Source organism: Pezoporus flaviventris, unplaced genomic scaffold (assembly GCF_033815535.1).
Source record: "Pezoporus flaviventris isolate CSIRO_AGI_PZ_B2104156 unplaced genomic scaffold, CSIRO_AGI_Pfla_v1 ptg000021l, whole genome shotgun sequence".
Lineage (NCBI taxonomy): Eukaryota > Metazoa > Chordata > Aves > Psittaciformes > Psittacidae > Pezoporus > Pezoporus flaviventris.
This window is the reverse complement of record NW_026892569.1, coordinates 12,774,549-12,884,347: the sequence shown is the minus strand read 5'-3', so window position 1 is coordinate 12,884,347 and position 109,799 is coordinate 12,774,549. Positions and strand designations below refer to the sequence as shown.

Below are 109,799 nucleotides of genomic sequence, written 5' to 3'. Positions count from 1 at the left end.
TTCCAGGCACTGAGACAGAGGCGTGACTTTCTCAAAACACTAAAGTTTCATTCCCATGCTGATGCTCCCCCTCCTTATATTCTCACACATCCAACCATGGAATTTGCACTGTTCAGGATCAGTCTTTTTCAGGCATAAACTTCCAGGATGCTGCATGTCTGTGTGACTGCTCTTTTCAGCAAAGACCTACTAACACCTTAGCTATGAAACAGAGGTGGAATCAGAATTTCCCTTATTTATGCACAGATTGAGCACACTGGTAACCTCACTAGCTCCTGCACCACCAGAATCTACCCAAGCCTTCTCCACTTGCACCATTAGCACAGCAGGGACTGACCTGAGAGCTAGGCAACAGCCTTCAAGATTTTATGTTGCTCACTATTCACCTCCCAAAGGAAAACTCCAGAGCGTGTGGAGATGGGAGTCCAACAGCATCTTCCTTAGGTGGTTGTTATGGTAATGGGAGACTTTGGTGGGGAAGTCGGACCCAAAGATAAACCGCGTCCAAGCACTGGGGCTGATGGAGCTTTTGGAGCTGCTCACCAGGCCCTGGTGTCCTTGCTGTGGAGATGAGGCAAGTCCATCCTCAGGCGTGCGTGGCTTTGCCTCCATCCACCCCAGTCAGTTGGATGCACCAGCAAAGGATGGGGAGCGTTGCTATGCAACTTGGTGTAGCAGAGTGAAATGTACTTCTTTAAGCTTTGTGATAAAGGACAATCCATGCTTTAAAGTCCTTCATTGCTTGATGTCCTTGCATTAAGAACAACCATTGTTCTGCTTTTTGCTTCTTCAAAGCTACACTGTGCAGAAACTACCGGTTTGCAACAGGCCTGGACCCGATCAGAGAACTTCAGCCCCCAAACCTCCTGGCCCTGCCTGGTCTGCAAGCGGCAACTGCCCAACTCCACCTCATGGGCACAGAATGGTGCCGGGAGCTGCAGTCACAGAACTCCCCTTCATCTTCTGCACGAACACACCCCGAGCGTGCCCTCCCATCCCTAAACATCCAGGTAACACACAGCCTAAAGCAGCGCCCTGGGCTCCGAGCCGCGGGGCCCTGCACACACTCACCACAGCGCAGCTCACGGGCAGGACGCGCCGCTCCCTTCCTCATCGGGCTCATTCTGGACCTCCCCAAAGCGAGATTCCACCTGGTCCCACTCTGCTTTTAGCCCGCGCTGTGTCCTTGGGCAGACCCGAGCCTTGCGCATCGCTGGACAGACGCGGTGCGGAGCGGGGCAGGGTATCGGATCACAGCACCGCTTCTGGGAACAACCCCGGCGGGCCAGGACAGCTGCTGGGGGCTCACTTTACTGCCGGCCTCTCCCTGGCAGCACGGCCGGGAGCCGGCTGCAGCTCCCTGGTCTCCACAGCAACTATTTATAGAGGGAAATCCACACAGAGGAATCCTCCCCTCTGCTCCACCGGGCCCTGTGCTGCTGCTTCCCAGTGCTCCCAGCGCCGGGTGCAGCCTGGCTGCTGTGGCCCCTGTCCCCCCCCTATCCCTGACCGAGGGGATGTGCTCCCTCAGCCTCCCCACAGCCACAGCCTGGTGCTGGTGACTGGAGCTTCTCCCTTCCTGTTGTGTGGGGATCATCACAGCAGCAGCTCCCAACCCACCATGGCAGGACTGGAGCCCCGCTGTGCCCCGCACTGAGGAGAAAATGGCCACAAACAGTAAAAATCACGCTTATTTTCACCCAATATGGCACAGTTTTGAACCCAGGGCAGGCCCCAGCCTTGTGCACCTCAGGTTTCCCTCCTGAAGCAGCAGGGACACAACAGCAAAGGGCAGAGCAGCACCCACCCCACTGCGGTGGGACTGGAGCCCCTCAGCACCTCACACTGAGGGGAAAGTGGCCACAAACAGGCAAAAATCACACTTTTTCACCCAATATAGCACAGTTTCGTACCCAGAGCAGGCTGTGGGCCCCAGCCTTGCGCAGCTCAGGTTTCCCACCTGAGGCGGCAGGGACCCAACAGCAAAGGGCACAACAGCAGCACCCACCCCACTGCGGTGGGACTGGAGCCCCTCAGCACCTCACACTGAGGAGAAAATGCCCATAAACAGTTAAAAATCACACTTTTTCACCCAATATGGCACAGTTTTTACCCAGAGCAGGCCGTGGGCCCCAGCCTTGTGCAGCTCAGGTTTCCCGCCTCAGGTGGCAAAGGGTCCAACACCTCAGCAGGCACAGCCAGGTCAGGGCCACCACAGGCACCTCTCCTCTCCTCTCCTCTCCTCTCCTCTCCTCTCCTCTCCTCTGCCCGTGCCCCACTCTGCTGCCTCCCAGCACCAGGGATGCCAGGGTAGGGGCAGCACCCAGGGGACGAGCGGCTCAAGTGGTTCATAACCTCTAAAAGGCCAAGGAGAACAGCACACGTCGGGGGGGAGCACAGCCCAAAGCAGCACCCGAGCAGGGAGAAGACCGGGGAGAAGCAACTGCAGCCAGAGCTGTGCTAGTAAAGGAATGGGGAGCAGATGGAAAGGCAGGAGAGATGGGCCACGAGCCAGCACCATGGCTGGAAGAGCTCTGAAGATGAAGTTGTGCTGTTGATGGAGGCTGGTGGACAACAATGATCACCATCAAGCGTGCCTTAAGCAGCCCCCTCTGTGCTTGCCAAGGCTGTAGTGAACCACATGCCACTGCCAGCAATTGCAGGGCTCATCCACAACCACAGCATCCCTCCTCCTGCAGCAGGCAGGAGTGGTGGTTGAGCCCTGGAACCGGAGGAAGCACCAGGATCAATGGAAGGTGGCACAAGGTGATGGCAAAGAACTGCAGCTGCTATCCCAAAGGCAGTAGATGGGGCAGGAGGGAAGAGCCCCACACTCCTGGCACAGCTCTCCAGCTCAGGGGAACACAGTTTCCACGCAGGAGGAAGAAAGGAGGGGACTGGATGCTGGGCAATGGTGTCACGGTGTGAGACAAGCGCGACAGGTAGGTTGTATATTAAAATTTATTGAATTATTGTGTAAGAATTCTCTTTATTAAAATCATTTGGACTCTAAACTGATTATTTACAGACAAAAACCTCTTATATCACCAATAGATTCCTACATCTCCGAACAGTATCTACAAACAGTTATTACACTATGTAACAAAATCCAGATTTTTTTTTTGTGTTTTTTTTTCCAAGCTTTTTATATTAATTATTAATTCCAATTTGAGACAGACAGTACCTCGGGTGCTCTGAGCAGAACTCAAGGTGTAAATGCAGGTCAGGCCATACCGTAACAGACAGACACACACCAAGTCACGAGGCTGGGACAGGGCAGAGGCACCAGGACAGAGGAGAAAGATGGTCTGAGCAAACACATGGGGTGTTCTAGGAACCACAAGAATCATCCTGGCAAAGAAAGGCACCAAAACCAAGCAGCATCTCGCTGCAACAGGGGCACCCTTGGAAAAGAAACAACATTCCACTGCGGCAGCAGCATCCGAGAGCCTCTATTAAAACAACAGCCACCATTTCTACTAAAAAAATCCCAAAACTTCCAGGTACAGCCTAAATTCACCACCAGACAGCTGAAAGCAACACTCACACATCTACAACACGTGGGTGCCGCCTACTCTTAGTTGTACCAACAGGAGAGACATTCAAGCACACTAACTGGGTATTCTAATACTGATCAGTTCTCAGCGTTTCATCCAGACCATGGTGGAAGCAAGGTTCTTTCTCTGACCACAGTGTAAATAACTCCTATATCCTGCTAAATGACTCCTGCCACTCAAGAACATCATCTTTGAGGGCTCAATGACAGCAGCACCGTCCCCATGCTGCACTTGTGTCTTGCAGAAGAGGAATGGTCTCTGTAGCAGGACGTGCTGGTGCCCACACAACTTGCTACCTGTACAGCAAACATGAACATCCAGAGAGGATCCTCCGTCTTTGAGGAGGAACATCCCATCTCCAGAGTGTCTGACAAGCTGGTTGTGGAATCAGGCAGAGATTGGAAGAAACTTGGAAGGATTGTGAGGAATAAATAAATAATTTTCCCTGCAACAGGAAATTTAGTAAAAACCCCTGGTTTGTGCAAATTTAAATACATCAGAACCCTGTTGTAGTAACGGATTTTGCCACAAGAGAGGGGCAGGGATGGAGAGAAAGAGGAGCCATGGCCAAACACCCAGAATGATCCCAGCTGGTGTCTAGAATACCAAGGACAGAAGGATAGAAGAGATGGGCACAACCAGCTTCCCACCCTCACCACACCGGTAATGGGCAGTGCCTCCTGCCCAGCTACACAAGGACAAGCTGATGTTAAATAAGTCAATCACCTACATTTACCTCTACTTCAAAGTCTTGATTATTGCTGTAATAAAAGCAGACTTTCACAGATACACTCAGAGAAAGCAGATGATTTCCATACCTGGGAGTGCTACCAGGAAGCAAAGAGGATGTGGAGCCCATGGGCACCTGGACTCCAGTCACTGTTGATTCCAGGTGAGCCACCAAGTCGTCCCCCCTTCTCCAGTGTGGGGTGGATTCAGAATTAAGCCCCAGACACCCTGTTCTGGGATAATTCTGCAAACATAAGGGGCACTAACAGTCTGTAGAGCCATAAACCCAGCAGGGAGCCTGTGGCTCCTAGCAGATGCTCAGTCTGGTGCCTAGGGCAGAAAGTCCATCATCAATGCAGGAGGGGACAAAGCCACTCTGCTGCATTACCTGCACCTGCCTCAAACCAAGGAGCTGCCTCCCACCCAGCTTTCTGGGGCTGATTTAATCAGGTTTGGTTGAGACAGGTTTCAGAGATGCTAAGTTCCTACGATTTTTGTGGAAACAGGTGGTCAGGCAGGAGGAAACCCAAAGTGGTGCCCACACTGGGAAAGAGGCAAACTTAGCTCCTTTCTCCTGCCTCACCTGAAGCACGAGGTGGCACAGGGATGCTGGCCAAACTCTGGGCACATACAGTACCCGGGAATACTGCTGGAAGAGGGTCACAGGAGAGAGCTTTGTACGAAGAGTGGCCAGTGTTAGCTTGTCACATCGCTCAGAGAACATCTTTGTAACAGCAGCACTCACACAAAGCAACAGGGCTGATCTGATAGGCCTGGAATTGCTGCTATATGCAATGAAAGAGGTAGGGATGTGATCCTGCCTTGGTTTTAGCTCTAATCCCTCCTGGCTGGCAGTCACCACCTCAGGGAGGTGACAGAGGGCTCAGACCTGCCCCAAGCATGCAGGACATCAGCATGGAATTAGCAGAAGGGGTGAGAGTGCACAAGACACCCTTATAAATAGGAGTCTGCTCCCAGAGGGGCAGAGCACTCTGTTCCCAAAGTGCAGGATCCAAGGAGGGAGCCGCGAGGAGCTGCCCAGTGACAGCTGCCTACTCACTGTGCTTGTGCCTGCTCCAGCCTCTCCTTCCTCTCCTGAACCATTCCCATTTGCAGGATGCCCAATGATCCTTGGGACCACTCTTGTGCTTCAGAATTTCCTCGAGTTCACAGCTCACCAAATAACCCTTCTACATGCAGCAACAGGAGAGTCTGGGAAGTGAAACTGTGAGTAAGGTGTGAGGCAAAGCCCAAGAGAAAAAGCCTTGAACTGAGCTGCTGGGAAAAGCGAGCTGCTGTTACGACAACGGAGACATCTACGAGTTATCCCTGCAGACAAAGCAGTGGAGAAAACTGCTCCAGTGCTGACAGACGTTGGTCAGTAGAAGTGCACAGAGATACTTCTCCGAGAAAAGCTTTGTCTCAAAGCCACAAAATTAAACATTCTCCTTTAGCATTTAAATACATTAACTTTCTGAGGGTATTTACAAGTCCAGTTCAGAGCAGCAGAACAGCCGGACACCGGAGGGAGGGGGAGTGGCACAAGGCATTTGTTGTGCTTTTCCGAAGAGCAGGGCAACCTCTGACCACAAGGAACCAGGAAGATGGATCCCGAGCTGGGTCAGTGGGGATTGAGGCGAGCCAGGCAGACTCTCCCACGGAATTTGTCCTGAGGGAAAGGGTGAGGGGATGCTGTCCATTTACAGAAGGCCCCTGGGCAAGCGTGTGTGCTGGTGAACACATCAGAGACCAGAACACTGGGGAGTAAGAGAACTGTGCCATCGGACACTCTTCTTTCTACATCCAACATCCAGAACCAGTGGGGACATTGCTGCAAGGATTTCTCAGGTGGGATACTGCAGGAATGCTCAGGAGCCAGGGACAGAGGTTAGCACTGCTGTCAGCCTGCTCTCTGCATCCTTGCTGAAGTGAGGGGCTGCAGCAAGGGAGTCTCCCAGCACTGATCCCTGCAAGATCAAGGACTTCATAGACGGTGCTGGGTGTTGTCTCCTGGCTCTTCAACAAAGTTGTTTGGACACTTGGCACATTCATGTAACATCTGTAGAAAGGAGCTGTGTGGTCCCCCCTGACAGTGCCAGGGGAAAACCAAAGTCTGGTTTTGTTTTGAAGAAGAAAAAACTGTAAAAAAATACTCTCTGAGATGGAAGGACGCTTGTACTTTGTACTGCCTTGGCCATCCCTGTTCATGTCACCACGGGTTCCTTGGAGAGCCTGGTTCCAATGGCAGCAGGACACCATGTGTGTAGCTAGGACGAGCACTGTCCCCGCTCAGGCAGGGCAGAGCAGTCTGTCTGTGCCTGTCACAAGTCTGTGACTTTATTCTCCACAGCTGCTGCAATCTGTTGTAGTCTATATCCAAGCTGCATCTTCTGTGCTGTTGGGTCTTCTTCCAAGGCCGTAATGATCTGCAACAAGACAGAGCTCACTGCAGCTTTCCTCCAGTGCACAACGCTGTCAACCAGCTCAATGCCAAACGCAGTGGAGAGCCCCAAGCTGGAAACCAGAGTGCTCAAGACTAGAGTGAGTATGTAGTAATTCATCTCAAATTAATCACATTCTAGATTTGTCCAAATAACATGAACTTTATAGTTCAAAGAACGCTAAACTTCTCCCCTGAAAACGGTATCTTTAGTAAATGAATCTGCACTAACTGCATTTCATTTTTAAGTAGAGTATTTGAATCCTATAGTGAAAAAAATAGAAGCATACATGAAATCCCAACAGCATCCAAGTTAGACTTTTGTGAGTTCCTCCCTCTTTTTGAGAGTAAAGCAAACTCATAACATGGAAGTTGCAGGTCAATGACAATACACAGCGTTGTCATAGTCTGGCTGCTCTTAACTATTAATTTTTGGAGGTTTTCTGTTTGGATGGTAAAAGGAGAAGGGCATGTTCATACCTGCTGGAAACACACACTCACCTGGTCATAGTACTTATTGATGTATTTGTACAGTTCATGTAGAGCCACCAGGGAATTGAGGCCACCTGAGTAATTCTGAATATAAGAGAGGAAGTTAGACACAACCATGAGACACTTCACAATTGTTCTTCTAAGCTCTACGTCCTCACAACTCATTAGGAAACATGCCTGTTGCACAAAGCAACAGGAAAGGGAATTCATCAGCGAGTTCCTAGCAAGAGAAGGATCACACGTACTCCTTGTCCTGAGTCCTTGACTACACTTTCAGTGTCAGTTGGAGAGAGACCCTCACCCTCCTCACGGTGCTACAGAGCAGAGCAGCCACTGGCATCACTCAGTATGTCTGAGCAGAATTGCACACTCAGCTGGAATATTTCATCTTTGCATTACTGACTTTCTTAGATGCACAGGTGAGAGGCCAGGGGACTTCTGAAACACAAGAAACCTGGAGAGGGACTTTTTACAAGGGCCTGTAGGGACAGGACAAGAGGGAATGGCTTTAACCTGGCAGAAGGGAGATTGAGATGAGCTCTTAGGCAGAAGTCCTTCCCTGTGAGGGTGCTGAGGTGCTGGCACAGGGTCCCCAGAGAAGCTGTGGCTGCCCCATCCCTGGCAGTGCTCAAGGCCAGGCTGGACAGGGCTTGGAGCAAGCTGCTCTAGTGGAAGGTGTCCTTGCCCATGGCAGGGGTTGGAGCTGGAGGAGCTTTAAGGTCCCTTCCCACTCAAACCCTTCCATGATTCTATGAAATAACTATTTACCCGTGACAGCTCAGCCAGGGCAGAGTTCATCTCCTGGTCACTGGCAGAGATGGTCTGACGAATGTCCGCGTAATACCTACGCAGTGATACACAGACAATTAGCAATAGTTTCTCCTGCCTCCCTCTTCCTACTTAAACTACAACTCCTCAAGTTCATTGCTTACCTTTCCACCATCTGCTTGTAGCGAGGGATGTCCCGGGCATACAGCAGCTTATTGATTGGAGAATCCTTGAACATCCAGAACCAGAATTGATTACAACAAGCTCCTTCATCATGCTATGGACTAACCTTAGCAGGTAACACCATCAACTGCTATTTTCTGTCCTGCATTCAGGGTTGGGAATTTTTGTCCTCTACATGGAGAGGCACCTCAAATACCAGCTTCCTTTTAGTAGTGAAGTCTGAGGAATCGCGAGATGCACTGGTGAAGGGACCCTGGGACCCTTAGTCCAGCCTTCCACTTAAGAGCTGGGTGATCACCAGTGTGAGATCACATTAACTACTGTGGCGTTGCAAAGCTGATAACTGAATTCCTCCAGAGATCCACCCATCCCATCTTCTGTGAGCTGTGCAGGACTGTTCCACCCTTAGCACAGGGTCAATAGAGGTGGTAAGAATTTTTAGAGGTGGTAAGAATTTTTTCTAATGGCCAACCTGAATTTCCCAGGAAGCATCCTGTCACTTCCACTGTCTGACACAGCCAACTAGAGTTTAGCTCTGCCCCCAAGCACCTGTAAGCTGTAAATAAAGAGCACCCCTCAACAATTTCTTGTGTGCTAAACAAAAGCAGTTCCTCCCTCCTCTCTTCCCTCCCATAAGTCTCCAGTGGCACATGGGAGCAAGGACAGGCCTGGCCTGCTGTTCCAGTGGTGCTACTTAAATGTTACTGCCTTCCTGGGGCAGCACTGCTCAACTCTGTGGGCCAACCATGCTCCCTTCTCCCTTTGTACTTACCCGCCCTAACTTATGGTCAGCTATTGTACAGGAGTCCATAAAGGTCTGTGCAATGACCAGAAGCACAGCATCAACATTATCTGACGTCTGCACATCAAAAACAAACTGGGGGTTCTTGATGATGTTTATCCAGAACCGTAGGGGCAGGCTGCAGATAAGACAGAAGCATAACAGGGTATTAGTGAAGGTGCTGAAGGATATTGTGTACATCACTGCATCTCCCAGCAAAACAGCTTTTCACACCATGCTCTGCTGCCCTGCACTCCTATTTTGTTCCTCCTGGGTCGTGCTTTGCATGTGATCAGCTCTAGACAGCTTAGCAGTGCCTTCTCTGTAGGCCAGAAGAACACCATACCTGTTTGTCTTCCAGATATGGATGGTCTCGGGGTCTGCGATCCCATAGTGTAAGGCCTGCTCATCCAACAGGTCAAAGAAGTACTTGACTGCCAGGGGGACAGGGCGGTTGGTACTGAGGATCACCTGGAACAAGTCATCCACAAACTTCTGCAGAGTGCCCTGTGGAGAACAGAGCAGGACAAAGTCAGCATGGGCAGAGGAGAGCAGAGAGCCAAGGCCTCATGCAGATGAGGGGTTCCCCTCTTCTACTCAGCAGCCTCCTCTAGTGAGTCTATACACATCCCTGCAAGGATACAAAGGATGGGAGGATCCCAAACTCAACCTGTGCTGCGTCTCACCTTCATTGAGAGCAGACGTGTCAGGTAGATCTCCGGGATTGCCTTGGCTCGCTCCCGATCTCTCAAGCTCCCACGCCGATGCTTGGGAAGCTCTGGCTCTTCTGTTGGTTTTACCAGGTGCCAAAGTTTGATCCCACCTTCATCTGCATCCTCCAGCATTGGTGTTTCTAAACCAAGCAATCGTTTACAGATGACTGTCAGTTCTCTCACAGCAGAACATGGCCAGGGGAGCCCCAGGGAGCCAACATTTCACAGTATGATAGAAACACAAATGGGAAGGAACCTCTGGAGGTCTATATCCAGCCTTCTGCACAGATTACAACTGCTGCTATGGTTCCTCAAGCTACAGGAGCATCAATTGAGCTGTTTGTATCCCATCACCACCATTAGGGCATGATTAGCACCTGGGGGTGTTGATTCTTACAAGCTGGAGACTGCTCAGCCCTATGAAGTCTAACTAGAGAACTGTGCTTATCCTGTTTTTTCACACCCAGCCTGGCTTTCCTCTGCTCTTAGACTCTTCTACTTTTCTCTCATCTCACCTGCCCAAGCTTTCCATTTCCTGACAATCCTATGAGGGTTCAAATCACGTATCAGCTTTCTACAGCAGCATAAAGCTGGGGCTATGGCAAGAGACTTGTCCCATTAACTGCCAAGTGCTATAAAATCAGTTTATGAGAACAGGGCATCAAACTCACTCTCTCCTGGGATGTAATCCTGATTCTCCCTATGGATGTGCTTGGTCAGGCGTGGGACCAGTGCTACTGTTGCTCCATCAGGTACCTGCACACAAGCAAAAAAATCGATACCCAAACCAAATGCCACATTTCTTGTCAGGACAACAGACAAGTGCTTGTAGACTAAAACAGACTATCCCATTACTAGAAATAGGGACAGAAACAGGGATTTTGGGGCACCATCACTGTCTCCCCTGATGGTGGGGAGAATCTTGTTTGTACCAATTAAAAAACAATGTGCAAAGCATGAAGACAATAATATGCAGGGGCTGAGGTCATTCACATCTAGAACATGTTGCAGCAAAGTATGACATAATGGTGCAAGATATGACACGTTGGCGCAAAAAAAACCCACTCTTTCTGCTCCTGGAAGCTACTTTGCAGGTCAGTGCACCACCACCTACTAACTGATTTGCACTGGAACATTAACAGATCCAGCAGTGACACCTTCAATACAGCAGCCACCAAATATGAACTTGTGTCTCCTTCCAAGCTCTACACTGCTCGCTACATCCACTGCTTAACCTATATCCAAGATACAGGTTAAGGACAGGGTTCATTGAAGTCAAGAATGTCAGCCACAGCACTGACTTGATATGAATATGCTGCTGCAAGAAAGCTCCAACCCTTTGTGATCCACCAGGAGCCAGAGCCCCCAGTATAGTGTAACAGTGTTTAGAAGATAGGAGATGAGGCAAGGGTAGACTGAGTTCTGACCTTGTAATGCTGAAGAGTGTTCAGGCGTTTCCACGTTCCTTGAACAACAGATGTCACATCCTCATCAGACAGTATGAGGTGACCTGCCAGACCTGATCTCCACTCTGCCATTTAAGCATAGAAAACATGATAAACTGTTAATTTGAGGCACCCCTGAATCTGCTCTGCTTCAACCTGATTGGCCTCACTGCACACCCACTGGTCCTCATCAACCTTTTCCTATGGTGTTTCACAGACGACATAACCTGAGCAAGTGCCTGTAACAATGCTGAGTCCTGCAGCCGCAGGAGAGTTTCTCTGGGTGCAGGGACAAGTGGCCTCATGGTCTCCCAGCTTCCACTCGCCAAGTTCCTGCAAATTCTGTCACATTGTGACTCGTCAAGCAGGTGATTCAAATCACAAATATGCACCCAGGGTCCTTATTAGCTACTATTCCCACTGTACCTGCTCATCTATAAATGCCACAGCTATTCAGCAACAGCCAAAGAATGAAAACTGAGAGGTTTCCCTCACAGTGCAAGTCCCACCTTTCATTAATCACTGTGGGCAAAATCCTCCCTGACTCACATTACTGAGATGCTGCCATTGACTTCACTGGCAGGACTACATCACCTCTGTTTTGCACTCGGATCATCCCTCCCCTCCTACACATTCTCCATGCTTTTTTTCCCCATGTCCCCTTGACCAAGCCATTGCCATGGTCCAAGTCTGGCAAAGAACACCATGAAATGGAAGGGGTTGGACCCAACTGCTTCTTTCCCACCCTTACCTCCTGCTGTTAGCTTCTTTCCTGGCCCTATTGGGTCCAGCCACAGTGCAAGATCCTTGCTCAGTGACTGCACACTCAGCAGAGAATGACAGACATGCATGCCAGTGTGCTGTGTACAGGCAGCAAATAACCACATTTCTACTTCCTCACTGAGCTTTAGCATCAAGGAATTCTGCTTACCAAGGTCCAGGGTATCAGGGTCTGGTCGGTGACAGTAGGGTGTCCCTTTATAGATCTGATCCAGGATTTTCTCCTTCACCTGCGTGATGGTGTCACAGTCTAGCACTTTTGCAGATATCCCTTGGGAGTCCTCTGCCCCTCCTGCAGCAACTCCTGCTTGTGTCAAAGCATTTAAGGTCTGGGGAAGAAAAGAAAAGGTCACAGCTACTCAGCTGGTAAGATTACATCAGACACATTTACACCTTTGATGGTTGGCATTAAGGCCAGTTAACAGCTAGTCCTTTCACTGGAGGAGTTTCAGAAAAGAAAACATCACAGATGTTAAACACCATGTTCTGTCTTGTGTCCAGAGCTGGGAGAGCCAGTTCAACAGTGTTGGAAATCAGCTTTGATGTGCCATCAGCTATTTCATCCCCTTATTTCTAGACACAGAGTACAGCACAAACACCAGATCACTGTGGTGATGGCTCCTATCAGCCTAGGACCTAATTTAGCAGAGCTCTTGCTTGTCTGTGGTCTTGTGTTGTTGGGATAAAGCTGGCTCCCAGGAGGTAATGGCAGGATACAGCACTTCTGCCTCAGTAATGGAAGCAGACATTCAGTCCTGTTAAACTCAGTCATTAGGGAAGAAAGGACTTGGTGCTTACCAGAGTGCGGTACTCCAGGTCCTCTCTCAAAAGGCGGTTGTCATTCAGGGTATATTTGGCTTTCCCTGTCACCCAGTCGACTGGGCCTTTGTCCACCTGGTGCTTGATTCCTCGAAACAGCATGTAAAGGGGCTCCCCAACAGAATCCTGGCACAGAAAGGAAGGAGTTTCACCTGAGAGAAAGTCCACAGGCCAAATACCACATAGATGCACAATACCAAAGCATTGTTCTGCATCACTCATCTGATAGATTCTCCTCGCCACCCCTTCTCCAGGAATGGAACTAGATCAGAATCTGTCCTTCCCCTACACAGGTAGACAAGCCTATGGCCATTGTGTCTCAAGATAAAGGAGATACAGAGTCCTCCTCTGGCATCCTCAAAACAAGTGGCATTAAAGCCAATTTAAGCATCCCTGTCCCCAGTGAACAGTCCAGCTCTCCCATTCCCCACCCTGAAGTAAAAAATGGCTCTGGCATGATTTCAGCCACAAGCAGGCACAAAACAAAGCTGTGGCTGTTTCCCCTCTTTTGCCCCCTCTAGACCACAAAGAACTTACCCTCACAAATGCATACAGGCAGATGGACATCCAGTTGGTTAACAGCTTCTCTACCACTGTTTCTGTCCTGAAAGACAACATCAGGTTGGTCATAGCAATACAGTGCAGAGCAGGGAGAGATCTGGAGATAAAGGTCACTCCCCTTGAGAAGAGAGCACACTAGACAATGATACAAGATCCAGGGAGAGAGGGCAAAAAAGAAGAAGAAAAAAGGGACTTTAGAAACCAGGACAGTTAATGCTTTTGATATCACTTATTTGAAGCACTTTTCAGCCTGAAGGAGGCACCAGATTACAGAAGTAGAGACACAAGCAAGTAAAGGACAGAGGAAAGCTTCTGGTAGTTCTCAAACAAGGGAAATTTGTTCACTTCAGAAGGATGGACCAGGCAGGAGGCTAATGGGGATCCAAATACAGGAGACAGTTCAATTTAGCCTCCAAACGTGGTGTGACTGTGAGCCCAGGGAGCTCTAAACAGCAAACTGAGATTAGCAGACTTGGCAGAGCTCTGGTACCTGAACACAAGGAGAGAGCTGATGAGCAACAGCTTCAAAAGAAGAGGAATTTGGGGTAGGGAACACCAGCTTCCTACTTTTTTCACACCTTTCTATATTCCTTGCCAATTGGCTGAGTGGGACCATGGCTGGCTCACTCACCTCCGCAGCATCAGCTTGGGGTTCTTGGCCACATACTGCTCCACAAGGTCATTCAGGAGTGTTTTGAGGATGTCGGTGAAGTACTCCAGCTTCCCATGCAGTGACACAGTGAGCAATGATGCTACATAGGCCCGGTCTCTTGGAGAGAAAGTGCGCTGGATTTCCAGAGTGTGGATGAACTGGTGGGGAGAGAGAAGCCAGTTTGAATCTGCTGCAAACAAGGCAGCTCCTGGCTGCTGGAAGAGGTGGTGCTGCAGGGAGCTGTTGAGGAATGAGCTTTAACAGCCACTGCCCGCTTCCCATGTGATGGGGCCCTGTCCTTACCCTGCAAACAGACAGAGGGCCATTACCTTGGTGAGGAAGAGCTTGCTGTTGAGCAGGTTGGACAGCTGGACCAAGCCCTGCTCCACTGTTTGCCGCCGGCACTCGGGGATGTCCAGGTCTCTCTGCAGTGGTGACTCACGGTGCCCAGGGAAGAAAATACGCTCTGCATAGGACTTGTAGTCCAAGAAGGGGATTCCTGTGCCTACAAGGTCGCTTGTGAGGTCCATCATCTCAGTCATCAGGTCTGGAGGAAAGGAAATACCCATGAGGCTGACTACATGATCATACAACAACAAAGCATGAGGTGAGTGCAGGAACTAGGGCCAGCAGGATGGGACTGAGGGAGAGGAAGGATGTTTCCAGACAGGAAGAGGCACACTGGGGTCACACTGCTAGGACATTTCAAACTAAACTAGGCACTGGCATAAACTGCATGAGGAAGCTTGGAGAGGAACTAAAAGGTGAATTTGGTGATTATATATAACCGTGGGCTGGTTTCCAGTTTTATAAAGAGGAAGCCACCATTCAGCACAGATCTGTGGTTATGGGCATTACCTACATTAGAGATAAGAGTATTAGGGATCTGCTCCTCACTGCTTCCCACATTAGTTGGGGATTTACAGTCTGAGTCACCTCCCAGGTTCAGAGCCTCAGGTGTCCCTCACAAGGGCTCACTGCTGTAAGCACATTAAGTAAAAGGTTTGTGGACCCAGAACATGCGGTATATTTCAACTTGCCCTACACAAAGACTGGACTAGTTGCTGTTAAGGTCTCTCCAAGTGTGCTGCTCTCTTGACTTTCAGCTCTTCCTCTGAGTCTGAAGGATGAACTGGAGAATCAGAGGGCTCTGTATAGATCACTGTGCTCTGAATTAAAGAGAAGAATTAAAAATGGAAGAATTGGGCTATATGTTTCAATGCACTGGCACAGGATAAAGTTATTGCACCCTTTGAGCTGCCCAAATGAATACGCAGGAATGGAAAGAGAGGCAGGGCAGAGAGTGGATCTTCAAGCTTCCCTGAAGCTGCAAGAACCCAGAAGCTCAGTGACTGACCTGTGAATTCCTTTTTGCATCTGTCCCGAACACTTGTTTCCAGATTTTCCAGCTGGATTTGAACTTTCTTGTAATCCCTCAGAGCCTGTTTGCTCTTCCTCCTGCAATAAGAAGCAGAATTGTTCCAAGTGGCCCTAACCTGGCAATTGTCCTTGCCAACTGTTGTGTTGCTGTCAAAAGCTCCAGGACAATTGGTGTTGAGGTGATTTCTACCAGACATCTTCTTGCAGGATACCAGTGTTCATTCAGAGCCCACACCTAGGGGCACCCACAGTGCAGGTGTAACGTGCCTCACACATCAAACAGCACCAGGGGCTCAGGATTCGGCACAAAATAAAGAAAACAGGGATCTTGTTTAGTCCCAAGATGTTCACACTTGGCCACAGCCACTGAGTAACATTGTGAGGAACTTAAAGACCTCATACAATGCCCGAGTTTCTTACCTGTATATGAAGACGATGACCAGAACAATCAGTGCCACAAAGGATGCACCAACACCCAACCCAATCTGTGCCTCAAGTGGGAAAGTGAGCTGGCTTTCTGTGTCGTACTGCACCCGACCCAGGAGGAAGTTCAGGTTTCCCATCTGTACCTGTAAGAAAGGATGTGCCATGATGTAAGCTCAGTCAGCAATGAAATGCAAAGCCACAGGGCAGCGCTTGGCTTGTAAGAGTAGAGTTGAGAACAAGAGCAGCTCCTTGCCACCCCTGGTACCTCCCCTATCCCCCACCAGGCTTCTGCCTTTCCTCCACTCCCCATCCCACTCCCTGCCTCCACTGCTTCTTGCTTGTGCTTCAGAAACCAACAGGATTTCTTGAGGTACTGCTGATTCCATACCGTGAACTCTGGGAGCAAGTCTGTGCCCTCCCGCTTCGTGCGGTGCCGTGGGGCCGGCTGCTCAGAGGGAGGCTCACAGTACAGATGGTTCCTTGTCAGTGTCTTCACCACACAGATTCCTTCTCCAATCATAGCCATCACTTCATCCTTGGAAATAGCCAGATCTAGATTTTCCCCCTGGAACAGAAGTGGAACAGCACATCAAAACAGGGGAAGAACAACTCCGCATTTCCATGGCTCCAGAGAAGATGGAGGAGACCAACACCATCGGATGAAAGCAGCCTTTTTTCCTCTCCGACTAGGCTTGCATCAGAATTGGCTGCAGAAGTTCATTTTGTAAGCTAAAAACTCAGTTGCATACAACTTAGATTACAGCTTTAGGACTTGCACCATGCTGCCCAAGTACAGTTATAAATAGCCTGTCTTTTTAAGGCTCTTCAGCCACAGCAGGACTTCACTCTATGTGTATATGCATATACACACACACAGTGTGTAGATGTGCTCTGGCAGGTTGTAAACCTGTCAAATGCTTTAAAACCTTGCATGCTGCATGCCACCAATTTAAAACACTCATTTAGGAACAACTTTGTCCAAGGAACATGATTTCCAGCTAGATTTTGTGTTACCTCCACAGAGATGACACTTCCTGGCTTATGCCGATACGGTTTGGCAGGGTCTTCAGCATTCAAGGGTTTTAGGATGGGGTTAACTTCATACGAGAAGGGCATGGGATGCAGCGAGTTGAAATCAAAGCTGAGATTATCCAGAATAAATTCCAGTTTGATATGGACACTCCGCAACAGCAGGTTAATAGCTGGAGTTTTGCACAGGATCAGGTAGGAGGAGTTCACCAGACATGGTTCTTCAAACTAAATGGAAAAGGCAGATGAAGTGTCAGTAGTGAAGCACTAACTGGCAGAGAACACTTCCACTTGGTCAATACTGTTAGTACGATCCAAGCAGACAGCAGCGAGGGAAATCCTACAGGGACAGAAAGCCCAGTAATCCAGAGCAACACATCAGCCCTTATGCACCCTCAGCTCCACAGAGCACTTTGCCGTGGTACCTGCTGGACGCTGCACAGAGCGCCCTCAGGGCACTGGGTGTCAGGGATGATTCTGCGCCATCGTCCCAGAGCTCGGCGTCGCCGTTCGGATGGGGAAACCGTAACTCGGATCTTGGGTTTCTGTACAACATCCAAGTTGTAGCCATGAACTCTGAGCACTCTCCCTCCACTGAAAGAGAAAAGCAGCTGATCTCAATCACCTCTCTCTTGCTCATGTTTCCACCCTTCTGCTTATGCTCATTCCCACAAGCCTGCCTTTACTTCAAAGTGTAACTCAACAACTTGGTGCTGTAGTACCTGCCTCAGCACACAGCCCTGGGGAAGGTGCCCTCAGTCTTTCTACCTGAGGAAGCTTTTAGGTGGCTCTGCAAAAGTGACGTTGGGATCCAGAGTGTATCTGAAGAGGGATCCTTCCAGTCTTCGCTCTTGGTCCCCGTATTTGATGGTGACTGGGAGCTCTGCAGACACATTGCTGGGACTGGTCTGGCATGCCAGCTGGTCCTCTGTCATCTCAGAGAGGCTTGGAGGGACAGAAGAGAGAACAAGGGATTAACAGCCACTGCAGAGACGAATTTTATAGTATTGTGCCTTGCTCTTTGCAGACAGTCTGCAAACCTCTTCTGATATTTTAATAAGTTTAATGGTGAAAGCATCTTGTGCCTTATCTAAGCAAGCAATAACTCTTATCTTACATGTGACACGGGAGGTCTCCAAGCAGGACACTGATTTCACTAGGATGCCCAGTCAGCAGCTTTGAGCCCAGAAGGGTAAGGCAGGTTCCTCCTGCTTTGGGGCCCTGAGTTGGCACAATGGATTTCAGCTCTGGGTTCTAGGAGAGGGGACAAAAATTATGAGAGGTGAGAGAGGACCTCAAAGGATAAGAAGGAAAGAAAACAGCAGAACGTGTTCAGTGACCTCCAGTGCTCTGAAAACAGAAGCTATAGATCCCAGTCACAGGCAGGCCTCAGCTAGCTTACAGAGCAGAGGCAACAGAGGAGGGATCAGTCACACCAGCAACAACCATAAACTGGGGACCAGCCTTTCCACAGCCTGCAAAAGGCAGATGGAAGCTGCAAACAGCAGAGCTGTGAGCCTCACACAAACCCCAGGATTAACAGTTCAAAGGGATTGTTCAGATCAGTGACTGGATTAATAACTCATGTTAGGAAAAACAAGGCAGCAAATAAATTGTTTGTCTTGTAGATGAGGAGATTACCAGCAGGGAGCTCTAAGAATTTGTGTTAAGACTTGCGCTATTAAACTTACTTGTAGGTGGCCTGGAAAGGGGAAACAAAACTTAGTAAGTTATTCAAAGCAACAAAAACTTACTACCACTGAGGAGCTGCAGCAAAATCTAGAGGAACCTGAGAGGCAAAAGTCAGTCACTGCTGATAAACGAAGATACTTGAAGGGAGAAGGAGCAGGGAGAGTACAGCAATAACACAACCCAACCATGTGTACAGTTGTGAGAACTGAAATAGCTCCTGCCCATTCAAGAGTGCTTTAGTACCTGTAACAATCATGCCATCTGTAAGCACAGATCTCAGCAAAAACACATCAAATTGTAGGAATTACTGGTAATTATGCCACAGCAAGTTCCTTTACACTTGTCTTGACCATAGTACACAGTTCTCATCACTCTGCCTCAAAATGGTGAAAATAAACCAAAACCTAGAGCAACAACTGGATAATCCAGTATATAAAATGGTTTTATACAGCCCCAGATGGAACAGACTAAGACTTCTCAGCATCTCTTTCCCCTTCCCATGGGAGAGGGGGACATGCAACTAGGTACATAACAAAGTTCAACAGAAAGGATGAAAAGTGAGTAATTGGATCTAAAAACGACTTAAACACTATTTCATCCTTGCTGGGTTTAAGATAGCAAAGAATTATTAGAAACATGTTTATAAACAATAGGAAACATTTCTCCATACAATGCACAGTAACTCTGGATTACTGCCACTGGCTGCTGAAAGTCAGAAGCTAAAAGAAGCAGCAATTTACACATTAATAAAAGGAAGGTCAGAACTTTTAGTAAGATGTTAAGTCATTGATTAAAATATCTCCGCACCAGAAAGACACACTGTAGAGTCCCACAGGTTCATGCACTACACAGGCATTTAGCAGAGATACTGGAAGAACAGGAGAGGTGTTAAAGCAGCAAGAGTTACATTACCTGATAGGTGAAAATGTGCCCAGAAACTCCACGTCCTCCTCCAGGCACTTCCACCACAACGTGCCCAGATCTCTCTGTCCAGCTCCTGCCAGTGACGCACACGATACTGCAGGACAATCCAACAACAGGGTCACACCACGGAAGAGCAGATGAGCTGTATCCATTGCATTCTCCTAACACCATCTAGTGACCCACAGCTCCCTCCTTTCTGCCTTATCACATGCTCAGAATATACAAGCAAATGTTGACAAACACCTTTAAAACCTGGATTTGGTGCTGTCTGTTCCAAATAGGCTCACCCTATCCAAGATTACACTTTTTGGGACAGATAGGATGAAGCCCACTGTATCACTGATACAGGAAGTCCAAGAACTCTGTTATTGTTCAGAGGTGATCAAGTCAGTCACATCTGGAGTGACCCCAGGCTAGCAGTGGTCAATCCACACATTAGCACTAGGTCTGATCTAGAAGAAAACTGAAGACTGTGGATTTAGCTGGCTCTGGTCTTCAGCCAGTGACCTCTGGAACCAGCCAGTTCCCTGATCTGCACCACCCATTCTTCCCAGCCCTTTTTCCAGCCATTATTTGGTGTGGGAGACGCTGACAAGGTGAAAAGTCAGCTGCTCTTAGAACAAGGCAGCAAGGAATCCCATGTTACAGCACTGATTTGCTAACAGGAAAACTACTCTTCAGGAGACTTCCCAGCCTTTGTCTGGGCCTTGCTCAGGAGTGGGTTCCAGGTTCACAGCTATATTCCCTCAACCAAAAAGGCTCAGGAATTGGAACGCAGGCAGTGCCAAGCCAGGACCCTGTCATGCCAGTGATACACAGACACAGAACAAACACAGTGCTAACCCCAGCAAGATTACACTCTAATTCTAGGGTGAAAACAGAAAGCAGATGGATCCAGACAAACAAGGCGCACAAACAGGACAACACTGCTCAACACAGCAGGCCATTTCCCAGCAGGATCTTACCTGGCTCCCAGAGGGAAGGGTGCTATAACTACTGCTACCATGGAATGGAAAAATGGGTTTGTGATAGCTCTAATGAGAGGTTACTCACAATTGCTCTCCTCTTCTTCTGGTTGCTTGGCTCCTCTCCCTCCCTAGTCCAAGGCTCCCACCTGCTTGCCCTACCACAGGCCAACTACACAAATAGTCCCTTCTCTTTGCTTCCTAGCTACCCCCCAGTCATATCTCTCAACATCTAGATTACACTGCCTTGTTGTATGGTTCTGCCCCGGCCAGACACACCAGCTCCCCAGCACTCTGTCACTGACATTAGCTGGATTCAGCAGGACGGGTCTATCTGCTTCTCATTCTCCTCCTATCCACCATGTTTACAAGCATTGTGTGACCTGCCAGGCACTTCTAGTCATCAGAAGAGTGGCACTGGGGCACACCAGGACTCCCTGGTCTACTCCTGGTTGTGGGGGTTCTTTCATTTGGTTTGTTTTTAGGGGGTGGAAGTCTGGCTGGCAAGTGAAGAACGAACCTAGGGATGTGCCCACTCAAGCAGAGGCAAGAATCTGTGTGTACCTCCAACCACACATTCCCATCCTCACCCTGTGTTAACATGGTCAGGATATTTTCCTAGCAGTGATGCTTGCCCAAGGCATATCCTTTGCTTTACTAAAATCACCCTGTAGCTGGGAGAGACACCCATGAAACTCAAGATAGTGTGGTCAGTAAAAGGCAGCACTGTTTGGCCATTGCCTTGGACACAACCTTATCTAAGGTCACTGCCTGAGTAAGTAACCAGACAGTGACCTTACCCAGAGGCACTCCCTGGGAATGGACAAGGCTCAATACCTGCTACAGCAAAGGCAAGGACATCTCAGGCTGGTGTCAGCAGCCAAGGGAAAAGCCAGCGCTTGCCTCTGGGAGGAGGTTTCACAGATACTCTACCTGCTAGAGATCTCATACTCTTGAGCATCTACGGCACAGGGAATTCCTGCAACAGTGACAGTTTCTGCAATGTCTTGATGTTTCTGCCCGAGGTTTGAGCCAGTGATGGTGATTCTAGTGCCACCTTCCACTGGTCCAGACAGGGGGTACACCTGCAAAGACAGCCGCGCATGTGTCAATGTCACAGTATCTCAGAGCTCTACACTCTGGCAACTGATCTACAGCACAGGGCCCTTCAACTGCCCCATTACAAACTTTGCCTGGTCGGGTCACTGCTATGGATTCCTTTAACTGGCTTGGACTAGTACCAGGTTGCTCCCTCATGACGAGAAAGGCCATTAAGAACACACAGTTGGAGCCTTCTTTCCCATACTTCACTGTTGCCAAAAGTCCCCCCCAGAAGTGATAATCCACTATAGACTTCAAAGGACCGCTCTGCTTTGCCTTCTCATCAACATGCTGACCACTCCACAGGGCATTTCTGCTGAGGAGTGGGAATGCACAAGCCAATACATGTTACTGGTGTTGAAGCAGCAAGCACCATTCCCCCCTCAGCATCAGTACGACAATGAATTGCATGCTGCACAAAACGTCAAAGCTCTGTCCCTGAGCGGCATCCAAGATAAACTAAGACAAGATGCAGCACATGGATGTTGTGTGCCACTGGAGGGAGGACAAGCTGACAGCAAAAGGGACACATGGCTACAGACACTTGTCATGTGGCAGTTAGCAAGAAACATTTAAAGTAAACACACAAAAATAATTCATTCCAGTAACCTGTCATGCCTTTGCCTTCCTTTCTGTGCTGTTATTATTAGGTTTTGCCCTCCTTTGCCCCAGGCTCAGTTGGGCCAATCTGTTTCAGGGTCTGGCCCAGGACAGTTGGAGGATCTGTGGACCCTTTCCCAGCTCCTGAATGATTCTGCTCCTTCTGGTGTGCCAGCTTCACGTGAGATACAAATGTATCTTTCCCCACTGTTCCCTATCAGCAAACAGAAAGCCCAGCACAAGTGTCTAGCATCCTCAACACCAAGGGGTCACGATAGACTAGGACTAACTTGCTCTTCAGATAGGAAATGTATTACTGAGCTGCACTGTTCATGCTCCAAGGTCACAGCCCTTTGACTTTAACTGGAGAATACAGGCCTGGGTGCAGTACACTAGCGAGCAAGTTACTCACAGAGTGAATGAGAGGTGCTGGACACAGGTCTTCTATATCTTCCTTGCAGGAGCCCCTGAAGATACAGCTGGGGTTGTCACCTCCACACCACACACAGTTGTACTTGGAGTCAGCAGTTTGGCAGCGGCTACAGTCAGTGTGTCCCACAGAGCAGTTGTAAAAAGTCACTGCAAAGGAGAAGAATTCAGAGGCATCTGCAAACATCCCCTAGGGAATAATCCAGCAACCCGGCATCTTGCACACAACCCTCTGCTCCTCCCTCCTCTGGGACAAGCAACAGGAATGAGGCTGAATGTATTCCTTAGTTTCCTTGTGACAGGACTACTAGAGATGCAAAAGGCCTCATCTGAGGATGTTTCAGTTCTCTTCCACCCCATCTGCAGTGTTCTTGCTGGGGAGGTGTTGGGCTCCTACCGTGGAGATCTGCAGCACTGTCCACTCGAAGGTGTCGTTGCCTCTGCACAAACACCACAGCATTGAATTCGAGTTGAGGCGCTGTGTAACTGTACTGCAAAGACAAAGACCATCAAGACAAATGACTTGAGAGGCATAAACAACCAGTTAAATAGGCAAAAAGCATCAGCAGCCATCCTGTGCAGTGCACCGGCACATAGAGCCTAGACAGAGCTTCCTGCAAATGCTCTAGGAAGAGCGGCAGGCATTAGTTAACTAGGATGAACACTGGAAACAGATCTGTGCTCACAATACTTGACCAGCTCCCTGTCTGCATTCCTAATGGCTAATTCCTATGTCCAAGCCACCTGCTCAGAAAACTGCTCAATCCAGCACTTACGCAATTTCAGTAGTGCTGAAGATGTAGAATTACAACTGGCCCACAGGGCTCATGGGCACAAGAGCCTGTGTTATCCCTCTCCCTTAACTATATGTGTTTGTGAACCGAAAACAGCACCTCTGCTTGCAAACCCTGCCCTAAGTAAATTCCACACATCATCCAGAAATGTACATGGCTGTTGTAATTTTGCTCTTAATCCTCCCATCCACAGCCTACCTTCCGCCACTGAGAACAAACCTGGTACTAACAGCATGTTTCTTTTCACAAAAGAGCCACCATCACAGAAGAAGTCACGATCCAGAGAACCATGAACAACAGTGCCTCAAGCTAAAGCTGAGGTGGCACAGTCCTGGCAGGCTGTGATGAGCAACAGCTCAGAGATGGCATCATCCCATACTACTGTCAATGCAGGTTATGAGGCTCAGGCTGTGCAATCTTTCTGCCAGCTGCAGATACCAGCACTGCCAGGCAGCAGCAGCAGCACAGATGATGGCCCCATAGTGCTAAATATTCCATAAATATCTTTGCAAAGAGCTTCCCTTCCAACCTGCTGCTTTGCTGAGTGAAACCAGCACCAGTGTGAGCTCTGAAATGGCATGTTAACCCAAGCACTCACCTGGTTCATCTGGCAGGTGATATAACAGAGGGATTTGTTTGTTTCTTCTCCTTCCACATAAGCATCCATCACCACTGTCCTCCCCTCCAAATTCAGGACACACTCATAGTCCCACTGCTGGTCCTGCAGAGGAGATAGACATGGCACCAGTTCTTAGCTACACAGAGCTTCCTACTACATGACAGTGTTCTCCTCCCTCTCCGACTCAGCACCTTTTAAAAAGCCACTCTGCAAGCAGCGTGCTCCTATCATTCCCTTCATTATACAACTCTATGCTACATTCAAGGCTCTCTATGCTGTCACTGCCTCCATGAATTAAAGACAAACCAATACAAAACACAAGGGAACACGTGTTTGTCAGTGCAGGGAGAACTCGGCACAGGAAGAGGAATTCAAGCAAAACCACTGGGACTCTGAAGTTATGCCTGTATCTGTGAAACACTAGCTTGGAAATGAGGACTGGAGTACACAGACTAGGCCACTGCACCTCAAAATCTCTTAAGTGCATTTTTCTTCTTTCTCTCCTGTACATGTTCCACTGACTTGCTTAGACACTCCCTGTAAAATAGATGGATACGCATCTGCAACCCGCTCTGTACTGAGCAGTGCAGTATGTCAGGTTTAACATAATGATTAGTCCGTGGGCTGCATGTTCTGAGGCAGTTGTTTGTAAAAAGTTACTAAATCAGGCTTCTGTCTTGAGAAGCAAAGATGATTTTTATCAGAGGCACACCCAAGAAACATAGCTTTCAAGGGTGGTTTTCCCTACTGCAGAAGTTTCAGGTACGACAGGAATAGCCACATTAACATGAACGTGCCAGAGGAGGAAAGGGAACAGAGACTTATCTTTAGCTTATGGAGACACAATCAGGAAAGATTCATCAGGAAGTTATTCCAAGAACTACAGCACAGGTGCAACTGAATCCAAAGGCACGCAGATCTTCTGCAGCAGGTTGGTGCACATCTGAACTCTCCCTTTCTCTGGGGGACCTCCTACTCACCAATAAATCCAGCTATGAAATGCTTTATTCACAGAATTAGGTCATTCCCCCTAAGGTGTTTCTGCAAACAGGAGAAACCTAGGCAGAGCTACAGCTGCAGCTTACGTGTATTTTTAGCAGTGCAATGGACATGGTGCCCAGAGTGCTCTGCATTAACACAGTTTTCTCAGTGCTGATGGTGGTGAGCTACCTGATAGAGGTGGAAGTTCTTTCCCAGCAGGGTTATCTTCCTTGCCACGTTGACTGGAAACAGCGAAGATCCCTGGATTTGCTGCACACAGGGACATGCATCTGGACCCCAGCTAAGCTCTTCATCCTGAAACCAAACACATGGCTTCAGAGAAAGAGACCTCCACGACTCTCATACAGGGAATCAAAGCCTGACATGCCAACAGAGAAACAGCCCTGCCTGAACAAAGACACGGCTGTGCTTTACCATGAAGTTCTAAGCAAGCAATACAAGAGCACAAAGAGGTGAAGAGCAAAAAGCTGCGAACACGCTGGACATCACAGCAGCTGCCACCTTCAGGCCAGCAGCATTTCTGCAAGAGCGGGGAACCTTGCACACGTTTTTCTTCCTCAGGCTGCTGTTTCCCCTCACATTACAGCTTCTCAGAGGGCACAACCCCTCAGCTTCTACAAGCTCAGAGGGCACAACCCCTCCTGTGTGCTGAAATACTTGACCTGCAATGTGTATGACCATTTCAGTGTTACAGTGTTAGACTGGGAATCCAGCAACTCACCTCTTCCCAAAACTCAGGAGCATCATACTGATAGTTGAGGTCTGGGTGAAGGATCCTGGGGAAGTCAGGAACATCCCTCTCTGAAGAATCCCCATCACCCGACAGAAGGGTAGAAGCAGAGAAGGAAGATGTGTCATTCTCAGCCTGCAGCAAATCCATCCAGTCCTCCGTGTCCTGCAGCTCCGTGCCTTCCTCCAGCAGCCATTCTGGGGGAGCTGATGGTGGGAGCTCTGAAGCAGGTAGTTCAGTTCCCAGCAATCCAGGAGAATCCTCAGAGGCAGCAGGACCCCCCGGCACCTGGCTGGGAGTTTGGGGAGATGGGATGGCAGATGTCAGTGCCTCTGTGGTAGGAAAAGAACTCGGAGGCCACTTCAAGCTGGTGACATGAGGAGAAGGTGTTACTGCTGCTGAAAAGGTGTGCGGAGGGCTACCCACTAGCGTGGTGGGTGGGTTGGTGTGCTGTGGCCCCTGGGCGGTGGCTGGCCCTTCAGTGGGCAAGGCTGCATGATCCATGTTTTTGGATGGGCTGGTGAGGACAGATGCAGAAGGAGAAGTTGTCTCTGGCTCAGTGACAGCAGGTTTGTCTGCTGGTGGTGGCAGGGGGGATTCTGTGATGGCCTGGAGAGAGGCTGCTTCAGTTGAGGGAGTCAAGTACGTATAGCTGAGGGTTTCTGTAGGCTCAGATGTCATGTCCAAGGCTGCAGAGAACGTGATGCGGTTGGGCTCTGAGGAGGGCACAGTGCTTGGTACCACTCGCACAATGGGGGGAGTGATGGGTTTTGTGGCCGTGGTTGGGGCTGTGGTAGAAGACTTGGTGAGGGGAGCTGCTGAAGAAGGAAACACACCTGAGGCTGGGATCTGGGCCTAGAGAAAAATAACATCATGGGGTGAGAAGAGAGAAAGAAAATAAAACAGTATAGAATCCAAGCAGGAAAACACTTCATACTACTTCCTGTGGTAGTGCTCACAAGAGGCTGCTTCACCCTCTGGATTTAAGTGAGAGCTACATCTCATGCCACCTTGTCTTGGGATAAGACTGGGGAATGCTCAAAGTGCAGAAGATCCAGCAACATTCCCTCTTCCCGCCGATTACTGCACTCACCTCCACTTGGAGGTCTGCCTGCCTTCATCCCCCGCTGAACTGCAAGACTACCTGTGGCAGCCACAAACTGGGCATCTATTTCACTTTCCCCCTTGCAGCCTCTCTGCCAGCTTGTTCTTGTCCCTTGCTTTGAAAACAGAGGCTGGATAACCCCAGGAGAAGGGCAATCTGCTTCATTCGATGGCAATTCCTCAGAAACCTAGCAAGGCCTTTTAACATGAGGCACACAGAGCCTCGTGTTGCTCCAGCAGCTCACATCCTTGCTTCATGCAACTGAGAGCTGTTATTTTACCTGAGATCTGATTCACTGCATCTCACTGAGGCTGTTCTAGCACACAGGACTAGGACCGAGTATGAAACGCACCCTTTCATTGTAGATAATGATTCCTTCCTCACAGGCTGCTTTGTGGGTACAGAGGTGCTGCTGGATGCACCAGTTACATCCCCAGAGGCTGCTCACACACTTCTTGCACCTGGAATAATGATGGAGAAGCAGCTGCTGAGATGACCCAGGCAGGGGAGAGCCACCCTCCCTAGAACTACAGAGAAGAAAAAGCATGTGCTCACGGTGCCGACTTCCACAGCAGGGCCACTGCAGCACAGTCATAGAAAGAGAAGTCCACAGAAGCAATGAAGATGTCATGGAAACGCACTACGAGCTTTATGGTGACATGATCTGAAAATGAAAACAAAAGTTTCTTAGAAATGGAGCCACTCTAAGCCTGCCATACTGTTAAGAGACTCAGCATGCTCCAGGAAAGACACTGTCAAACATGGAGACAGATTCCTCTAGCATCTCAATCACTGGATTATCCTACGGACACTAGAATCAAGTTGGACAAGTTTGCCAGGAGTACTTTATGACAGCTCTTGCCAACCCACGGGAAGGAAGGCTAGTCAGAAAGCTAGTCTTCCATCTTCATCTGCTATAATTCCACTGTCATCTCTGTATTAGAGGAAGATGTAACATTCCAGGCTCAAAGCTGATTGTCTTCCTTTTTCATCCAAAGGAAAAACAAACCCTTAGAACTGACATAGCCCTTTATCTTCAGAGCTTTGTTCTATGCCCAGACTAAGAAGTCACGGAAGAGGTTTAAGACTTGTAATCTTGTTTGCAAGGACTGAAAGCTTATCTGCTTTAAATCCAGGTCTCATGTCAACTAGAAGCCTCAGGATAGCCCAGTTCTTTGGGAAAAGACTATCACTGTCTTCTGATAGACTAAAGAGCTGCAGAGATGGTCAAAACTTAACTGCAGCTGATAGCATGAGCTGAAGGAGGAATTTTGCATATGGTAGTACTAACCCAGCTTATTAATCCTGTTCCAGACTAATGTCCTCAGAGCTGGGTATTGGTTTCCCAAATAATGGGTCCACATTGCATGCTCTGCTCAACTCCAGGAGCTGCCATTTCTCAGGACAGTTTGCTATAGGTGTAAGTAACTAGAAGCTTGTCCATCATTCCTCTCACAGAATTCAGGCCTCCTCATGCAAGCAAACCCTAATCACCACAAAACAACCAACATGTGTGCTGAAGGATCAGTCAGGGCTAAGCTGGGCTCCTGACAGGATGGCAAGTGAAGCTGCATGCCAGTAAATCAGCTGATGATGAGGTGTGCATGGAAACCCATGATTAAGAGAAAATCAGGGTATTATATAGGCAGCTGGAGCAGGAGTCACTGCAGTACTGCCAGCTCCCATCACTGTCACAGGGGTGATTGCATTTGGCAGTGGTGGCAGGGCTAACACCTCCCAGGATTGCGGGGTTATGACACCATGTTTATAAATATTCCTTTTTCCAAAAAGGCCATTATTTCCCATGATGTCAATAATGCTGTTCAGTGGTACAGAGCATGAGGTTGAGCACTTGCAAATTGAGAGCAAGAGTTTCTGCTATCAACTTGAAGCTCAACAGCTTAAAGTGACAGATGAGCTGGTATGCAACCTTTAAAACAAAGCTGAAAGGCAGGCAAATGTTTTAGTGAGCTGGGAGAAGTATTATAAGTAGGAATAAGAAAGTGCCACTATCTAACGCCCTGATGAAACCTCATTTAGAAAACAGTGTTTGATTCTGGTTACCAGCTTCTAATTCATCTTAGCAGAGCACAGAAGCCATGCAAAGAAGGGCTAGCAGTACAGGGATGGAAAGAGGAAGTCTGAGTAACAAAAGAACACAAGTTAACACAGCAAAACTCCGTGCTTAGAATGCCTGGCCATAGTTCACTGAGTGGGATTAGAGCTGTGGAAGCAAAAGGACAACACAAATAGATCAAAGGGACACAAACCATCCATGAGCAAATTCAGGCTAGAAAACAAAAGCGAATTGTTAAGTCTTGGAGATGCAATGTGAAAGTGGCTCAGGTAAAGCATCTCTGGAGTCTTGAAATGAGAACAAGACTGACTTACAAGGGAGTCAGTAAGAATATCTGAAGCCTGGAATGAGAACTAGACTGTGGCTTTACTGATTTTTCACAACTGTGCTTAAATCCAGGCCCACATGTGCAGAACTGAACAGGAAAACCAATCCTACCCACTGTGCCTTTAGTGGCAGTGCATGAAGCCCTTTCCCCCTCTGCTTGATGACCCTGAATGGAGACCATTGAAAAATGAAGGTGTTTGAAACTGAATCAGTGTGTTAGCTGGGTTCTGCTGTCATGTTATGTTATGTCCATGGAGACTGCTTCAGACCTATTAGCCAGCTGCATACTTCCATGGAAAATCTGTTTAGCCACTTTGGTGAATTGTGTGGAATGCTTTCCAACCGGCACCTGCCTTTTACTTCAGATGAATGAGCTCTTTGAATAGAGCAGCTCTCACACACAGGCTGGGTAAAATCCAATGCAAAGACTATAAACTGAGAACTTCCCATATTCTTTAGAGTGGCCAATTAGCAATGATCAGCCAGTTATTGTTTGCAGTAATAGAAAGCTGACTCTGTATTTTCTGACTTTGTGCAGCACTGCAGATTCATTTCTAACTTAAAGGACTGTAGATCTCTCCTTCCCTTACATGTACATCCTTCTCCCACTACTACAGGGATTTGGAGGATGTTTGCATTTGGTTTGAGTACTTAAGAGAGTTCTCTCTCCAGATATATGACAAAGCTGCCAAACCAGCCACCACTCTAGACTGCATTTCAGCTCATGTTCAGATTTGCACACAACCCTTCGAGCAGGATCTCCTTTCCAACTACCAAAATTTGGCACTGGAATTTGGCAACAGCCCAAAATAGCACAGGATGTGTGACACACAAGTAGAAAGCAAACAGATATTATGAAGAATGAAATGAACACCTGCTGACACACCACATATATCCGTGGCTGTTAATCCTGGCAATCTGACAGACCTACAACATACTTTCTCCCAGCAATGGTATCACAGCTATCATGCTCCATTTAAAGCATTTCACTGACCTGCTCCTGTTGGCAAAGCTGGTGCTTGGCTGGGATCTGGAGAAGGACACATGATTCCTGACTCTGTCAGCACTGCTGGGCTTTCATAATCTTCAAAGTAACATGAGTAAAATTCTTCCTCACGCAGGGAAGGTAAGTCCGAGATAGCCAGGAATATCTATCAATTCAATAGTATCCAGTGAGTAATCTGCCCTCTAACTTATTCTTCTTTGTTTAAGCTAATTTTCTCATTCTATTTTTTCAAAGTAAGAGCCCCCTGAAGTAGTTATCTACATATACATCTATATCCTATAATGCCTCCTAGGAGTGACTGTTCCAAATCATTGTCTCTTGCCATTCCCAAACTGAACTTGGCACCCACCAAGCAATTGGCAACTTCCCCCTTTGCCCAAGTCTGTAGCATAAAACAGGTTCTTGCCACCTCCTGACACAATATCAGGCTTCAGAACAGTGCAGCACCTTCTTAGCTTTCCTGCCAGCTCCCAGATGCCAGACTGAAGCTGAAATTTTGGGTAACTCCTTCTAGATCTTCCTGACAGCAAGTGTCAGAAACACTGTGAGACCACAGCACCTTATAGATACTAATCCAAGGAGGGACCTCACCCAAGCAGCCACCAGATACTCCAAAATACCCAGGAACTCTGTGAAGGCAAGGACATTTAGTTTCCTAGAGAAAAAACAATGAAATTATCTCCTGGAACAGCCAAGCTGTTAAGTCCCTTATGTGAAGCAGATGTGATTGAAGGCTCTGATTCAGTACCCCACTGAAAGCAACAGGAAAACTTGTGACTCCTCAGTTTGTAGGGGGTTTTCTACATGTTTGAACATCAGAGGATCAACACCACTCACATTTCTCTTTTCCTCTCTGCTGATATTGGCTGGAGTTAGTGACTGGACAGACAGACACTGTTGTGTAGAGTTAAAGCTCCAGAGCCACTGCTCACTCAACCTGGACCGCAAGCACTCAGAGCGACGGGTGCACCTGCAGGGAAATAGCAAGAAGCTCTATGAGAGATCTAAGGGGACACGTTCAGCTTCCAAACTGACACTGGCCATCTTCTACATCCCATGGTCTTCTCTAGTTCTCACTACTCTAGAGTCTTGCTAGAGTCTAGTCTAGTCACTTGCTAGAATCTTGGGGGAGCTGCTACACAAGACACAAATCTCAGCCTCTCACCACTTTCAATAACAGGAGGAACTGTTGCCAAAATATATCTGGCAATATATATTCCCATTAAATCCATATATTCCTATGGCATTCTACAGGTGGACAGAGCCAGCAAGCAGAGAGGCACACTGGAACAAACCATATCTCATTAAGCAACATCAGTAGGGCAGCAAGAAGTGGAAGAGTGCTAAATGAGAGTGACACAAGAAGAGATAACACAGCTTCTCTACATTTGAAATGGGACAGTTTGAGCTGCAAGCAGACTAAAACCAGGCTGAAACCCACTGGACAGGAGCATGGTGAATGGTGACCCAAAAAAGCAATGGAAAGATACCCTTGTGTGCTACTGCCAGTGGTGTTTTAGGGAAGCAGATAGAGCAGTAGTAAGTTAGAGAGGACATCCCATAAAGGAACTAAAAATAAACTAAATTCAGGCACACAGACATAAGGAGGAGAGTAAGTAGAGACAATCCCTATGCACTATCCCTCCCCAGAACCCTTGCAGGTCAACAGGGAGCTATCTTACCGTCCCTGAAGGACACACCAGCCACAGTATGGATCTTTCAGAGCCAGACAGGATTCACAGTCCGAGTACAGGGAACATTCCAGTATGGGAACCTTTACCACCTGCCAGAAAAAGCAGTCAGTGAAAACACAGCACACACAGCACAGGCACCAGGTCTATGGCTTCTTCTACCTAACTAGCAAGTCCCATCATCTCCATGTTCACTGAAACAACTTCTTAATCCCCAATATTGGATAAAACCAAAGGAAACAGGAACAAGCTCACAGAGCCCATCTGAATGGCCACTTCACATATTGGTGAATGACATGTAAACACCAGGCTGCCCAGAGGCACCGAGATGAGCAATGTGTATTCTATTAATGGGTTATCCTTGACACGTTTTGAAAGAAGGAGACTTTATTTGTGCTAAATCTGTATTTTAACAAAATAGGTTAAAGAACAGACTGAACACCATTCACTCTTCTGCTTTTCTGGACTCTGTCATGGGACATCATCTCTCCAACATGCAGGTGACACAAGTTGGAGACAGCAGCTCTGGCTAAGGGCTCTGACTGTACCTGCACTATTGCCCAGCTCTATGTGGCAGAACTATCATTTTGACTGAAAGTAGAGCAAGCAGCTTTGATCAGTGTGGAACAAAAACCTTCTGGTATGTGGGGGTAACTTTTACTTGCAAAACACTTCTGCTTTAAACTTACTAGCCTTGATGATTTCAGCCTCTTGCCCTCCTCCCTTTAATCCGCTTCTACACTCCAGCTACTACCCTGTCAGTTACTTCAAAATGCCAACTTCTAATCCCCAACCTATTACTTCTGCTGAGTACAGGATGTAATTTATGCTTTTTAATTGACAGAACAATTACTGGAAAGGATATATTTCAGATTTCCCTCATCGTCTTCCACTCACAGATTTCAACTCTTCCTTTGAAGCGTTAGAGAAGTTCTGAGTATCTCAAAGTGCTTGGGGTGGGGGTGAAAGGAAGCAGTGGTTTGCCAGCATGCTCTCATTTTATGTTTGTTCTTTCCTTCAGAGTAACTCAAGGGCTATTTCCCTTTACTAGAAGGATCCTTTTCTTTCCAGCTCAGGGAGCTGATACGAGTGGTGCTGTACAAATCCTCTCAAATAAAGGATTTCTTACTCAGCAGACACCAATATTCCAGGAGTCAGAGGCATCAGAATGACTCTTCTACATCTGCCGCTGGCACAAAGAGTATTACAGAAGGCAGGAGAAGAGGCAAAGGTGCTTCACATGGCAACTTGTACAGCATAATTTCACCTACAAGACTTATTACATGCCCAGCCAAAGCACACCTCTGCTGAGGATACTTCCCACACATTTCTGCTTTTGTAGGTTACCTGCCTACAGATGAACAGCTTAATCTTTTCATTGATTAAAACCAGTAGAAGTGGCACAGTTTTAATTACACAAAGCCTCCTTTTTGTCTTTTGAATCTTTTGTAAAACCAAGACAGGTCACATTACTTGTGAACCCCCAAACAGTCTGTGGCTGAGACTAGCAAGACTCCTTCATGCTTCCTCCAGTTTTTCAGAAGGCCAGCCCCCATTCCTGTAAGCCAGACTGGAAGGAAGCTGCTGTTGTACACACTGCTTCTCTTCCTTCCCAGCTCCCATCAATAACATGTCTGGACCACAGATGCTTTCATTTCATCTGTGAAAGGGATTTTATTGCTCTTACCATTGACTGGGTCATGACAAAGAGGTGCTCCTGCAACTGGTCAAACAGCAGGTCTCCACTCACCATGCTATTTAACTGGATAGTTAAAGAAGCATATATGTGTGCATCTCCCATTGCTCCTAAGTACACCTGCAAGAGAGTCACAGTTGTACGCAGGCAAAGTGTCACAGCAGGAGTTGGGGACACCCGTCCTATATCAGGAACAAGCTGGAACCACTGCTGTGTGTGAGTTCAACCTCCACCAAAATCTCAATGCAGTGACTTCAGCACGGGAAGCATGTGCCTAGCAACATCTGCAGAAGGATGCACCAGCCCTGATGCTGGCTCAGTGCAGATGTAAGCAAAGGTACCACAACCACTGTTTGGGGCATTCACGTTCCCAACAGTGAGTACAGTGTGAGAAAAGACCACCTGATAGTAATGATAGAATGACAGTTCCTTTGGTAGGAACCTGACTTCCCAAGGGACAAAAGAAATTGCCTTTTTTCCCCTTCCACCTGAGCATCCCTGATCAGTTTTATCCTTTCGGCTTCCTGTTGCATTTAGGTCATACCTTGTGCAGCCTCCCTTTGCTGTCTCCCAGGAAAGCAATGGTGTGCCCATCTTCCACATTCACTGCCACTGCTGTCAGACGGGCATCTGTTTTCTCCAGGAGTGGGGCTGCCTCCAAGGGTACCCGACTGGCCATAGGGCTGGGAGTGTGGTCAGAGCCACAGGGGTATGCATACAGGGTATCCTTTTTTGGGGAATGGAAAGAACAGGGACATCAGTACAAAATAATGGATACAAGGAACACGAGTAGCTTTAACACTTCCATCATCCCTTTCCACTCAAATTCCTTCAACAGATGCCCCAGAAGTGAATTCAGCTTTGAACCCTTCTAAGCATTTTAACTGAGACTAAAATACCAGCTTTTAATAGTTAGTTTAGCTATGTTTGGCTGTTTGTACCCTCACAGAATCCTGAAGACATTTCAGCAGGTCCATTCAGCATCAGTAATGGAATGCATTGAAACTCTACTAAACTTTTAATCTCCAAACACCATTAGTGGCTGTACACTGCAATTATGCAGCTTTGGGGAAGATTCACTGTATTTTTGAAGAACAAAAGGAGGTGAATCCCTGCTTCCAGGGTAAAACCACCTGGTCACAAGCATCACCTCCAATAATTAACATGGTTTTGTTGTAACACGTACAAATTCTAAGCTGAAGTAGAATCCCAAAGCATTAGAATGTACATAAACACAGGGTGGAGCATAGCCTGCTCCAAAGAGCACTGCTGCAAAGAGCACCGAGAAATCACAGAGCTCATAGAACCAGAGACCCAGAAGAAGTCAAAACGAGTCATCTCTGCACACTGCTTCAGTTCTGGTCTTGTGAGATCTCTGTGCAAAACCAGTCATCCTTCTGTTCCAGCTGGACCCCTCCCAGTCCCACAATCCTTCACTTACTGAATTCTAGAGAGAAAATGAAAGCTGCCAACCATTTGTATGTGTAGAAAGAAGATACTCCATTACGATTCATCTTTCTCCTAAGCAACAAACTCAGTCTTGTCTAGGATAGCTCCTCTGCTGCTTTGTATCTTTCTTGACACCTTGTTCTGTGTCCACTTTTATGGTACCCTTTCAGACACTGAATGCAGGATTGTTCACCCAGCAATTACTGTTAACCCCACCATCTATTAAATCAATCAGTGGCTTGGTTTCAAGCAATGTGGCATGTATAGATTAATGATTTTCATCATGTAATCCCTTATGGATAACATTTCACTCCCCTCCTCAGCCCCTTACTAATCACTCTTACAAAGCTACGTGTGGAGCAGAGGCATTAACTGTGCAGTCTACAGCGGCTCCATCTCTCTCCTGCTTTGGGCAACATGGTTGAATTCAGACTCCACATGAGCAGGAATTAGATTCCTCAAGAGCAGGGTTATGTAATTTTTCTGTCTGATGTCCATGGCTTTGCATTTGGCAGCACTGAGCCTCACGGTACCATATGGCACCAGGCAATAGAGCTGACCCCAATGGAGGTCAGTGATAACAGCACAACGTGGCATTCCTGGGGTATCTACTCATCACCTCTTGCCAACCTCTTGGAAAACCTCACCCTTTCCCATCCTCTCCTCCCATTTCTCTGTTGGTTTTTTCTTTTTTTTTGTTGGGTTTGCTTGTTTTAACACTTGACTGCTTCCTGGAGAAACTTAAATATGATCAGGAGCTTCTGACAAAGTCTATGGTAATCCCACAGTAAAATACATTTAACCATCTGACTTCTATTGACTTCTCCGACGTATTGATACCTTAGCAGGGAAGCAAGACTTGACACAGTGATTACACACAAGATCACACCAAGACGTTTTTCTACTTAAAACAATTAAAAGAGCTTCTATGTAAATTGATATAAGCATTTTATACAGTTAGCATGGTCCTATGAAGACAGGCTGAGAGCTGGGCTTGGTCAGCCTGGACAAGAGGAGGCTCTAGGGAGAACTTAGAGCAGTTTCCAGTGCCGGAAAGGGCTGACAGAAAAGCTGGAGAGATTCTTTGGACAAGTGCCTACAGGGACAGGACAAGGGGAAGGGCTTTAACCTGCCAGAGGGGATCATCCACTGTCCTACTGTAGCGCACCAAGTTTGGATGAAGCTGTACCTGTGAATTCTGGTGTGTGCTTCCTACACTGCACAGGTAGGAAGCAGCAATAAGACAAATCTATACCCATGCATGAAGGGGACTGAAAGCTTGGTGCAGAAGGACAAGTTACACACCTTGAAAACTACACCCACAGAAAATATGCAGCCTTCCCAAGCCTAAAAGGATCTTCCCAGGACTAAAAGATCTCCAGCAAACTGAACAAATGAACTCATGCTGAAATCCTTACAAAAACAAGCATTTTTTTTTCCAGCTGAGATTGTATTGAACTGTAAAATTCAATCTTAGCTTCTTCTGACGGGCTAAAAGCTGGAGGCAGTGCTAACTAGGGAAAAGGGTGCACAGGCTGGTTTGGAGGCAGAAAAACATGAACTTCATTAGCATTATCCTTACACAGAACACAGGCTGCCACCACTGAAACAGAGTTAAAACTGTTCCTGCATAAACTGTGCATTGAGAGCTGCTTGCACTCAGCACTGAATGGAGCCGGCTGGAGTTGGCACAGACCCTTATGTGTTGTTAGATACAATCTTAATGACAACCGCTACCATGTACTGAATGGTGAAGGATGAAGTTTGTGGGGACATTTACATATCATTGGACACACTTGCTAATAAGATGCTATACTTTGGTCGGCCCACTAGTGCCAAACTGTGCAGCTGGGACCCTGGGATCGTGAGCAAGGAATGGCATAGCAGAGACTGGGCTTTTTCTCCCCCTCTGTGTACCCACTTCTCCGCTGGATCAAACAGTGCAGGGGGACTCCACATCATTTTGAATGCAGGATTTTTCTACCACTCACACCAGGTTGGCTTTTAACTCCCTTGAGGTGCCCTAAAAATCACCTGTGACAATTCCTCCCATGTGCCCCCACAAAGGACACATGGGGCATGGCTAAGAAATACAGTGAAAGCAGGACATCAAGCTGGGCAGCATCTTGCTTTCCAACTCTTATGTACTCCTCCTGACCCTACATTCATCCCCCTCCAAGCCTGCTCTTTACTCTTCCCTTGTCCCGCAAGTATTCTACAGTCAGCTGTAGCTCTCGAAAGGAAAACCATAATTTTAAGACTGGTTTTGGACCACACATCCAACCTCAGAGACTTCCAAAGCTCTGTGGTACCACTTTGCTCTTTGTAGCACAGGGCTGGGAAGAGGCAATTATCTGGACAGCCGGTTCTGTAAGAAGGAAGATACAAGATAACAGGCTGTGATAGTAAGGACTAGCAACGCCCTCGGTGAAAACAGGCTGCTCACAACCACAGAGCCTCATACCAGGACATGGCATTCAGCACCGCCCCGGAGCATGCTGCTGCTCTGTGTTTGTGTCACCATCCCGATACCACAGCACCAGCGAAGCTGATACACTGCAAGGATTCAGGGTCACAGCCACTTTAGCTCACATTTTTATCCTGCAACTTCCCATCATGCCTTTGTGGTACAGTTTAAAGGAGGATTATCACCTCTTACAGCACTGGAGACAAAGAGCAGCCAGATCAGGCGCAGGTTCTCCTTGGGCACAAAATTCTGCAGGACTAATGCAGTCTATAGGAAATCAGGATTTTGTTGACACTTAGTTTTGCTTATGTTCTTTTTCATTCCTGGGTTCCCCTGCAGGAAGCTGTTGTGAGGTGTGCCCCACCATAAGCAACAGGGACCCAGCACACCCCTTAAATTCCCTTCCCAACACACAACTGTACATGCACATATTCCTCCTTCCATGCAGTACAGACCGGGAGATGAAGATAGCGATAAACAACAACCTGAACTGCAGCTTCAGTGCTCTTGCCTGGTATTTACCAAGAGACAGGCCCCAGGGTCAGATCACATCAGATGTTCTCCCCATGGCCACATCTCCACATCTCCCTCTGCAAGTAAACCCACGCATGTGGGGCAGAGAGCTGCAGCAGCAATGACAGACTGTACTTCAACAGGATGCAACAGTTGTTGCATTGCATTGCTGCAGCAGCTAAGAAAGAGCCTGAGCCCAAAGGCTTTTAACCCAAACAGATTTCAACATCCGAGTGAAACAGGCTGACTTCAGGAACACAAAACAACACAAGAACATGCTATAGACTACTCTCTACCCTAGCAAAGGGCCAAAGCCACTTACTGCGGGCAGCTGGACACAGTTGGAGCTGACATCATATTCAATATATGCCACCTCTGTCCCTTCTTCTGACTTCCCATCTCTCATGTAGCAAACATCCCTAGTCCAGTTGGTCAGGCGATCCACTTCCTCCATAGCATAGACACAGAGTGCAGACTCCTCACTCAGCTTACCAGAAGAAGCCTGCCAGGATGAGAAGGCTGCAAACAGCACTTCTCCCTCGGTGTCCAGCTGCCCATGGGCCAAGCCTTTTCCTGGCCGGGTGACATAGGCTGCTTGCAGGAGGCTGTAGGTATTGGTTTTGCTCTGGCAGAGCAGAGGTAACTCCACATACGAGTAATAGTGAGAGTCATCCAGGCAGATTCGGGAGATGTAGGTCTTGTACTCACGGGACTGAGATTTGAGGTCTCGCCGGTAGAATAGGAAATAGACACTGGAGCGGTAAGTGAAGGATTTAATGAAGTGGTGGTTGTACTCTGAGAGCCGGCCCACAGCCAGTTTTGCTGTTTCTTCATAGGAGAAAATGGAGTGAGAGTCTATTGCTTGAACATCCCCACCATGGGCCCTGAGATTCCGGGTAGTGATGGGAGGAATCCCCCCTCCAACTCCTCGGCTTGTGTACCCTCGTCCCACAAACAGCAAGGGGACCTCATCCTTTGAGTAAGCTATGAGTCCTACAGTGGTGATGTTGGGATCATTGGCAGCAACATACTGAGTGTCACCAGGGCTCTCTGGTCGGAAGAGGACATGGTCAATGGACGTGAGGCTCCTCTTCTCACAGATCCCCTGGTGCACACTGCCACACACAATGAGCTCCTTCTGCACTGTGTTCACTAGCAGCAGCTTGTTGTGATTGTCGGTGTGGTGTGCCTGAGGGCACTCCAGCTTTGAGACCGGGGGGAGGCAGTCTTTACTGTCCAGAACTGGTCCAGTCTGAACCATGTTCTTCATCAGCAGGTCAGATGTCAGCTGAAAGAGAAAGTTGGTGGCTCCCAAGTAAATGGCCCCGGACTCCAAGTCCATAGACAGGTGGAGGAATTTCGTAGCGTTGCGCGTGAACGTGACATACGGCAGTCCCCGTGGAATTGCTGCTCCCATGAAACAGAGAACAGGAAGGAAGAACGTTCCCAGAGGCATGGTAAACACTCTGCAAGAGAGGAAAGGCTGTTATTACTCCTCGGAAATGAGAAGTGAAGATTAACACTCCAAATCCTTCAATAGCACTCATGAGAAGCGGACAAAAAGGGCATGCATAACCACAGAAAGCAGAGAGCTAGACACAAAAGAGCCAACACAGGACATCTGCAGGAACACCAACAGAAAGAAGTCTGCAAGAGGATCAGAGACTTTACTCAATCATCTCCACACCACGATGACAGGCACAGCATCTTCAGCAGAAGCTGCAATACTTCAAGTCATGTTCTTGGGGGCTTTCCTGGGGACTGCTGGGTGGCTCTGGGGAAAGCTTCTCTTTGCAAGCCCAGGACTTGTACTAAACTTGCTGAATAAACATTCCAAAGCACAGATTCACCAATCCAGGGACGTAAGCTAAAGAGAAAGGTCCTATCTGTGCTGTGACAGAAGGTGCTTCAAACATTGAAGCATTGTAACATCAAAAAAAGGGCCATATTTAACCTGAGTCCTGCACAACTCTTTGCTATATTGGAAGTTCTCCAGGACAGGACCACATTCCAATAGCAGCCAGCACACTGCATACATTATATGAATGAGCAACACCACAGTAAAACAAACCACTGTCCAAGACAAACACAACCTGCAGGACCATTGTTTAAATAAACTGTACCTAGGTTCCAACACTGAGTGAACTAATGACTCCTTTGCTCTGTATTTGATCTAGATATCATAATTAATCCCTCTCTTTAATATCACTTGTGGCTATCAACAGCATCTTCTGGGTCTAAGGCTCTTCCACTCGTGCTTCAGAAGAAACCTCCCTGTGCCATCTTTGCCACTGAGCATCACCCATCCAAGCAGGATGTGGATGCCAGGATGAGGCCTTTGAGGTGTCAATCACAGCAGCTTCCAGCCACAACCTGAAGACCAGTCTGTTCCCAGCCCTGCCAAGCCAGTCCCTGTGGGCTCCTGTCTCCCTGTTTAGCTACATGGCACGTTCAGATAAAGGGGAGACCACCTTATCCTGCTCACTTGTTACTGCGCTCTCTGGGGGAGAAGTCTCTTGCTGGCACTCATCCCTTCACAGCTCCTCTAGCAGGGCTTTAAAAGCCGATTTAAACATGCGTCTCTGTGGACAATGCTCCATTCCTTCCCTGTCTCTCAAAGTGCAGGCAGGGCAAGATGAGATGTGGTGGGTGTTAGACCAGGGAACCAGTTCTGCTCCTCTCCAGGGGTTGATCTTTAGATCTTTAGATCAACCCCTCTTGAAATCTACAGTGACCCACCCAAGCCATGCCACAGATGGGAACCACTGTCCTGAACAGCATAGGGAAACTCACAGTACAGAGGAAATGAGGTAATAAGTACCTGCAGCATTTAGATGAAAGCTTTTCTCCATGGAGGAAGGACAGCAGCTGCAAGCACTCCTCATTCACTAGGAGTACCACCTTGTTTGAATTGAGAAGTGGGTGGTGATGCAGCTGTGAATCTATTCCCTTCCCTCCCTCTTGCAGGCAAGGTATCAAAGCTACACACAGATGCCAAGCTGGGCCAGAGGCTCAACATAGTTGATGGATACAGTACCACCCCCAGAACTGGCTGTAACCTGCTGTGCTCGTTTTGGCAACCCAAGGTGCTGTTAATTTTGTAGTTAAAGCTAAGAAAGCTATCATCACTTTCCTCCTACAGCATCATTCCTCTTGGATCCTCTTGGTCAGCTCAAAGTGCTATTAACCCAGAAGTGTTTAAGAGCACACAGTATTTCAATAGAAGACTGCCCCAGCATTTACTGCAGGACTTCAGCAATTTAGGTCACAAGCTTTTCACCACACAAACTGCCTTACACTTGTTCTGTAAAACCTCCAGCACACTATGCAGAAACCACAGGAGCAATAGTGAGAACTATAACTGTAAGGCTCTAGATCCATCTTTTATTCCACTACTATTGGAAAAAAAAACCACAAAAGTCCCCTTTTCAGCTCCTTTCTCAGCAAAACTGGCACCTTTGCTCGACCAAAAGCCCGGTTGAGAGGATTAGTCTACTTGTGAAATCCAACGGATGGCAGGCATTATAAATACAACACACTATTAAATATAGGCTTTGTGAAGCTCTGGAAAGGCTCCACTTCACATGGTTATTGTTGGTAAGTAGGTAGTACTGTCAGGATATTCCCGGATGCAGGAATGCTGGCTGTAGGCTGGCAGCTTTCCTCCTTAGCACACAGCCACCGATTCATACGTACCAGCAGTGTTTGGGTTACGTGCACACTAGGGCTTTTGTTCGCCCTGATAATGGACACTTGGTGTTTTCTGCTCTCAGTGCTACTGCACACTCTGCTTCACCCAGGTTTGCAAACAGTGCTGAACTACCCTTGAAGTCTCCCTTCCAGGGTGGTGAGAGTGTGTTGTAGCACCTGACGCAGGTCCTCATCGTGTGGGAGATGTTATCTGTGAAGCCTGATGAGAGGTATTTATAAAGCCGGCAAGTAGATACATGCACACTGAAGGATGGAGCTCTAACTTGACTCTATCACCTCAGGTGTGCATCAGCAGAACAAGCCCTGCTCCTACTCCAACATGTGAGTTATTTTTGTATGTTCTCCCCACTTTTATTGGGGAAAACTCTATGCAAGGAACTCCTTTACCACACAAATCTCTCTGTACCTCTGCGCTGCCATCATGCAGTTGTCACGACAGCCTGTTGCGCAACTCTGTCTGGAGTCTCCTCAGTTTCAAAGCTTAAAATGCCTGCAAACAAAACAATAGGCTGATGACCATCCTACAGCAGGAGCTTGACTGCGTGACAGGGCCACATTGACAAGAAGAAAGTCTTTGATCTGGAAGCAGCTGAGGATCACAAGACATCATTATAAGACACCACTTTAAAGGAATCTCTAATCTTTCTAACTAATGCGACCTTCCTATGCCAGCACTTACACAGTAAAATTGGCATGTGAATTCGGAATATATGGATTCTGAAATACTGGCTTTCTGGCTAGAGGTCATGCCTACGAGCTGCAGGACTCTGCTCTGTCCACCACATACCGTCATCACAACATTTATACATGCCACCAGTATTTGGATTCAAAACCCAGCATATGACACCACTGTAACAACACTGATCGTACAAGCTCCTTGATCTGTAGTTGAATCTCTGCCTAATGTTTCACTGAAAGCATTTTAGCTGCTGTTGGAACACTTGTACTGGAAAGAGACTGGAAGAGCAACCAGCCCTTCATTCCAGCAGAGCATAACAAAAAGCAAATCTTGCTGTGGTCAAACCTCTGACCTGAAGATCTTATTCTTCAAGTCACCAATATCCCCCTAGAAGCCACTTTATTAAGAGCTAGTCCCCAAAGGTGTTTCAGGTAAGAAACTACCATCTCGTCCTCATGACTCTGTGAGAGCTGAGGACAGCTGAGAAGACAGAAAAAAGGGTAGCACAGGATGTTCTGCAAGCAAGTTCTAAGTGCTCTGTTCAATGGGTAAACATTGAATATAGGCTATTTGTTGCTCTTTGCTGAAAAGCCATTAGCAAATGAACTTGTATTTATTGCTAGGTGAGCAAACATACATTAGAAATGAGCACAAGTGTGTGGCTATCAGTAGGGAGAAGCATTCATGTCCTACATGGAAACTGAGAGGAAAAAAAGCCAGCAGTGGTTTTGGATTCAGTTTCCCAAGCTGTTTCTCAAGCATGGGCATCACCACCATTATTATTCTTGCTATTCAGATAAGCCCATCACAACCTCTCTGGGAGGACAGGAAGGAGGAGGATAACCTACATTTAAATCTGATGGTTTCATGACAGGCTACACTACTGAGCTCTTTATGGATTTACTGAACCATTCTGCTTCCTGTGTTCATTGCTAGTACACAACACAGCTGCTACAGACAGATTGCACTAAAAACGTGTAGCCTTTAATTAACATTGAAGGCAATTGCCAAGGCTGGAAAATTCTCTTAAAATAGTCCATTTTTTTTCCTGATAAATTCCTGTTAAAGAGGAAAATGCTCCAGACAATGCCCTGAACACTGCCTCTAACGAACTGCAAAATATTAATATACAAATGATAGTACTGAGTTTCATTTATTTAATCTGGATCACACCAGAAGGGCTAGGGGATTAGTCAGCTCTGCCATAGAATATTTGTATCACATCCACAAAACAACAACCAAGAACATGGAAGCAATGGCACTATTTTGTTACTTGGAATTTGAAATAAGACCATGTTTTCCATAGCACTATTTTTACCTCCCTGACCTCACGTATCCCTCTCAGAGACTTTACTCATTTATTAAAGAAACAAACCCAGAACTCGTTTGGACACATTCTACCCTTAAGCGTTATCAACACATAAGATTATTTCAATCCTCACAGATTATTTCCCTAATACCACATCCAACCCCCTCAACACGGATAGGTCAGACAGTGTTCCGACTTCTAAGCTAGATCTCATACTCAACACCAAATCCAGCATAATTATCCTTGGAAAAAAGCAGGTCCCTGAAATGTGCACCTGCAATTCCCACTGTACCATTTGCAGAGCCAACCCACGGCAAGAGCAGCAGAAGATTTATACATTAAAAGCATAATTCTTCCAGCTGCACCATGACCCCTGTGCTCCAGCACATTCAAATCACCCAGCAGTAGGAAGACGACCACCGCTGTGTTTTCTGCACCAAAGCTCTGAATTACAGCCCCCTTCTAAGTCTCATACGCTCGGAGATTTGCTGTTTGACGTTCCCATTAAATAAATACATCTTCTTAGGAGTCTTATTCACCACTACCAGGCCAGTTCCCTGCCCTGCTGTTTAAGAACACTTGCAGCAAGGCAGAGATGAACACAAACCTCTCTTTTCCACCTAAAATTGATCCCAAGGAGAATCCCAAGTCCAAGCCATCCTGTTGGAGCAGGACTGGCACAGACAAGGGAGCTCTGTTATACCAGATGGGATTAACATCAAAGATGAGGTCAAAATAAGTTTAAAACGCCCCTCTAAAGACCAAACATCACACTTGAAACAGTGAGGGAAGGTGGCACAAAACCTCTCCTTTTAGGATACAGGATTAACAGCATTATTAAACACTTGGGAAAATCATGTTTTCTAAACCCTTGATAACTTGTACTGACCACTACAATGCACTTTTCTGCATGGGGGTTGGAGTAGTTATACTAAACCAATGCTGCACAAAGTATTTTTTCAACTTTGTCATACTATTAATGATGCTTAGGGTTCTCTAGAAAAACAGGAGGAAGTATTTCTGTACCCCTGGGCCTATCCAAATAGTAATTTTAGCCATATTGGAATTCATTGCTGATAGTGGACAGGTATTTTCCCTAACCAGCTTGAGCACAACCGACCTTTTCTCTTGCATGCACGAATGTGCTACAAATGCTAGTTTAAACTTGCAGTACAAATGGCTAATGAAGAGTTAATGATTAATACAGTGTTAAATAGTAAACTTCTCATAAATCAAGACAAACTACACAAACATTTACAAGGAATATAAAGCAACCACACATTGCTTGCTGTCAAAAGCTTTCTTCATAGGTATTCTGTCATTGTAAATTGAGGGTTGACTTTTCACTTTACCACCCTCAAACACTAACAAAAAGTGAACTCAAGTACCATGTGTATATATGCTTTCTGAAGGGGAAATCAAATCAGCTGTTAGCTTCTCAGTATCTTAACACAGCCAAAGGATAACTTTCTGCCAGTGTATTTGAAGATTAGAGTCCTTTAGGATCTGCTCCAACTTCCTGCATAATCAAATCACAGACCACCACTAAGCAATCCCTTTTTCTAGCCCACAAGCTCCTCACTGAAATCTTCCAGTGAAAGCAGGATTTCTTAGGGCTCCTATATAACAGAAACTCCCACCTTAAGCCAGCAAACTGATCCCAAGGGTTACCCACCCCAGGTAGAATGCCTTGTCATTTTGTCACAGCATCTCCCAAGTCAAAGCAGCTTCTAGTTGCCTTTTGCATCAACTGTTTGAAACTAATCCTTCTTCTTAATCCTCCTTGGGCAAGAAGATAACAAGAGCTATTCTAACTCAGACAGAGGCCCACCTACACAGAAACCCTGGCTCCAGTAACAGACAATAATAGATGCCTAAGAAGCAGTATAAGGGCAGACAAGCACAAGGCAATCCTTCCCTTATACGTCCCGCCAGCTTCGGGCCTTCCTCAGTCACAGTTTGCAGCCACGTGTAATCCTTTGGATGACACATTAGGTGGCCTGAGCCTCTTCAGCGAGAAATAACTCATTTTTCCTGTAGCTTTGAGCCCTTTTCAGTTTGTCAACATCCCTTTTTTAAGGCTCCTGACCTAGAGGAGCATCCCCTTTTCACAGTACTTGACCCAGACAGGCTGTCCCTTTGGCTTTCATGTCACCTCCTCCAGTTTGACTCACCAGCCCTCCACTTACCTGCCCAAGAACCTCTTGCTCTTCCTGCTGCCACATCACACGTCAAGTTTACATCCAGTTGAATCAACTGACTCAGATATTCTTCCAGGCAACTAGTTACAAAAATCTACCCCATCCTCTAGCATTTAATGTATAAAGTATACCCAGGGAGCCTAGACACATTTAATGCAGCTCTAACAGAACCCTGCTGGGAAAGCAGAGCTCACTAAAGTTACCCATCCCATTCACCCTGCTGAACAATTCCACTGTTTCTATACAAATCCACATCAATCTAAGCCCATCACTCGCTGCAGAAATAAATTGGCTTGCAGAAGCTCAAGAACTCAATTACTGATCAAAACATAGACTAATACTGGAGCAGAGAGAAATCCTTGCAGTACCCAGGAAATTCCAAGAGCAGATTTCCCATTTCCAGTTAACTGAGAGCCAAGAGCCAGTTTAAAACTGTTTAATATGAACTAAATGGATTTTAAAAGAACTATAAGATAAGGCTCCTGAACAAAAATTGTGGAATTAAAGTTACAGTCCCTATCATGATTTACTAAGTAGTTAAAAGACAGGGAACCAGGAGTTTCACCATCAGAGGAAGGTTATCCATGAGATGGACCAAGAATTTGCTCTGCAACCTGTGCTATTCTGTAGTTCACATAAGATCTGTGAAGGGGAAATGTCTAGAAGTGGCAAATTTTATTAACATTATTAATCACAACCAAATTCAAAGAAGACTGTAGGAAGTAACAGCACCCATATGCTCCTCAGTAACTACACAGTATTGTAGATGTTAATAAATACCAGAACCAACACAAAATATTCTAACATCAACAAAATGGGATCCCGACTGGCTGTTACTAATTTGGAACTTTGGAAGGTCAGTTCAGTACTTAGTATCAAGCAAAAAGGCAAATACAGCCTTCAAATTAGGAAAGAAAGCACGCATCACCATTATGCTGCTCAATGCTGCAGGCACACATCTGAAAAAGGAGACAGAATGAGAAAAAGGACAACAAAGATGATCAAAAGCATGGAGCAGCTTCCTTATAAGGGAGAGGCTGAGCAGGGCAGGACTTGAGATGGACAAGGAAACAAGGGGGAAGATCTGAAATACGACATTGTGTCAAGATGAAAACCACGGACTAAGTCAGCACCGTGTCTTACAACGCAGAAACAAGAGAGTTACAGGCAACTTTACTAAGCCAGTTCAAGGATATTGCCACTGGATGCAGAGTACTTTAAATAACGTTTTAAATGCATCATTAAATTGTAGCGCTCATGCTGCAGGATGTCACGGAGACCAGAAACATAAACAAGTTAGAAGAGGGGTTATATAAATTAATGGAGAATAGATGTAGGTGAGATAATACGATTAGATACAACTCCTGGCCAAAGAGGGCCCTAAACTGATGATGGTGATAAAGGAGTCAAACAGGAGAAGGGGAGGCAAACCAACAAACTCACCACGTTATACATGCCCTGTTTCTTACAGCCCTCATTAAGCATCTGCTTCTGGATCTTGTCAAAGACAGGACACTGAGCTACACAGAGCTTTGCAATTTGCCCCAGGATGACACTTCTATTTAAACATCTGATTTAATGCTACATTTAGAGATTCTATTTATTTTTAAATATAAAGAATGTAACTTCAGCCCTGCCTAATTGCATATTTAGGAAGCTGGAAACCTAACCTCAATGGCTATTTCTGAAGGCACTATCTATCATATTAATATTTAGATAGCATCTAACTGAATCCTGACAGCGCAGCACAGAAGTTAATGCATAACCCAGCAGTGAAGCAGACTAGGAAACCAGAGAAAGGCCACAGCCACAGTGCATAGAAGTGGCAGAACTGAGTTCAACGCACCAAGAGTCCTCTTCCAGGAGCAGCTCTTCCCTGTCTGCTAAATGTTTGATGAAAACTGAACAAATCAGATAACACGTGCTTGCTGTATGTACAGCTGGGCATTTGCTGAAAGTGCTGGGCTGCTTCAGCCTGGAGAAGAGAAGGCTCCTTAAGGGAGACCTTAAAGCAGCTCCAGTGCCTGAAGCCCAGAGAAGGGCTTTGGACAAGGGCCTGTAGGGACAGGCCAAGGGGAATGGCTTTAACCTGCCAGAGGGGAGACTGAGATGAGCTCTTGGGCCGAAGCTCTTCCCTGTGAGGGTGCTGAGGCGCTGGCACAGGGTGCCCAGAGAAGCTGTGGCTGCCCCATCCCTGGCAGTGTTCAAGGCCAGGTTGGACACAGGGGCTTGGAGCAAGCTGCTCCAGTGGAAGGTGTCCCTGCCCGTGGCAGGGGTTGGAGCTGGGTGAGCTTTAAGGTCCCTTCCAGCACAAACCAGTCTGGGAGTCTATGGGTAGCATTCAACAAAACTGCTATTGCTAAAAGTAGGTCAGGACTGTCTGTTCTAACCATGGAGAAAGGAAAGCTGAAGCACACCAGACTATTTGGCCAGGTATTACAGAAAACCTTCATCTGGGATTTCACCATTACTTCAAACAGATGTGATTCATGTTTTACCGGCCTCCACCTCAAACAAGGCACGCCTTCCAACCACACTGCCCTCCCTAGCATTACAGGCACCTCTCCCCAGCCTCAGCCAGGATCCTCCTGTTCTCAGCCCTGGCTCCACAGGCCACTGGCTGCCTTAGCGAGTCTGTTTTGATTTCTGTAGAGCAGAAATGCCCAACTGTTCCATCCAGAAACAGCCAGGCCAGCACACGATCTTCTCCATGCTATCATTTCTGCCTCAAGAGTCTATTGCCCTTGGCAGGATGCCCTCCAGAAGGGCAGAAGGAGACCTGTTGCTACCAGCACATGCTTCCCAGAGGACAGCACTGTGACCCCTAACCAAGCTCTCATGTCCCAGAGGCAAAGGCCACACTCCCAAGGCAAGTCCCTTTGCATCTAGCCTGGCCTCGGAGCAAGAGAGGAATGGAGCTTCAAACATCCTGTGGAAGGAAGCCAGTCCGACACTTGAAGCCCTAGAGGAAACCATGGTCTCCACGCCAGCATCCAGCCCTTAAGTATCACAGGCAGGATTGCACAGAGGAAATAAGAACAGAGAGATCTAACACAGGAGTTGTTACAGACCGCAAGCAGATACATGAGGACCACATCCTGAGCTCCACCATCCCATTGTCACGATGCAAATCAGGACTGTTAAATACTGGAGCCTGCCTTAAATACACCCTTTTGCTCTGCAGACACTGAGCAGTGCCTGGTTCACTGGCCTGTTAAAGAACAGCATTTCCTCAACACCCCCAGAAGTATTCAATTTTAATACTATAACAGCTCTATAAAGAATTGCGAATGGACAGGAAGGAATTCTTCATGGGAGTTCTCCTTCATATCTCCAGCAGGAGACCAGTAACGAGTGGTGCCCCTCAGGGATCGGTGCTGGGACCGGTCTTGTTCAACATCTTCGTCGCTGACATGGACAGTGGGATTGAGTGTGCCCTCAGCAAATCTGCCAATGACACCAAGCTGTGTGGTTCGGTTGATACCCTGGAGGGAAGGAATGCCATCCAGAGGGACCTTGACACGCTTGTGAGGTGGGCTGATGCCAACCTCATGAAGTTTAACCATGCCAAGTGCAAGGTCCTACACCTGGGTTGGAGCAATCCCAGGCACAGCTACAGGACAGGGGAGGAACTCTTCATTAGGGACTGTAGTGACAGGACAAGGGGTAACGGATTAAAACTTAAACAGGGGAAGTTTAGATTGGATATAAGGAGGAAATCCTTTCCTGTTAGGGTGGTGAGGCACTGGAATGGGTTGCCCAGGGAGGCTGTGAATGCTCCATCTCCAGCAGCGCTCAAGACCAGGTTGGACGAAGCCTTGGGTGAGATGGTTTAGTGTGAGATGTCCCTGCCCATGGCAGGGGGTTGGAACTGGATGATCTTAAGGTCCTTTCCAACCCTAACTACTCTATGATTCTATACAAATAAATCTAATGCAATGCAACCACATGAGTAGCATCTATCTCCTCCCACCCAGAAGAGACAGCAAAATCAACAGAATTCCACATCACTACCACAATCTGCTTGTGGTTTGCCTTCAAACCAAGCTGGGGTATAGTCTACCCTGTATTACTCAACTCATTTTAAAGCATTATCAGAAATGAAGCTTTGATCAATTTATCTTCCATAAATTAGTGCCTAAGCCTGGAAGGCTCTTAGTAGTCAGCTACAAACTATTAAACTCAATATTCTGGTAATTAGATTACACAGGTCTGCTAGATAATGATCCAAGTTGAGGTGGCCAGACATATTCTTCCACACAGAAGAAGGCTGTCATAAAGCCAGGAACAGATAGCAACACACTATGTGGTTCAAAAAGCCTGAGGAGCTTCCCAAGTTGCTCAGAACATGTATGAAACACAACAGCTCCCACTGCACTACTGCAGAAGACTGATCAGGCTGGTGAGGTCCTGAGAGCCAGGATCAACTTTGTACCAGTCTCAACAGCCCTAAACAATGAATGACTTCCCACGCAGGCCGGGATCTTTGATATCCTGTGCTTCCAAATGTAGCCCAACATAGAACGGTGGCACAGGAACCCATCCATGAAGGGCTCTTAAGATGCACATGCAACAGTGTAAAGCCCCATCCCTGGCAGTGTTCAAGGCCAGGTTGGATGGGGCCTGGAGCAACCTGCTCTAGTGGAATGTGTCCCTGCCTGTGGCAGGGGGTTGGAACTGGATGAGCTTTAAGGTCCTTTCCAACCCAAATCATTCTGTGACTCTGTGATTCCATGTGGTCAAGGAGTCACAGGCTGGCAGTGATGCAGCATACCCTTCCACCCTACAATCGGAGCCTGAGGTTCAGAACTGGCTACCTGTTCATAGCAGCCAGGAATCTTAAAGGCTTTTTGGTCGAGACTGTTCTCATCTGGTTTGCCACCCTCACCCTCCCACCTTCCCAGTCTGACAGCCACTGGCTGGGCAGGACTGACTGGCTCTCCCCTTTGCCTTTCAGGGAAGCCCAGACCTTCACCCTAAGGCCACAGAGATGCACTGACAGGTCTGCTGCATAAACTACAGTGTTAGTCTGAAATGCAAACTCTCTGAGCAGGCATTTCAGGCAGTTGTACTGGCTGACTGCTGGCATTTCAAGAGAATGCAACCTTGCCAGGGTCACCCCCGGAACAAAAGTGTCCATGAGACAGGAAAAACAGATTTATGGTACAAAAAGGATAGTACCCAGCAGCAGAGACCATGGCCTTAGGGACAAAAAGACCAATAGCCTGACCTGACATCATTCTTTTCCTTCTGAAAGAGAAGAAAAAGGTTCAAAGGAACAAAAGGCTGGTCTGTACTGTGCCCTCTGAGCAGGGTCAGCATCTAAAACCAAATGCAAGACCAGACTTTCAAGGGTGAAGCATCTACAAGTGAGCCTTATTTCCAAGTTATTTTTAAATGTTATTTTTAAATGACCTAAAATAAGACCAGTGCTTTGAGTACTTCTAAAGGGTATGAACCTCACGTAAGCCATGACATTTTTAGTTTGGAAATGCTTTGGAACAGGGATTGTACTATTCATACATCTGCTTATCACCCATTTTAGCTCCAAAGTTAAAGTCCATTGCAAGAAGAGAAACACTCTTTTGATGGGGGGAAATTCAAACAAATAAGATTTAGGCTATCAGCAGTCTTGTAACTCAGTAAAACACATCCCATCTCAGAGCCACAGAAGCAGTAGATGGCACAGAGAAAGGGAGAAAATCAGCTTCTCTGCTTAGAATATTTCACTTCACACCACCCTTCCTACTGCAGCTTCCAGAAATACACTCTCAACCTCTCTGCAAACTCAAGTCAACAGGCTGCAGACTCCAACAGCCCACAGGCAGTGCCTTTAGCAAGCAAGAGATGTACGCAGCACATCACAAACACACAGAACCAAGCTACAACACAAGCTGTGCCAGTCTTTTTACTAGTTTCACAACTTCTCACAGGTCCCGTTTGTATCACCCCCTCCCACACCACAGGAGCAGCTGGCTGGCTCTGGTGATGACCTGAAACGTAACTATGAAGTAAGCATATAGTAGCACTTTACCTCCCCGAACGCCTTCCCAGGCTTCACCAATGTGCAGCTCAGGGAATTCTTGGGATAGAGGTGGTTTCTATGCCTTCAGTAACCTTCAATAGCTCCTTCTTCTATGGAGTTGCCCTGTATCCTCAAACACACACAGATGTCTGGCATTCACAACATCCTGTGGCAAGAAGCTTCCCAGGTTAACTGCACACATCAAGGACTAAGCTGTTATTTGTTTTTAAGCTTACTACATGCTAGCTCCATTCAATAGCTATTCATACTCATAATGGAAGAGGCAAAACACCCAAAGCTTTCTTCCCCTCTGACCTTTCCATGCCAGTCAGGATTTGAAGATAACCATCACTCATTGCTTTTCAGGTGGAACACTCCCAGCTTATTCTGTTGTTTGTATGGAAGGTAATCCTCACATCTGCTCACGGTTACTGAAGATACCTTTCTTAAGATGCAATGGTTTTCCTAATGCTCTAGAAAGCTCAACCATTCTCTAAGGGTTAGAAGGAAAACCTCACCACACAAAGGGCCCATAGCTAGTCCTGCTCAAAAGGGAGAACCCTTCTCTCAAGGTTCTAAAAGCACCTGCTTTGAGAGGCAGAAAGTAGAAAGAGATTTGGAATTGATCTGTGTGGGTCTACATTATTTTGCCACTGAGAGAAGCTCAGATACTACCAAAACACGAATCTAACTGTTATAAGGTTAGATCATTGAAGAAATGGGGCATCCATACCTAGTGGAGAAGAGCTCAGCGTGCACTGGGAGACATCTCAAGCAGAACTGCAAGACAACAAGGTGCCATTTGGACTAGGCTTTGATTGAAACAGCACATTAGGAACTGGAGCTGGAGTTTGCTGCTGTGAAGAGGTTTCACATCACATATGAAGGAAACATGTGCCCCCAGGTCTAGAAACACCCCAACCCCCCAATATTCTGTCCACTCCGCACTACACAGAACTGCTTGCCAGGCATAGGAAGCAATGAGAAAGCAATGTCTACAGCTAAAACACACCATCACAGCTTCGAGCAATGTGCCCTCCAGTCCCCAAAGGTGAGGGATTCTCCAGAAGAATTCTTGCACAAGTTTAATGTTTATCTTTATAGAAGAAAATAGGGCAGAAAACCAGCTCCTTCTGCTTAAAAAGGAGGGGAGAGCAGGGGAAGGAACAAGTAACACTCTCCTAGGTAACACCAAATTGCTACTCTGGCTGCACAAGAATGAAGTAGAGCACGACTCAGATAATAACCATCACTCACATTGCAGAAGTTAGTTTGCTCAGCCATGATCTTTTGCAGTTAAAGGTACTAAAAAACGTGTCCTCTAGTGCACTTCTGCTGGAGGACCTTTTCAATAGGATCTGAACAGAATCAACTTGATAACTCAAAAATACAGCTTTATAGACCTCTGTCCTCCTTATGGTCTTATTTTATGTGCCCTGAAAGCAAGGATCCAGATGAGACTGGCCTAAATTCAAGTCATCTCAAGTACTCACTCATTCCCTATTTCAAACAGCTTTGATTTAGTGGTTTTACTTGAACCACCCAGCGCACTGCAGAGCTGAGGAAACCAGACTCACCAATCCTTGTGTTATATGTACTCAGGATTTATTCTTGGAGGCTCCAGAGCAAAACAGTTTCCAAAGACTTGCTCTTTACCATCCAAGAGTTCAATCCAGGCCTACTACCAAGCTGAAACCACATGGGCTGCACACACGGAGCAGTCTGGGCTAGGGGTTGCTCTCTGGCTTTGTTCATTGGTTTTATTTCTGCTGAGCCCTCCTGCTGCTATCGCTGCAAGTCCAACAAGCAGACATCCTTCCAAGCAAAGGCTCCTGTACTCCCAGTGCTCCAACCTGATACTCATCTCTCCACTGCAAGAGTCAGTGACTCATCTAAATCAGTTCCTACTGTCCAGGTGCCAGGGTTTCACTCCCAGCCAGAAGTTCATGCAGATCTGCAGATCTCCAGCTCCTCGCTCAGTCTGGGATCTCTGCTGAACCACCCCACATTTGATATTCAAATTCCCATATTCAAATTGCACACATTCCCTCACAGAGTGCTTCGCCAGGCAAACTGAAATGGGAGTTGTAACGAGCCTGTTTGACAGGAAGCAGCCTCAAAGGAGAACTCATTTTCAGGGAGACATGTCTTCAAGGGTCTGTAGCTGTCAACACCGCAGAGCTGAGCCAGCACAAAGCAGCTCATCACACTCCGTGGTGATTGACAGCCAGATAGGAACATCAGCCCTGCTCCAGGAGGCTGTCTTCAGATCTGGTCACACTCATTTCTGGCCACAGATCGCCCTCAGAAAGTAGCTTTTTTTTGTGGTGTTTGCTTCTGTTTTTTAAATTTAATTAATTTATCAATTCATTCCCTTGTATAGAAAACTCCAAGTTTCATAGTTATTTTTGACATCGCAACAGAGATGGAAGTGCAGCACCAGAGGTGCCAAGAAGACTGTTGCAGAAGGTATATAGCAGCCTGACTTAGGCACCACTGCATCCCAGAAATCCCAACCAGTCCCTCAAGAAAAGGGGGGGCAGCTGAGGAGAACCACCAGGACAATGACAAAAAATGACAAGCAAACAGATGGGCAACCTTTGGAGTAAATACATCCGCTTACAGCAGAACCCTACAGATCAAAGCTTCTATGACAGAGATGCCCTCCATCCTTCATAGGGCTTCCTTGCAATAAAGGGAACAAGTGCATATTCTCACATACAGCCACTCACTCTTTTCCAGTAGACCACGTGCCTGGTGAACCCACTGCTCCAACTAACCACGGGTGCTGCAGTTCATCAGGTGGGTTCGTTATGCAGCAGCATCAAGAGGCTGCCCAGCATTTCTGTGCGGCCACACACACTGAGATGATGAGGAACACGGAGGAGCCCAGCGGGCTGCAGCAGTCCATGGACATCCCAGTGCTGACTCCCGGCGCATTCCTGCTTACCATCTGGACTCTTGGGAACGTTGGGATACCTTCATTTCTCTTATTGAAGAGGGTGCCTTAACCTGGAATAAAACCAACATGAAGTGAAAAGACTAATTTTGCAATAAATTAAATCTCTGCTGCACTTGACTCCCGCTGTGGTTCCCTTCCCCCTGAGGAGGCAAGGCCTGGCCAGCTGCACAAAGTCCAGGCAGCCTTGGGAAAACAATGGAATCTTTTTCTTGCCAGAATGAGCCTTGCAGTTCAGTTCACCCTCCTCACCATGGCAGGGAGGACACCCCCAGTGCGGCTGCGGCTGCGGAGGAGAGGAGTCTATTGGCATAGCAACAGTACACGCTAACCCTCTGCTAATGAACGGGGATAAAATGTTTTGTTCTCATTAGGAAAAATACAGACACATTCCTGATTGGTGAGTAATGTCTTTGCCTCTGGGAGATTAGCTCAGAGCTCTGCAGCCTGAAACAGCCTCAATTCAGCCCACTGCAGGGCTTCCCTTGAACAGCCACTCTCCAAGGACCCCACATCTCTCAAGGGCAAGCCTACAGAGCCTTCTGGAGCCTTCAGGCCCAAGGCAGCTCAAGGCAAGAATAATGAGAAAAGGCTTGACAGGAGCAAACCAGCGCAGGCACAATGGGAACACACCCCCTGTCCCTGCAGGAGAAGCCAGCTCTGGCTGGTGCATTCCCCGCACCTGGGTCCCAAGCTTTGCCACAGCAGGAGAGAGTTTCTCTTTGTGCATCCATCATGTGGCTCACATCAGCTCCCCCTCTGCCATATAGCCCATTGCTGAGGGAGTAAATGGATGCAGCAAAGAGCTGCAGTGTACCTGAAAGCAGAGCTCAGCCACAATTAAGTGGTTTGGAATAGGGACTGCACACCTTAACCTTAGAGAGGACTTCCAGGTACTCCAATTCCTTTCTTCCTCTGCTGGGAAATTGATGCTGACCAGGACGAGGACCCCTCACAGAGGGGTACCCTAATGCACTAATAACTCTACTAATACACTAATAACTAATATGCTAATACACTCAGCTCCAAAGTAAACCGGGAAGTGGCAGAGCCCTCTTGCTCTCCCAGGCCCCTGCACTGCTGATGGGGAAATGGCAGGATTCAGGTTGTGCTCTGAGCACCCGCTATCTCCCTTCCCTGTCCCCTCAGACTTCCACCTGCTTTTCCCCCTCTTCCCACCCCTCAGGGTTTCAAACAGCTCAATCCAGCAGCTCAAAGTGGTGCAGGAGGAGAAGGTGGAGTCAGCATCAGGAAAGAGGGGCCCTGCTATCTTACACCTTGGAGAAGCTTCCTGTAGGGAATGACACTCCTTCAAATGCTGCTGCTCTCGCCTGGCCCCAAACCTGCACATTAACCAGTGCCATGATCTGCTCAGGGAACTGCTGGGACTTGATTTCTACTTTACATCCTTCCAGACAAGGAGCGATTTATTCCAGTCCCCCAGGCAGGAACTCCATCGCTTGCAAAGCCACCTAAGTCTGCCTAAAGGATGGAAACAAACCCATGTCCTTACCCAGCAGCCAGCCAAGCAACACCAGACCCCAGCCTTGGCCAGCAGCCCCTGTCCAGCCTGCCATGAAGCTCAAATCCCTCCAAGCTCAACACAAGGCTGGAGGGGGCAGGGGGGTGCTATTTTCCAGCCCGAGGGCATTTTACTTGTTCCAAGCAGGATCCCTCCCCCAGCCCTGGTCAGAAAGGAAAAGCCGTGGGAATGGAGCTCAACACCCCGAGGTAGCTCCCCCCCAGCCCATGAGGAAGGCTTAACTCTCTCTGTGCCGGCGGGCAGCACTCGACAGAGAGGGATGCCTTGCTGGCAGCACGGGGTTACAGCTCCAGGACTGGCCCCATCCTGCTTCCCTGCACTGACAGGCACTGCTGTCCTGCACCCAGAGCCCTCAGCAAAGCGGAAGCACATCCGAGGACAGACCTGCCACTTGCTCGCCGCAGTCCCTCATCCTTTCCCAGCACACCCATCGTTCCTGCTGCCCTACCTTCCAGTGTTTCCATCCTCCACCAGCACACAGGCGGCAAGCCACGAGAGGAGAGCGCTCTTTCCATCTTCCCACACTCCCAACAAGTCCCACTTGACAGAAGGATACCTTCACCGCTGCACCAAAGCGCGTTTCCTTCCTCTTGCCCCGCATCCCGCGGCACAAAGGGACCCTCGCTCCGCGCGGTCAGCAGCCAGCCAGCATGGCAGGAGTTAAGTTCGCGTTTCCATTCTCCTGACCCACACCAGTGCTGGCTGAATATCGAGCTATTCTCTGCAGCTTGATAAAGCATGAGAAAGCTGAAGGCCTCACACACTCTCTTTTCACAGCTTGGCCCGCTGCCCACAAGCTGTCACTCCCTGGCACCCAGGGCAAAGAGAGGAGGAGGAGGCCAAACTGCAGCCAGCTGCAATGAATCACTCACTCCCCCCCAACCCGGTCCCCTCCTCCCTGGGGAGCCTGGATCCCTCCTTCCGGCAAAGGGATAATGTCTGCCTGGCTGCGCTGGCTTCCTTCACAGGGAAAAGCCATCCTTTGGCGGAGGGGGGAGCAGGGGTTCCTATTGCAAAGCTGCTGCCACAGAAAAGCGCGAAGTGGCTTCCAGTGATGCTGAAGAATGAGGGTTTCTGCTCAGCAGCTGGAGGGGAACACGTCCCGCAAGTGTTCGGCACAAACACCACTTAAACATCTCATGTGTGCCATTTGTCTAAATTGCAGGGAATTCTAGAGGAAGGCTCAGTTACAGAAGCTGATTTGAAGGGTAGTGCTTATCCCTTATCCCCTTATTGTTCGTGCAATATTTATCCCTAGCTTTCCTCCTTCCCCTCACCACAGCATCCAGCGCAATGAGCGTGTCTCATCCAAGCCCTTTCAACCACCACTGCCAACCCCTCATGCTTATTTTGATGAGTTCCACCACACAAACAGCTTCCCCATGTTACAGCTCATTCTTCCCTTTTAACACCAAGCAGAAGAGGGAAACGCATCCAAATCTCAGCGTCAAGGGAGTCCAAGAAAAGCACGCGGCTGAGAAGGCACAGGAGCACCAAGGCCAGGGTGTGCATCTTCCCTCACTATGAGCCCACAGAGAGCAAAGCCTTTGGAAGATAAAGAGTTCAGCTGTTTGCTTGCTGAGGAAGGGGATACTCATTGATAAAACACAGACTCAGCCCCTCAGCATCAGCCAAGCATGAACGAACCAGCGGCACACGGACCCACACGGCACGTGCGACACTTCCACACACTCGTGTCTGTCTCCTGCAGAGGAGTTGTTCACTGCACAGTAGGCAGCCCCTGCCTCACAGTCCCATCTCTCCCGGTACAAAGAGAGGAGCTGCAAACAGCAGTTTCCCTGGCAAAGCCAAAGCCTCACTGCCTCCAACGAGAGACAAGAGGCTGCCTTCCCAACAGCACACGCTGCCACCTCCAATGCCCTTCTTCTCCCACTAGGAAGCCTGTACCCTTCCCTCTCCCAGTGCCTCATATCCCTATCCCAACCATCCAACACTGCCTACCCCCTTTTCCTCCATCAGCAGCCATTTAGGCTCCAAATTCAGCATACCTGTCTGCTGGTCAAATGCAGCCAGTGCCAGGGCAGATTATACACGTTTATCTTACCTCTTCCCACTCCGAAGGAAGGGTGTTGAAGGAAGAGTTGCACAGTGCTCACCTGGCACTGGTGTTCAAAGGCTGAGAAACTCCTCAGCTTCATTTGGGTCACCAAAGCCTTCTACAGAGGGTTTATTTTATTCTTGTTGCTTGGGTTTTCAGGAAGTTTGTTTTTGCACAATCTAGAACAGCACAAACTGTAAATCATGACGAGAAACTCATTTCTTAAGCAAAACAGAAGTGGGAAAGACCTTCACTATTCCTAAAGCTACTTTCAACACAAACTGAACTGAGTCTTAAAACCCCTCTCTCAGGGAGAAGTAATCCCATTCAATGCCATTTTATCACCTACTCTGTGACAAACTACACACTACCCATGGATTTATCCCTTATCATACTTCTATAGCACTTCATAAGGCTTCCTTTGCACTCCATTACATCTGCATCAGCGCCTCCTCCAAACACCTGCAGCTACAAAACCAGTACCATGAAGAGGTTATTACACTGAGCATCTGTAAATTAGCGAGCTCTGAAATTCAGGTTACCCCTTGTGCAAATCAAATATAAACCACTCCCAACCACCCAGACAGAGTTTTGCTGTGGGAATGCCAGCTCACTCAGCATCACCCTCCTCTGCCAGAAGGACCTTCAAATGCAAAGCTTAACAGAAACAGTTAATATCCCAAGCGCAGCTCTGAGCCATCTGCACTCTATATGTAATATAATCAGGTTTGTAATGCTCAGAATAGCACTCTGGAGCCCTAGCACAGACTAAGACCTCCCTGTATTTAGCGTTGTGAAGCTGTAGCGGTGCTGTTCTCTCTTCTGTAAAATCACTGAGCTCCATACAGAGGAACCCACCGTAACCCATGTTTGACACAAGTCAGGCACAGGAGAGCAATGTGTACTTTCCAAATGTCTTCTTGGGGGCAGCTAAATCAAGTCAGTATTTTCACAGACACAGTGTGGGGAGGCAGGGAAGGGAACACTGAGCTTACTCTCTCCCTAGAGCAGACAGGCAAAAGCCCAGTTCAGCCAAAGCTCACTGAGGCTCTTTATGTTCCCGGTCAGTGACAGAGGTCACTTGTGGAAGGCTGAACAGATCTGGTGCAGGGCTGCCCACTGAGCATGCTGGCAGAAGGATCTGAGCTATATCCTTCCCTGCAGTTGTTTGCGTTTCGTCAGGAACACCAAAGGCCTGGAGTCCATCCCAACGCTGCTTGCGCCGCCCTTGCTAAAAACATGCCTTTTAGCTCCAAATTTCCCTGAAATTCCTCATGCTCTGAAGAAAGGAAGCCCGTACGCAGGGTCTATGAAGGTAATTCCTCGTGTTTGCCAAAACACTTCATTTACGCAAATTCTAGTGCTTTTGGCACAGATTTCTGGATATTTCCCAGGTTAGATCCATGTTTGAGCCGATCATCCTGTGAGCCTCGTCAGGTTCACACCGTGCTGCATCCTGCTCATACTTCCCAAAGTCACGGCTCTTCAACTCATTGATTTTTAAGAGGCACCAGGTCACGCTGTCTGCCCTTCAGCTGATCACAGTCCATGAGCTTCCTGCATATTTCTTCTGGCTTAGGAGCTGTATGTGTTTGAAGTGAATGGAGACTAGAAGCCTTTTGGCAAGATGCCCGAGGCAAAGGCCTCAGGAGAGAAATCCACCATTTCCCAGGCTGATATAAATGGACAGGCATCCCCTCACTTCAACTTTTATTCCCTATCTATGGAAGGACTTGAGGGAGCTGGCTATTACAAGGGGGAAAGGAAGAGCTCTGAGGTCCAACGCAGATGCAAGCAGTGTATTCAAAGAAATATCTCCAAGAAGAAACAGAAATAGGCAGCTGAGTACTTAGAGAGGGCAGCCCTCTGCAGCAACAAGGCAAATACCGCTGCAGAATCATCTCTTAATATAGGTTGTTCCTTAGATCTGCACTAGCCCGAATGCCCTGATACAGTGAGAGAAAATGCTATATGATGGGGAGAGAAAGGGGCTATGTATGGGCATGAGCAGAAGGAAGAGTGTATGAAGGACATTCTCTCAGCTATAAAAAGCTGTGGTTTTCAGCACTGCTTTGCCTTTCCCCTGCTGTTTTGTTTCCCAGCAGAGAGGAATCCCATCAGGCCAGTGTCTGATTGGAGCCCATTGCGCTGCCCCTGGCATGGGGCTCCTCTAAGGGACAGAAGCAAAAGGGGCACTAAAAATGTGCCTGCCAAGGCTTGGGTGCCAGCACGTTCTCCCGAGCTAAACAGGACAAGCAGGGAGACAAGAAGAGAAACTTCCACAGAGCTGTTTCTTAAACCAGATTTACAGGGATAGAGTGAAACAGGGTAGGGTCATGGGCGAGGGGAGATTGAACAAGTTAATAGCTAACCAGCAAGGCTGCCACGAGACCCAACCTGTACCCGATTTTCACAGGAAACACCAAATCCAAACTTTCACCTGCAGACTAACTGGGAGCTGCTGCTGCCTCTGCTCTTTCTGTATCACTGCAATGCAATCACAACTACAGTCCCATCCTTTCCCCCTGCAGCCCCTGATCCTCTAAGAGGATGTCATACTCAAAACTACCTTTTCTCTTCTTTGTGTGCCCAATGATGAGGATCTGAAAGTCTGGGTTTTGACAACTAAAGCCACTGCTGTGAAAACATCATTGGAGATTTTTGCCATAAGAGGCAAGGAGAGCCATCCAACTTCTTCAAAAGGTGCCATGGTCAAAGGCAACCCGGTGCAGAGCCGCAGGGACAGCAAAAATGGAAGTCCCACTGCCATAGTGACCATTCCCAAGGCTGTCAGTGTGGAAGGAGGATGAAGCTCATGGCTGCTGCTTCACCTGCAGTCACTGAGGAGACAATCTGTGAAGACCTACAGAAATCCTGGTGATCTCATGGAAAACGGCTTCGAGGAGGAGGATTTTCCATGAGGATTTTCTTGACTGTTGGCCGAATAATTTCTTTGTTCCAGACTGCAGGGGAAAAGAAAGAAAAAAGCCTTCCTGCTATGGCTTTGCCATTCAAGACATTGTCATTGTCACCTTTCAGATGTGTAAGGATAAGAGACAGCAGCAGCTGAGCTGCAGTAATTAGGAGGGAGAGATGTGCGGGCCTTATCTCACATCTTCCTGTTAAGATGCCGCTTACACTTTGGCAGGTTTAACAGTCCCCAGTGAAAATAAGCCATCTGCAGGGGACCAGCCTCAGCTCTGAAGCCTTCAAATGGCACTGGAAAAAAAAATCAGTGTTGCCTCCTTGCTTTTAAATCAGGCCCAAATGGAGTCACAAACCCATTAATTCCCTTCCAGTACTACAGGAACACTGGCTCTAGACCTGTTTGCAAGACATCAAAACCACTTCTCCCATTTATTCAAGCATCTACGGAGTTCAAAGCTTCACTGCTCTCTGTGCTTGCAGCAGGGGAGCTAAGGAGGACGGGACCAATCTCATTCAGTTCTATTCACAAGCACCCTTCCCAAGGAAAGCCAATAACTTTGGGAGAGTCCCTGCAGACTTTGCTCCAGCGCTTTGCACGCTGAAGAATGGCTGGTTGGTAATCCCCTTTTCACTCCATGAGCACAGACCCGAAGGTTCTCATCCCTATGAGCTCAGAAATTTCCATTTCCATTCGAGACAGACATTTTCCTGGCAGTTCTCAAAAGATGCATTTGTGAAATGGGAAACGACCTCAAGGAATGCTAAAGCAAAGGAAGAAAGCTGTACGTGGACAGTCTTTCTACCTCAGCCAGGAAAGGAAATTCCTTCTCGGCACTGATGCCCCAATAAACACAACCTACTCTGCAGCTACCAAATACTTGAGCAACACAAAGTGACCGGCTGTCCATCCTACCTTGTACAAACACCCAAAATGTTCTTAGGTGTTGGTTTCAGATCAGCCAGGGCAACAGCCACCAAAGTCCAGAAACACCTATTTATATATTTTAGACCTCAGAGCAGCCTTCCAGTATCTGAAGGGGGCCTATAGGGATGCTGGGGAGGGACTCTTCATTAGGGACTGGAGTGACAGGACAAGGGGTAATGGGTTCAAACTTAAACAGGGGAAGTTTAGATTGGATATAAGGAGGAAATTCTTTCCTGTAAGGGTGGTGAGGCACTGGAATGGGTTGCCCAGGGATGTTGTGAATGCTCCATCCCTGGCAGTGTTCAAGGCCAGGTTGGACAGAGCCTCGGGTGGCATGATTTAGTGTGAGGTGTCCCTGCCCATGGCAGGGGGGTTGGAACTGGATGATCTTAAGGTCCTTTCCAACCCTAACTGTTCTATGATTCTATATATATTTACATATTTGTGTGTGCATGCCAGGCAAGAACAGAGAATAAAGGGGGTGTGCTGGATGGCCGGGACAAATTACAGGGAGGTGAAGGTATTCTAGTGGATTCATGACACACTCATGACAGTGATTTTTAAACTTACAGTCCATAGCCTTTCATTGTCTGCAAAGGTACTTAAAAAGCAAATCCATGGCTCTATCCCTGTTGGAAAATGTTTAGAAGCCTGCAAACCCAAAGAGGTTGAAACTTGCTTCTTTCAAGTGCAAAACATTTAGATGGCCCAAAGCCAAGCGCAGAGAAAAGCCCTAGTCAGTAGCTCAGGAATGCCAGCTCTTAACACAAACCAAAAGCATACAAACCCTCTCGTCGGGCAACTCGGTCTCATCTCCCACCAAAAACTCACTTTAAATGGCACTCTTCAAACCGGTGCTATCATCCAGCTCCTTGATTCTGTGCCAGGGAAACCTAACTGAAGACCTTCTCCAAAGGAGACGGAGCAAGAGATTTGGCTTACCTTGCTTTGGGGAATTCCTGCTTAGTGCCTCTGTAGAGAGAAACAAGAAGGCTTCATGCTGCATCAGGCAGGATCCCTTCCATCATTCCCAGCTCCTTAGCAAAGGCATTCCTGAGGCGTGCTGGGCCTTAATAAATCAACACAAGAGCTCCAGGTTTCCCTGGCAGCTGGAAGCTGGAATTCTGCAGTGAAGGCAAACACCTCCCCAGCTAAAGCAAACATGGCCAGGGAGCCCCTGCTGCGCACCCATAGCTACTGTCAAGAGGGATGGAGCGGGAAGGTGGGGATCATAAGGCATCTGCCTGATGATCCCCAGGCAATCCAACTTGGAGCCAGGAGATGGCCATGAGTCCAGCCCTGACCCAGGCGTTCCTCCTTGGTTTGCCTAGATGTTTTATTGGAGCAAACCCACAAAACTCCATTTTTAGACCAATGACCATCTTGCCCCTGACCTGGATGTGAGTTTTGTCTTTAAAAGCATTTATTTTAGCATTTTTAGGGGTCTCATGTAAAAGATCCTGCAAAAATGCAGGAGGAAAATAGCCTGGTCTTAAACAGCTTGCAGCTTAACTCTAAACCAAACGAAGACAAAGGGAACAGTACTGATCACTATGAGCAGCAGTCGGCTCAGCAGAACAAGACGCCTGCTGTTTCCAGGGGTAAAAGGAGGTGTTTGGGATTCCTCCCCCCCCACCCTTTTATAACAGAAAAGACCTGATGAAAGGTTTCAGACAAGAATTATTAGGTGGGTTGGCACACGGTTACAGCCCAACCACCTCTCGCACAGAAACCAAAGCAGTGCTTTTCAAAAGCAGCCCAAGGAAACAACAGAGGCTAACGTTACCAGACAAACAGCAGCCAGAGGCCAACTTCCAGCACTAACATTTGCTAGATTGCATACAAAAAACATAGATGGGCTGCTTCAATAGCTCATTTTCAGCTGCACTTGGCGAGCAAGGGAAGGGAGTAGCCAAGGCAGGGCTGTAACACTGACAGTAAAAGAAAAGCAAGTGACTTGACTGCCTTCAGTGCTCTCAAATGGCTCAAGCCCATCAACACCTCAAAACCAAATCTCATTCACTAAAACAAAGGCATCTTCCTCAGATGCACCCCAAGAGGTGGAGTAAATACCCCAATTTCACACCTCCCACTCCTGACGGTGATGCTCTTCCACGGGGAGTTTCCAGGGAGAGCTTTCCGTGCATGGATGGGATAAGCGTGAACAAATCCCACTTATATCAGACCTGACCTGGCACCGCAGACCCAAGTCTTCAGCTTCCACAGCATCATTTGGAGACCTCACTTTGGGACCAGTGTAAGGCACGTTTTCCTTCCTGCTCCCTTGAAGAACGGCCACATCCTGGTCTATAAGCAACCAGCTGCCTTTAAGGGAAATCCTGGTCTACCTACACGTGGTTAATTGAGACACACACATGCCATGTAGCTAACAGCGCACAGCACTGGTGGAAAGCCATCAGTAGGTGAGTGCCAGCATCTCCCCAACCACAAATCATCTCCCCCAGCAAACAAACTGTCACAGATTGCTGGGATTCAGGCTGCAAAGCTGCGTGCTGTTTGGGAAGACCCTTTGTGGCAGCAGGGCATTGAGGAGCCCTGGCTCTCAAGAAAGGAATCACGGATGAATGTGAAGGACTTGTACATATGTATATGCAGAGAGACACAGACACAAAGGAGGGCGGGGAGAGAGGCAAGAGCCTTGTCTGCAGGCCTTGTGCTTATTCTGACCTTTCAGTTAAAGATTCTCCAAAAAGGCACTGTTCAGCCCCAAGCCTGATGAGATGTCTTGGGAAAACGAGAGCACAAAGCATCCCACATGAATGAGCGCAGAGCCATAATACGATCCTGATATTCCCACCCATCCATATGGCCAAAAAAAACCCCAGCAAAGTTCTTCAGTGCAAACATTGGCAACAGCAATATGAAACTCATATGGTAATTAGCAGACTTTGCAATCCAGCACACGACAGAGATCACTGATGTTGGCTATTATATAGTCAGTCTGAAGCCAAACAGAGCAAGTGCCACGTTCGTTAACCCATTCAGAACAAAGTTAATCATTTCCTAATTGCAGGTTTCTGGAGCAAGCAGACCAAGGTCTGGTTTTCAAACTTCTCAGAGATACCTTAAAATGCATTTGGCATGGGAAGCTCTCCCTCACTCATCGCTCTTCTCTTTATTAATATTCAGTCTCAACCTAGATGCTTAGCTTACACCCAGGAAAGCCCACTGCCTTGCTTTACCCAGCATCAAACTGAATGAGCCCTCTGATTCGTCTGGGCTTACAAAACCAGCTTTCAGGCTGTAAATGATCACAAGTTAGGCTGAAACAATCAACATCCATCAGATTTACTTCTTGTATAGGATTTTCATGTTGAATGCAAGCAAAGATTAATGAAAGCAACTGAAACTACTTAAATGCAATTGGAATGTAACACTGTTCTTCAGTGTACATGGGTTCACACCCCAACTGCTTAATAAAACTGCTTTCCTAGAAAGCTTAATCACTAAAATAAGTACCACAAGACAGATCAGATGGAAAGATCAGAGTAATGGTGAAAGAAATATAGTGAGAAATACAAAGACTATTTCATTCTCAGGAGACATCTTAAGCACAAACCTCAAGTTAACACTCCCATCGTGAACACGATTCTTTATATCCAGGATGTGCCACTTATGCTACATAAAGCATTTAGACAAAAACAAGGTTTGGGGGGAAAAAAAGAGGGCTGAGGAACACAGCTGCATTAGTCTTGGGGTGAATTCTAAAGCATAGCAAAGCAGGAATCAATTGCAGCAGGACCACTCGGAGTCACATAATTTAAGGTATGACCACTCCAGCTTCCTGCCCAACACACAGGCACTGTTCCACTTTATCCCCTCACACCTCCACAAAACCCATTAAGTGGTTCTGTGAAATGCAGTGGTTTATGGCATCTAGACTGGAGGCCTTTGGAGGTCACAACACAAGTTCACTACTCTCCTAGCAGCTTGCTCCAATGGCTCCATCATTCTTTCTGGCAGCAAGGCCAGTCTAATTCCTTATTTGTTTGCCTTTTGCCTTGAGCCATTAATTCCTTCTCCACTGCATTAAAGAACGGCTCCTCAGAGTCAGTTATGCACGTGCTTTAACCAAGTCACCTCTCAATAGCTTTCTGGGCAATCAACAGCTCAGTCCTTTCAGTCCCACATCACACGGCACCTTCTTGAGTGCTTGAACAACTTGAACCTTTTCCCTTCTTTTTTAAAGATCAATTCCATTGTCACACATCCCTCTTTCTTCAGGGTCCCTGCTTTGGTGAAACACAGTCTGTGAATGATTGGCATCTCTGCCTCACAGAGGTCTGTACTTGCCTGGATCGGATGCTATTTCACTAGAGCCATTTTAGAGCATTAATGAATGAGCTACACAGATCAGTCTACAAAGATCATATCGGTTAGCTAACAGTCATTTACCCAACTCCGTAAGGAGCTCCCATCTTTCTTAGTCACCATTTAACCATTTCTCCAAGCTCCAAGGAAAACTTCACTCTATTCATATACCCCCATTCTGCCGAAGACTCACGTATTATTCAGAATCTTCCAACAAGAAATTCCCAACAGACCTGTCATTTCCAGCCATGCTTTTGAATTTGCCCTCTGCATTGCTGAATCAACATTAGCAGCTTTAGGTTTATCTCCAGGAATGCTGATGAACTACTGAACAGCACAGAGTACTGGCGCTCACTGAAGGCACCTGCTAGGAATACCACTTCCCAACATGTTCCCATAACCCACGATTTCAGATGCATCAGCCTTTTATTTCATGAAATAATTATGAGGCGTGCTGTTGATGTTGGCACAGATCAATTATTCATGCCATTGTGCTGCTCCAAGTCAAACATCCTAAGAAACACATTCCATAAACAGTCACCTGCTGCCGTGTGCTCCCGTGTTTCTTTCCGGCTGCTCTTCCTATTAACACAACCCTTCAGAGGTACGTATCCTATGAAGCATCCATCAAAACCAATAACCACCCACCTCAAATCTCCCCAAAGACCCCAGTTATTCAAGCTCACTGCATGAAAAGCATTAATCCCCTGTAGATGTTAACCAGGCACCCTGTATCATGAGGACTAGTACCTCCTCCTACTGTTCTATCAGGAGGCCATTGAAATTCCAGCTCCAACCAGCATTTCCATTTAGTGACAGCTCTCATTCTGTGTTATACAGCAAAGTGCACAAGGCCTCGGAGAGTTTATGCTCTATGTGCAGGCAGGAGTGCCGGCCAAGGTTTGGGTGCAGGTCAGTGTAACAGCCTGCCTGTTACACCGACACTGAAAATCATTGCAAGGCCATAGTGTAGAATGTAATATGGCTTTTATCAATCCCCACCTTGGTATTGTGAGCCCTGCATCTCAGCTATCTGGGAGCACTAATACCTGGCTGTCTATCAGGGATGCTATTCTCTTGCATCAGATCCTCAGCATAGCTCCAAGTAGTAGGAATATGAAGGCTACGGAAGACTGGGGGTCAGGAAGGCAACCCATCGGCTTTAACAGCAGAAAGTCTGCTCATGTTTATGCATGACCGCCCGAGTGAACTGTGTGACTGCTTTTGTTGACCTGCTCACAGCGATCTATTCTTCCAGTAGGAACGTCAGGAGGAAGCCACGCTGGGAATGAGCAAGGGAAAGAAAACACCCTGTGGACACAGTGAATGGGACAGAAAATTCCCCTGCAGACTCTCCAAGTTTATCTGCAGTGATGCGCTGCGTTGGATTGCCTAGCAGGTCCTGGGGACACCTTCACACATCAAAGCTCAAACCACACCACAGTAGTCATTTAGACTAAATCTACTTTAGAAATTGATTAGAGCATTGATTTTTTTCATAGCCTAGAGACAAAGCGACCTTTCCACTCAACAAAAAACAAAGGGAATTAACACAAGTAAATGGAGTCTCCATTTTAAAGAGGTTTTTCCCTTCAAAGGGAAGTCCTATAATACTTCTTTTAGTTGCAGCTCTCAAAAGACCAATTCTTCTTCTTCCACTTGAGCCTTTCACCGTTCTGTCCAAAAGGGAGGCCAAAGGGACAAGACTCCTCAGAACATATAGAAAAGAGCAGCCCAAAGACAAACACAAGACAGACCTTGCGAGTGGGGAAGAAATCCAGTATCAATTTGTAGACAGTCAAGCGAAGCAGCATCACAGAGGACAGTTCCCAGCAGAAATAATAGTTTCATAAGCAAAAGATTTAAGGCATTCTCTATACAGAAAGGATTTTTGAGAGGTATTATTCACTGCAGAATAAACAAGGATGCTCCATGTGTTTATATTGGTTGAAACCATTTCCCTCATGAATCGTTGCACGCATAGAATTTCTACCTGCCTAAACCAAGCACACTACATCCTGCGCAAAGTTCCATCATTAGGACCTTGTGCCTTCTGGTACTTCCTACATGGTGCACTCAGGGATGCAGATTACAATCCTAGTGCTGAACAGCCAGGTGTCATTTGTGCTTTGATGATCCAACAGGCTCTGGCAGCCTGCAGAGGACACGGAGCCTGTAATTGTCACTGGAGCACCCGTTAGGATTACACTGTGCTGGCAGCACTGGGAGGAAGGTAAACAGATGCAGAGCCCAGTGGCTCTTGAGCTCATTCACCTGCAACCGCTTTACCCTGAGCAGCAGTGTCCTGGGACTCGCATGCTGCTGCTCACCACCTGCACCAGACACAGACACAAACCTTCCATCAACAACAGAAACTGCCAAACTTAACCAGAAATGCTCAGGTTCCTTAGGGCTGCACGAGCAGAATGCCAGAATACAGATTCCTCCCAGCAGCACAGCCATCACTGTCATCATCCGGAAGGTTAACACTGCTCACGTGTTATATGTCTGTAGCAAATGAGTTTGGCACTTACAGAGGGTTGCAAAGGTGCTCTCAGGGCTGGAGCACCTCTCCTATGGAGACGGGGTGAGAGAACTGGGGTTGTTTAGACTGGAGAAGGCTCCATGGAGACTTCAGAGCAGCTCCAGTGCCTAAAGGGGATACAAGAAACCCGGAGAGTGGCTTTGGACAAGGGCCTGTAGGGACAGAACAAGGGAAATGGCTTTAACCTGCCAGAGGGGAGACTGAGATGAGCTCTTAGGCAGAAGCTCTTCCCTGTGAGGGTGCTGAGGCGCTGGCACAGGGTGCCCAGAGAAGCTGTGGCTGCCCCATCCCTGGCAGTGTTCAAGGCCAGGTTGGACACAGGGGCTTGGAGCAAGCTGCTCCAGTGGAAGGGGTCCCTGCCCATGGCAGGGGGTTGGAGCTGCATGAGCTTTAAGGTCCCTTCAACCCAAACCATCCTATGATTCTATAACCAGTCTGTGATGGTGGGATGCTGTAGATATATTTGGATGGTTGGCTCCGTGAGTCTGCAATATAGCCATCAGCTTGCCTACTCTTTCTACTCTTTACAACCTTTACTCACAGACTTCAGAGACAGCTCTCCAGTGTTGTGAAGCCTTGTGTATTATGGAACAGTGCCATCATCACTATGGGTCATGAAGGAGAGCTTACCATTCCATACGTACAGACCTTGGCATCACAGTGTAACAGAACAACTACTTGCAAGACCATTTTATGTATAGAAAATGCATTTTCTGGTTCAAGCATCCAGAACACAGTAGTGTTACTGCAACACATGGAAACAGTTTTAAAATACAATAAGCAAGAATGAGTGATTGTCAGAACTCACCAAGAAGCCTTTAGACTTGTGGCACTCTGCTGAGCTTGTCACTGAGGCTGCTGACACAGGCTTTCACCTCCCTGGCAGATCAGTTCAGTGCTGGGAAGGAAGGGGCCATGGTGACTTGGGCACTATGAGGACAGAGACTTGACTGTCCCAAGCCCAGAAAAAACAAAACAGGCTAAATGGCTCTTTCACTGTCCCTGTGCAGCTGCTCCTATGGCCATGGCCCCTACTTCCCATTGCTACTGCTGTGGAGAGTAACCTTGGAGGTAGCTGCCCTTTTAGCAGCGCAGAGAACTGCAATTGTAGGGCAGCAACTCTACTTCAGCACTTCTTTAGCTTTACATCATCTCAGCAGTGCTGGGCACAGAGCACAACCAGACACTCCAGCACTGGGCCTCCAACTGCCTGTAACCGTGGCCAAGGAGCTCAGCATACTGAGTCACTCGCAGTGGACTGCTCTGCCTTCTTGCCAGCTCAAACTCTGCCCAAGCTGGTTTCAGGCACCCAGGTTACCTTGTAACTGCACAGGCACATCTGACGCCTGTCATGCACCTGGTGAACATTGTCCTGGTTACAAATCCCCACAATTCTGGAAAAATCTAGATAAAAGAAGCAAATAAACAGTAAAAAAATCAGTGCTGCCCATTACAGCGACAGCAGTCCCCCAGAAGGCATAGTCATGCAAGGGCACCACACCTCTGCATTGCAGCCAGGAGAACACTGCACCGACATGCAGGCCAAGCAGCAAAAAGCCCTTGTGATCTTTGTCTTGGAACTCTCTCAACAGTTGCAGGTTGACATGAAATGCAATCCCAAACATGCTCCAGCTAAGGATCCAAACAAAGTCACAAATGCTTTAAGTCTCCCTTGGTTCTTCAGCATTTCTGCAGTCCCATTTCAGCAACTTCACCCCAAACACTAAAGTACCTAAAAAAGTTTGGCAAATAGAGCCCCTGGTGACTACTTCCCTGTTTTCCCACAGTGCCACACAGCTCCCATACAACTAATTCAGCTGCACACCCCTTTTGCCGTTCTCCTGGGCAGAATCATTCCGTAACAGACTGCAATCGGTATGCAAGAAGTCAGTCAGGATGCAAATAGAGACGAGCACACCGATGGCAGTGGGGTTCAGAAGCCCACAACTGCTTTTGCACTAGAAGCCTCCGGCACCTACATCTTTTGGCCACACTAAAGGTAGGAGACAGCATGGGACAGGTGAGAAGAGCTTATGACCACTGGGTGGTAGAGAGTAGATGTGATCCCAGAAGAGTTACGGAAGTGCTCTCATATCTGATAACCCACTGTTGGGTAACTCAGTACCAGAATTGCTCTCTCCAGCATTTTAAGGTTGGTCTGATACAAAAAAAACCTGGGGATCAAAGCTGAAAGTGCTGATGAGAGAATTGCTTCAGGGCCATTAACTCCAAGCTGTCCAAATCCCTGCACCTACTTCAGTGCTAACCGTTTCTGACACAGCCTGGTCTCGCAGGAGCATCCCTGAAGCCCTGGCTCCTGTGCTTTAAATTCTTGCTGTGTGAAGGATTTCCAGCTGAGCACAGAGCAATTGCAGGGCACTGGCAGGAGCATATTCCCAAGCATTTGCTTGGCCAGCTGTTCACAGAGGTTGGCATTTCAGTATGGACATTAGAGAGCTCAGGCTCCTCACCATCTCACACAGGAGCATGGGGTATGGCCACTTGTAAGCAACAGAGGGATTTAAGCAGCACAGTCTCCAGGAATCAGGACCAGAGGGGGGAACAGACTGCACTCCAGCTCTACACACAAAGAACAGGGAGGCCTCCTAACCAAAATGTGAACTATAGAAGAGCTAAAGGAACAGAGATTGAAACAAAATGATTTTTAAATAGGCATAGATGGGCAGAAACCTTCAGCTGAAAACACTGTTTCTATGTAGTAATTTTCAGAATCTTTATACTAGGGTAAGATGTCAAATACACCCATTCTATTTAGAGAATGACATGTAATTCAGTCAGAAAACTAGTTTCATCAGCATAGACAATGCTTGAATAGAAGCAGCTTCCCCCACGTTTAAGTCTCAGGCACAACTACTCCCCTGCAGAGCAGAGCTGCAGGGAAGAGTAGGACATAAGGAAGACAGCATCCTGCTTGTGATAACTTCAGCAGTATGAATCCCATCAGTGCAACTCAGTTGACAGACAATACTACATTATGCTGAGATACACGGACACTTCCATCCCTGGCACTGCTCAAGGCCAAGCTGGACGGGGCTTGGAGCAAGCTGCTCTAGTGGAAGGGGTCCCTGCCCGTGGCAGGGGTTGGAACTGGATGAGCTTTAAGGTCCCTTCCAACTCAAATCAGGATGGGATTCCATGTGTTTTTCACTGAAACCCAGGAGCTCCAAAGGCAGCACTGCCTTTCAATTCAGAACTATGGAAAAGTGCAAGAGAAAATGAGAATGGTGATGCCTTGAATTCTCTGCACCTGCAGATACAAAGCTTGTTGGCAGCAGCAACCATTAATACCTTAATACATTAATATCCCAATGGCTCACCATTGGGTATTTGGATCAAGCGGTCACATAATACCTAAACTCCAGCCCCCAGTACAGAACCAGCCCAGCTAAACCGCCACAGGAACAATGATCAATCCACCTACAGCCCCTGTGACACAGGGACAAAAGGCTTTCCACATAGAATAGGAGCAGATCCAAGCAGCAAGATAAAATGACAATGTTCAGATACTTCAAGAAAGGAAGGGAATTATCAGCTCCTAAAAGGGGGTAGCTATGAAGGTGGAGGAATTTGAGAGCAGCAGCACTGGTGCAGAGCAGAGCCTGGGGAAGCTCAACCCCACCAGCTCCTCTCTGCTCTGTAGTTAAACTTCAAAGCCAAAAGCAATGCAAAATCTCACACATTTGCCAGGCACAGAAGTGCTCCTCACAGGACTTCCAGTGTTTACACTGCAGGCTAACAACTGAACTCGCACGCGATTAAAGGCTGGCATCTGGGAATCCCCGCGGGATCCGCATCACTTGAAGATTCACCTCACATTTTGATCAACATCTAAAACCTTCCTTTCGGATCGTGTTAACACAAAGTGCTTTTTACTTCATCCCCTCCTGCTCCTTGTCTTTCTTGGGGGTGGCAGGTAGGATTTGAAAGTGAAACGATAGCATATTAGAAATATCTAAAACCCCATGATTTAATAAAAAAGACCAAATCCATTTAAATGGACAACATTTGCTCCTGCCCCCCCTACACCCATTCCCCAATCAGGAGGCGGTACTTTCAGTTAACAAAAGAGACTTAAATTGCTTCCTGCAACTCCCAAATAGCTCCGATATCTTAGATGCTACTTGCCTAAAAGCAAAAGAATGTCTTTGCAGTGAAAACAAGTCCTCCACATTTATTACTTAAACAGTTGGGGAGGAAAACCAGAACCTTCAAGGGCGCACTCAAAGCACTGTGGTTCTTCCATCAGCAGAGGCTGCGTGTCGGTACAGGTCGAAATATCCTGCTTCATGTTCTGGCACCTTTGCAGCCGAGCAAGTCTGAGCTCCAGCGACTACAACCAGGCCAGTTTATTAAGCCGGGGCACATGTCAGTTATCATTATGGAGAAGCACAGCATGAAGGTTGGTCCTATATGGTCCCAGAGAGCAAAAATGCCTCCATGTGGTTTTCAGGGAGTCCCTTGTCTCAGCACGCAGGAGGGGAAGGTCTTTCAGCTCTCACCACTGTGCTGGGGTGAAGACTGTGCAACACATGAAACTAGTGTTTCCCAATGGAATCAAGCACCTACTCTGCCTCCTGGAACAACGGTATCCTGTCATGGGACCGTGCACATGCTCCTGCTGTGTCAGATGCTTCTCCTGGAAAAGCACATGTAGGAATTCTCTACCAATTGTCTTCCGGCACCGAGACCAAACCAGACAATGCTCAAATAATGATCAAAAGGAGTCTTCTCTAAAGGCATCATCACATCCATCAGGTCAAAGACGCCTCCAATAATAGGACAAGGAAAATGATACCAGCACAGTGAAAGACCAGCTGGCACATTCCCATAAAGGCAAAGCAGCCCTCCTGCGGTTTTGATGAACAGTAGAAGATGAATCCTTTCAGATACAGTAATCCTGCAATCAGATACTCCCAAGAACCGCAAATAAATGCAAATCAAATCCAGGGCTTTAACAGGGAATGCAAAGGAGAGTCACTAGAATGAACCAGCTTTCCAGCACTTGGAGCACAAAGCCATTTCACTGAGGATCCAGGTGAGCGAAGAGGGCACCATTCCAGCCCCTGCTTCCTGAAACTAGCTTGTATCTAGAGGGCTAATTCTTCCAGAAAGCAGGCAGGCTCATGTCTCCTCCAACTGCTACCACCCTGCAAGCTGGGATGAATCAAAGTCCTATCATCTTCCTCCAGGATGCCCTTATGCAAGCTTGGGAGGGTTCAGCTCAGAACTTGGCTACAACAGCCAAGTTGAAGTTTCAGGAGGGGGAAAAAAACAACTCCAAGAGCTACAAACCAACCAAAAAGAACAGATGAAGAGGCTGCAGGGGAGGAGGAGAAACTAGAGTCCCTGTGAGCTTGCTTTGACAAGCACCAGGAAGGACGGAGACAGAGAGGCAGATAACAGAAGGGAAATAACGTGAACCTGACACATTCAGAGGCAGAGCTTTTACCACAAAAATCCCAAGCATCTGCAGGAAGCGGCTGCTCCATTTTCTTCTGAACTTCCCCTCACTCACTGTTTCCCCTCCCCAGGTGACATTAAAAAGCAGAAAGCATTCCTTCTATTGGAAAAGACACCCTGCCTCCCTGTACCCAGCACTGCGACACGAACCCCTCCAGCAAACAAACAGCAACAGCGGAAGGCAGCAAGTGCGATCGCGCCTGTTTTCCCGTTGGACAGTGCTGGAGAGCACACACAGGCAACCCGGGTGGGTGCTTTTCCCTTCAGAGCACACCCAACACCCAACGGGCAGCGCTGCTTTGGCAGGCAGGCTCTCTGCAGGCACACAGGGCCACCTTCTGCAGCAACAGACGCTTTCCAGACCCGTTCAGCCCTCGCAGTCCCTGCCAGGAATGCCCAAGCGTGCCAGGAGCAGCGAGAGTCCCAGAAACAACCCTGCTTTGCACAAAGACTGGCACTGAAGGGAAGGGAAGGTCTCCGTGTGCTCCTTGCAGCCCTCTATCAGCTATTCCCTCTGCCCTTATATGGGAACATCCCGTGGCCCCGCTGGGAATAGGATGGTGCTGGTGGACACGGAAGGTGAGGCAATACCTGAGCTGTCAGCACGCAAGGATGGAATTCTTCCGTTTTGAAAAGCAAGTGGATGCTAGGAGCCCAAACAGCACTTATGGGGGAGAAAACAGAGATTAAGTGTCAACTGCTGACAGTCTGCACCCACCTTTCTCAAGGGAGTCATGCTGGTCATTTTAATCTTATTAAATATTGTTAATCGTATTAGTAACCTAACTCTTTTCACATGTTGGGAGACATTTAAAGAGAAAATTCCATATATAACCACGCTATACAAAACATTTTCTAGTCAAATCCCAACTCAGGGCAAGTCCCTGGCTTGCAGATTCCAGTTCTGCTACACACAAGCGTGGATGAGCATGGAAATAGTCTGCTCAGCACCAGATTACCAACAAGTCACCTTCCCTTGCCAGACTGTTCTGTCCATAACCTGCTTGCTTTCTTCTCCTGGGATTCTGCTAGATTTTCCTGTCCTTTCCAAGTGACCTTATTAAAACCTATGTCTATGTAACAATCAAGGGGAAACACCGATTTCCACATTAGAATGCAAACCCATGTAACATAACAGCTCAGTGCACCAGCTCCCTCCTGAATCAGGGCAAATAACTCCACCACCGGCTTAGCTCCCCATGTCCTTTACCAGCAGCTTAGCTCCCAGTGTCACATAGACACATCATTAGTGTGGTGCTCATTGATTTCTGTTTTCATACACAAGGCGTAACACAGGATTGCTGCAACCTCCATTCAAAAAGGGAGCCCATGAGCGAGCAGACCACATTCAGAGCTTCACCATACACAGAATAAGGCACTTGTTTAGTAAAATCCTGACCCCGCTGTTTTACAACACTCAGGATTGCAGCCCCTTCCTTTGTAACTACAGCAGCAGCCCAGATAGTCTCCCAGGACTACTCCTGTTCCAGGCTGCTGCCCTGAGATAAAGCAGCAGTCATAGGAAGTTTAGATTTGAGGAAAGCAAGCTCTCCAATTGCAGCCATGTAACAGAAAACACACCTGCTTAGGGGGGCCCAAACACTTGCTGCAAAGGAATGTGTTCAAGGTGGAAAATGAGATCTCCAGAACCACAGGACTTAACCACTTGGTTTCAGCGCAGGCAGTAAAATCACTGCTGAGGGGGAAAGGTGAACACATGGTTTTCCATGGTATTGCCTTTACCAGAAAGCCACCTTCTGATCCTTTTTTATTGTTGCTTGGAAAAGCATTGAACAGATTGAAAAAGGCAGCCAAGTCAACCACCCCCAAGTTAATTATTTCAATGCATCTGTCAGCAAAGCAGATTTAATTATTAAGTAACTTTGCTTTTCTGTAGAAGGCAGCTCCTGCTACCTCTGAGGTTGAAGTTTCAGGAATATGATGATACTCACTCATAATGCTTTTTGTTTTAAACGCTGCCTGGCTTCAGTCATTATTTACTGCTGCACCATTCACTAGCAGCCCTCTAAGCCCTGCTACAGGGCTACTCCCTGAAGACACTCAAGTCTTTTAATCAGCAGAAGGATTGACTGGGGTTCTTCAGTCTGCAGAAGAGAAAGCTCAGGGGGGACCTGATTGCTCCCTACAACTGCCTGACAGGAGGACGGAGCCAGGAGGTGGCTGAGCTCTGCTCCCAGGGAACAAGGGATGGGGCAAGAGGAAACGGCCTCAAGCTGCACCAGGGGAGGTTTAGATGGAGCTGAGGAACAATTTCTTTATCTAAAGGGTGGGCAGGCAACGGAACAGCCTGCCCAGGGCAGTGGTGGAATTACCATCCCTGGAGGGGTTCAAAACCCATATAGATGAGACCCTCAGTGACATGGTTTAGTGGTGAACTTGCCAGTCCTGGGGTAATGGCTGGACTTGAGGATCTTAAAGCTCTTTTCCAACCTACCTAATTCTATGTTTCTATACCTTAATCTCTTCAACTAAGACAGCCCATAAGCAACTTATGCCTCTCCGCGCCCTTAGCAAACAGCATCCCCACAACCCCCTTGTTCGAACACCCCTGAAAACTCGGGGGGAATTTTCTGTCTCCGCGTTTCACACCAGGGCTCGCCGACACTTCCAAAAGCTTTCCCAGTAAAAACTGCCGTTTTCCAAGAGCACAGCTCCCCCGTTATTGCCTTTTACTGGAGGCACCAATGCACCACCAGGAGCGGGACGAGGATGGGGCAGCCCTTCCAGCGCGGCCTCAGGCCGCGCTGGAAGGGCTGCCCCATCCTCGCCCCGCTACCAGCCCGGTGCCACCTCGGGGTATGTATGGGGTTACCCTCCCCACCGCAGCCTCCCATCACCACTGAGGCCCCTTCGAACCTCATCCCAGCCCCGCCGCTCCTACGGGGCCGCGCCCATCCCCCTACACGGAGACAAAGCGCGGCACCTGCCGCCGGCCGATGACCGCCCCCCCCGAGGCGGGCTCGGCGGGGGCTTTTATCCCCCCTTCCCTTTCCCCTTCTTTCCCTTTCCCATTCCCCTTCCTACCCCGCACATCCACCGCTGTCTCCGGCTCCGCCGCCCCTTACCCGCCGCCCGGCTCCGCTCCCGGTCCCCACCGCGCCGCCGATCGCCGAGCGCTGCCCGCACCGAGCCGCGGAGCCACGTCCCCGCCCCGCCGAAGCCCCGCCCCTTCAAGGCTCCGCGCCACCAATAGAAACCCGCCTCCCTTCCTTTAGCCACGCCTCCCAGGTAGCCACGCCCCTTCGGGTTTTGCCTGGCTCAGCCCACTCCCGCGCCTAGAAGCGAGATCCCATTGGCTGTCGACGCGGAGGGGCGTGGCTTGCCGTCCCCTCAGCGCGGCCACCGCCTCCCCTCAGCCGCCGTGGCGGGAGCCGGTACCGGGCCCTGCCTTCGCTCTGCCGGGCCAAAGGGGGCCGAGGGACAAAGGGCTTCCATCGCCTCGACACAACGAGCCCCCGCACTTAACGAGTCACCCCCAAGCTGTAGCCGTGCAAGGCCCGGCTGTGGCAGACGTCATGGACGCCGCCGCCAAAACCGCTGCTGCTCCAGAAGAGTTTGCAGCCTCTGTGTGTGGAAAACTGGGCTTAAAATGACATAGTCCTGGAGAAATGGTAGCGTTTCTGTCCGTATTCCGCAACAACGTGACTCCGGTGTGCGGTTTGACAACCTTCGCGCCGAGAGGTGCGAGTGTGAATCGACGGCCATGCAGCAGGAGCGGTGCTCGGGGAGCAGAATCTGACACCAAAACCAGTTTGTATTTACTTAGGACTCATCCTGTACAAACACAGTGAGATCCTGCACAGCTCCCATTTGCAGAGCATGTGGGAACCAGGACATGAGGGAGATTCAAGAATGTGACAAAAGAGGAGCAGTTATCTGTGTTTCCAGCGCAGGGAAGAACATACCATTCCAGCTGAAAGTCGGTGTAGACAAAAGCATCCTCAGGCAGAAGTGCCTGAAGTGACGTGTGTAATGTAAACTGAGCGCTGGTGTGGTGAGTTTTATTCCTTTGAAGCTGGAACTCCAGTCATGAGAAGGGCAGAAGCTGTGCAAGAGACAGAGGCATTTCTCCCCCCCCCGGAGAACTGACTGCACAATCCTCGCCCTGAATCAAGGGTAAGTTCTGTCAGTAACAGCCCTGCAGAGGGACAGAATTAATGCCCCCATTTTTCTCGCTCACACTGTGACTTTTGTCTTCCCCAGATGTGCTGCTCTCTGTTGTGTAGTTGATCAGCGAATGTGCAGTTAGTCTAACAAGTGACCTGCTGTACATGCAGTGATCAACTGTGTGTGCTGAACACAGTTACACAGCCCTACGGCCCATTGCCTACAAGGGAGCTGGAGACGGACTTTTTACAAGGGCATGTAGTGACATGTCAAGGGGGAATGGCTTTAACCTGACAGAGGGGAGATTTAGATTACACATTAGGAAAAAATTCTTCCCTGTGAGGGTGCTGAGGCACTGGCACAGGGTGCCCAGAGAAGCTGTGGCTGCCCCATCTCTGGCAGTATTCAAAGCCAGGTTGGACACAGGGGCTTGGAGCAAGCTGCTCTAGTGGAAGGGGTCCCTGCCCGTGGCAGGGGTTGGAGCTGGATGAGCTCTAAGGTCCCTTCCAACACAAACCATTGTGTGATTCCATGTTTGGAAATCCCAGACAAAAGATGAAGTTATGCCTTTAGCACCCAGTGGCAAATTCTTTGTGGAAAAAGAGGATGCATGATGGATATGCAGAAGCAATACAGGAGCTGTAGGGTAAAGCAAGCTCTGAGGAAGAGGAAGCAGGCACTGGCCTGGATTGCGCAGAGAACAATTTGCTGTGTGCCAGGCATGCCCATCACTTTTCCTCTTTGGCTAGACAAAGCTACAGCTCCCCATTCAAGACACAAAGCTGCTCTGAAAGCTTGAACGAGGCTTTCCCTCCCACTTGCATTTCTGACATTTCAGAGGAACATAGTTGGTTCAAGTCCCATGTCCATAAGTACCATTAAACACCTATACTCTTTGTCACAATCCATCAGCCTCTCACACTCCCACCCCCAGCCCCAAAAGTGACTACTTTATGAAGGAAAAATGGAGATGGTGAACAGTCCCCAGGATCTGGCAGCACAGTCACAGCTCCCCAAAGGAAGGATTATTTTGGAGGCAGCTACCAGCTGCCCCTCTTGAACTTTGCTCCTTGGAACAACGTTATGCTCCTTGGGGTTCACTGTATACAGAGCCCAAAAGGACTCTCATGAGGAGACAATCTCTTACTTGCTCCTCTCTACACACAAAAAACCCCATCCTATTACCACACCCTACCATCTGAATTGCCCTTCAGGTTCAAGTTCACTGAACACAGTATTATCATCTCACTGGTGAGAGACATTTTAACTGCACTCTGATTGCTTCTACCAAAATCCAGTTTTGGTGACTAAGAGCATTAAAAAATCCCCCAATTTTTCTTTGCTCCAACCCACTCTTGACTCAAAACACTAATCCCCTTCATGCCTTTCCTCCAGAACCAGTCCCAACCTGCAGCCCCTTCTGCCTGGCAAAAACCACCAGCAAGCTTCACTTAAAAAGCAGTAAAAAGCCCCATGAGAGCATGCTGGAAAAGAGTGGATTTTCCTTCTGCCCCACAGCAGGGTGGGCACAGGGGGCTGGCTGCAGAGTCTGCCTTGGCAGCTGGGCAGGAAGAGCTTCTGGTCACATTACAGTGCCCCTCTTCTTACTGCACTTACAACCCTCTGGAGTGACAAGGATATTGTAAAACCACCACAGGCTACCACATTCAGGTATATCACATTCAGGTATCACAGATCACTCTTCAGGGAGGAGTTCTGATACAGCTGCACAAAAATCTTTCACAGTTCTTAAAAATAAACTAGAAAAAACCTAGTTCTGAAACATTACAGAGCTGAAAACAACATCACACAAAGAACAAACATATTGAACAAATTGAAACAGTTTTTGATTTCCATTTGTTATAAGCTTTTTAAAATACATTTAAATCCATAAAGGAACCTCCTCTATAAAAGCCCTTGTTCATGTCTGGTTCTAAGCAGGTTTGCTAAGTTTCTTACGTAATTATTATGATAATCACAAGGTTAGCAGCTGCTTATGCTGCTTTTGATTTCCTTCTCAATCTTCCTCCCCTCCAAGCAGGGGATGAGAAGGGTGAAAAAAGTCATGAGGGATATCTGACTCCTGTCTATAGCTTCTGGGAATAAACTACATTGAGGGCAGTAATTCAGGGACATGAGGTTGGCTGCATCCACCCCACTTTGACTCTGTTCCTTTCAAGTTTTCAGTTTGTCAGAGCATTTAGAAAGATTAAGGGCTTCGTCACTCTCATTGGGGCACTTACAGTTTTGCCAGCAGCAGTCTGCTGATGTTTAAGGATCTGCTTTTGAACAGACAACAAGGAAGTATTTGTTTTTAGAAAGTATTTTGTCAAAGAAACTGTCATTTTCAAACAGGTAGTTACAATGAAATCAACTGGAGCACCTCCAGCTTCTGACCAGGCTTAGAATGTTTGAGCATTCAGAACTCAAGCATTAATAAATACATATACCCACATAACCTGATGGTGACACTACATTTAATCGTTTCTGTCCTGTATTCACAAGCAACATTTGCCTTTCCTTTCCTGAGTGGAAGGAATGGCAACTTTCCTCAGAATGCACCCAGTGTTAGAAGCCTGCAGTGACCTCATTAGAAGTTATTTCCATGGCCACTACCCTGTTTGCTTTTGAGTTACTAGTGGTTTCTCATAGAGCAGTAAAAACTCAAAATAGCTTAGCATGGGCCAAGCTCAGGCCACTGCCACCCGTTTTTCTGTAGTTCACATCTATCAAAGGGCTTCCTGTTGTTCTTGCTGGGTTCCCTCCTTAACTTATATTCTGTGACTTGACTGCCAGTGGAATTAACCTGAGTCAGCACTGGCTTTCTTTGACCTATATGTGATGCACAAATCAGTTCCCGGCCTCATTAGACCTGTACAAACTCTTGCAGCCTCCATCACCACTGGCTGATGAGTGTTGGGACACAGGGGTGGATGAGCCATGCTGCCAGCGAGGCCTCTGCTCACAGAAGGAGCAAGAATATAACTCTCAAAAGGTCTTCCCAAGCAGAACTTTCTTGTTGAGGAAAGCTTCATCTGACAGACCTCATTCCAAAAGTGGAACTCACTTCTTATAAACTTTGCTAGTAATCCATAGGTATGGATTACAGAACACTTTTTCTTACCCTAAAATAGCCCGGAAGAGCAGAAGCAACAAACTATTCATAGAGCCATAGCTAAATCACCAGGAAACATGCACCGAGTTGTCAACTGTGCGCTGTGCAAATCACTGCTGGTACTGCAAAGGCACCTGAACTGCCTGAGTGCTCAAACACATCTGTACAGCTGTGCCCGTTTGTTCTAACTTGTCTATCTGCAGCTTGTGTTACCATGACAAGAGATTTAGCATAAAGCACTGAACAGATTGCGTGTATAGACTGTGTTATAGCATCTTCCTGCATAGTGCCTTCAGCTGGCTCAGGTACCGCTCTTACTGCTGCAGCCACACCTTCTGGCTGTGGGCTAAGCATACAGCAGCACCAAGCTCTGCCTGAAAACACTGCCACAATGGGGTGATGATTAATCCAGGATTGAGGGAATATACAAAGCTGCCCTCCTAATTATTATATAGGCACAGCTAATTACAAGGTTTTTATCCTAATTGAAATTACTCTGCTGTCACTTCACATCAGGATTTTGCAAGGAAGGGCAGAAAAAAAAGAACCCCATAATGGCTTGTAACAATGAATTCTGCCAGCTGTACAACACAGCACACAGAACCTATTCCTGGATCTTCAAAACTCCCTGTGAGGGATGAGATCCAGTTATTTTCTGGAAACGTACCTTCCAGCTCCTTTCAAATTGCAGCTTGTGTATTTCAAACAACCATGTATCATGATAGCAAACTGATCTCTTTGCTACTGTTCTCATTGACTGACTTACTCTTCCTATAACTCTGTGTAATGTTAAAGCTACCTACTATCTTTAAGGTAACTATCTTAAGAAGAAGGTACTATCTTTACCTTCTTTAAGGTAAAAAGCGTATCTCTTTACACCGATAAACAACCCTTGGGTTTGTACTCTCTTATTTATTGTGTACAAGTTCAGCCTCAGACCTCTATTCATTTTTTATGCCACCAAGTACAATTCAGTGAGGCTGACATTCAGCATTTGAAACCATGCTCATACATCTAACCCATGCTTTTCAGTGATGCTGAATATCTAAAATTCAGCCAGTTTATAAAAAAGGGAGCCCAACCACATAGTTAAACTGAAAAGAAATAAAATAGAACAAAATTCTCAGTGTCTAGTGCTGGCAAATGACAGCTGGAAGGACTGCACCAGCCCTTCCCCTTTAATCACACACTTGTCTCTGATTTTCATCAAGCTCCTGCAAGAAGTTTAACCTGTAATAGAATTTGTGAAATTAGAAGATCAAATAGGATAGACTTGAAAACTGGTTCTGATCGATCTGCATACTTCTTGACGTGGCTGAGTGTATGGGAATTCTTATCCCAGTTCTCAAGCCATCAGATCAAACTACTTCCCTGGCAAACGCGTGTTATTCACTTTACACTCTGAACAATCAGTATATAAAGCAGCAGTGGTCCTTCCCCAAACCACCTTCTGCACACTACATCTCCCTCACAGGTAGTGAATCAGCACAGATCTTTCCTAATACTGTTTGTTTATTTGGTCATATTATAACAGCACCTAATGACACCAAATGAAGTATCATAAAGCAAATGTCGCCATCCCAAAGATCTTTCAGTCTTAGCAGCTTATAATCAAAACCTCAAACTCTTTTATCATGGTTACTAGGCAGAAAGAGCTGATACAGCCACAGCAGACTGGATGCTAAACACAATTTAATCATTCTGAAATGCTCCCCCAAAGGGAGCACATCATGAAGCAAGCTTACTGCTCCTCTGCCTCCAAAGCTTCCACACAAGTGCTCACAGAGCAGGAGTTCCACATCTGATTTGCTTATCTGCTGGGAGAGAACTCTCTCTTATCACAGTGATACCAACAACTGTGTGTCAGGCCACACACAGATACTGATGTTTAGCTGTTTAGACGAGTGTTGCTCCTCAGTCAGCCTTTCCTCATCCTTCCAGGAAAAAATGGGCAGCTTTCATTTTATTCCAAATATTAATTTGGAATAGCAGTTTGCATAATGCTATTGCCATTAACATGCTGGCTTACAAGCACCTCCTACAGCAACTGCCAGAGAGGACAAAATTGAAAGACTAAATACCAAAGCAAATTCCATTAAGATACTTTTAGAGATAAGAAAGCGATTGCTCCATAGATGATTACTAAACCCAGAAAATACCTGGGGAATGATGGGTTAAGGAGGCTGTAGAGAAAGGATAATTGGCTTGCACTGGCAGAATTAACGTCATCATACTTAATACATCCCTGTACCTGACCCGTTTTTGTCTTTCCCTGCAAGCCAGTTCTAGCAGCAACAAGTAGCTGAAGCTCCAGAAATGCTTTTGGGTATTTCATGATAACCCCTCCACGGAAAATGTTAGTACGTGTAACTGAAATGTATTTTAAATGCATCACCTGGCCGTAGAGCCACATTGTATCATTATAATCTAATTCTCATTTCCATGGCCCCTACTGTTTGTCACATTGTGACTGCATTCTATCTAGACTTTATTATATACAAAAGAAACAAACCAAAGAATTCAAGGCCAATATTTCTACCCATTTGTTAAAATGACTCCTAATGGTTTGTGTGTGGACAAACTGCAAAACTCTGAGGAAATCAGAAGCAAAATCAGAAAGCGTTACACAGGAAGCACTCAGATCAATGACAGATTAAAAGAATCATTTGAGCAAAACATCACAAATACAGCTCCGGATTGAAAGCCACTGACTGGCCATGATATACCAGAATAGACAGTGAAAGAGCAAAGCAGTGAATGAAATCAGGAGATGAAACTGTGACATTTCCCTTGTTTGCAGTTAAAACCCGCAACACATGACAAGGGCTGTTAACATGGACCCTGCAGTGGTGGCTGCACTAAGTCTTTACAAGTTTTCCAGATACACTGGAGAAAGCATAATGAGAAATGCTAACACTTCATTTGGCCTTGTACTCTGAGTACTTAGAGTGCAAGTTTAATTTTATTAATGAAATAAATTAGAGATCAGTTCCCCTTGAGTATAATGTAGAGTACTGGCAGGGTAATAGCAAAGACAGCACATGTCAGTGCAGTGCTGTAAATAGAATTCCTCTTGATCTGTGCTTCCAGTCTCCGCTCGGTATCACACAGCTCTAAAATCACATCTCTCACAGCAGAAGCCTGGCCCTTACCTTCTGCTGAAGACCTTGGCATGGTTCTTTCCTTTGTTCTAGCATGAACAGCAAGTTTAACACTCTGCAGCTCAGACACCATTTGTGCTACACTTTCCTGCAGACTACGAAACTGCTGTTCTAAACTCCCTAGACATGAACTGACTTGCTTAGTGTAGTTGAGCTGTTCGTTTAAAGGAATTAAAAGAGCATCTATATTTATGGAGTCACCTTTGTCTTGTCTAGTTAACAAAGCACCTTCTTTCATTTCCTGTGAGGTCCTTGTTTGCAGCACACTTTTCAGGTCTGCTATGATGTCGCTGAGATCCTTCTGCTGTAAGCTGTGGCTGGAGGCCTGTTCTCTAATGGCTTCTTGCAAATTCACTGGGCCTTTCTGTGCTTCAAGCACCAAGACTTTCAATTCTTGCAGCCTCACTCGATTAACGTAGGTGGAACCAAGAACACCTATAATGGCTCCCAGTACAGAACCAATAATAGACCAGTTCTTGGTTTTTTCAGCTCTTGTTCGCTCTTTCTCGTGGCTTTCCCTTACAGCTGCAGAGAAGAGTGAGAATTTTTCTCTCTCAGATTCTTCTGCATTTAAATATGCAGCTCGGTACCTCTTCTCTTCCTGCAAGAAATACAGTGATTTGAAGGAGAAGGTATAATATGAACCTATAAAGTCTACAGTAAAAAAAACTCCACAACCAAACCCAAAGCCCCAGCACAGATAAAGGAATGGAAATTGTGAACATCCAATAGTTCTGTTTCAGGAATTTCCCTTTTAATGTGGGATTTTTTTAATTAATCCTACTTAAGTCAACAAGACCTCATTTTAAGTCAAAACTGAGAAATGGGAAAGGTCAGCAGGAGAAGATACACAACACAAGAATCTGCCACATGCTAATGATAGAAAAGAGGTACGAGGGAGCAAGAGCTCTCCCCACATATGCTCTTTCAGCCCTGCTTGCTTCTTCAAACACCACCTTTACCACACTTCTCCCTCTCAGTTCTAAATCCCTTAAATAGGAATTGAAAGCAGCACTGGGAAGGACGTTTCAGGTAGGTTCATCTCATCAACATACATGCTTCTTATTCCTCTCCATTGTCTTTCTTACCCTGTTTGCAGACAAATGTCTTCTCTTTCTCCCTGCATCTCCCAGAAATATTCTTTTTCCAAATGTATATTTCTTCCATAAGACCACCTTACGGACAGCAGTGACTTGAGTTCTACCCTTCTTCAGTCATACATCCAGTCTTCTTTATCTCACCCGCAAAAACCTGATCCCTTATTTAGACAACTATAGCTCCCTAGCTCCTTCCTGGTGTTCTACCCACTATCCAGAAGCTCAGTTTAAGCTCAGACACTGGTACCCACACCTTGCCTGAGCTTTGCTATAGGTGTACCTGCTTCCAGCCTCTTCCCTGCTGCTCCTGTGGGTTCATCTGGATTTCCTGGATTTACTTTACTGCCACCTTGTCTTTAGCTCTGATCAACAAACTGTTAACAAACATGTTCCTTTCACCAGCTCTGCCTGGCTCATCAGCTGAGGTGCTCCTATAGGACTGCCTGCCCTACAGCAGCATCTCAGCTGCGCCCACCTCAATCTTCCTGCTTGCCCCCTCTCACGGAGCAGCCTTGTTCTTGCTGCTCTCTGACAAAAGCTCTCCTGAATTGCCTGGGTGTCACAGCCACACAGAAAGCAGCTGAGAGTCTTCATGGATCAACCACCAGAAAGGAGCTTCTCTCATCACATGGAAGGTTAATTAATTGAATCCCAGCTTTTTGTTCACTACTCACATATGATTCATTTTCTTGGCTCACTATCTGCAGCTTTCTTCTCCAAATTGGCTATACCATTTTCACATATATAAAATTAGCACAGATCAAACCATCAATTTAAAACTAGTATCATAATTGAGATCACTGTCCTTCAGAACTGAACTGCGTCGACAAAAACAACCACTAGTGATGGAAACAAAGCACAGATTTTCATCGTATTTGCCACTGCTAAAGTACCAACAAATTGCAAATTACCTGCAGCAACCTGTGTTCCAGAGTGGCCAGTTCTAAATACTGGGTGTCATCCCGTGAGACCCTGTCTAAGCGGTCCCGAATTTCCTTCAGTTTAATCTGTTGGGCTTCTACATTTTCACGGGCCTCTCGTACTATCCCTCGAGCTATCATAAAGACATTTTCAGCCTGAGAAGAAAGAGTATTCCTTTTAGAGACTTATTACCAGACACATCTAAATCAATATATCAATTCTGGAGGGACTAAAAAACCAACCCCCAACAAAACAAACCATGCTCTATTTCAATCTAAGGCATAAACTGCATTTACAAACATGCACAGAGGAGAACACATTCTTAGTATGTGCATACAGTCAGAACAAAAAATAGACATGATTCTCCTTGGAGGATCTTTTTTGCCTCACAGCCAGTATTTATACTTCATATTGCTTACACGTAAGTTGAAAGTGTCCACATTGTCTCCACATTTACCTCTGTCACTTTTCCCTGAGCCTCTCGAACCTCATTAATTCCAACAAACTCTTCGTATCTGTCCCACCAGCTCTTGCAGGTCGCAGACATCTTCTGAAGGGAGTTTTTTGCCATCACAGCCCCAGCCTCTGTCAGTCGATTCAGAAGAGCTGAGGCCACTTCTAGTGCAGACTTGGCCTCAGGCCTCTTGGGCGCTGATGAGCAGTAAGTCCGCACTATGTGGACATTCATTTTTGGACTCCACTTTATCAACGAGTGGTGGTACTGCAGACCACAGGACACTGAGGACACCCCGGACTTATATTTCATTGGCCCCATGTCTTGAATTTAATCACTGAGTAAAAGAGCTACAAGGATGAAGAAGAAAAAAGAATGGCTATTGAAGTATGGCTGGTTCATACCTCTTCAAACTACATGTGCACCAAACCCACTATAATCCAAGAATGGCCAAAACAGTCCCAGTTTTACACCTTTACTTACCTAGAGAACTCTTCACAGTTTTCAACAAAGGGCAATTCTGCCACAGATTCCTGCTTTTCTGCTGTTAGTAAAGTACTCCCACCATGCTTCTTCATTACTAATTCACTCACTGAGTGAACAGTGATCGTGTACAGATCCACTACTAGCTGGAGTAGCTTCAGAGTAATTTAATGCTTCAGCACAGAAGCAATTGCTGTATGAAATCCTGCCTTGTGCTTTCACACCTGAGTTTGGTGTGTCCTGTCACAGGTACTGACAATCCTGCAAAAGAACAGAAGAGGAAAAAAGGCAGAGAAGGGGAAAAAAAATCTTCATAAGAAAAGAAGTGGGGCTTGACCATTCCCTTTATCTTACATTCTATAGATACACAAGGTGTTGAGGAATGCAAAGACAAAAACATCGAGGACAGCGACAAACAGAGAAGTGCTGAACTAAACACAGTGAGTGTTCTCACGAGACAGCCTAGAAAAGTAAAATAGAAGGAAGAGTCACAAGATCAGGCAAATAGCACACAGCTGGGGCTGCATTTTAAAATGAGCTTAAATTTGTGCTTATGCTGCAAAGCCAGACTGCCAGTTATGGTTTATTGTCTATCAGCTTGTAAATAAGATATTGACTTTCTACTGAGTGCACTCCTCTAAGAACTAGAAACAGAAAAGCTTTCAAAGCAGATTTTATATGAAGCCTGTGTATAAACTTCTTGACTATATTAGGTTTTGACTAACATCATAGAAAACCATGGGTTATTGAGAAAGCTTGACAGCTGCTGCAGAGGGGTTTTTGTTATTTTAAACAGTTTTCCATGTTAATTTTAGGTGGCTAATGACATCATATATGTGCCAATACAAGCACCTCCATAGGAAAGGATTCTTCCTACTGGAGAACAGTTTTAATCAGCTGTTAGCTGGCTACTGATTCTGAACACCACTGCTTCATTCCTTTTCAGTGTTTCTAACAAATAATAATACCACCAAGTAGCATTATAAAAAATCTTCTCAGTTGTTTTATATACATAATAATATGGTAGCTCAAAACCACAAGAACATGGAAATGAATTAAGTTCTCTCTCCTCCAGCACCACTCATTCATCTTACTCTTACAACTTACTTTACATTGCAGGCCACGTACTGAAACCCCAACTCAACTTTGCCCTTTCTAGACTGAAGACTTCACTCTTTTAACTGCACTACTACACGAGATGTTTTACCAAATATTCAGGTTCTTAAAGCCAGTATAGCAAAAAGAAAGAGAAAGCTGACAGGTTTAGAAGAATGGTTATGTAGACAGTTTCTAACAGACTGAAAGAAGCAGTCTCAGCCTGAGCTAATAAGGACCTAAGAGCCATGAATGCTCAGACACAACATCCCTTCTCTCTCTCTTGCTTCCCTTGTAAGGAAAACAGTTTCTTCTGCCCACTATTGACAAACAGCCTTTCTAAAAGTTTACACCCCAGTTACTACACACCGCTGGCGAGTAAGACTAGTTTATCCTGCCTTACTTCGCAGCAGTCTCTTTTGCCACGGCAAAACACAGAGCCAGAATTTCCGATGCACAGACTCACAACCACTCCTCATGCTCCGGAGGGGTGAAAAGCTTGGGTTTTCCACATGACCAATCCGTTTCCGTGCCGGAGGGGCCCTTCCATCTCACAACAGAGCGACCCCGCACCCCATAGCAGCACGGGGAGAGCTCCACCGCCTCTAATCGCCACGCACAGGCCCGGGCAGCGACGCCCGTCTCGCCTCCGCCACAGCAGACGGCCCGCAGGAGGGAGCGCTCCGCCGCGGGGGGCTCCAGCGCCTGCCCCCGCCTAGGCCGCGCCCTCCAGCGCCAGAGGCGACCCGGAGCTCTGTGAGCAGCGGCGGCCGGGCTGGGCCAAGCCTGGCCCCCAGGCAGCCGCCCCCGAAGAGCCCGAAGCGCTGCCAGCCCCGCCGCACGCCCCGGCCCCGGCAGCACCTCCTACCTGCCCGCGGCCCGGCCCGGCCCGGCCCGGCGTCTGAGGCGGAAGCGGCAGCGGAAGCGCTACGGGGGCCGAGCGGAGCCAGGCGGAAGCGCTCGGGCAGGGGGCGGTGCGGCGGAGAGGAGCGGGCACCATGTCGGGCCGAGAAGGTAAGGCTGGGCCCGGGGCTCTCGGCACCGCCTGTCCTTCACTCCCTCCCCTTTCCTTACTGTCTCATCTCTCTTTGCAGGCGGCAAGAAGAAGCCGCTGAAGCAGCCGAAGAAGCAGTCGAAGGACCTAGATGAGGTAGGGCGGTGGGTGAGCCCCGAGGGGTGGCCGCGGTACCGGGCCTGTGGCACCAGCCGGAGCCCCGCGTGTGTTGAGGCTGTTTAGACCTTCACGTTGCCTCTCGGCTCAGCCTTCCGTGGCAGTACACGTTCTATGAAGCGTCCTTCTGACGGTAAAACTCACGCAAGGAGACCGGGGAGTGATGCGCTGCCTTCCGCGGCCGCCGGTTTCCGTTGTTTCCTGCTGACACCCTGTCTGTGTTCACGGTGGACGCAGCAGTGCTGGCTAACGGAGGAGCCCGGTGCCATGGTGAAGGCTGGAGTGTCCCTGGGCTGTGATATGGGGTCTCACAGTTTGGGGTGATCACAAAGAGCCTGAGCGAGGATAGAAAGCTTAGGGATTCTAAAGTGGTTTAAGTAAATAAGGTACTAGTGAACCTCATGGTAGAGATACTTAAACGTAAGGGATCAGATTACAGGTATAAGCTGTTATTTCTGAGGGTTATGGAGGATGGATGAGGCACCAGTGACTGGAAAAAAAAACAAATATGGCATTACTTTAAAAAGGGAAGAGAGAAATCATAGCTTTCTAGGTTAGCTTTGTTAGAGAAATGATAGAACCAACTCTGTGCTTGCAGGATCCAAGTTCTAAGAATGTAAACATTAATAGCCAGGATGGATTTTAGTAAAACTGCAGCAAATGAAGGAAATTCTTTTGTGTAGCAGGGCAGTGCTCTGTGTGTGAGGAGCACACAGAGCAGACAGGAGGTTCTTGGTGCTAGTTCGTGTAATGAGATCAAGCATGAGGCAGGATCGGGGCACTGGAAGATGATGGAAGGTGAGCATCGTGCTTGCTGCGGTGCCACACTCTCAATGTAGTTACTAATGAGCCTGTGTCAGACTGCAGGGATGCATTGAGTGGGGTTTTGCAGGATTTTGTGATCAGTTGGAGTCAAAGTAATGCTTTGGTTAGTGCCTTGGGTGACTGACAGACAACACAGCTTATTTTTTATCTTGTGAGGGTGCTGAGGTGCTGGCACAGGGTGCCCAGAGAAGCTGTGGCTGCCCCATCCCTGGCAGCGTTCAAGGCCAGGTTGGACACAGGGGCTCGGAGCAAGCTGCTCTAGTGGAAGGGGTCCCTGCCCATGGCAGGAGTTGGGACTGGATGAGCTTTAAGGTCCCTTCCAACACAAACCAGGCTGGGGTTCTGTGATTGGCTCTATGAAAAGAAACCAGTGGGAAATCTGGAGAGAGAAACAATATTCTGCTCTATGTGACGGGGGAAGTAGCAGGGTTAGATTGCAGCAAAGGAAGCTTTAACTTAAAATGAGGAAGGCTTTCCAGCTATATAAAGGTAGTGGAGCCATGAGCTGGATTGGTGAGGATTCTGTAAAAATCTGTTGTCAAGGTCCTCAGATTTAGTTACCTCAAAATGCTGAGCACCAAGAGAAAGGACCATGGTACTTTGCAGCCCTGGTATCTGTGAAGAATATGTATCTACGGGATAGAGTATGGCTGAGCTCTTATGAGTTCCAGAGGCTGTTCCAGCAGGGATGCTCAGCAGCTGCTCTGCCTACAATTTGCCAATGGTTTCATTAGATTTCTTGGAACTGATACAAATGTGTTAAACCCAGGAAAAACAGTGACACGTGCATGAAAGGATCTTTATTAATTTTTTTTTTTGGGGGGGGTAAAAGCAACCTTATTTGCTTGCATCCCACATAATCCAAATTTTATTGTTAGCCAGCACTGTGCACCAGGCTCCCAGTACCACTGATGGCATATTCATGAATGCTTTTAGCTCAAACATCTATTTTTCAGAGGGCAGAGTGAGATGATGCCACAGGACGTGAAGCAGGTTTAATTTCTGAACGATCAAACAGACAAAGTTTAGTACAGCAAAAAGATGTCATGGTTCAGCAAGGTTTTGCTTATTTAGTATTGAGCCATCTTGTATCGATTCAGTCAGGTTTTTGTAGCTGTTAGAACATTATGTTTGTTTCTCATTGCTTGTGAGCTGGTTTTGAATCTTTCTCTGGGGGAAGAGATGGTACTGAACACCACTGTTCTTTTCTTTAGACAGATCTGGCATTTAAACAAAAGCAGAAGGAGGAACAAAAGAAACTTGAGGAGATGAAAGCAAAGGCTGCTGGAAAGGGTCCTCTCGGTAAGTGAGGTGCCATGCGACAGGAAAAGCAGAGAGCTTGCTGGCTTCAAATGTAATGGTTTTGCCTGACAAACATAACAAGGCCCGTACCTCTGGGTTATTTAACACCCACCAGCAGGTTGATGGCAGGTGCAGATGATGAGTAACAAATAGATGCTAATTTATTTTATTTCTTTTGCTATGCAGTTTTATCCCCCAAAGACTGGTGCAGGGCCTGGTTTAACAGGTATAACTGTGTCTGGCATGCTAACCTCCTCCAGTGGGGTGGTGCAGAGACATTTCTACTCTTCTTTCAGCATACCATCCTTTTCTGTTCAGATACATAACATGTAAGCTTTGCCTACAGAGCACTTGATTCCTGGCAGAAAAACCCACATGACTGGAAATTAGCATGGCAAGAAAGCTTGCAGGGTGCATCCTGATGGTGCCTTGAGACTAGTCTTTCTCTCAGGTAGTGAGAGGAGGAAGTAGTGTTAGTGTGAATCTGCATTTATTTTGAACTCCTCCAGTATCTGCAGTGATAGGATTAGGGCTGTTTAGGGTGCTCCCTGCCTATTCCCTCTAGGAGGTTTTAACCTGTGGTCCATTAATGTACCTAATCACTTTTCCATTCTGTGAAGACCATTAAACTTTACACTTTCCTATTCCTTAGCAAGCTTTCAGTCTTGAGAGCCCTTCCAGCAATCCCGTAGCAACTCCATTCCACTAACAACCTTTGTGATGGAATCTCATCAGGCACTGTTTGAAAATAAGAAGTTCTCATCAGGCACTGTTTGAAAATAAGAAGTCCCCTGGATTCACTTTATCCATACACTTAGAGATAACCTCAGAGTTCCAGCAGGTCAGTGAGGAAGGATTTACTCTTTCCAGGAGTCCTGTTACCTTTCACAGGGCTGTGTTTATCCATTTGCTGTGCTACAGACTCTGTTTCAGAGATCAAGGTCAGACTCGCTGGTCTGTAGTTCCCCAGTTCTTTAGGAACTCTCTGTGTATGTGGGAGCTGTGCTGGCCTTCTGAGCCCTCTGACATGGTGGCTGTAATGATAAGTTTCAAGTCTCAGCCAGCAGTTCTGCAGTTTCAGTGCTTGTCAGTGCTCTTGGAGGGAGTGCCACCAGTCCCACTGACTCGGGATATTTCTTGTTTATTTATCTCAAATGGATCTACCTCCTCTGATTTATCAGCACACAAAAGATGTGCAGGGTGTGGGACCTGGGATGCCTTTGGTGTTACAGACCAGTGGAAAACAATTCGCTGAGCCTCCCCTCTGTGTCCTTACCATCCCAAACTTGTACTGCATAGGGTGCCTCAGCTTACAGATTTCTTCATAGATCTTTCTTGCCGTTGTTACTCTGCCTTTTTTTCTAGACTGAATTTCAGTCACCTGCTCCTTGTCAAGGCAGACAGTGATTGTTATGTTACTGTAGGAGGGGTAGAGTGTTCCCAAGAGCCTCAGCATTGCGTGTTAGAATCATGCTGCAGTGTGAAGTCTGTTGTTGACCACCAGTCCTTGCAGCAGGCTTGCTGTTCTTTTTCCCTTTCCACTGGTCACACATGACACATGCTGTAAAAAAACAGCTTAGCTGTGTTACTATGTTGTGTTCTGTCACCCTGCTTTAGCCTCTTCAGTAATAGAGACTGCAGAGGACAGCTAATTCCAGAGAACTGGAATAATTCCAGTACCTGCTTTCATAGAGCTTTGATCCCAGCTGGGGGTTCTGGTTGCTGCAGGGATAGTGATGCTTTTACTCCCTTAGCCTCAAATTTGATTTAAGCAGACTATAGTCCTGCTGCACAAGAACCAAACAATGGAGGAACAAAAGAATTGTTGAAATACTTAGTTCTGTTGTAGATTTATGGGGCATATTTGGTTCTGGGAGAAACTTGGTTTCTAATGTTGCGTAAGTTACTTATTCAGAGTAAAGTGTGTGAGATCACAAACCCAGAAGAGTAACACATGCAGAAACAATTCATCAGTGGGGATCTGAGCTGTACAGGCAGTCTAATGGGGCTTTGTCTTTAAGAGGTACTGAATCTGTAGCTAAGCTCTATAACAGTTGTCTAACCAGTTGTGTTGTTTCTTTTGGCAGCCAGTGGTGGAATAAAGAAGTCTGGCAAAAAGTAGTTTGACCAAACTGCAGGGTGAGAAGCCGTTGAGTTATTCAATGGGTCTGCAGCTTCAGAGAGTCATGAAAACTCACTGTCATTTGGGAAACATTGTACATTTTGTGTAGTTGGAATAAACCTTTTTTGTTAAGATGTGATATTTTCTCTTTACCTGTATGTTTTGTTCTCAAAATGGCATTACCGTGTTGTACTGGAAAGTATTACTGAAGACCACGTGTGACCTTAGGCAGCTTGAGTGCATCTGCTGGTTTGGTGGTCATTTGTGAGGATCCATTTCAACTTCTGCTTTCTTTTGACAATGGGATTCAGGGCCTGAGTGTTAAACCCTGCAGTGTTTTAACCTGGGGGTTTAGGTTGAGCTGCAGTTGTCCAAGATGTGGCTGTACCAGCAGCTGCTCCTGTAAGAGCTGGAAGTTTTCTCTAAACAAAAGGTTGGGATATACTTCCATCACTGGCCAAGTCATTACCTTAGGGTCAACCCTATTCAAAACAATACTCCTTTTCATATTACTACTTAAGTATCCTGTGGTGCAGTGCCCTATAATCCCAGTGGTTGCTGCACATACACTTACCTTTGCCCTTTGCTTTGTTTTCCTTGAACTTCCACATACGGACATCATCACAGCTCCTTTACACCCACAGCAGTGACTTTGGGTGGGAGAAGGGATGGTAACAATGCTTATGGGATTATAACTTAGTTTTTGAAATGAACAGCAGTACACTGGGTATGGAAACGTCAAGGCAGGAACGTGATGTTCCCAAGGGAGCAGTTATGCGGGAAAGAGTTAACACCGCTTCTTACCTCAGTGAATGGTAATGGGGGGGTACTGCCTGCTCCCTCTGACAGGAAAAGCGCCTGCAACAGGGGAATTGCTTCCGTAAGCAGTGAGGCACTTCAGCTGCCTGGTGGGTGCGAAGCGACGTTCCGGGCTCAGCGGGAAGAGGCTGCGGGTGCCGGGTGTCAGCGCACAGGGTGCTACCAAGAGGATCTGCCTTGTTATAAAGCTATTTCTGGAGGGCTGAGGGTGTTGCCCTCCGCGGGGGGCTGTTCCTCAGGGCACGGATCATTCTCCTGCCAACAGGAGGCCCCGTTTCGGCAGGACAGGAGCGCACGGGGCAGCAGCCCCGCTCCACCAGGGCCGCCCTCAAGGGCCGGGCTCTGCCGCCCCCCCGTGGTCACGAACGGCGCTGGCGCATGCTCGCTGGCGGCGGGGCCGGGCTGAGCAGCCCGGAGGGAACGCGCGGAACACAGTACGCATGCGCGTGTCTCCTGTGGGAGCCGTGCCGTGCCGTGCGCAGAGGTGAGGGCAGGTCTGCTGTGGTAAGGGACTGGGTCTGTGCCTCAGCGTTAGAGAACCTGGGTCCCCAAAGGGAAAAGCTTCACAGAATCCCAGACTGGTTTGCAGTGGAAGGGACCTTAAAGCTCATCCAGCTCCAACCCCTGCCATGGGCAGGGACACCTTCCACTAGAGCAGCTTGCTCCAAGCCCCTGTGTCCAACCTGGCCTTGAGCACTGCCAGGGATGGGGCAGCCACAGCTTCTCTGGGCACCCTGTGCCAGCGCCTCAGCACCCTCACAGGGAAGAGCTTCTGCCTAAGGACTCATCTCAGTCTCCTCTCTGGCAGGTTAAAGCCATTCCCCTTGTTCTGTCCCTACAGGCCCTTGTCCCAAGCTCCTCTCCACATTTCCTGGAGCCCCTTTAGGCACTGGAGCTGCTCCAAGGTCTCCCCTTCAGGAGCCTTCTCTTCTCCAGGCTGACCCAGCCCAGCTCTCTCAGCCTGGCTCCAGAGCAGAGCTGCTCCAGTCCTCGCAGCATCTCTGTGGCCTCCTCTGGACTCCACATCCCTCTTGTGTTGTTACCCTCACAGCTGGACACAGTACTGCAGGTGGAAATAGAGAACAGAATATACACAGTTGTATATGTAACACTGCCCATTTTAACCTGCTTTTCTAGACCTTATCCTTGTGTGAGCTTTTACAACACAAATGGTGTCTCACTTACTTTCAGAAATGAGAGTATTCGACATGATAAATAGGTATTATTCTCCAGTCTGAAATAAAAGCTTTATGGTTAGTCTGCTTTTATATATAATGACTCCAGTAGTGCAAGTTTTAGGAAAAAAGAAAGGATTAAATAAAGCCATAAATACAACAGATGACAAAAGAGAGCATTTTCTGAAACAGCGAGCCAGTAATTTCAGGTGTCAAAACTGCTGCTTTTGTGAAGCATTTATTTGAGTCTAACCACCATTAGTTATTGATCTCTGCATTGCCTCTCTCCACTCCACTTCCCTCCACTGAATGACGAGTTACAGATCTCAGGAATGCAAAAACCATTAGGGATGTATGAAACACCGCTGTTTATGAGGTAAGATTCTGCATTTCCTAAAGGCAGGAGATTCAGTAGGTAACAGATTTCTTAAAACCATCCTCTATTTAGCAGCAGAGAACCTGCCTTTTAAATACCATTTCTACACACGGAACTGAACACATAGTACCTCCAGAGCAGAAGCTAGCTGGGGAGCAACAGAGTAAAAGAAGAGTTAGTCTTCTGAAAGAAAGCCATTAATATACTGCAAAGTTACTGTGTAAATGGCAAAGAGTTAAAAATGTACTCAACTAATTACTGCACAAAACCTCATGTAATTTTAATAAGAAGAAGAACAACCATCAGGGCAGAAGTTCACTTGTGATGTAAACTAGCTTTGCGCTCCAGGTTTATTTTGATCTGCTTACAGAAACTCTCCCAGATGCAGGAAAATGGTATTCTTGCCCAGAAGGTAATAAATTCTCTTTCAGTTCTTTACCTCACACCTCTTGCTTAGTGTTTTGCTCAGTTCGAGTCACTTGTCTGTAATATGACAGCATAGCATCTAGACTTTGGTAAAGTGTCTCCTGATTTTGAGCACCACTGCTTTTGGGCTGCGGTGAAGGTGACGCATTCTGGTCACTGTGGCCACAGGGCTGCACCCCTGGAGCTGCATCCTGGTCACTGTGGCTGCAGGGCTGCACCCCTGGAGCTGCACCCTGGTCACTGTAGCTGCAGGGCTGCACCCCTGGAGCTGCACCCTGGTCACTGTAGCTGCAGGGCTGCACCCCTGGAGCTGCACCCTGGTCACTGTAGCTGCAGGGCTGCACCCCTGGAGCTGCACCCTGGTCACTGTGGCCGCAGGGCTGCACCCCTGGAGCTGCATCCTGGTCACTGTGGCCACAGGGCTGCACCCCTGGAGCTGCATCCTGGTCACTGTGGCCGCAGGGCTGCACCCCTGGAGCTGCATCCTGGTCACTGTGGCCACAGGGCTGCACCCCTGGAGGTACATCCTGGTCACTGTGGCCACAGGGCTGCACCCCTGGAGGTACATCCTGGTCACTGTAACCACAGGGCTGCACCCCTGGAGGTACATCCTGGTCACTGTAACCACAGGGCTGCACCCCTGGAGCTGCATCCTGGTTAATGTAACCACAGGGCTGCACCCCTGGAGGTGCATCCTGGCCGCTGTAACCACAGGGCTGCACCCCTGGAGGTGCATCCTGGCCGCTGTAACCACAGGGCTGCACCCCTGGAGGTACATCCTGGTTAATGTAACCACAGGGCTGCATTCCTGGAGGCGCACCTTGGGCACTGCAACCGTAGGGGTGCACCCCTGGAGGTGCATCCTGGGTGCTGCAACCACAGGGCTGCATTCCTGGAGGTGCCTCCTGGGGGCCGTAACCATAGGCCTGCATTGGGAGTGGCACGTTGTGAGCGCCATAGCCATAAGCCGACATTGGTGGAAGCGTACCTGGAGTGCCATAGCCATAATGCTGCATTGGAAATGGCACATCATGACTGCCATAGCCATAAGGCTGCACTGATGACAGCATATGTGGAGCACCATAGCCATAAGCCTGCATTGGCGGTGGCACACGTTGAGCACCGTAACCATAAGCCTGTGCTGATGGTGGCATATCCTCATCATCACTGCTGTCATCTTCCGATGATGGCACAGCTCGAGCGTTACTGCCACAGGGCTCTGCTGATGCTGACTCGTCTCGAACACTGCTGTTGTAAGCCTGCACGGATGGTGCCCCTTCTCCAGTGCTGCTGCCGTTGGCCTGCACTGATGGCATCCTCGGGTTTTGTGCTGTTTCTGGTTCCAGTTTTTCAGGGGAGGCGTCATTTGGTTCCGAATTCTGTCTTCTGTAATCACCACCTTTCTTTTGTCCCAGGAAGTATGCAGAAGGTGGTGCAAATTCTGGGTCTCGCTCATCTCTGAGTTCTTCCTGTTTCTTCAACCACTGTCCAAACATCAATTCTGGTAGAAAAAAGAAAAGTGGTAGATTGAATATAGATTTCACAATGGTAGATTGGATATAGATTTGAATATAGACTGTCCAAACATCAATTCTGGTAGAAAAAAGAAAAATGGTAGATTGAATATAGATTTCAGAGTCTGGGGATCAGTCAGAAAGGAAGGAAAACAAATCAGCAAACAGACGATGCAGCTGTGTAAAACCATTTGAAGTTACTTTTCCACCTAGGACTGGATTGGCTGGTGGAGCTGACAGTTCGCTTTCTTTACAGAGTGGGAATGAAAGCACTGAGTATTTAAAGATAAGCCATCCTCTACATAACTCATCCTGGTCACTGTAAGGTACTTTAACAATGTGGTCATTGGTTACAAAAAACAGCTGATCAGCTAGATGAGTCTAACTAAATAGAAAATAGAAACCAAAGCATTAAGAGCTTAGTTATTAGAAGATGAAGATGAGATTCTCTCTAGAGGACACAGCCATAAACCAGTAGCTTCCTTAGTTCAACAAGAGTGGTAGATATTCTGGTTACTGTAACAGCTGCTGATTTCTGATTAAAATCAGTTCTGAAGTACTGCAATGGAGTGATAACTCAAGGTCACTACACTCAAAATAACCCCAAAGCCTACTCCAAAAACTTACTTCATTGCTTCTCAGTCTCACCATACAAAATGGACATGAAAGCAGCAGTGTGCAGTGTTTCTGCATCTACACCTCCTTACCTTTGCCTTTATCCCACTCTCGGACATGAGGCACGCCAGGCTTTGTATCTCTTCTCTCCTGGATCACAACCTCTACCTTTCTACTTGCTGCAGGAACTCTTGGAGCTTCTGGTTCATCAGTAGCACCTTTCACCTCTACGTTACAGAGAAAGAGAGTAGTGTTTGTGAACAACAAGATAAAAATCTACATGAACCTCACAGGAGAAATAGGAAGCAAGAGTTATTTGCATTTATAGAGCTCATACCAGTTATCTAATTTAATTCTAATAATGAAATGCATCTGAGTAGGGAGGTGATTTTTTTCCCCCTAATTACAGCATATTAATTCAGCAAAGATAATGGGCAAGAGGCAGATACCAGAAAACATATCCACCAGGAGACACTTCATTAGCTTTCTACTTGTATTAAAAAGACTGCTGAAAATCAACTGCCTAATAACCCCTAAAGCAAAGTGCCAAGTGTTATATTGGAACCAAAAAACTTAGGTAAAAAATAAGAACATTAGTGTGTTATCTCCATTTCATTTACTGGAGAAAATGGTTTGTGTTGTTCTTCTTCTGAAGAACAGAAACAGCAGTGGCACAGGACTGTTCTTCATTTCCAGAACACTTCCCAGTTAATCACTTGCATAGAATTCTGACACAGTGAAATATTAGCAACATTTTACAGTGTGAGACAGACAGTACAGGTTGAGCAGCAGTGTCATAAGGGAGACAGAGCAGAGATGGGATTAGAACTCCAATTCATCATCCTAGATTCTAAATTCAGCTGCGTGTCCAATTTACAGACTGCACTAAAACTGTAGGACTGGATATATCAAAATTAACTTGTCACTGCTTTTTATTCTACTTCCTCTTAAGAAAGAGCCAGGAGGATTTCAGCAGCTCTATCCTCAACCTGCAGAATTAACCCACGTAATTCCTGCGGTCAGGTGTGCATCAAAAAAAGCCTACAGTCTACATATGGTATTTCTACCTTCATTATTAAGCTATTTCTGGCATGATTTTAAATCTACACACAATTACCTGAACTCTATCTTAATGGTTATACTATACAGAACACATCATACCAATATATTGAATGTCCAAACTTAAATCAATTAGAATACGCCTGTCCATCAAGTACAAGCTGAAATAGCAAGTGTTTAACTCAAAGAGGCAGCAGATCATACCTCCATTCTCCAGTTTCAATGCCTCTTCCTCTAATCCAGCTTCCCTTAACTTTTTAATCTTCCGTGCTCGCAGTTTAGACAGCCTTGCATCCAGAGCTGCCTTCCTTTTCTCCTTCAGCTGTTCACGTTTAGTTCTCTGATCTAGTGTCTTAACAGCAAAGAAAAATATGAATTAATATTCCTTTGTTATTATAATCAATTACATCCTCCTTCAGTAAACAACTAAAAGCAATCCTTATCAGGTACCATGCTTCAACAGGGAAAGAGACCAAATACTTTGAGTCAACTGTAGGCACCATCTAAGATAAGACTTACATAACAGATCAAAAAGAGTGACCACTGAAATCAGGATACCCTCATAGCAGAGTTTGCTCTTTATGCTCATACCTGCTCTCTGAGCATATCCAGCGTTGCTCGTTGTTTATGCCTAAGTTCTTTGTCACGAGAAAAGGCAAAGTACCCAACACCCAGCTGCCTGGCCTCTGCAAAGAGCATAAATAAATTTAAGTTTCACTCCATTTATAATTGACAGTAACTCCAAGCACTATGCACCCTGCTTTTCGGCATAGAATTACCCCCCACAACATACACAGCATTAAGTTTTAGGTGGCTAAAAAGGGCTTGGTTTAGATGATGCATGAAGTGAAGCTTCCTGAAGGAGAACACAGGAGCAGGGAATGACATTTGAAAGATACATTTGAGGAAAAATAAATCTAGATTGATGTAGTGGTAATTTGAATGGGTTTTACACATGTGGCTTAACACCTACACTTTGCCATGTAGGCACAAGAAGTAACCTTCCCTTGCTTTCTCTAAATCCGATCTCTTTGGGGACATAAAGAGAAGTGATAATGAAGTTTGGAAGTATACCATTTTCTCGAATGTCCTCATAATGTATGGGTCCCATGGGTTTTCTGAGGGCTTCTTCTTCTTCTTTTTCCCACTGCTGCCTCTGAAGTTCTCTTTTCATGTCTTCAGATAACAGAGTATTCCCATCAGGAACTAGTCTAATTAAAAATAAAAGGTATGGATTACAGAGAAGTTTTACAGTAGCAAACAGTGAAAGTGTGACTGGGTCTGATCCACTCCTGCAGTTGTTACAAAACACATATCACTGCAGGCACCATTTAGTGATGCCACATCGATGACTATAGTACATGGTGAAGACAAACAAAACTATGCTCCATAAGTGATGTTTTACATTCAGTCAGCATTTACATTGAAAAGTGTCTTAGTAGATTATTAATAACTTCCTTTGGGCTTTTATTTGAGAACCATGGTCTCCATCCTGTTGCTATTCCAAACCAATACACCAGCCATATATTTCAAATGGTCAGCTGCCAAGGTGAAACAAAACAGAAGCCTAGGAATAATATATGGATTATAGTAAGAAGTTCTGATCAAATCACTCATGCACAATTTCTCTGTAGCTATGCTATTTTTAAGGTATAATGTTGTAACCAGAAGCCTGTCTAAAGTAAATCAAGAGGAAGTAGTAGCATCAGTAATTCAGTATTGAGAATGGGATAACAAAGCACAGCCTCATTTTCTTCTCATTAAAAAAATGCATGTTAAACAATGCAAGGAGCATGCACTTCCATCAGAGAAACCACACCTTTTCCCCTGCAGTTCCTGATCCATTTTAAGTAGACCTGGCAAATCCTTCTTCATACAGCGTCTAGATCGGCCCAAGAAATCAACATAATCAACCCTGTAATGAAAGCAAAGGAAATCTGAATCAGATCTTCCATTTGCAGAACTCTTTAACCAGAAAATAGAAGCAGTGGCACTTTCCAAAGAGAATTCATCACCTCTCAGTCTCTCCAACAGACTCACAGGCCAAGGGGCTACATTCTGAATAGGGCATAGGACAGTTTCATCACAGACATTTCAACCCCCTCTCTCTGAGCCAGCATTTGCCTTGGCAATAAAGTAGCATTAAAAAAAATAAAAGTTACAACGTTGTGTAGTTTTCACACCAGAATAAAACTGACCCTGGTACTTGCTTCCCATGGTGAAAATAATGACAAGGCATTGACTTCTTACAGATATGAAATTGCTGCAATACACTTCAATTATCAGTCTAAAGCTCATTTAGAGTAGGCTGATAGCATTCATTCAACTGCCATAACAAAGGCTGACTAAAATGCAAGTGAAATGTTCCTTTGAAGCACATATTGTGCTGCTTATTATTTATAGCACTGAACACTTAATTCACAGTTGTTGAAAGGCTGTTAAGAGCTGTAATGCCAGGAAGTTCTTGATCATCAAGCTATTTCAATTATCCTGTCTAAAGAATTAATACTACACCTGAAAAAGTATGACTGGCAATCTGGTTCCCAAAACCCAAACTTGTAAAGATCTGCTTTTACATAATTTCTAAGGATATCTACAGCTCAGCATGTGCTCTTTGGGGTTTATTATGTGACATTAGTAGGAAAACATCTACATTCTCTATAGTAAAGATGTAACTACAGCTGCAGAATAATCAGCATTAACTACGCCAGTACGCAAATATCCTCATTAGGGTCTGGCCTCACCGAGATGGAGCGTCTATTAATAACAACACATGTCACTGAAGTGAGATGTAGGCAGTGATGAAAAAGCACCATCTGAATGGTAATTTGTGATACCTTAAGGCAATGAGAGCACAAATCAATTTGAGCCCACTGCTAGTAGTTCCATCCTGAATTTCAGCAGGATGCTGGGAGTGGGTGTATCTGCCTTCCAACCTGCTGGATTCACTCTTCCAGTTCATTCTGAAATACTGCAAATCTGATCTTGGCCCAATAAACCAATAAAGGGGGAGGGGGCTCCGTTTCTTATCTGTTAACGCTCTTTTAAACTGATCATGAGAAATAAAATCTGTTCCATAAACATTTTGAACAAATGGGAAAGGAAAATGTTTAGTCAGATCCATTTCATAACCATCCCAAATGTCTTGGATGAAAAACTAGTGTCTCCTTGGAATGTCACAGACAATTGTCACAGGCTATTGGCTGTGCTGCAGGTAAACAGTGGAAGTAATGCTGGAAAAATCATGTTTTCCCTGTCAGTGTTTCTCTCCTTTTAGAGGAGGTCACACAGTGAAAATGACTGCTCATTTCATAAGTCACACACAAATAGAGAAGGCTGATACAATAATACCCCCACGTTTTCCTGAAGTACATGTCAAGGCTCCAAAGTATATAATTGTATCAATATTGCAGTCAGAACTGCCAAAAACCATGCAAGAGAATGAGAGGACGTTATGACATCTCACTTACAGTACAACTCCCCAGTTGCTATTTCTCTAAATCCCAGATGTAGATTCTACTGCAGTGTTACCCACAGGGGAAGGAAAAGTCAGGACAGCCAAGCCCAATCCCTGGTACCAACCATTCCTCATCTGGGTCCTCAGGTGGTGGTATTTCCATTTCAGGTTGAGCATCCTCCTCATCTGTGTCTTTTTCCAAAGTCTTTCCAGCAGCTTCGCTCTGATACATCTCCTGCACCTCGTGCTGTTTGTCTATGATCTTCTGAGTGAAATCCACTAGGTACAAATCCTCTGTTTCTTCATCTAAGGCAGAAAATCAATTCTTAAGAGAACAGCCATGAAAAGAACAGAACTGAGCACAAAATCAATACAAAACAGCTACAATCAGCTTTTCAGCTGCCAGCAACACCCTTGCCTACGCTATTAGGGAATACTTAAATCTCATTCAGTGCCAAACAAACTTGGAGCTGCAAATCAGCTCCATAGCGGTAACTTCTATTTCTGAATAGAGGTTCTGAGGTATTTTAAAGCAATTCATCTTTTGTGTACAGTACAGAACAAGTTGAGTATTTGCACTAAAACATTCTCTGCCTATTAACCAGTTCAGCAGCACAGGGTTTGCTGTGGAACAGCTGAAATACTTCCTTGATGCTTAACACTTGGTAAGTCAGCAGGAGTAAAGCTGCCCCTGGAGCACTTCTTAGAAAAGTACAGAAAAGTGGTGGGGTCCCAAGGACAAAGATGGACACTAGTAAAGAAAACACGGGAGATGAGCCACACAGATTTGGATTCTTGCTTCTTGCAGGGAACTGAATGTGAGAGAAGAGAGGGACAGATCAGAATTCCTTAACACTATGAACTGCACAACTGGCACTCATACATGGACACCTCTTCATAAAGGTCCAAGAATTAAGATGCAGGACACAACATCAGCAATGCAATACAAAGACTGCATAATGAGCAGTAAATTCATTTTGGTTTTCTAAGATTCTATACTAAAAAAACCAGAATATATTCCACCCACTTACTGAGTGAAACAGCCCATCATGCTTTACTAGGACAGGCTGTCCTTCAGAAAGTCATTTCATTTTCTCTAGTATCTATACTTTTTCACCCTTTCAAAGCAGAATTACCCATGTCAATCACTTCACACAGTAACTCAAAAAATAATTCCCATGTACAAGGACAAGCACCGAATTCATAGTGTTGCTGCTGTGTGTCACCAGAGTCAGAAAAACCAACTTCCAGGGAACACTTTAAAACCAAGTTTTATATATGTGTGTACATATATATATATAAAAATACTCATTTAGACTAGTTTTCTTTTCACCTGGAAAGTTGCCTTTGCTCATTTTCTCATAGAGCTTTGCTTTCTCTTCTAGTTTCTTCCTGAAAAAGAAAAGCAAACCAAACATTGCAATCCCTCCAATTCCAAACACAGTTAAAATAACCAGTGTAGCCTTAGAGAAATGGAACAGCAAAGTACCAGGAGCACTTGAAATGTTTACTAGAAGCTGAGTGATGCCTGGTTTTGAAGCTTAACTGACGTTTCAAAGGACCCAGATCCAGTTTCTGAGTTCATAATGAAAAGCATTTTAGTGAAGTTACAGAATTGATCTTAATTGTAAGTCAAGTATGTGGGAACATGATGTAGCAAGTATTCCACCTCTAACTACTACAATTAGTAGTACTGGAAGTACTGACAGTTATTCAGTACTGGAAGCTATTTGCAGGTATGAGATACTGAAATACTCTTTTACAGGGAAGGGGAAGGAAAAAAAAGAAAGATCATGGAGTTACACTGAAGCTTAGAAACTGAAGAGAAAACCTGAGCTCTTTCATGGAATGGTAAAAGACAAGTTTGAAAAGCAAGGACCTGCTTACAGAAAGACAGCAAATTGTTTATAATTCACATTTTTAACACACATCTTATTGTATAACTCACACTCTTAGAAGATTAGCTAAATCTTGAAATAAAATGAGCTGTTTTCTGTCCAAGAAACACTTTGCTGTAGAATTCTAATGTACTGCTGCCCTGGCTTTTAATTTTGAAGATGACTTTCAAAAACCAGTAACCTGACAGACAGAGAGAGCTCTGATAATGTGAGGGCAGCCCCAGAGCACAAGAGTGCTGGGATCCAGTTTGCACGTTACTGATGAAAAACACGAGATCAATGCTGGTCTTACTCGTTGGTCTAATGAGATCTGCTGGTCCAAAACACATGGAACTTACTTTATGTGCTTTTCTAAACACTGGAAAGCAAATTCTAGAAAGCATTCCTTCCTTACAGAGCCTGAGAGCTACCTTGATGTATCCAGTATCTGCTCCTCTTCCTTCTTCTGCTCAGCATCTTTCTCAGCTCGATTTGCAACTCCTGTGTTTTGTTTGTTCCAGATACTTGGTTTCTGTGGGTACAATTTTATAACAAATAATAAAGATATAAGTAAATAATAATGCTGAAATGGCTAATGATTAAAAAATATTTCAACTCCACAATGCAAACTCTGCAAATCAATCATGAAAGACTTTGTAAGTAACAACCATGACTGACTTGAGACTACCCCCTGCTGAGTTGTACGACAGAGCAGGTATGTCCTAAAATTAGACTGCAGTACAATCTAACAGTTAAGGACAGGCTGAGAAGCAAAGAAAAGGTACTTAGAAATCAAACAAAATCTATTCTGATAAAGATGTTAAGGTAAAAACAAAAACAGTAATCAGCACAATTGTTCTTATTAAAGTAACAACAAAGCTATGAATTTTTTCTGTTCTCTATTACCTTCATTTTAGATACAAAATACAATCAGTTTGCCCGTTTGCAGCTGAACACTGTAAATACTGCTTGTTCTTCAAATACAGCAGCAATACTGAATCCTACTACTGGGAAGCGAATAAAACCAAATGTGCAGTAAAGAGTAAAATATGAGAGAACTGTGCATATTATGAATTGTGATATAAAAGAACTGAGAGCCGAGCATTCATCAAGAAAGTTCAGTGACTCTGGAAGAGTCTTTCATCCTCCCATCCTTCAGGGAACAGTACAAAACCTTGGAGAAAAGAAAAGCAGCATCGTTTTCTGTAGTGAAAAAGCTGTGGCTCCTGGGGAATGAAGGTTAAGAGGCAATTCAGGTGGACATAAGCCTGATACAAGTTCCCTGCTATGCACAAGAACTTCACCTGAGTATGAAATTTAAAGACCACCCTCACTGTGTAGATTTTACATCTGAGGAGTAACACAGCTCTGAGTATTTACTGATTTAGATTTGATTAGGAACTTCCTTATTTTAAAGGGAAAGAAGAAACAAAACAATGGAAAAAAATTTCTACCTTATTAGAAGTCCTGGGCTTTGGGAAGACGCCAGCATCTTTCAGGAGCTTTTCTTTCTTGAATTCCTCTTGCTTTCGGAAGAGTTCTGCTTTGAGATCTACCAACTACAGCAATAGCAAAATAAACCAATAAATAACCAAGATACTTCACACTTTATACATCAGTTACTGTAATAAATAACTGTATTTCTAGTTAAACAATCTGGCATTTACACTTACATGAGCATCTGACTGCATTTTTATGTGGAGCTTTGAAGCACTGATGCTACCAAAGATCACTCTAAATTTACAGCAAATAATACACAAACCCCACAAGACAGATTATTATTAAGGATTTAATAAAACCGGAAAGATATCCTTCGGTACATAATGGAAATGAGACACATAATTCCATACAGATTCTACCGGCCTCCCAGTGGCAAACAAATAGAGGAGGACTAATGAAATTATGCTGCTGAATTTGAAAAGGAAACTTCAGACATTAGATAAGAATCCTGTCTCAGAAAACAACTGATAAAAGTCTGCTCTCATAAAATACATACACTTTCCCGCTGGTTTATATACCATTTATATAGATGGTTCTTTCTTCTTTTCCCCTCTAATAAATACAGAAGTAGAATTGCCATTTTGACCAGTGTCCATCTCCTCTGTTATTAGGAAACATCACCAGCCTGGGTATTATCTTGAGATTACATTAATAAACCACATCTGAAAGAGAATGTTGTGCCCCTTTCCCTGCAAGCCCTATATAACATAAATCTCACAGATGTACATTAAATCAGGAAAGCGGAAGACTTTGGTATTAATAGTGTCTGGAATACTAAAGCATTTGCTTTTCAGGTCCTTGTAACAACGATGCACAGTGTTGTAAATTAACCCTTTCTCCTCACTGCTTAAAAGCGATCATCCAAAACCTCAGTGTTAAATATTTCATATACAACAACTCACCGTTTACACTAACTGCTTACTCGGAAAAATAAAGTGTTTCAACAAAGTCCCTTATTAACAGACTGCTGGGGAGCAGTGAGGCACAGCACTGGAGAGCTGTCCTCAAGGGTCTGAGGTTGATTTGGCAAGATATAGACCCCCTGTACCTTAGGAAAAAGAGGAAATCATAGAAACCCACCCTAGTTTGGGTTGGGAAGGACCTTAAAGCTCCTCCAGCTCCAACCCCTGCCATGGGCAGGGACCCCTTCCACTAGAGCAGCTTGCTCCAAGCCCCTGTGTCCAACCTGGCCTTGAACACTGCCAGGGATGGGGCAACCACAGCTTCTCTGGGCACCCTGTGCCAGCGCCTCAGCACCCTCACAGGGAAGAGCTTCTGCCTAAGGGCTCATCTCAGTCTCCCCTCTGGCAGGTTAAAGCCATTCCTCCTTGTCTCCTCACTATACCCCTTATCAAAAGCCCCTCTCGAGTTTTCTTGTAGCCCCTTTACGCACTGGAGCTGCTCTAAGCTCTCCCTGGAATCAACTCCAACTTCACTGCCGTGCCTCAATTTTATCACACCAGGAAGAGGGGCAAATCCAGCCCTGGCACCCTCAGATGAAGAGCGCGGTGCCTACGCTTGGTGAGGAAGGCAAAAGAGCCAAACCCGCAGCGCCAGCCCCTCACACCCCAAGACGGGAGTGCAGACACCACGCTCTCCATCAGCGCCTGCCGCACCGACCTCGCAGCTCAGCGGGGCGCAGAAAGCAGGCCCCGTGTTTTCTTGGGCTGGCTTCTCCGGGAGCGGCCTGCACCGGCCGAGCCCGACCGCCGGAGCGGTGCAGGGCTGGCCCCCCCCACACCGGACAGGCCTCCCCGGTGGGACGGGGAGGTTTCGTTTCCTGCCCCCCCCGGTTTCCTGCCCCACTCACCGATGAGGCGGCCACCTCCAGCGGCTTCTTCCTCCGGTCCATGGCGCTGCCGGCCGCCTTCTTCCGAGCTTTACGGCCTTACCGTAAAGCGTAGCGGAAGCCAGGCCCTGTTGCGACAGTGCTTGTGAGGGAAGGCGGGCCCTTTCCTGCCGCCATGTTGGGGAGGTCAGAGGGGCTCCGCATTAGTGCGGTCCTACCGGCACTATCGCACCTCGTCGTGGCTTCGGGCCGCCTGTGTGCGGCGGTGACAGACCCTTCCTTCTCCAGGGCCTCTTGTCGTGACCGCAGGGCGGCCTGCGGGAGAATCTGGAGCGCTGCCTGGTGCTGGAGACAGCCGTGTCCTTCAGCGCCAGGCTGGGGTTAGCCCTATGGCTGCTGCTCTCAGGGCTACTTTGTTTAAGGCATACGCTTGGGATGAAGGGCTGTGGCTGTTCTGCTGCCTCGAGCCTGCTGCCTGCATGGAGCCCAGCTGAGGGAGGTGGGATTAATAAACCACAGCTCATTAACACTGTAAGTGTCGTCCATAATAGCTAAGTACAAACCCGCCTCTATCAATAATGACCGAATATAAACCCACCTGTATGCATAGTAACCAAATGCAAACCCAATTCTATCCATAATAACAAAATACAAAGCCATCTGTATCTATAATAGCCAA

General features: G+C 46.9%; 3 protein-coding genes and 1 long non-coding RNA gene across 6 annotated transcripts; 1 reads left to right on the top strand and 3 right to left on the bottom strand.

Moving 5' to 3' along the window:
- Positions 1 to 4,874: 4,874 nt before the first annotated feature.
- On the bottom strand, positions 4,875 to 77,786 carry PLXNB1 (plexin B1). Of its 3 annotated transcripts, none has more exons than XM_061456117.1 (38): positions 77,726 to 77,786; positions 54,818 to 54,879; positions 38,265 to 39,408; positions 34,058 to 34,240; positions 33,505 to 33,633; positions 31,809 to 31,909; positions 30,964 to 31,096; positions 30,115 to 30,271; positions 27,272 to 27,380; positions 27,069 to 27,177; positions 25,603 to 26,466; positions 25,050 to 25,175; positions 23,859 to 23,981; positions 22,864 to 22,957; positions 22,450 to 22,616; positions 21,270 to 21,421; positions 19,360 to 19,465; positions 17,873 to 18,009; positions 17,524 to 17,700; positions 17,181 to 17,349; positions 16,741 to 16,983; positions 16,115 to 16,291; positions 15,721 to 15,869; positions 15,278 to 15,378; positions 14,250 to 14,467; positions 13,900 to 14,078; positions 13,245 to 13,311; positions 12,687 to 12,833; positions 12,040 to 12,217; positions 11,091 to 11,194; positions 10,335 to 10,419; positions 9,637 to 9,803; positions 9,297 to 9,457; positions 8,942 to 9,089; positions 8,151 to 8,215; positions 7,987 to 8,062; positions 7,228 to 7,302; positions 4,875 to 6,712 (listed from the first exon to the last, which is right to left on the bottom strand). In XM_061456117.1, the coding sequence occupies exons 3-38, from the start codon at positions 39,396 to 39,398 to the stop codon at positions 6,608 to 6,610; spliced, it is 6,615 nt and encodes a 2,204-aa protein (XP_061312101.1). In that variant the 5' UTR covers positions 39,399 to 39,408; positions 54,818 to 54,879; positions 77,726 to 77,786; the 3' UTR covers positions 4,875 to 6,607. The 3 variants fall into 3 exon arrangements, with proteins under 3 accessions (XP_061312101.1, XP_061312102.1, XP_061312103.1); XM_061456118.1 differs by lacking the exon at positions 77,726 to 77,786 and adding an exon at positions 56,926 to 57,299; XM_061456119.1 differs by lacking the exons at positions 54,818 to 54,879; positions 77,726 to 77,786 and adding an exon at positions 54,592 to 54,681 and having other exon boundaries at positions 38,265 to 39,399.
- A 6,738-nt stretch (positions 77,787 to 84,524) lies between these two features.
- Positions 84,525 to 89,988, bottom strand: CCDC51 (coiled-coil domain containing 51). The gene is made up of 5 exons (XM_061456116.1): positions 89,962 to 89,988; positions 87,999 to 88,259; positions 87,519 to 87,865; positions 87,052 to 87,216; positions 84,525 to 85,644 (listed from the first exon to the last, which is right to left on the bottom strand). Exons 3-5 carry the CDS (start codon positions 87,834 to 87,836, stop codon positions 84,868 to 84,870), a joined length of 1,260 nt encoding a protein of 419 aa, XP_061312100.1. The 5' UTR covers positions 87,837 to 87,865; positions 87,999 to 88,259; positions 89,962 to 89,988; the 3' UTR covers positions 84,525 to 84,867.
- On the top strand, positions 89,966 to 94,652 carry LOC133270659 (uncharacterized). The gene is made up of 4 exons (XR_009743865.1): positions 89,966 to 90,107; positions 90,188 to 90,243; positions 92,304 to 92,391; positions 94,479 to 94,652. It is a non-coding gene; the product is annotated as an uncharacterized LOC133270659 (long non-coding RNA).
- Positions 94,653 to 96,832: 2,180 nt separating this feature from the next.
- On the bottom strand, positions 96,833 to 109,366 carry CCDC174 (coiled-coil domain containing 174). Its single transcript, XM_061456114.1, has 11 exons — positions 109,142 to 109,366; positions 107,286 to 107,390; positions 106,263 to 106,363; positions 105,288 to 105,346; positions 104,080 to 104,260; positions 102,317 to 102,412; positions 101,572 to 101,708; positions 101,089 to 101,183; positions 100,702 to 100,849; positions 99,531 to 99,665; positions 96,833 to 98,810 (listed from the first exon to the last, which is right to left on the bottom strand). Exons 1-11 carry the CDS (start codon positions 109,181 to 109,183, stop codon positions 97,324 to 97,326), a joined length of 2,586 nt encoding a protein of 861 aa, XP_061312098.1. The 5' UTR covers positions 109,184 to 109,366; the 3' UTR covers positions 96,833 to 97,323.
- Positions 109,367 to 109,799: the final 433 nt, after the last annotated feature.

Excerpts from the sequence above, each read along its gene's own strand:
- PLXNB1 (XM_061456117.1), bottom strand. The coding sequence starts at position 39,398 with ATGCCTCTGGGAACGTTCTTCCTTCCTGTTCTCTGTTTCATGGGAGCA. Across the intron at positions 30,272-30,963 it reads GCAGAGAGGAAAAGAGAAAT|ATATTCCTGGCTATCTCGGA; the intron begins GTGAGTGGTGTT and ends TTGAATTGATAG. Across the intron at positions 19,466-21,269 it reads GAGTATGAGATCTCTAGCAG|TATCGTGTGCGTCACTGGCA; the intron begins GTAGAGTATCTG and ends ATTGTCCTGCAG.
- CCDC51 (XM_061456116.1), bottom strand. The coding sequence starts at position 87,836 with ATGGGGCCAATGAAATATAAGTCCGGGGTGTCCTCAGTGTCCTGTGGT. Across the intron at positions 87,217-87,518 it reads CTCAGGGAAAAGTGACAGAG|GCTGAAAATGTCTTTATGAT; the intron begins GTAAATGTGGAG and ends CTTTCTTCTCAG. Across the intron at positions 85,645-87,051 it reads TGGAACACAGGTTGCTGCAG|GAAGAGAAGAGGTACCGAGC; the intron begins GTAATTTGCAAT and ends TATTTCTTGCAG.
- CCDC174 (XM_061456114.1), bottom strand. The coding sequence starts at position 109,183 with ATGGACCGGAGGAAGAAGCCGCTGGAGGTGGCCGCCTCATCG. Across the intron at positions 99,666-100,701 it reads ATTGAAACTGGAGAATGGAG|AGGTGAAAGGTGCTACTGAT; the intron begins GTATGATCTGCT and ends TCTGTAACGTAG. Across the intron at positions 98,811-99,530 it reads AGAGTGGGATAAAGGCAAAG|AATTGATGTTTGGACAGTGG; the intron begins GTAAGGAGGTGT and ends TTTTTCTACCAG.